General features: G+C 37.1%; 2 protein-coding genes across 4 annotated transcripts; both read right to left on the reverse strand.

Annotated features, from left to right (window-relative positions):
* Positions 1-10,114: 10,114 nt before the first annotated feature.
* On the reverse strand, positions 10,115-88,076 carry COBLL1 (cordon-bleu WH2 repeat protein like 1). Of its 3 annotated transcripts, none has more exons than XM_041473278.1 (14): positions 87,779-88,076; positions 45,139-45,312; positions 40,216-40,417; positions 38,717-38,945; positions 37,036-37,074; positions 36,081-36,175; positions 35,717-35,956; positions 27,142-27,286; positions 26,110-26,178; positions 20,613-20,871; positions 18,059-18,144; positions 15,114-16,726; positions 14,326-14,508; positions 10,115-11,648 (listed from the first exon to the last, which is right to left on the reverse strand). In XM_041473278.1, exons 1-14 carry the CDS (start codon positions 87,820-87,822, stop codon positions 11,562-11,564), a joined length of 3,465 nt encoding a protein of 1,154 aa, XP_041329212.1. In that variant the 5' UTR covers positions 87,823-88,076; the 3' UTR covers positions 10,115-11,561. The 3 variants fall into 3 exon arrangements, with proteins under 3 accessions (XP_041329212.1, XP_041329211.1, XP_041329213.1); XM_041473277.1 differs by having other exon boundaries at positions 45,139-45,315; XM_041473279.1 differs by lacking the exon at positions 87,779-88,076 and adding an exon at positions 73,980-74,039 and having other exon boundaries at positions 45,139-45,315.
* Positions 88,077-110,991: 22,915 nt separating this feature from the next.
* On the reverse strand, positions 110,992-129,568 carry SLC38A11 (solute carrier family 38 member 11). The gene is made up of 11 exons (XM_041473338.1): positions 129,418-129,568; positions 128,927-129,001; positions 128,190-128,324; positions 126,417-126,482; positions 124,701-124,807; positions 124,460-124,539; positions 116,737-116,807; positions 115,760-115,921; positions 113,930-114,042; positions 113,152-113,283; positions 110,992-111,237 (listed from the first exon to the last, which is right to left on the reverse strand). Exons 2-11 carry the CDS (start codon positions 128,985-128,987, stop codon positions 110,992-110,994), a joined length of 1,173 nt encoding a protein of 390 aa, XP_041329272.1. The 5' UTR covers positions 128,988-129,001; positions 129,418-129,568.
* Between the last annotated feature and the right edge of the window lie 2,334 nt (positions 129,569-131,902).

A 131,902-nucleotide genomic window follows, 5' to 3' on the forward strand; every position in this document is an offset into this window, starting at 1 on the left:
GAACTGACAAAGTGAGTTTGAGGATTCTTCTTCCTCTGGTAGCTCTTCAAGGCCTCAAGCCCATTTTAGTATTTTGTCAAGCCCTGGCCACAGAGCAAACACCACCTATGAATCATATTAAAGCCAAGAGGTATCACTGAGGGTAATACATGAAACTTACTGACTGATATAGTGGACTTTGTGCAAGTCTCTTAACCAAATTCCAGTTAACATTCCCAGCCTGCATGGTTTTATTTGGAGAAGGTACTTTGCAGGAATTTTGCCTAATTGCAACTTGGATTCAGGCAAAAGCTGTCTGAATTTCCATGGGGAGTAAGAAAGGTATATTTTAATATCTTTTATTATCACAGTCCCTTCAGAACATTCCTCCTTTTGTTTATTTGGAGAGAAAAATCTACCATTAAGTGATTTGTTAAAATATTAAAACCCCAGTTTGGCTGGCTCTCAAGCAAGAACGTAGGCTTCTATTATAACATATTGGGAGCTTTTAAACCAAAGCAATTCATAATAAATTTATTCAAATTGACACATTTCTGGTTATAATGTCTTCATTATTTCTTCAGAGTTATGAAACATGAATTATATCACTGTAACCACAACACTAGTCAAGGAAATCTAATTTTCTGTGAAGTCTGTTTGAACAGTCATCATGTAGCTCAAGGCATACATTCAATTGGGTTTTTTTACTGTTCCTTATATTGGTGTTATTCCAAAGGCTACAGTAATATTATAACCTCATTGCATCTAATTCTAAAAAATATTCTTACTTGGCAGGTTTTAAAAATATACAGCAATATAAAAAATTAAAAATAATTACATAATTAAAATCTATTAGGCATACATTGAAGAGGAGTGCATTTCAGATTATTTGGTATATTTCAAACATTTTCTATTTAAGCAGTACATGCATTTTATCATCATAGCCAGCAAGCTAGCATATATTTTATTCAATTCAGATTAAAACTGAATTAAATTAGCATGGCATAGAATTCCTGAATCATGAGATCAACATAAATCAAAAAAGAACTTTTTAAAGCAAAATAAAAAGGCTCTCCAAGAATCTTTTCTGTCTTATACTTCATTTATTAAATTACTTTAACAATAATGGAGTGAATTATAATTTAAAAAAAAAACACAACAACAAATAACCCCACCTCTGATAGCTTCTTTTACAGTTTCTTAGGATGGAATTTTTTTTTCTCTCACTTTGCTGTCAGAAAGCAAGCCCCGAGCTGCAATCATTAAAGGTCTGAATTTGCATTTTTCAGCAATCCAGAGAAATGAGAGCAGGTATTGTTATCATCATTATCATTATAAAGTTCTTTGTCTATGGATATTCTAACAAAGTTGCTGGTCAGCTGTTTGTCAGATGCCTTGCCAGTGATCAGATAATCTTATAGTAGATTAAAAAGAACAGCAAATTAAAATTATAGCTTTGTGAACTCATAGCTGTTAAATCCTCTATAAACTCAAGTAACTGGATATGGTGCCTAGTGCTAGAAGCCAACACAGAAAAAACTGCCGAAGCTAAAAATAAATTAATGGATTTGTTTGCAAATAGCTGACAGGATCTTGTCTCCTAACACAGTCCTCTTTCCCTCTAGTCCTCTTTGTTAAGACAGCTGTGGGACAACCTCACAGAACTAAAACTCCCCTAAGCCAAGACCCGTCCAGCTTACTGTATTTGGAGCAGGGATTGGAGGATGAATATTAAAGTCAAAATGACCCTTGAAAAGACCTTGCTGGCCTGAACTGCCAGTGAGAAGGATTGAGAACAGTGTGCAACTACTCCCTTCTGGAGCAGTGGAAGACAGTGTCTTCTCTGCCACAAGTCAGACCAATTCAGATGGCTCTTTGAGTAACTGAGCTGACTGAGTAAAAGAGGCAAACTCAAAAACTTTATTCTGTGAATGAATCTTTACAGACCTGCTATGGAACCTGTCCAAAATCAGCTCAAGCAGACACCCTCAGAAACAGTGTGTCAGTGTGTTATTTGCTAAAAAGTACCAGGAAAAGTGGAAGCCAAGAAGCTGACTGATCCTAGGGAGGTTTGAAGTATGCATATTTTAAGTTTTCTCTTACAAAGCACTTTATTTGTATTACTTTTTGCTATGATCAGATATATGTGTATCTCTAGTTTCCATGAAGAGTCAGTCTGGAAAAGCAGAGTCCAGCACAGCATCCTTTGGTAAGTCTGGACCCTGTTTAAATACTGTTGCTGTAGTGATTACTGTGGAAGACTTCAGTGGAGGGCTGCCACTGGCAGCTTTTTCCAGCCTTCACCCCAGGGCCAACCAACAGCCCATGTTCAGTGTGCTACCATGTGGAACAGCAGTGAGGCAGCAGTTCCTCAGACCTGTGTGATGCTTTGGAGGTGAGGCAAAGCTATATTCCTCTGCACAGGCAATCAACTCCACGTCTGCTTCCTGGTCCTGCACAAGGTGGGAGAACAGCTGAAAGACAGTGTCTGGTGGAGGCTCCCTCACCACCTCTTTGTCTGCCTCTGGCAGATGATGCCATGGTCAAATTCTCCTGGTACACCTTGCTGCAAGGGAGTCATGGATGTGCCAGAAGGGCCTCCCAAACATGAGAGGTGGTGTGGTGTTAGGCATTGTGGAGAACTCTTCTGAGTCTGCTGCATAGATGTGGGCAAGATACCTGAAAAGTCTTCTGAACTGCTTGGCAACACTTAAATAGGGCAGAAGAAGTATTGCCATTGTTTCCAGAGTTCAGGGAATTAATGCACTTCCAGCGTCCGGTGGCTGCATAAGGGAACAGAAACAATTTAACAGCTACTGCAATTTGTTTTCATACTAGGATTCCACTTTTCAGGAAGTAATAGTGAGAATATATCAAATTGTTGACCCTTTGCAAGTGGGCTTCAACATAAATTAATTGTTGTGTTAAAAAAAATGAATTTTATGTTTACACTGCAATTTGGCCCTGAAATGGAAGCTCAATTAGAGTTTCAATGATTTACTAAAGACGTTTTAAACATAATGTCCAAACAATGCTACATAAATTAAACATGATGTAATTGAGTGTAACACTAAGTGGCTCATCACTGTTGATTCATGTGGAAATCACTGAAATTCTACCGATCATTATGCATTCATTCAGTATTAATGTAGATACCATATGTGCTTCCATGGGGATTCTAGTGTTACTCAGCATTCATTAAGTTTTAATGTACCATTAAAAAGGCATCAAAAGACCCATCTAAAAACACTGCCACAAAGGTAGTTCATTTAAAGACAGTTAAAGCAGCATGTTTCACTTAAACATTGCAATTCAAAGTGAGGTAACAATGAATCAGCAGAAACGGTTCAGGAAAAAATAGCGTTTGATTGCAATCCAGGCTAGAGTGTTTGAACTAAAGGCAATACATTCACCCTGTTCCAGATTTCTGGACAGCTGCTTGTATTTGTAGACAAAAGTACTTAACATGCTAGTACATTGTCTTTGAGTTTAAATTAATGACTAAGTATATATCATATCCTTAAGGTTTTTTGTTCTTTTGTTCACTGGCCAGAGAACTGAGAAATCACCTGTGAATCAGGTGATCACATCTATGAATAAATAGGATTCACAAGATTCTATTCAGCTCAGTGTTTAGTGCTTTAGAAGCATGACACACAAACTTTTCTCAAACTTTGATCTTGTACAGAATAGGGGTATCCTGTAGGTGACTTGCTATAGCAAAAGGAGACAGATTAAAAAAATAAATCTGTCTAAGAAAAAAAATCCTCTTCCCAAGATATTGAGAGAAATAAAGCATAGGCATGCTCAGACCTACATATTTGTTTTGGCAAACCTTGCTGATATATAATTAATAAAATGGCAAAAGCATACAAGCCTCAAATGCCTATGGCACAACTCCTGATGTTGTGTAGGGATATGAGTGGCACAGAGACCATGAATGGGGATTGATAAATTAGATATCTCTTTCAGGAAAAGCATTGGAGAGGATTCAGTTAGGCGAGCAAGTAGAAGTTCACAACAAACAAAAAATTGTTTTTCAGACAGCGTATCATTAAGCTGAAGAGCTCCATATTACACAGGAATGTGTCACTGTTCAAAATTTATGGGAGTTGAAAAAATAATTTGCCAAGCTCTTGAACAAGACTATTTAAGACTATTAAATACATAGAAATCATCTTCACTTTGGCATGCTCAGAGCTAAAAATTGTTGAAGGCTTAGCATACTTGGGGGTAAGTATTACTTTGTATATTTTATAATCTTATGTTTTTCCCTAAGAATATACTTTTGATCATTGTCAAAAGCCAGATAGCCAGCTAAATAAACCTTCAGTTTGACCCAGCATAACTATTCTTTCTTTATGCTCTGAAGCTAGAGCAGCCTATAGCTTGAAGGTACAATGAATAGTCACTTGCATTCATGTAGCAACTTTTGTGTTGAAACATGGTTATGTCATCCTAATCAGTTTCCCTTTTTTTTTTTTTTTTTAACTAAAGCAACCCATTCCTTTAATCTCTCTTCACATGGCTTCCAAAGGTCTTGTTTTGTACCCTCACCCAAATTGCCTTCCACTGTTAGATAAGCAATTTAATGAGTCAGAATTATATCTGAAATTCTGCTGCTTTTAGCATCTTTATTTTTCAATTGGAGATTTATTTGATTCCTGCTTATGATGTTTGTCCCACTGATGATCAGGCAACTCACGTTTCACATCACCTCCAAATTATGTTTTTAAAGTAATGTAATAGTTACACAAGACACACCTATTTCCTTTTCCTGACAACATGGTCTTGCAGACTCTTCCTTACACCTTTTCAGCCTTTTATCTTGAGCTGGCAGGAAAGGCTATGTCTTTTATGTCTATTGAACTTCCAAGCACACCTGACACTCTAAATTTTTTTTTTTTTTTTACTTCAGAAATTTTCTTTTAAAGAACACAACAGCAGACAGAGTTTGAATAAAGTAAGACCAAAAAAAAATTCACTATTTACAGGTAGAGCCTTGCAGCCCATGTCCCCCAGACCTCCCTCTCTCATAGTTCCTTTTCCTGAGGAGCCAAGCCCTAGGTGAACTTGATACATAGAGCTTGTGCCTGTGTCTCATGGTAGCTTCTGTTAAAGTTCTTAGCACAACTCACAGTAGAGCTCAGGTAGAGGTCACACAGATGTGTAAGAGATGTAAGAAAACATGCTTAAAGAGCTGGGGCCACCAGCAGCTCAGCTGCCTTCTGACCATTCAAGAACCACCCTGGCACTACTGCTGCTCTTGAGAAGGGTTAACAGCATGCCAATCCTTGACCATGAGGCACCCACCTGTGCAACTGCCTGGGTGCCCAGCTTGCTCCCAGTCCTCTGCAATTTAAAAAGGAAGTTTTCTGCAATCCACTTCTTCAACCTTTACTTCATCTCCTTGTTTCACTTAGGTGCTGAAGTTTAGAATTGCAGCAGCTTGGCATTCATAGTGTAGGGATTTCCTTTTTGGTACATGCACTTTGAAACTGCAGGTGGTCAAATACACTTCAGTTAGCAGAATGCAAGTGTTTAATTAGCTTTTAGCAATTGAAGCAATGGAATAGTGTCTGCTGATCACACCGATCCTGCTGTTTAACCAAAGGTGACCAATTTCAGCTCCTGCATTCCATCTCCCCATTTAGTTCAAGTATTTAATTTAGAAAACTGCAATCAGCTTAACTACTTAAAATATTCTTTTTATTGTATTATTGATAAATCAGAGCTATAAAGCCTTAAACAAATGTGAAGTAAATTCATTTCTTCTTGCTTTTCCACTTCAGATTAAGTGTGACTATAGCCTGTTAGATTGCAGTCTTTCTTGCTCAGGATCACATAGGGGGAAAAAAGGAAAAAGACATTAAACAGGCAGACAGACACATATAGCTGAGGGAAAATTATGAAATTCTGGGTCCAGCTATAGTTTATTAAATATTTTTTAGTGAGAAATATTTTAACCATTAGTAAGTACTGTAGTGGTTAATGTACACCAGCACTAGCACACTGAGTACACTAGTACTTGCAAACAGACACTGTTGGCCAGATTTTTTTAACAGCTGTTAAAGATTCTGTGGACTTAACTCTCCCTTTGCCCTGGGCTGATTGTATGCTTCAATTCCTTTACTCCCTTTGGATGTTCACCACCACATACACAAACCTCATCTTTAATATTTGCATTCTTTAAACTATTCTGTCACTTGTGAAGATTTCCTTGGATGTCCAGTATTTTAGCGTGTTCTTGTTGCTCTGGCTGGGATGACATCAAACATAACAGGCAAAGCAAAATCTGCCCTGCTTACTACTGAGAACAACTGGTAAAATAGATGAAGAGGCCAAAGAAAATTTATTCCATCAGTCTGGTAGACTAGGAATTTCTAAATTTTGCATTCTAGTATTGTCTTAACAAGGACAGCTTACATATCATGCTTGTTATTTGTATTAACAGTGACCCAATTCTCAGTAAAAAGTGTACCAGTTGTTCTGAGAGTACTGAAATGACTAAGAGTAAACTTCAGAATAAGCTTTCCACCCTACCCCTCAAACTCCTGTTATAAGCATTCTTTGGGAATGCCCAGACACTTATGGAAACTAATGCTTTAGAAATCACCAAGCAGATTTGTTGAAACAGAAGACAGTTGTTCTTCACCCAGAACAGCTGCTACCAACAAAACAGCCACTAAAAATACACTCATTGTACAATCCCAAACTGCTAACAAGCAAACATCACTGGAGTTTGTTTATAATGACACTGCTATGTTATGGGCACAAGACTGTTCTCAAAGTTTGGGAAGTTCACAGAGGAATTAGCAACTTACATTCCAGTTAAACTCTTTGGGATTCTTTTTGGCACTAGAGTTCTCTTTCAGCTGGGAATGATACAGCCCTAATTATTTCCAGGTCAATACATGCACAATCACGCTGAAATGATACTAATACTACTACTACTACTAAGTTGGAATTTCCTAAAATTATTCATTTTCTTTTTGGATACATTTAATTTTCCTTTTCCAATGCTAAGAGATTTTCTTCCATCACTATATTAGCAAATGTGGAACATGCTGTTCAAGAAAAGCACGCAGATGAAAAAAAGCAAAATTCCTTTTATCTCTACCTCATCCCTTCTCCTTCCCCCTCCCATTATTTTTTTCTCTTAACTGTCTTGAATAATTTAGGAATAATTTAGTCCATTAACATTTTTGGCGATCTTTTCATGGTGATGGAGGGATGTGAAAAGAGAAGTGTTCATCTCCTCTTTCACTTAAACACTAGCTGTTGTACTGTTAGTGAATGTGAGGCTTAATACAGCTAAAAATGAGAAAACTATACATCTCTTCCAAATATGCTGCTTGAAGACATAAACCCACCAAAAAAGTAAATTGCTTATGTTAATAAGTAGGAACAGATGACAAAAAGTAATGCAACTTTATGTATAATATATTGCAATAGACTCTTGCTGAAGAGTTTTTGTGCTAGTTGCCATACCAAATAGCTCTTTCAAGGAAGACAAAACAGAATTAAATATTTAAGTTTTTAACAAGCATAGTTTTCCATACTTGGAAATTTCATGTCATTTTAACAAGGACATCTTCCCTCTCACAAAGCTACCTAACCAGAAATTTCAAAGCAAAAACATCCATCCTAGCTGTGATTTTTCAATTGGTTTGTACAAAATAATCCCCCATACAAGGCAAGCTTTTCAATTAGAAGCTGTGAAACATTTCCATTGATATTGCTACACCTTTGCTTTATCACCAAAATAGACTTCATAAGCAATACAAGTGATATTTCAGCTATGCTATCAGCAGCCAAGCAGTAACAGAACACCACAGCTCCAGAACCTCAGACCATTCACAGCATCCACAAACAGTTTTGGGCCCATGATTGTGGCAGTTCCAGTCCAAATACACCGTTTTGACTTCAGCCTCACAGTCAGTTAACCCAGACAGAAAAATTAAGCTTCTTCTGCAAGAAACTCTATTTGTTTGGCTCCCAACCCACCTGCTTAGCCACTTACATTTAGTCTTTTATCTTGCCGTAGTTGTCCAACACCTCATAGGATGCACTCTGGCCAAGCATTCAAGGATGTACACCCTACTGCTCAACACCACTTTTTCCTTGTTTCTATTTAAGAGAAGTATTGCAAACCTTTTGGCAACTTAAAATAGGCTTCTAGGTAGCTCCAACTGAAAGTGTTTGTTTTGGCTGGTAACAGCTATCTGAAATAAACAAAGTTAAAAGTATTATGTCATGTGATTCCATGCTTCTTGTCCATATCCACATAATTTTCATGTCTTCCTTGGAGATCGTCATATTGTATGTTACAATTACAAGTAGCTGGAAAAACTCAGGCACTGATTACTTAATGTACATCCCAAAATGGAGACACTGAGAGGTCTAATATCTTGCAGCTGCAAAGCATGATGCTCTTACCTTGGCCTTAGAACCTTTAGTCACAAGATTATTTCCAAAAGTTTTCTGGTGATGCTGTCCCAGCAAAACTGCTCCCTTCTCCAGGTACATCTTTTTTACAGGTACATCTTAATTTTATTCTTCTGTAGAATAAATTTAAAAATCTATCTTCTATAATAGGTAAGAAGATAATTTTTACTACCTAACTCTTTGCTTTGCTAGCCCTCCTTAACTTGAAAGCCCTGGAGTCTGAACTGTGCACTGTGCTATGTGAATACCTGCTGTTTCTTCCAAGAACTGGTACCAGTAGGTTATAATGCACCTTCTCTGGGACCTGCTGTTCTGTCTGGACAATTACACTGACATTTCATTTACTTCAGTATCCTGGACTTTCATTCCCGAACATTTTGACTGCCATGCAAAAGCAAGGGGATTATAAGAGGTATGGTGTAACTAGTTGCCTCCTGTTGGAAAATATCTGTGATACATGTTGTCAAAACTGTAAATATTCTTACTTAAAAAAAGTAAAAAATATTAAGTAAAAAAAAAAAAAATAGGGCTCAAAAAATAGTCTGTTTACCCTGCATGTAAGGTATCTAAAACAAAAATTAAATGCTGCCTAGCTTGGGCTTGCACTTACTTGAAACACTTACTTGTTACTTGAGCAGAAATGTTTTTATGGTTGAATAATGAATAAATACATCAAGTTCATCAACAAGAGTTTATCTAGTAGACTTTAATAAAAGAGTGTAAGAAAAAGAAGCATCTGTAGAAATACAATAGCAAGATTTAAAAATGTCTTATGTATACATGTTGGAAGAAGAAGGAAAGAGAAAGTTTAGTTAAATGAAATTCCAGCTAGTAACAAGTCTCATTGAAGAGTTTCACAGTACTATAGCACGTGTAGACATTTCAGTTAGTTATCAAGCAAGTTCAGTTACACAAAGAAAAAACCCTAAAATTCAAGCAAGGTGGTTTTAATCTCTGTTACATAAGATGATATTTGCCTTTAGGAGTTCGCATGAAAAGGCAGTTTATTTTTACTATATGGGACTAAGAAACATACAGTAGTACAATTTTGTTGTCAAAACTGAAGAAAAGAACAAAGTATGCTTATTTGAACTTTCCCCAAAACAAGAAATTGGACTATGTTGATTTGTTTGAAAAAGTGAAACATCATATATGTTTGTATTAGCACAGATGGAGATTAAAATTATTTTATTAAATAACTTTGGTCACCTTGGCAGAGAACACCAACATTTGAAAAAAAACCCATAACTCCCACACACCCAAAGTACAAGGAAAAGACTCTTCACAATGCAGCCCCTCCTCTGGCAGTTTCAGATCAGCATTGTGTATAGGAATGCCTAAAACACAGACTTCAAATATCACAATGAACACAGACTAGAATCCAAAGAGCAAGTTACAATTTTCAAGTCTGTCCCTGAAGACACAGTGAAATCTAGAATGTAAGCCCCAGCCAGAAACTAGAAAAGCCCCTATGTCTTTTATCTCACTATTTTCAAGTGAAGGTTGAAACTTTGTTTTGTAGTCAGACTCTGAAATAGATCTTTTGAACTACCACGTGAGCTTCCACCACCCTTGGAATGAACTCTTGATTGGAGGCAAGAACAAATAGGACATGGAAGTGGTGACACACATTGACAAGGGACCAAGATACAGAAAAGAAAACAGGAGAGAAAAGCAATGAAAAAAATGTTCTTCAGATGTCTTTATGAATTTCTTTTTACTAAAATATTCCTTAAAGGGTTTCAGCATTAAGTTAACACCATAACTTGTAATTGGTAATTGACTCTGTACTAGGAAAGTAATTAGACCTCTTTGAGATTATTGCACAAAAACCTGGCAGCAAACAATTTGAAAATGCACATATAGATCAGTTTCTGAAACTGAGTTACATAATGTTTCTAAAGTACAATATATATATATAGTTAGAGAATAGAAACTAAATACAATTGCTTAATTTTCAATCAAGTCCAGCACAAAAATATTTTAATATGGCAAATACCCCAGGATTTGCTGCATGCATCCATAATGTTGCTATTTCATCATGAGTGTGATCATATTTCCACCCCTCCCCCAAAATGTATAATCTTGACAAGAAACTCAAAACAGATGAAATATAACGCCGAACATTTTCTTTTAATAGAGATTCCTGGTTTTGTATTTAATGCTGAATCCATAAATATGATATCTGACATAAGCATGATTTATGTGTTTTTGTGCTGTTTTAAAATTGAAATATCTTATGTTAATAAGTCCAAAGCAAATAATTTTTAGTTATACCTCTAGTAAAAAAAATATTCTATTTCATTAAGTGTCAAAACTGAAATTTGTTTTTATTAGTAAGTGACTATATGTTGATGGTTACTTAAAGATATAATTAGTTCACGAAAATTATTGCTTATCTGAGTGCTAGGTAAATACTATATACAGATATTTAAAGAGTAGTTGAGAAACATCATGTCATGCTACTGTTAAGAAAAGGTTTTGAGTAGCACAAATGTGTCCAATGATTTATGTCCTGATTTTTTTCTGTGTGTGTGCTACCAGGAAATACAATTACAGGAAAGTAAAAAAATAATTCAAATACAAATCCCAATTACTGTCTGCTAAAGGAACAAAAACATCTATTTTTTTTAGACAAAAACAAAGTATTGCATTGAATTAAGATTTCTACTAATTACAATTTTAATTTAATAAAGTAATATGGAGGCAGCATGTGGTATATTTAAGTTCATACAATCTGTTAAAGTAATACAGTTGAAAATTAATTATTTATCTAAACCTTTTAGGTCTCTTCCAATCTGTAATTTCAACACAGTGCTACATATTGTTTAGTCTTGAAGGCTAAAATCAAGAATCTTCAATTCTTGTTCTATCATAAGCAAAGCTCACCTACACCTTGTCTTAAAACTTTTTAGCAGCACAGTCAGCTTTATAAAGATAAAAAGGCAAAATATTACTATAATTTACATATTCTAATAATCTTTTCAAGGCATCAAATGACCCAGCTTGAAACTGTTATTACTGTTGACAAAAATATATTAACATATACTTGCATTTACATTTTCAAAAATTTGTAGTTAGTATTAAGTTGGCCTATGAAGCAGTAGTAAAGTGCAAAATATTTGGTATAATATTTAGGGATTAGCCTTAGCTTCTGTGGAATACAAAGGATTAAGCCTGGCTCTTCCATTGACAGCTATGGTGTTTGATGGAGGACCAACCTGGAGGCATGGTGGGGGAAAAAAAAAAAAGAAAGGAAAAAAAAATTAGAGAAATGTTAACCTAAATTTCCAGATTTTTATCTCTCTAATATGTTACACAATGTTACTTCATTTAGTGTTTTTCTCATTGCAATGGAAGACCTCTAAATTGATTTCTTAACTAAGCATATATTTCACAGAAGAGGAACCAGAAGACATTTCTTAGAAACTTATTTTATCCTGACTAAAAATTTCATGTATAATTATTCAAAAGACACATAATTTTTAGTCCTTCTCCACACCTGGTTGCAAAGAAGTACCTGAAGAACATCACTAAACCAAACATTTTTTTAAATATTGAACAGACCTGATTTCTTACTATATCTTCCAACACTTTATACTATGGTAATGTTTCTTTTATCAGAAGCAAACCGTAACTTTTAGCAGAGATAGCCAAAGCCTGATTTTCAGTGGAACTGCATAACCCACAGCTCCAATTGGAGTTAGTGAGAGCTGTAGATGCTCCACAGCCAAGAGAACCACATACCACAGCACACAGTTTACTAAACACAATGAAAACATTTGCAAGACAAAAATCATTAAAAACAAACCTCACTTGACCCATTTTAGGTTAGTAATTACTGAGGGCCCTATTGAACAGGAAAGGCCAGCAACACAAAAGGCCACAGGCCACAGAGCACTGCATACTCGCTACTTATTAAGTAAAACAGAGGGTGAAAAAAATTAAAGAACTTAATTATTTTCAGAGCTGCAAGAAGAAAGATTATGGTAAGAGGTAAAAAGAGAAGCAAGTACCTGACAGACATTTCTCATTGTTGAAATGGATCAGATTATCACTCCTTTTCCTGACTGCAGCACGATACTTGAAGCTATGAGGTGTATGCATTCTAGAAATCCTCCCAATTCTCAAAAGCACTTTTGGGTGCAAATAACTTATTGATACAAAATGCTTCATTTCTCTGTCCCACTACTGCCAGTTCTCCATGTTAAACATAAAATGAGACCATGTTTTTATTAAATTTGCTGTAGGCCAAAAAAATCTCTTTCTGCTGTCAGACATACCTGTACCACAGCATATGCACTCTGAGAGTGAAAAGAACAGCATGTACAATTTTATGCTTGGCAAAATTTCAGTGAGTTCTTCACTGCATTTTGTTTGTGTTCCAGGGGTTTTTTTAAGCCTGGTTCAGATTTCTGTGCTGCAAACTGCTCTTCTTTATGGTTACAGCTTCTTCATTATTATAATTTCTTCTTAAAAAGTACAGTCCTTTCTTCACCCCAGTCTCAACATGTAGTTTACTGACAAAGCACATCTCCCACCCACAGAGGAGAAAGGGAGGGGAAAACCAATTTCAGTCATTATCTCTCACCCCTTTTCCATGCCATTCTGGTACCTAGACTGATAAAGACTATATGGGTCAATTCTACACTAAGAACATATCTATTAAAACAAATGAATAAATAAATGAAGTGTCATATTATTCAGAATGTAATTATGCACTAGAAGAAAAAAAAATCCTAAAAATATATGCAAATAAAACCCAAACAGTATTTCTGGTAGAACAGATTTTACCTCTAACAGATTTTGAACAATACAGCGTTTTCTTCATCTTATCCTGTTTTTAATATGATTACTGACATGTAGTTAGCAGCAATTCTACAGTGTATTATATACCATTTTTACTGACTAGAGATCAAACTCTACTTGAGCATGCTTGCAACTTTCCCAGGAAACTCAGTCTTCCTATTCACTGGAGGAAGGAGATTTACAAGCCTCAGAGAGGATGTTGCACTCCTACACGGAAACGAAAACCTATTAAATGGAACATTCCACTATCTGACCACTCACTGCAAGATTTTGACCCAAGGGAATCAAAGACTTCCATAAAGCAAACAAACAAAAATGTCCCATGTATCCACTTGCCACACATGATTAGGTTCTTTCAAGTGGAAAAGGGAAGAAAAAAAACTACTGAATTTCTTTGACCTTCTGCAATGAAAAATTATTCTTCAAAACAGAATGCAAAATACTAATGTGAGGTCAAGAAAACTTTGTGAGACAATGATTTTCTGGTTGCAAACTTAAAACAGTACACATTTTAGAAATGTAGACTGTTTTACCCAATGAGAGATATGTACATTAATTTTAGGAGAAAGTTTTTAACCAGAGCAGGTAGGGGAAGATGGTCCTTCCAGGACTGTTTGACAAAAGACTGAGAAATATCTTAGTTATGATGCCTAACAGACTAAAGACCTGATAAATTGTAATAAATAGGAAAATAGTCTTCAGAACTGTGTGTTATCTGCCTGCAAAAGGTTGTAGCCACTTCAGGTCTAGAACAAAGCTGCTCAGCACGTTTCTAAAGCCATACCATTTCAAACCATGTAAACACAAACAAGTCAGATTTTATGGACAAGATACTTCATGATAACCTAGAGATTTCTATTTCACTATGTTTGTACTGTATGAAAATACAGACATTTGAAGCTCTGTGGGTGCATTCACCAGTTTACTATGCAAAACTGACCCTCTTCCCCACCTCCCTTCCCATTGTTAAGAGACCTCCTGGCAGCAGTTTGTGCCAAAACTAACTGCTTTTAGAATCAGGCATCAGTATGGTAATTTTGAAGGAAGTACCATGAGTTCTTTGTTTTGGATGCAATGATGAAAACTCACCCTTTTCAATTTGGCAGCAGCTTCTCCAGAGCGGATTGCAGCCAGCAGGCTCTGGTGGATCTGTTCGGGGTCAGCACGCGGGAGCGTCATCACGGTTTGTCTCTTCGTGACAGGGCGTGGGTGGTCAGGGGAAGCACCTGACTGCGCCTGACTCTTCTGCTCACTATGCACATGGTTGCCTTTCTATAAAGGGAGGAAGTGGAAGGAAAGGAAGCCAAAAAGTTTTCATCTGAATTAGTTATAAATGGAAATCTGAAACAACCTGGCACAAGGTTGCATAGCAAACTGCTGCCATTCTAGTGTTTGCTTGGTTCAAGATTTCTGACATCAGCCACATTTCCAGCATAGCACATAGTTTCTCTCTGAAGTAATTATGCTAGCAAAATTTTATAGCTCCATTCAAGTGTGCTTGTGGCATGAGCACTTGAAGCCAAATGGATAATACCACTCAGAATTAAATTTAAGAAACCAACACACTAAATTATAAAGAACAAATTGAAAACACTCCAAACATAAAAATAAGTATTACACAGGATATATGACTATTTAATTTACAGTTCTTTAAAGTAGGGGATGCTAATTATGGCAGGAAATAATTATTTCAAATCATCTGAATGATGTTGCTTTTTAACATTCCCTGTATTCCTGCACTTCATTATAAAGCTGTGCTGCTGGTGGACACCAGGTGGACAGGGTGTTTTCCCTGCACAAATACAGCACTGCCTTTACATCAGGTGTGCTTGATGGCACTGGATCCACAGTCAATTAGTATTAGAAGTAAAGTTTACCTTATCCATTAGACTGTTTTGTGATCCTGCTGTTATGGTCTGTAAGGAAGGACTTTTCACTTCAGGCATGGAGGTAGCTGAGGAGAATCCAGCTGCCAAAGGGACAGAGGAGAGTTCCACTGGAAATTCCTCTCTCGGTGCCTGGCTAGCGATTGTACGTGTCTTATTGAATGATTGTGACCTTTTGACGGCAGATGAGACAGCAAGAGCAAAAGGAGATGGTCTTGAACTGGAATATGGCTTTGGAACTGCAAAAGTTCTGAGAGTTTTTAGATTCAGTGGTGCTGGAGGACAGGAGGGAACATTTAAAGGCTTATTGCTTTTAACAGGAGAAGTGGAAGATTCAATGATTTTTCCACCATCAACTTTTTCTTGATCTGCAGGAGGAGAGGGAATACTTGTTTTTTGTAAAGCCAAAGAAGTCAAATCAGGTGATGAGATTTTTTTACCCATCTCTGTATTCTTAACTTCATTTTGAATTGAATTAGGAGCACAAGCCGTGCTTCTGGCAGCTGCAGATGTCACATAGTGACCTGACGCTCTTCGTTGCATCTGCAGATAAAAAGAACTAGGCTTCATTGTAGGACTTAATGGACTTAATGCATTTGACTTGTCCTGAGTCTCAGAAGAAGCATTTGTATTATCCAAGTTTAGCATCAGTGGGACAGGCTGCCTGAAAGACTCTCTTTCCATCTGGTTGCTCTCAGTAGTAATCTCAGCTCCAGAGGTCATGGTATGTTCAGAAAGGCTGTTCACTCTCTGCAGCAGACCATTTGCTGCCGCAGGTTCATTCTGTGACCCAACCTGTAAAGGACCCACAGTTTTTGACAGATGAGGCATTTCAGTTTTCACTATGAATTCTTTGGGGTCTTCCAAAGCAGATAATACTTGATCCTTATGATCTGATAGAACTTCTGATTCCCAGCTCTTCATCATTTCTAAGAATTTTGGAGGCACTATCTTATAAGTAGTCATCCCAATTTTTGGTATGTAATCCCTTGTAATTTCATTAGCAGGTTTGGGTTTAGGTTTGGTGTCCTGTCTATAAAAAAGCTGACCTTTTACAGGAGAGTCATCTGGAGTTTCAGCAGTTGTTTCTGGTGAAGCAAAATCACTGCCATTTATACAGATGTGACTCTGGTCTTTTACTGGAATTACTTTTTTATGAGTTACTTCTTGTGTCTCAAGATTTTGTTCTATTGAAGTATCTTGACTCTTTTGATGCGTTCCATGCATCACTTGAGCAAGGGAGTTGTTCTTATCTCTGTCGTGTTGAGGAACCTGTTCTCTAAATGTGGATGACTGAACACCCTGAGGAACAGTAATTTCCTTCTGTGCAGTCCTTCCCAAATTGCTATCCAAAGTCTGGATTCCAACATCCTGAGTTTTTACTGTGTCCAAGCCAGTTGCATTTGTTTTGCCACCCTGCTTTTCTGAAATCAGTTGAGGATAATTCCTATGACTTAGAGAGATGTCATTTTTACATGCCTGGCAGTTTGATAGTCTGTCAACTTCAAGCTTGTTATTCTCTTGAAAATCTACTGTTTTAATTTCAGCTGTCTGAAGTTCTTTCCCTTCTTCTGCTGCTGGAAGGAGTTTTGTATCACTGTGATCTTTAAGTTAAAGAACGATTCCAAAATTAATACAAATGCCAAAAAGATTCAAGCTTCCTTTTTACATGATGAAGCTCTGCATCCAGTGTATTTAGTAACAATTACTAGCTTCTCACTGATGCTAATATTTTCCATAACCCTTTTAAAGATATATATATATATATATATATATATATATTTGACTAATATTGTCAAATAATTGTATTCTAACTCAAGTATTCTTCCTTAATAAACAGGTTACAGATGCCATGCATCGATTTAATAGAAAAAACTATTCCACAACAATTTTAAAAGTGCTAATGAAGTCAGTTCATTTTATAGGCATCAAGGACTACTCAATATCAAGTTAGATGCAGTTTTAATTTAGTTCTACACATTTGTGGCTTCTGTTCTTAAATTTTAATGTTACAGATCTTGTCAACTACACCTTATGTATTTATACAAGGAAACAGTTGAAAAACATATGGACAAGAGCAATTTGCCAAACCTGTTTTTCCTATGCTTTAGTTGGTCTGATAATTCAATTTTCTACCCCTGGACTAAACATGTGATCATCTGCCAAACACATGAATATTTTAGTCAATTGTTTTAAACACAATATTGGTAAAAATTAAATTTTTCAGGAATAGTCATATGGAGTGGTATTTTATGGGGGGGGAAAAACCTCATTTCATGTATGCTATAAAATGGTAGTTCAAATTTATATCACATATAAACAGGACTTGTGTTGTTATGATTTATTAACAGAGGTGTACTGAGTATAAAAGACAATAGAAGGCCTAATATATAAATCTGAAAATCAGTGTCACAAAAGAGCAAAATAAATCAGTCAGGCCACTAAATCCACAGAGAAATTTATGACTCATTAGATGCACAGGATGTCGTCATTTTGTTTCAGATCAGTGTGTCACTTTATTTTATTTGTGCTTAAAAATATTTGCATTTTCATGCAGAAAACGCACCCTAATTTCCTAAGCAAAGAACAACTGATGGCTACTTCTTCCCCAGTGGGATGTGGCAGCCATGTCACCCCACTGGCAGGATTGCCTGTGTGTCCAGCCTTCCCCCTCTTCATTACTGTCCCACCCACACCATCCTATAACAGCATGATGCAGCTTTTACTACTGCTGAAACCAAAATATATTAAAAACAAAACCCAAAACCTGCAGCCAATACTTGCCACCTCATCTCAAAGAAAATACAACAGAGCTAGAGCAAGTGTAAAGAAAATAATCTGATTATAACAGTCCAAAAGTTGACTATATAGCCATTTCTTCAAAGGAATAGGAAAGTTCAAGCTTCAAGTATTAACAACAAGCAGGAACTACTCACCATCAGTTTTATTTTGATCTAAAATTTTAAGCTTCCTGTCTGTTTGAAATCCAGCATCCTCGCTGCTTATCTTAGTCTGTAATCCTCTGCAAAGCACAACAGTACATTAAATATGCTGGTATCATTCATTTCAGTAAACACAAGAAATGATGCAAGAGAACTGGCAATATTCTCCAAACACAGATGGACAAAACAGAACTGCTCTGCCAAACACTGGAATACTCAACAGAATTGACTTAAAAAAAAAAAAAAGGCTGCCATGATATTTTACCAAAATGACATGCAGATCCACTTGCTTCTGTGTAAGCAGATGATCAGTCTTCCCTTCTCTTCTCCCCCTCCTTTTGTTTACATGCGCAGCTTGAAGAACCCACTTTCCAACAGCCACTCCATTCCAGTGAAGCCACAATGGTTCTTCACTCATATAAAGTGTTCTGACACCCCCCAATCTGAAATGTGTCCCTGACTTTGTCCCCACCACACTGCATGAGACATTGACTGTGTATGAACACATGAACTGAGCAGTAGACTTCTCAAAGTAGTCCCTTTCAAGAAAAACCTTGAGAACAGCAAAGAAACACACACACAACACGTTACTTGCATTCTAAATATCTTAGAAACATATACAATATCTATTTCCCTCATTTCATGGGGGACAAGAGAACTGCAAAAGTGCTGAATAAAAACCTTATGTTTTGGGCTGGCAGGGACATATTAAGTCCTTGACTTCAAAAGGTAAATTAAAAAGGCAAAAATACTTAAAAATTTCTTAATAAAAAGTTATTAAACCCTCAAACTTTATTTAAGGTATTTTTACAATATGTCATTAGAAATACTGGCATTATTAAGATTCCAAATTATTTGCCACATCAAATGCATTAGTTGTCAGAACCAGTGCTTTGAGCTGACACATCTGCTTTGAATGATTTAAAATTATACATTTCTCAATAACCATCCATGCTCGTGTTGTCTGCATAGTTCCAAACACACTGTAAGTGTCCCATAAACTGCTGAACAGGAGCATATGCTCTCAAAATTATTGCTGGAAGAAAGTTACAGCTTAGTCCTGCACCCTTGCTTAGCTCCATTCCTTTCAACAGAGCTGAGTGACTGAGCTAAAACTATTAACAACAGGCTGTACTAGATTTTTAATAGGAAGTTTTAAAAAAATCAAATCAAAACCCACCAAACCCAAAAGCCACAAAACACCACGGAGTATCAATACAGAAATTAGTGGTTTCGACTGGAATAGTTTGCATGTATCCCAGGCTGGATTAAAAAGAAACACTTCTCAAAGTAACTAGATCTTATACATAAGATCAAAATTATGCAAAGTTTTCCAGAAATATAATGTCAGAGAAACCCCACTCCTCGTTTTGAAATCCCCAAGATATTTCAGGAAGCAGCTGCCAAACTCTAAAGCCAGAGTGCAGTACCTTCTACCTGATCATCACCAGGATTATAAGACATGAATTGGTAGTAACCTTTCATAGGGAGGAAGGGAAAGAAAAATCCCCTGGACAATTAGGCAAACTGGCCCAATAACACAGGCCTGACAAATTGCAAATTCAAGACAATTTATTAGCTCCATAAAGAGGAGAAACACCCAAGCAACTGGGACAATATTCACCAGGACAGAGTATCAAAGATTTTTGCAAAGCCACATGTGGCCTTGGACGGACAAAAACGTCCCTTCAAATACAAGCTAAACCTCTCTTTACTACCTTGAAAGTTCTTGGCTACTAGGGCAGTCACACGTTTTGGCTTCAGTACTATAATCGAAATAGTTCTTTCAATTTAATTTGGGAACAGTAGCCAGCTTAGTTGCCCCAGGGAACAGAGAAATAGTGAATTACATTAACACAATGGGACTTCTCTGGACAATCAACATTTATTTCAAGCAGGCACTAACTCATGTTGGAAACCTGCTGAGTCAGGTAGTTTAACAAACATGCTGAAGGGCAAAGGTACAGCATCACCAGAAGGGAAAAAGAGTAGTTAAGGAAACTAATGTGTTTATTCTTTAAAAAAGCTGAATTAACTTGTTTTCCTGAGAGCAAATGGATTGAGACAGGTCAAGACCACATATAAGGAAAAGAAAAAATAAAAATTAAAGCCAAAACAAATATGCAAGCAATAAGAATCATGCCCAAAAGAACAGAAATGGCTGATGTATCCATTTTACCCCATCTGCAAGAATGAATTTGTACATTTTTATTTAACTAATCAATCCAAATTTTTTGCAGCATTCTGCTCTAGTAAATACACTGGGCATTTTAGATCTGGGTTCAGCTTTTCTGGGCTCCAGCTGTTTGAGTAGTAAGGAAAGGGAAGATTAAACAGAACTGCAGAACACTTCATTGTCATTTTTGTTGAAAAGCTGCATGAATTACTGTGCACAGAAGAGTGCCACAATGAGAGCTAAGCACATTACAGCTCATTCCTCTCTCACAATTCTCTATTCTGTGCTTCACAATGAAACAGGACTCTGCATTTTATTTGCCTCCCCCATTGTCCCCCCAATGCTCCTTTCTTTGTCACAAAACGTACTTACTTGCCATCTGTGCTCATATTTTCTTGTTTTTCTTCCTCGAAGCTTTGCAAGTTGTCTGTGGGAACACTGCCAGGAGCAGGAGCTGATGAAGCAGGATCGTTTTTGTCATTTCCCAGGGATACCTCAGCAGAGCTGAAGGCTGCAGTAACCTCTCCTATCCCAGGAGAGGTATTGGTACTTCCACTGTCCTCTCCCTGTTGCACACCTATTTCCTCCCTTTCATCAATTTCTTCCAGGTTGTATTCTGAGCTCTTTACATCTACAATAACAAAAGAAAGGAAAAGAAAGTAAAAATATCTCCAAACCAGCAAAACCCAAACCAACCCACAGCTCTCGATGCAGGTTGTAGATTAAAAGGGACTGTTCAAGACAGCCTAAGAGTAGTTTAAAGAAGGAAAACAGATTTTTTTTTTTTTTCATAACTCAGGTAAATTTCAAAAATAATTTAAAATTTAAGAGATCCATTCAGACTTCACAAAATTCTCTGATTCTTTTCAATTCTCTCTCTTGACACAAGAATATGCTGACCACCATGCTACTGTCCATCTGGTTCTATATCTGTACCTACTGTAAAACATTTTCCATATTTAACCCAAGTATTGAATTAAGACTGTTACATATATTTTTATTTATCTCATAACCCCAAAATTCATGGAGGTGGACAGTTGCTTTTACCCAGACTTCTTGTACTTCCATTAGCTCTCCAGTGAGTTTTAAAATACACAGATATCAGAGTAGGAATGTTCAAGAACTAAAGAGTAACTGAAATACCAATTTTGCCCAGGAGTTGAACAAGTTTCACCAGCACTATGAAAAATTTCCCATAACCACCCTAACCATATTAAAAGTGTCTGTTGCAGTACTTCATGTTACAGTACAAAAATAAAGCTCATTAAAAAGTGCTAATCCATAAAAATACTGATATTTGCAGCCAGAGAATAGTTAAACTAAAAGGCTGAGTTGCTGGATTAGGACACAAATAAATCAGTGTATTTGAATAAATACACCTGACCAGGGTACTCCCATCAAATACACCTGACCAGGGTACTCCCATCAGCTTTGGGTGTACTGACACCTGTTAGGGACAAGCCTTGCACTTCGACAATTGGGTTTCAGTCTAAGCAGTATCAGTAAATTTGCAAGTGTAAACCAAAGGCAACAAAGAACAAAAAGCAATACTGGAAAGTCACAGATCCCAGAGCACAAAAAAAGAAAAAAGTTAAGATTGACAAAAATGTTAGACTGACTTTTTTTAGCAGCTGGTATCCTACAATGCTTCTAGTACCTCTAGAGAAGTACAATGTTATAGAAAAGTATTAAGAGAATGTATGTATTGGAGAAAGGCTCAGTGCAGAACAGAAACTTTGGTGTTTACAATGGCGTCATTATTAAGAGTTCAGCAATACCAAAGATACTCATTCAGAGTTACAGAGAAACTACAAAAGCCAAATATCTTACAGTTTAATTCTTAGTTTTATATCGCAATCTTGTAAGAGTGTTTCGTAGTTACACATTAAGCAATATGATCAACACATGCCATAGTGCTGAATGCAGAGGCAATTTAGATCCCCAAGGAAAGAAAGGCAAGACTGCAAAGTGCTGCAGGTGAGCTCCTTCCACATGGTTTCAGCACAGGTACATACAAATACGTCACATTGGTATTACAGGGACTCCTACAGGTTTACTAGTCATAAGGGCCTTCTCTTCCTGTCATCATCCAACAACCCCTTTTCCACCTAGGGAACACTCATACCCAGCAGCCTCATACTTTGGGGGAACATTTTAGTGATGGCAGTATCATTTCATGTGTGACAAGTTAAACATACATCTGTCAAAATGAAAAAACAAAGCGTAACAAATGTGAGCAAACATTGAACTGGCTAAGATTATCCCACAGCCCGTAACTGGCTCTCTAGAACACTGCCTCCTTTACTGGTGAGACCTATTATACCATGGGCCTGAGCCATCACCAACAACAGGAACAAAGACTGAGATTTTCAGTCTAAATACTCTATGGAAACCTGAATTAGACAACAAAGAATAGCCAGGACTTCTGACAAGAGAAATTGAAGCATTCTGGAGCTGCTATGGCTTTATGCCCAGGCACTGCTGGCATTTCTCTGCTGCTTTTCCTCTGGAGAGGAGTGTAACAAAGGCTGAGTTGTATCTATACTCCTGGGATGGAAACTTAGCTTGGGTTGGTAGGAGACATTCCTGACATTCCTGCTATGTGAAAGTCTGTTCTTTGCTGTGCTTCAAACACTTCCAAGCGTTGGGGTCGACTAACCTGACCTACAAATGGATAATACCAAACAAAAACAGTCCTCACACTTCTTAAAAAATGCTCTACCTCATCTGTCAGCATAAGACCAGCCCTGCTTGCTAGTGGATTTTATCTGTTACTGGGTCTCATTCCAGACCTGGGCCGTCACTGCTGCAGCAGAATAAAACATGAATACATTTGACACAAACAACATTTAACAACCATCCTTCACTTACGTCATGCAGGTAACTCCCTAGGGGACCACTTCAGATTCTGATTTGTTTCCAAACCCTCAGTCTATAGCTTTTACATGCAACATAGAAGAACTTACAGCAATACTGGCTACATACTGTTGCCCTACTGCTTATACACCTTATTCGTAGACCCACATGTAATATAAATTGCATATAGTTTATTCTCTTAGAACATTAATCACTGGGTTTTAAGTAGCCCTAAACCAATATAGCTACAGTGCATCACTGTGAAGGTAGATGTATAGATAAGTACACACATATATACATATATATACACACACATGCCCCTGATGACTGACATACCAACTGCAAGTCTCCTTTGAGCAGTAAGAATACCCCATGCCCAGCAGAGAATAGGCTGGTGCTGTTCTGTGAGCTCTGCTGCTCATAAGCACCAGAGCTGGAAAGCCTGACTGCATCACACAAATCTGCTCTTGACTCTACAGCCCCTAACAAGGTGCTTAAGAAATACTGTAACCAATAGGATTATATCAAGGGATTTGTCTGATGGAAAGTTTTCTAAAAATCTCTGATTTCAAAATTCATTTTGAATACTGTTTTACTGTCTTCCCTAGAAGAAGACTAAGCATTGATTAAACTTTGGGAAGGTGAATAAAAATTGTAATTGATAAAGAGAATTGTTGTTTATAATCCCAAATGTTCACATTACTTCTCTGTCAATGCTTATTCTAGTAGGCGTGTGTCTTCAAATGACTTTTGTCAAGGTACACACTGTTTTTACACCATGGGAAAACTGTCATTTCACAAGAGAAATGTTGCCTATTCCATACTATATAGCGCCGCATAACATGTATGTGTTTAAGTAGTGCGTAGCTAAGAGACACCAAGTCGAACATTTGCAGTGGTTCATTTTAGGCAAAAGGTAACACTGTATTTGCAGCTTAGTTTTTTTGCTTATTTGCTGAAGTAACACCGCCTAACAGAACCACTCTGGAATGCCAGTCACAGCCGAACAAAAACTCCCAATGCTTCCCAGATGCCTGACAATCAAAGCAGTATTAATGCAAATGGAAGGAACTCCTGGGTTTTGGTAAAGTTAAAATTATGTCCAGTTTTGCAATTTAAGTGATACTGAACTATTTTATCAATTTAAAACAATACCCAAACATGAATAATTTTCAGATTAGGAACAGGACAGGTGTACTGCATCTGATTTTGCTGCCTGTTAATATTGGTTCTCACAGCATGAGGGGCTTTCCTAAAAGGACCCTTTATACACAGGCCTCATGACAGTTTCAGAGATGCCACCAGAGAGCAGCAGTATCCCATGAGAAACCTGCACTGCATTAAGTCTTCAGCAAAGGACACGGCACGAAGAGATGAGGAAAACTAGAGACTGAAGATTGTCACCAACTGCAAAGGTAAATCCAGGAGTTCAACATAGACTGCCCTAAAGCCCAGTAAAGATGATTACCTTTTTCTATTTTTTTCATTACAGTTTAAATTAAAATATTTAATTACAGACCTCAAATGCCTCAAGCAGAAGTTTCTAAATCTATGGAAAAATAAACAAGTAATTTCTTTGAAGTTCAGGGTTGTTTATCTACACAGCACTTGGACATTAAAGTGATGGGAAAGGTAAAAATTCTAGCACAGATGAACAATCTTAAGATAGAAACAAGTATAAGAGAACAAAAAAAACTTGATTTAAAATCACAGTATGATAAACCTGCTCATCTTACACCCATTGCATGTAGTAGATGGACAGTTTTCAAAACACAAAATTCAGTACTAACAAACAAACCACTCACTCAGAATTAATTATTCTCTTTCATCTGCTGCAGCAGCTAAAACAAGGAAAGGTTACAACTTTGTGAGATCTTCAACCCCAGACTCCACAGCATAGGTTCATACTCCCATTTAGTACATTACATATTGTTTCTACTTCATGTCTTTTCCAATAATTTACATAAATTGCCCTAAACGCAAACCAAGCCCAAGTTTACTGATTACTTATTTTTTGTTTTTCCCTCTTTGCCAGGGGAAAAATATTTGCCTAGCAGATGACTTGCAGCTCTTGTGGTACATTTTTGTTTTACCACTCCAAACAATTTGACTGGCATCCAGAATAAAACAGCTGGAAAGCTACTTAAAAATTCCTGTCAACTAGCACAGTAACTGAGCGCTTAGCCTCATATAATGACAGTGGCACTCCACAGGCTTAGCATTTATATACTTCATTCTTATTAAATGCATTGAAGAGTTATTTTTTCAGACTGCACTGGCACTGATTATTCTAAAGGCTTTTGCAAATTTTAGAAGACTTCTAGTTACTGTATAGTGTAACTGAACCCCACAGTCTGGTGCTTACAAACAACAGTATTTCACAGTACAAACTGCATAAATTTAAAAAAGTATTATTTTCAGCAGCTAAATAATGGTATTTTAAACAGCTATACTTTCATAAATCACATTTTTCCCATAACACCTAACAAATAATTTAACATATAAACAACTATTTATGCATTCAGTTTAGATTTACAACTTATGTTTTCAAAGGCTGTTCAGATGCCAACCAAAAGCCAGGCACAGATTTGCTCCTGCCCCTATGTTATGCAGGTCAAGGGCAGCACAAGGCAGGGTTCTAAAAACAACCCTGGGCTTTGGCTTTTGAAAAGCTTGTTATGAGGTACAAAAAAAAAAAATCACAGAAATTCTGGATAGTTCTTCTCTGTAACTTATAAGGAAGGAGAGAAATCAGGGATAATGTTTAGTTTATTAAATGTAAAGCACAGATAGCAATACAAAATATATTGTATTTGTTTCTGTAGACAGCAAAGGTAATATATTTTTATTTCAGAAAGCCGCATTTTTACTTCAAAGGAAAACTTAATTGATCTGAAGCACTAAAATTAGTTCTATATTTATGACACATCTATAGTATAGTAATTTATTGCTATGAATTATCATAACTTGCTATGAAGTCAATTTTATCAGTACTTTTGGAGAAAAAACCAACCTGTTTCAGGCTGCATTTCAGTGGCTCTTCTTTCCACTTTAGTGGAGGCTGCTTCTGTTGACTCTGTTACTGCAAAAAGTGAAGCAACAACCTTTACCACCTCTCGCTTTCAGCACCAACAAAAGTTCTAGATAAAATGTTAGATTATGGTCATACAGACTAGTGATTTCTTCAAGAAATTCCCCTGAAACTGCCAGTGCTCATTGTCACATTTTCCAGATATTTTAATCTCAACTCTCAGGTATTTTTGAACCACAAAACCAAATTTCTGATCAAACAGAAGAATTATAAAAAAACAAGTGGACTTTCTCTAAGATTCTTCTAGTCAGCCCATTTGCTATTATACTCTCTCTGATCCAGAGAAGCTAATCTTTTCTCCCCATCTGAAGCAGTCCACCTGAGTAACATAAACACAATTCTATACTTAACCTAACTATAATTAATTTGGTATTGTCTGGGGTTTTTTCCTGATCTGCAGGCTCTAAATATCTCTCTTTCTCACACTTGTGGGAAAAGAGCAAAGATTGATGAGGATGATTGTAAACACACTCAAGTGACTTGCAGTAGGGGCGCAAAACCCCACATATATGATACTAATTGCTTTTTAATCTTGTGTGTTTGACAAGTGGAACACCTGTGTTCAGATAACATAGGCCTGTGATTAGATTTACAAGGCATCATGTGAGACATGCTGGAGATTCCTGCCCCGCTGTGGGCGAGATCAAAGCCCTGTGGTTAACACACCCATGTGAATCCCTGACACAGAGGAAGGGAGCAGGTTTGGCAGTGGTCTGGCACGGACCGAGCTCTGCGGTGCCGGTGCTCCCACTTGGGTTCCCACCTGGGCACCTCTGCCTGGGCGCTGCTTCGAGGCTTCCCCGCTTGGTGAGGTAACATAAATAAATGCATTCGCTGCATCTGCAGTTTTGTGGTTGCTCTCTTGAGGTTCTGATCTCATAAGGTGGCGTTACCTTCATGTTTAGCCAGCTATACTTTCTGTTGCCTTCCAATTAAACAGCATAAAAAGATTACCAGGCTCATTACTGCTTTCACTTTGATCTTCTGGTGCTCTGGAGGGTGGTGAGGGCGCCTTGCGCTTCATCCTGCGTAGCGAGGAGTTCATGGAAGCAGTGTCGCTGAGCGGCAGGGAACCTTTCCGCACTAATCCCACAGGGGCCTGCCAAGGGAGACAGGGCAGGAAGATTATTAGCAATCAGTGAAAAACAGTGAAATAGCTCCAGTAATTATTCTCCAAAAGTATTTATAATGTTCATTTGGGAAAGAGAGAACATATTACCAAATGTATTGTGTTTTTCATCTTAATTCCTCCAAGGAGTTGTTTCTTAAAAAAAAGATTTTCTCGAGTAATTGAATATATTCACAGATGTGCAACATAGAGCAATAAAAGAAAATCAGTCATTACACAGAGTCTAAAAGAGAATTTGAATTTTTTTATGCCCAAAGGCTATTCTACAAACCCAAAATAAATCTTTTCTAAAAGCAGCTAAAATCATTGTGGAAAGAAGTTTCAACTACATCCTACCACAACAGCATAACACAGTGTTTCCTTCTCCATTCTTTCAACAGCAGTCCTAATTGGCCTGTGTACATAATTAGTATGAACTTCTTTCCTCCTTGAAATACCTGAACTTGCATAAAAATTTTTAGAATGCCTGATTTCAAAACTTGTCAAGTACAACTATCTTAAAATATTTAACAAAGTTAAATTTAGTAAGTTGTGAAAAAAGTTACAGTATCTAGTATTGTTACAGCGTAGTAATGTCCTCATTATTGTAGCAAAAGTAAAAAAAAAACTTAATTCACAAATAATCAAAGTAATTTTAAAAAGGACAAAGAATACCTGCTGAAGACCTCATATTTTTATGATATAGCAGTCCAATTGCATTTTAAGCTGTTTTTAGAAACACATTCTCTGTCTCAGAAAGACAGTGGTTGTAAATTTGCCTGCCATTCTTAACTACAGTTTGCCTTATGCTGAAGAAAATTACATCCACATCCATCAGACAGTGTTCAGGATCCCAGCAATAAAGGAATGCATTTTGGAACTGGACACAGCTGCCTGTTTCCGTAGTAATTCTGATTCCTATCACTTGTCTACTCAACAGTATATTAAAATCCTGCAATGACATTCATTTCTGTCTAGAAGGATCCACACAGCAGTTGTGTGTGGAGTCATCTCCAGAGAACTTCTCTGTGCTTCAATTAACCAGCCCGCTCCACAAAGCACAATATCAAGGAACAGAGAAGGCATAAAGACACCCACATATTCTTGTTTCACTGACAATCTTTTCAAAAACATCAGACAATAGAATTGTTGACCATGTCAATTTCCATGGAAAAAGATGCTTATCATTTAGAAAGCTAACACTGAACAAATATCTAAAGATTCCACAGTAAGTGGGATGTTAAAGACCAAAAGCTACAGCATTTCATTGTATACAATCAAATCTATAAAGAAAATGACAACAGAAAAGATAATGTCACAAGGTGCCGCCTGTCAGGCAGTGTTTGTTGGCTCCTGTGAGATTGCAGGGTATGATACCTGAACTGATGAACAGGGCTTTGAATGAAAAGCTATGCTCTGAGCCACCCTGGGCACCCTCAGTCATCTGCTTTGTCCCACCCTGGTATCAGGTACAACAGAGCCACAGATAATGCACTATAAGGAGGACCACTCCCCAAAAATGTACATTCAAGTCTACCCACCACTCTAATGTCAAAGCAAGCAACTCAAACCATTTACAGCAGAGCAGGAGTCAGGGTTTAGGGGAGAAAACACAAAGCACAAGGTGAAATGGTCTTTTAAGAACACCAGAGGATAGGAACACAGCACTCCTAATTAAAAATACTTGCATGCTTGAGTGGTTTTTAACAAGTCAGTTTCTAGATTAAAATGCCACACAACAAAAAACATTTTACACTTTTATAATTTCTTATTCACAGTTCCAAAATAGTTCTTCAAAAGTAAAAATAATTAATAGTATTCAGCCTTTGAATTTATTCAGGAGGGGATATCAAATACAATATTATTTCCCCAAATGAGGGGTTTTTTGTGGCTGAAGTATTTCCTCCTCAGAGTTGGGCAGTTGTGTTTGTCTGCTCTCTGGCAGCTGTGCTGAGGCTGCAGCCCCTCTGCTCTGCACAAAGCCACATTTCCCTGTTCCAAGGTCTGCACCTCTTGTGCTCCACACGGGCTCCCTCTGGCACTGAGCTCTGCGCACGCTCGCTCGGCTGAGCAGATGTCACCAGAGTTCCCTTCTGCACACAGCAAGTGTGTGTGTGTGGGGGGGGAATGTTCTCAGCATAAGAGCACAAATGCTACTAGAAGATTTTTATAAGCCTTTCTACTGCCCTTTGCATCCAAAGAAACAAAGAATTTGCAAAGAGAGATTTCAAGAAAGTACTAAATGTTCCAGTTAAGGTTCAAGTGTTGAACAGATTTTCTCAGGAATTATTCAACATATGAATATTAAGAGCTTTCAAATCCTAACAAAGGCTGTAATGTGAAAATAGTACTTTAAACAGATGGAAAAAAATTAAAATTATGTTATTAAGACATATCTGACAAAGCTTTGGAATATACATCTGGGTGTTCATGTGTCATACCAACTGCCTATCATAACCAATGCTTTATCAGTTACATTTAAATTAAAATTCTTGTTAGGAACACTAAAGTAATTAACTGTGTTTATGCAGAAACACCAGTGAACTCTGTCATAACTTCTATAACATATGCAGGAGTTCTACTTTTAAGACCATACACCCTCTTCATCCTGCAACAAGCAAGGGTGGATATGAAAACTTTTTCATTTCAAACTTGGCACCAAATCCCACCCAAAGCAAACACTAGTGGATGCCAGTGCTTCCCAAGGTCCAGCCTCTGTAAGCAGTGGCAGACATAGTGCCTTGCCCTTCTTTTCATTTCAAAAAAAGCAAATAAAGGTAATCAAGGCACAGCAATTGTGAAGCTGCAATGGAAGCAAAAAACCAAAAAGCATTTGGGAATGAATACAGTGGTAGTGGGTATTTCAGAGATTTTCGTATCACCACATCCTACCTCTTTTGCTTTATACACATGTTTAACAGAGAAATATAGGTGACTGTATCATACAGGGATAGCAAAGCACATTGCTACTCATATTTCTAATATTTCGTTCTTCCCTTTGTATATGCAGCATATGTCCAAGGAGTAACATCAAGAAATACGTATTTGCTCATGCACTCGATTTCTATTACATGGCTTAAGCTTCCCAAAATACTTAAACTTGTCCTAAGTACTACAAAGGAAGTAATATACCTCTGATCCATTGGAAAGAAAAGACATACAGAATATATTTGAAGAAACTCAGCTGGTGATATTCTGTCCAAACAACCAATATGACTATTTTCTCCTAGGATTTATCTTGCTGGTAGAGAAGCAAATACAGCGAAGGAGTAAAGTTATGTATTTGGTATACTGAAGAGTGGATGCATGCAACATTCATCACCAATTCTGAAACATTTCAGATTAATATCAGATCATCTTAATGCAAACTTCAGGTAGTCCTGAGCACTCTCTACCCTGACTCTACCCAAAACTTCCCTGCTGTCCATAGTGCTCAACACATCACTGCCCAACTTCTCCTTTAAAGAGCTGACCATCAAGTTGCAGGCAAGCAAGCCTCTGGTGTAATTTCTTCAGCATGGAACTCACCCCTCACAGAAATCCTAACTAAACTGTCCTGTGACAATGGTTAAAAATATCTTTTCAGAAGTACTTTATGGTTTTAGTTGCTTCTCACCCTTCTCCCATTCTCCCATCTTCTTCTTCCCTTTCTTTTTCAAGAGGTAGCCTGGAGATTTAGATTTCTTTGGGAGCCTAGGGTTGTGTAAGTAACAGCAATTTGTACTTCTAGAGTTGAGAAGTTCTATGCATTATTTTAAACTAAAGTTTTAACTAAAAGTCTTCACTTGTTCCTACCCAAGCACAGTTTACACAAGCTCCTAACAATAACTGTAAACAGGGTAAGGAAGAAACATTAATGGGATAAAATGCAGATGTATCAGTCTAGCTTTTATAAATAAAGCAGTAGGAAGAAAATCAGCCACATCATTTTGGGAAAAATCAAACACTTTTCTTTTAAAGAAGTGTTATTACTAGAAAATTGCAACCACTTTTATGAAAACTGTGAAGATACACACACTAAATTATACAACACTTTGCAAAAACCCTTGAGAGTCCTCTCTACTTGCAAGTGTATTTAAACTTGCTAGTTCTAAACATACTTCTGACAAAAGTCATCTTACCCAGAACTAGAACCGACAAATAAGTGAGAGATTTCAATATTAGAGACTAACATGCTTACTTCCCACTTGATTGAAATAAAAATTTCCTGGACAAACATGAACCATTTAAGCTTACTAGGCATCTTCCAAATCTCATGTAGAAAAATAAGCAAATCATGCTATGTAATAACTTGTAAAAGGTATCCTGTCATCCACTGTAATATTTACTCCTCTAAAAACAGGACCATGTCCCTACAAACTAATTCTAATCACCTTGAAATGCAGGCAGAAAAAATTCCAAACATCATATCAGAATATTAACAACTCACACAAAGAGAAAGCAGTTTCTTTAATGTAAATTACTGGAGAAGCTGTAGGAGGTAAATATTAAAACCCTTTTTCATACTGTGAGAAACTGGACTGCAATATGTTGAGAATTTGAAGAAAGACAACAGTGATAACTCTGTTCCCTTAAAGTTGGCTCATTTCACTGTTGTCTGATGTTACTACTTAATTTCTCTCAAACCTAGGCATACTTCTCATCCAGGCAAAACTGACATTTCACTGTGTCTTCCTTGTGGATGTTACAAAAGAGATTTGTAACATGGGTTCTAATGAGACCCATGCAGATGGACATCCTGGTCAATAGAAGAAATAAAGTATGTATCCAGTCTGCCAAGTAAACTGAAGGGCAGGCTACGGAACTTAGGCATTGTTAAAAGCAGTATGATTTGCAACTAAATGCTTCCTGTAAGGCAAAAAGAGATAAAAAGTAACCCTTAAAGAAAAAAAAAAAGTGTACCTTCACTTTTGTAAATTAACTTCATTGGACACTGATGTTGTAGTGAAATTCCCAAACACGCTAAATATCCCAACTAAACACACAAATCATTCTGGTGAGCAACCTGAGAGAGACTAAGTCCTACCAGCAGGACACACATTTTCAACAGCAGAAAATATGACAGACCAAATTCTTGTATTGTTTACTTTGAAATACTTGTGATCTAGTGTGACCATTGTACTGACCTCATTTACTGAGAGCTGACCTGGATTAAGTGAGACCTTTTGAGATAATTTGGTCCAACCTTCTGTTGAAAACAAGTTCTTACACTTTTTACAATTGGTTATTGCTACAGCCTGTCAAGGAATCTCTTAAACATTTCCAGCAAAGAAGCTTCTGCCATTTCTTATGAGTGACCTATTCCAACAGTCAGTTCTCACAGTGGTGAGTTTTGCTCTTTAGTCTGAATGGAATTTCCTCTGGAGAAGCTAATGCCCATTGGTTCTCATCCTGCCACGTGCACCCTTGTGAAGAATATACTACAGATTTCCCTGTAGCACCACCCATGTGATTAAATACTATCTGAGCCTTCTTTCCACTAAAATTTATCTTCTCCAAATCTTTAAACATCATAGTGGCCTGTTTTCAGTCTCTGTCTTGAACTGCAGGAAACAAATCAGGACACAAAGTGCAGCTGTAGCATAAAATTACCGAGTACACTGGATTCAAGGTGGATGACATGATCAGACCCCAACCTCTACTGGTGCCTGTACTGGTGCTTACCGGTGCTACTGAAGCCATACTTCACTTCAGATAGAGAATTTCATATGCATCTTTTTAAAATCTCATTCAGCCTGTCACTGCCTCCCTGAGTGGTGGCTGGAGTACCTGCCTCTCTGCCCATTTCGGTGCCAACTTCAATCAAGTTTGTTGAAGGTGGATCCAGTTCCATGATGTAGATTGTTTATAAAGATATTTAACAGCATTGGCCATACTACCAACTTCTTGGGAACTCCACGTTACAACCAGTTTGACTTGGAGCCATTACACCCACTGTTTGAACTGCAGCCACTTTTTGTCCTATGTTGTGTTTCATCTGTCCAGTTTGTCTGTCTCACTTCTTCAACAAAAAATTTGAGGTAGACTGTGGTGAACACCTTGCTAAAATAAAAGGTGGATGACCTCATCCTTTATCCTTGGATTTCTGCTTGCCACTAATTTACAAATTTCTTGCTCATGACATCTTCTGCCACTTGTAGCACCAGGCTTGCTTTTGCATTCCTAAGAGAACCTCTGCATGTCAAAGAAGTACCTATGTATTTCTTTCTGGGAATTGTTCTGCCCCCTTTCATTTTTGAACTTGAGTTCTTTCAGTAGCACATTTAAGTAAGACTGTTTAAAAACACTTAAGTGTTGTTTTTATGTCTATTCCTAATCCCACCTAGGAGAATGGACTACTCTTGTACTGCAGGAAGGCGGTCTCTGAAAATGTCTCAGTACCCTTCCAAGCAGCAACTTTACTCTCCAAGAAGTCTCCTACGGGATCCTTATCAGGAGTTCCCTGATCAAGTGGAGCAATATGTACTATGCCAAATTCATTCATTAGATGATAGGAAGGTAGATAGCATAAGATAAAATATTTTACTTGATTTAGTAAAATTCAAAGGAAAGAGTAAATATTTGTCCACATTTAAGTCCCATCACTACATTTTCTGATAAATCACCGTGCAATCAAATCCTTGATTTGAATGAGAGAGAAGTCACCTTAAAAAAAGCAGGCCAAAGGCCTCTAAGTGTCAAGTGAGTTGCAGAAAGTAGAACAAAATAGAAAATATACACAAAAATATAACTTGATCTGGATGTCCTCTCTTTGTAAGCTATTCAACTTCAGTCAGATCACTTTAGATCACTACGAAATGTCAGTACAAAATAATAAATCTAAGCAATTGTTTGAGTGACAGCCAAGCAGTCATACATTACTTTTAGACATAATAGGATATTAATCATTTAAAGCAGGTTAACATTGATAAACTGTTTTTTAAGAAATTGAACTCAATTAAAAGAGAAACATGGTGAAGTAAAAAAAAAAAAAAAACATGATTTTCTTACTCTTTACTAAAATTCAGAAAGAAACCTTTCTCTTCTTCAAATGATAAAGCTTTTCAGCAGGACACAATACACAAAAGCAGAACTTCTGTTAAACAGTGCTCTCTTGTGGTTCTGTGCATCAGTGAAAGACTAAATCATTGTATAAAGGTAGTCACAGTCTGAATTTCTTGTCACCAAGTCTAACCCAAAATTAATCCCTCAGACCTGGATTTCATTTAGTTCTGCATTTAATTTTTCTAGCATGTCAATAACCTCATATCCAAAGACCACCTTTAGATACTGTATTCAAATCAAAGTAGGAAAAAAATTTAAAAATATAGATAACAAAAATCTTAACCTTTATCTTTTATTGGAATTCATAAATTACAATATGTACAATACCAGGATAGCAGTTAATGCATCAATTCTCCCAATTTCCACAAGTAGGCAGAATTCTCTCTCACAAATAGGCAGAATTTCTGCATGTCATGGGATATATATAGGTTACTCAAATATGTAGCCCAGGTCTCACTGCTTAAATAAAATACAGCCAATTTTTAAAATAAAAATCTTTAACTTGCTGGGAACAATGTTTAGACTGCTCTCCATGTCCACTTTTTTTCTACAATATATAGTGAAGAACAAACTATTCATTATCTCAAGTAACTAAAACATGCAAATTTAACATGAATAATTAACCCAAATTACTAATTATAATAAAGTGAGACCACCTTCTCATATTTAAATATACAAGGTATTCATCTAAAAAGAACAAAAAGGTGGTTACAAGACCAATTTATATAAGAATTTGTTTTTACCTTTTCAAAATACAGCAGCTACTTTTGGTTATAAAGTTTTAAAAGAATGCATCATTCAATTTCTATAGTTATTTTCTAGCTAAAATTTTTTAAAAGCAATTACTTAATTCTTATTTTCCATTTATTTCAAGCCTCATTCTTGTATTTGCAGGGTTCCCAGACAAAGAAAGGAATGATGACTCTGACTCCATGTTCTTAGAAGGCTAATTTATTATTTTATGATCTATAATATATTAAAGAATATAATCTATACTAAAGAATAAGAATACAGAAAGGATACAGACAGAAGGCTAAAAGATACTAAAGAAAAACTCCTAACTCTCTCCAGAGCCTCAACACGGCTGGCCATAATGGGCCAATAAGTCAAAAACAATTCATGTGAAACCAATGAAACAATCACCTGTTGGTAAACAATGTCCAAACCACATTCCAAAGCAGCAAAACACAGGAGAAGCAAATGAAATAATATTGTTTTCCTTTTTCTCTGAGGCTTCTCAGCTTGCCAGGAGAGAAACCCTGGCAAAGGGATTTTTCCAGAAAATATGACGGTGACACCTCATCATATATTAACAACAGGGTTATCAGGGTTATTATGTCTGTACTTTTTAAGAGAAGTGAAGCAAATGTAACTGACCTGTTCATTCCTATTAAAGCTGTTGGATTTCACAATATTAGATGCAGGTCTGCCTTGGGCTCGTGCAAGTTCCTGGGGAGCACTCTGGGAGTTGGGCATGGGTGGCAGAGGAGCTCTCCGTTTCTTCGGCATTTCCACTGGCAGGGTGCTTGAGTCGTACTGCTTGCTGACAGTGTTAGACCTCGTGATGAATGTTGGCCTTGGCTTGCTCATCAATGGAGTTGCTGGGGCACTGGCAGCCTTGAGGTGTGTGAAATAAAAAGAAACCCAAATTGCATATATTTTCTGGAAAGCAATCAACAGTATTGATTGCTCAATCTACATATGTTTCTAGAAGTTTTCTTTATGCAAAGTTACACCTTACTTGTTCTCTTTTCTTCTTGTTTCGTTGAAAAAAGCTGAAAAATCCTTTGTTTTCTTTCTCTTTCAGAACATCTATGTTTTCAGATTGGTAGGAGCCTAAAATAGAAAACAATAGTTCTAGACATTATTTCATGCAAAGATTATTTCTCCTGCATTCTTACTATTTCACCGTGTCATAAACCTGCTGCAATGATACACAAAACACATCATAAATCACCTATATTAATAATTTTTCTAGGTGTGGCAAAATAAACAGTTTGCCTAGCATCCATGTTCTTCCTCTCCTTCTCAGAACAGAGGAGTTTCAGCTGCTCTTAATAGCAGCACTTAATCCAGCCCACCCCACTTGTCATATGCTATGGTTCATATCACAAAGGTAGTAAAAGGGAAAAAGAGAATCAGACTTTTCAGCTCTCCATTCCAACTGGCTTAAATTTATGGCAACGTGTGAAGTGGGACAAGCCAGGCCCCAGCCTGCACATGGTGTAACTACGGAGAAAGATCACCCAAACACTCAATCTGTGCACACATAACTGCATGGCAGTCATAGTAACAACAGTCAAATCTATTCTCGTTATCTTGCAGAATTTATCCTCCTTAAATTGCTTTATTCATGCAGAGGATTTGTAAATCTCATGACTGACTTTAAAAATTTTACTAGAATGAACTTTCTTAAATAAATCCTATTGAATGCACGTGTAATGAGCAACAGAAATCAGCAAGTCTGGTAAAAGTATCAATATAAACATGACCCTAAATTGAATAAATAGGGTAAAACTAGACAAAAATACTTTCTATATAGCTGTGTATATCCAATTCTGCACTACCATTTGTAATATGCATTTAAGATAGGAAAGAGATATTACTCATGTCACAGTTAAGCAGATGTTGTAATAGGAGCGGGTGCTAATGTCCCATAAGTGCTAAGTTTCACTGCCTATTTCAATAAATCATACCTTGAAAAGATGGTAAATTTAAATCAACTGGTGACGTGGCTACAGAGAGACAAAAAGAAAGACAATGTGAATCTGAATCAAGGCTGTAGTAACAACATACAAACACAGAAGGCCAAGCTGGATCTTCAACATTAGTGAAAAATTAACTGGGTACTTTGCAGAAGTAAAAGGATGCACATCTTTACCACCTAATATTTAAATCATTCCAGAGCTTGAGCCTGAAGACATGCAACACAGACTGCAACTGTGTACATAAGCAGGGAGGCTTCACTTATACTTCTGAAGCAAAGAGAAAAATCAGTATGTAGAGTAGTTTGCTCCTGTTTGGATGGTTAGGCAGTCCAAACTTGGAAAACAAAGAGGAATGTAAAATTAAAATATTAATAAAACTTGAACTTAAATTATATTAAGTAAAAGATACACTCCACCATTTACTTTTATAAAGATAATGGAAAATTCAGAGCTTTGAACCTTCCTGCAAAATTGAAATGCTGAACTACTTCATATTAAGAGAACTGAACCAGCAGGGATATTTCCCAGCAGGCGCTGCTGTGTGGAAAGCATATATGCCCTGGTATGCCCACCTAAGGATTTTTGCCTCCTGCTAAAACACACATCATATCATGCAAAAAGCAGCTTTTCCAGTCTGTACATGAAAGCAGTAAATAATCAGACAAAACACAAATCATGCACTTGGGAGCACATGTAGTCAAAGTAACACGTTTAGGCAACTTAAAATATGTTGGTTTCCAGTGTGGAAAAGAAAGATTTTTAATTTTTGTTTTCTCTACAGAAAAATGAAATACTGTCCAAATTTGTTATTCTGACCTTTAGCAAGTAAATTGAGAAAACTCTTGAAACTGTAACCAGCAAACAGTAAGGTTACCATATTTAGGTAGAAAGAGGGGCAAAGACAAACAAAACCCCAACAAGCCCCACAAGTTTTAAGCAGAAATAAAATCAAGCAAATAAAACAGTGGTCAATATCAGGAGTGAGTCAATTAATATTATTGCTTTCCACACTGAGGTAAAATTTCCTGTGAGAAATGTCTGAAATGGAACAAACCACACTGTACAAAATTTTTAATTACAGTATAGTAAACCTGTCACCTGTTCAGATGAAGTTAAAATCTGGCCTAGGAATAGCTGTACAAAATATTAGAAAGTTAGTACATTGTGCCCCTGGTGGATCAGAATTAAAAAAACAATTATTATTCCTTCACAATCTATAAAAATTAGCAAGCAGCACTCAAAAATAGACATAAAGACCATCCAAATACTCTAATGCTTTTAAGATTTTTAATTATTTTAAAGAAAACTAATTTTCTCTAACATTTGTTCTTTTCAGGTCATCATGATGTTGTGTAGGTGCTAAGAGAAGTAGGGTGTTGGAGTTTTTGGGGAAAGTGTGAGGGAAGGAAAAGAAGGCTTTATGTTTAAGTCAGGATTTGTACTCAACTCTGCTGGTAGTGAACACTTGGTTAGAAAATAAAACTTTTATACAGTACTTCTGAAAACAAAAGTCCAGGTACACAGGAGTCAGTTTCAATTTTGTGGAAGACCAATGAAATATATATTAAGTTTCTAGAAAATATTTTCATAAGTAAACAACCCAACAACTTGTATACAATTATTAAGTAATTATCTTTCATATAACAGCAATTTACAAAAGTTATCTTACCTTGACTGACATCCATGGCATATAGTTCTCTTAGTCCAAGGTCATTAAGAGATTTTGTCATATCAAGGGGTTCTTGAGACTGGTAACTCTTCAGTAGTAGAGTATGTGAAGGATCAAACTCACATTTGCTGCAGATAACTGATATGAGCTCTTGAAGGGGTGAATGTGGACTAACTCTTACTACTGTTTTCTGTGTCTTCTTGTAGTTTATCACTACCCTTACTGTTTGCTAAAGAGAAGAAAATTCCAAATAAGTACAGGCACAAATTCTGAATGAAATGGCATTTTTACAACAATCTCACAATAATCACCAGAATTCCACTTACGGCCACCTTGACCAGTGCTGCGGGTTCAGAAGCATTACGTAAGAAACTAAGAACTATTTTTCTCTTCCCTTCCATGCAAGAAAAGGACACGTGAAGCAGACAGCTTTCTCCCCCAGCAGCGCCATTTGCCTGTGCAGCAGGGTATGTGCCTGGAGGGTTACGCTGGGCAGCTGCAGACTCAGGTGATGCGCCACAAGCAAGTGCTCGTGAACACGGGTGTAGGAGGAAAGCAGAAGGGCAGCAGAAGAGCTCTCCTGGCCCTCTAAGTGCTTTAGATAAACTAAAAGTCAATATTCTTCTACTAGCACAACAATAAGGTGGAAGGAAAAGATTTAGGCAACACCCAGAAATTAGTTCAGTACTTCTTAAAGCTCCTGCACTCTTTAGGGTATATAAAAAAAGCCAAGAGAGAACAGTATGTATCGAAGGAAAATGAACATAAAATCAGAAGGGCACATATATCACAGCATGACATATGGTACAAGATGTTGATTTTCAGTTTGTTCAAGGCTGTCCTCAGCCACACTTCATCTGCAGAATTTTTCAAAAGGTCGATGAAGCATGGGACTTCAAATAATATTGTAAGATTTCCTTCTTTCAGCAGCAAATGTAGCTATGATATTATGAAAAATCCTTTGCTGGGATTTTTCCTCTCCTGAGAAGCTGAGGAGCCTCAGGAGAGAAATGTAAACAATTACTATCTGCTGCTGTGGAATGCAACAGGTGCATCTGGGATTGGTCCATGTGGATTGTTTTTTATTGATGACCAATCACAGCCACCTGTGCTAAGGCTGTGAGCAGTCACAGGATTTTGTTATTTTATTTTGTTTTATTCTTGTTCTAGTTTTCTGATCTTTTTGTTTTTTTAGTATAGTTTTAATGTAGTATTTTAATATAATATTTAACATAATAAATCAGCCTTCTGAAATGGAGTCAAGCCTCGTGTCTCCACACATGGAGAGTCCTCAACAAGCAAAGATGTTTGCTGTAACAAATTGAGATGTATTTTACCTAAGAGAAGCATATCAAAAACAGAATAAAGCATTTCACAGAGCTTCAAGGTGAGGATGAAAGAAAACAGGAAACACTGAAACAAGAGGATGAGCTACCAGCTCAATTTGTTGAATACAGCAGTAATTCTAATTCCTCAATATACTTAATTTTAATTCTCACCTCTGGTATAACTGGAGCAGGTTTCTTCTTATCCATTTGTTTCGCCTTTACAATCACTTTTTCTACTTCAAGCATTCCCACTGGTGTGTTGGGTTTGAATTTAATCTGGCTATTTTCTGCTGAAACCAACTCTATGGTATAACTTGATGGATTTAAATGATACTGTGCACAGAGAAAGATCAGCAAGTCCATCATGGGCTTCCTGTAAAAGACAAATGGAACTGTCACAACAGATGACAATTAAGCAGGCTATAACAAGATGTGCTGCTTAAACAAACATTTAATTCAAGTAGTCCTTTCCCTTCCAAGACTAAATAATTAGTGCTAGACACCAACTCTAAATATCTTTGAGGTTTAAAAAACACAATTTAAAAAAAAGCCAACCCCCAGCAGAAAAGCCACTAAAAAGAAAATGAAAACCAGTTTGCACAAAAGTATGCCAAGTACTTGAACAGAGTGGGAACTTCTTGTTGTGTGAAGCTTTTTCTGAGGTCAACAGGGACATGTGGATTCGTTACCTCATTTGACATTTAGTGGGAACTTCTAACAGTGGAGATAAATACTCTGTTACTCATTAAGAACAGTTATTTTGCAAAGCTTGGCATTTTTATATCCATGTTGAGTTACAGGGGACTTTATTTTCAGAAACTGTGCATTAGCCACTTGGAAGGTGCAGGAGAAATGAAGTTTGAGGAAGTCACATTTTAAGCAGTTTTTGCATTAGGGATTCCAGAATTATCTAGGTGCTTAATACCAACAGTGAGAAATAAGCCAAATGACAATATAGTAGATAAATGCCATTTCTTGAGAAGCTCTGTGTGATGTAAGATGTCCTTCCCACAATGAAGAATGGCCAACAGAATTTGTCAGATGCAGTCAGTACCTGTATGTCCTTGTTCCCCCAGTGCTTAATGAAGAACATGCGGAACAGAGTATTAAGATAGGCTGAGTATTTTCAGCTGCTACTGAAATACATTTAATAAAGTTGTACTATAAACAGAATATATGACAGATGTTTAATTAGACCAAAAATAATGTCCTAACTTTGCATGTTATGGAACTGAATTAAGTTATAGCACTATCAGATCATTTCTCAATAATTTTTCTTGAGTTGGGTAAGGACAAATTCATTGTGACACCCTCTGCATCTTTCAGTTACAACTATGAACAAGGAAATCCATCACCTGCTCTGTCTCACAAGGATATTATGAAAATAAAAGTCTGAAGCAATCAAATGGTATGTTGAAAAAATGCTGAAGTGTCTCTGAGAAAATTAATACAGGGTTAGGCTGGTATGGCTTTATCAGAAATCTTAAATTCCAGATGTAATCTCATAACAGAGGCAAGTAATCTGGTAGCACAGCCAAATGTGGAAATAGCTTCTACAAAGAACCATCAGATGAAGCAGAATTCTAGATAACAAAGATCACGAATATATTTATTAAGCAGTAAGTTAAAGCAGAATTTTCATATGATACAGTTCTGTAAAAATAATTAAGAATGACTCAGTGTTAGAAGTTATTGTGAACACTGAGTATTTCCCCTTTGATTTACCCTAGAATATCATTCCTATTTCCCTTCATCTTAAAGGACAAATGTCCCATAAGCAAACTGTCTTCTGATTTCTAGCAGCAGGGCTGGACTCTCTGGTGCATATGCTGCACTTCCAGAAGATGACAACTGAAAGCTAAGAGATATTTCCTTTCTAGAGGAAAGCTTCTGCCTTCTTAAGTGGCAGGAGAACACTTGCCTCAGGAGACAAAAGCAGGAGGAACAATAAAACAAAGAAAACCATACAGAAATGGTACTCCAAGGTGTGAAAAAACAGTTATCAGATGGTCTGAAGAGGTATAGAAGAATGCAATATATTCCCATGCTTTAATCTAAATGATATATAACAGCCTGAGGAATACCATGAGAAATGCAGAATAATAACTGCTCCTCCCTTTTCACATTACTAAACCAGAAAGTTTATTTCAATGCATGTCCTGTATATAGCACAACCTGCTTCAGTTACAAGGCAGAAATTGGGAATACTTTATTTCTTGTACTTCTAATCCCTAATAAAACAAGTACATCCATCCCACCGTAAGAAGAAAAGGGCTGGCAGAGCAGGGCAGGGCCAGGGAGGAGGGAACCAGAGGAGACACTACTTCTGTAGTGACCTTTCTGCTTACCAGTGTATCCAATAAGTTACTGGTTACCTTTTTTCTCGTGAATTTTTATACACTGACTGGCTTTAAAAGCTGAACTTCGGTTATTAGAAAGGAGTAAGAATATCAAAGATGACCAGAGCAAGAACTGACAATCAAGGATCCCAGAAAACCATCCTATAGAAATGCACCACACTAGAATCAGAGTAAGTGATTGATAAGTGAGAATGATAAGTGAGAAACAGCTGCTAACAAACAAGAGATACATGCAAATGAGTACAGGAGAACAGTGATTCAGTGCATATTTGCTTTCCAATGGTACTTTCAGAAACAACCTGCTGGACTGGAGAATGACAGACTTTTAAGTCCTCCCCACTCCACTGGAAGCAAGGTATCTTCAAAATTACTTTATAAAGATATTCCTTCAGCAATTTAAAAAAAACCACAACAAAAAAACCCAAAAAACCAAACAAAAAAAAAAAAAACCAACCAAAAAACCCCACAAAAAACAAAATCAAACAAAAAAAAAACAAATACCCAACGAACTTTTCTTGTAACCATGTCCTCCAAAACCTATAAAACTCTTTTTCCCTAAAGCCTTCAAGGATTATAGGTGGAAGAATACATGTATCACAGTACATTTAACAGCAAAAAACAGCATAGTTTAGCAAAGTACCAAGATGAGGCCATCAGCTACCTCAGAGTACATTGTCTGCTTGTCTTCCTTTATCTAACTTCAGTAAAATATTTATTTGCAACTTAACTTCATCAAATTACTCTAGGTTTTCTGGAAATCTCAGAGCATAAATGTATTTGCATATTCCACCTTCTACATAATAAGATTTTTGTTTCATTAACACCTTGCTTTGTGCTACATAGCTCTTGCTACCCACTATGCCAAAGCAGGGAGCAAACCAACCCAACCTAATTTGATAAAGAAAAGTTTCTTCCAGTAGACTATGGAATTTGAGCACACAGCTGTTAAAACTCATAATTTTGCTTTTTCCACTATGAGATTAAAAAGGTGTTCTCTCCTCAGGACCTTCAGAGCTGCTCACCTCCAATTATGAATGATGAAAGAAGCAAAGTAACAATTTTTCTGTTTATGTAATTTCTAGAGGGATCATGCCTATTTGATCATGGTAAATGACTATAAAGACAGAGCAAAGCTAGAACCAGAGATAGTTTGACATATACTTCCCAGTGGACTGCAGGTCCTGCACATCTCCCCTCATTCATAGATGAGCCTAGCAGTGCTAATACTGGTTCTTATTTGCAAGACAGTCACTTATGAAATCAATCACATACAGTATCTTGATTGAAAAATCCTGTAACTGTGGGATAATAAAACTGATTGGGAAACGAGTGCAATTCCTGATAAGCCTGTAAGGCCTGTCTTGAACACTGAGCAATTATACACAATGTAATCTGACCAAGTGAAAATAGATGCAACATTCCTTTCTGGCAGTTTGTTCTGAGCAAAGCATGAGAGAACGCCCATGGTACTCATCAGTGTGGACAAAGGAAGCAAAAAGAACAAGAAGCTCCTGACAGTGTACACATGGAGCCTCATCTCTAAGAATAAGTCAGCCTGCTTGGTTTCAGCAGGAGAGACATGGGCTACACACTAACACAAGACAATATTATTGTCTTATTTCAGCTTAGGATAGCAACAAACTGGCATCAAATTGCTGTGATCCACACACAGCCTTGCACAGGACTCTTTCTTAGTAGACCAACATTTTAGGTCCCAGGATTTATGATTTCAGCTCACCAGTAAATGTGCAGGTCCTTCTGAACAAAAGATGACTTGAGAGTTACATGCACAATCTATCCCACCAATTAACAGTCTGAAATACACATTTCAAACTAAAATCAGCCAAAGGAAAACATAATTGATAAAAGAAATCCAAAGCTGTAGACAGATTTTGTCTGAAGTGATTACACGTTTTTTGGGGACTGCTAGTAGTCTACAGGTAGCAGTGCTGAGAAAGGGCTGAATACATAACTTCGAACTCAACTAGGAGGAAGAAACTCATTTTTAAAAAGCAAAACTTATATGGAAAAATTCATTGAATCATACAAACTTATATGTTTTAGAGATTTTTAGTGACTAGAAAAAACAACAGGTTTACTGACAGGTACCATACAGAATTTCTGAATCTTAAAAAGCAGTCTTGTGAAATGGTAGGTAAATGTACAAAGATGATGTTTCCATATATACCCAAAAAATCATACTAGAATCAGAGAATCATTTAGGTTGAAAAAGGCCTTCAGGATCATCAAGTTATTAACCCAGCACTGCCAAGTCCACCACTAAACCATGTCCTTAAGTACCACATCTATGCATCTTTTTACACTTCCCTAGCCTAGGCTGCCTGTTCCTATGCTTCCTCTTTCCACAAAGAAATTTTTCCTAATATCCAAACTTAAGCTCCCCTTAGGCCATTTCCTCTTATCCTATCCCTTGTTACTTAGGAGAAGAGACAAACCCTACCTGGCTACAAGCTCCTTTCAGGCAGCTGCAGAGAGCAACAAAGTCCGTCCTGAGCCGTTTCTCCAGGCTACACAGCCCAGCTCCCTCGGGAACCCCAACCCTCCTAAGACTTGTGATCTTGACACTGCACTTGGCTGCTCTTCTTTGGACACACTTTATGTTCAGGCTTACACAAGTCATGCATTTTACTAAGTGATTATAACCTGGATGAAGGTTGGAGTAAACTTGAGCAAAAAATAGTATTGAACAAAAATATCATTCTGTGTAACGTACCTCCCATTCACTGTAGTGTACTTGATCACATCTCCTGGCAGGACCACTGATAATTCAATATCTTTATCGATTACATTCTCTTTCTGTTCCATGATGAGGTTGGTTGGCTCTGTGTTATCAAATGGAGAAACAATGGATTTTGTTTCAGATGGAGGAGGTGGTGCCTTAGATTTTCTTCTGAAAAACAGATAAATGTTAAAAATCAAGTATGCATTTATACATATGATTCCAAACTGACAAGCTAACAAGCCTCAAAACAGAAACAAACAACACTTTATTATTTTCGAAGTACAAAGGGATAAGAGAATATCTTAAATATACTATCAGTGGTGACAGAAGACAAAACAGCCTAAGGTATCCATCACAAAAAGAAAGAAAGCACCCAATAAACATCAAGCCAAAAAGAATTCTTTAATGCACCATGAAAGAATAAATTAGTTGGTTGTTTTCTCCTCCCTTGGTTTATGCAAAGACTCTATTTGCACATTCTCCAAAGAGATTTACTGGATTAGTATAAACAGAAATATTGTACTATGCAGTATGAAGCCAATTGTACTACCAGTGTGCTTAATACAGGATACTGGAGCAAACAATGACATTTTTCCTCCCCAAATTTTTCTTTTGGTTATTAAAATTAATCAAAGAAATCCTACCAGTTCTACAATATTTAACTTCTACACAGTAATAAAATAAAAGTATAATCAATTCAACAGTGTTGTAATATTTCCTGACATTTCACTCACAATATGCTTTCACATATTCACCTCACCTATGCTGATCTATTTTAATTTTCTCTATACCCTTTGTCATGTCAGTGACCAGACAGTTTACTTTTGAATACAAGGACTGATCACTAAATAAGCTGCACTTATTTCAATAAAAAAAGTTCTAAAACAGCATAAAGTCCTCCCTATTTCTTAATATATGTATGTTACAGCAAATTCTGAATGCAGGACTCTCATGTCCTAAAACATCTAGTCCAGTATCTCCCTTTATTTAAATAACTCTCCACAATTAACCAATATATTCAGAAGGAAAATATACTATTAAGAATTTTACCATTAGAAACAAAACCAAGACACAGTCAAGACTCAATACCTCATGACAGATTTTGAATTTCTTATAAATATTCTTGAATGGAGACATATTACCAGGAAATTAAAATATATTTCAACATATTACACAAAGGTTCCAAAAATTTGCTTGTCATTTAGATGGAGCTGTACCAAAGTTTGTTTACTTTAAACCTAAGGAAATAAATTAACCCCTACCATTGTCCTTCAGAATTAAAACAAAAAGATCTGGCATACAACTAGAAACACACACCTTTCTTGAGAAAACAAAGTTTAAAGTCACTCACAATGAAAAGCAAACAAGGTCCAGAGCAGCATTGCAAAAAACAACTGTAACAAGGCTTCACATGACTGATCTGTTGCTGAAAGTGCTTAGAGTTTTGAACTTCAGAACTCTGTGCTGAATAATTAACTATTCACAGCCCCTCGAAGCTAATCGGGAGTACTCACAGGCTTTCAAAAACATTGAATGAGGATCCACATTCACAATTTATACCTCCTCTCTCAATGATTTAAATTTGTTTGGTGGGCTCTCTATGCAATTCATGACGTGCAACATGAGCTAAAAATTTGATTTTGGTCTCTACAGCAGCTTGTCTGGGTTGTTTCAGGGTTACATGAACCCTGAACATTGCAAAATGTATAAATCAAACTTCTTTGTATTCCTCCCCAGCTTCTTTGGGGGTTTTCTTGCAAGATTTGTAGCTTTCACGTAACTGCCAAATATAAATTATTAGCAAGTACGGAGCATCAGTACAACTATTAGAAATAAATAAAATCCCAAAAACATAAAAACTTACACCATGACATTAATACCAAAAGGCCCAATGTGAACTAGTACTGCTTGTCCTCCCTTCTTTACTCTTTCATACATCTTTGACTTCAAATGACTGTTAAAAGCGATTTATCACAGAATCTATTCTTTGAAGAAGCGTCACAGAAAGACTTGTTTTCAAATGCTAGAGACTCTATTTTCCATTAAGTAGAAAAATGCAATTTTATCACTGGAACTCTATTATCACCAGAGTACTTAAAGACACACAGCAATAAATGTGGCTTATTCATACGGTGTCTAACTAAAACTGACCAAAATACTCTCATCAAAGCCCGTGTGCAACAGCTGAAGTTCCACATATTTACAAAGAACACGCATGCACAGTGTCAGGCGGTTTAACAACGTCGCTGAAGCCTCGCATCCCCCACTGCAGAGCCACATACCCCACCCATTTCTAGGAAATCTGAATCCGCTTTATGGTTAGTTATGCTTACCTGTCCCCACACAAAGGAGGAAAAATCCCAAGTGTACTTTCTCAGAAGTCATGCCAAGTTTTTGGCAACTTCTTATTAAACAACAGGGATCCCAATGCTTTCATTTTCTGTTCCCAGATGCCATGGTTTTGTTTCTTCAGTTCTCACTAATTCTCTCATCTATCCTTCTCACCCCAAAGTATTTGCAATGGGGTCCCATTGCTTTTTCATTATTTCATCTTGTGTTTCTACCTTATCAGGGGAGCAGCTGCTTAATAGTCAGGCTGGGCTGCATTCCCAGCCCCAGAACTGGTGCTGGACAGCAAGAACAATTCAGGTGACCATGATTAAATAAGCATGTGATGGTGGAAATACACGTGTATAGGTAGATTTTACATACAAACCCTCCTCTCCCTACTCTGCAATTCAAGAAGCCAATGATTTTCTCACCAAGGCATCCTCCAGATGTTATTTTATCCCAACACCAAAACTAACTCCAAGTCTATACCACCAATTCAAATACTTCTCCATCATAAAGAACCAACAAAAGCCTGGTTCTCTCTTGCTGCTTAACCTATACCAAGTACTCAGCAAACTAGGAGAGCTGTTGATTTGTAATGATTTTGCTGAAAAGACAGAGAAAGATGTCAATCTATCTTGTTCTCCTGAAAACAAAACCTGTTATTTTTACTAAGACAAAATACAATCGTAACAAAGACAGTAATTCCCCATCATACACAAACAACATTTCAGAGGCCAGGAAAAAAGGTGCTCAGTAAGTGGTCTTACAGCACTTTTCATGTTCAGACAGATTCCAGCCAAGCTGTTCTAATTTTCAAAATAAACATTAGAAGGAACCAAAAACATGCTTTTCATTTTCATGGCTACTGTAGAATTACAGGAAAGCTGCAGGATGAATCAAACTGCAGCTTACTTAGCTATGAATTAGTTAATACAGAGGGAATTAAAAGAGGAATTTTAACCAAATGAGTTCACAACTCAATAACAATAAGAACTGCTCTGGAAATTGTGTTGCAGTATCCTACACGATGTGGGTCCTCACTCATTCCTTGTCCCCATGGTCTCAGTCCCATTAACTGGCTAACCTTCCCTACACACCAGATACTGAAACTGCCCAAGCCCAACTCTCTGGAAGAGATGTGCTCCCCACTGTTTATCACCAGATAAACAATTACACCAACATATTAGCTTCTACATAAATTTTCTGTTTAAACTGCTGCTTGAGCCAAAGCAAAAAAAAATAAATACATGTTTCTTCTTTGATTCTTCCTGGCCCTGGACAAGGCTGTCAGAGGGACACCTGCAATGCTCTCACAGGGACCCACAAACACAAGATGGTGCAGTCTAGGCAGAGTTTCTATCCCCCTTATTACCAGAGCACCTGGAGCCCACTGCTTATGCCAGGGCATTCACCTTTTTCTTATCATTCACCTTTTTCTTATCTTGTAGAGATTATATTGTTTCCCAGAGAACTGATTCATATATCTTAGAAATTTAAGTTTCTGAAGTCCCACCTGCAATTCCTGCCAGTCTGTGTGACAATTCCTGTGTTAAAGAATTCGTTCAGCTAAATGCAACTAGAAGACTATAATTTTTAAGAAAAACAGTGCATCTTTAAATCAAGTCCAAGACCATAAGGTCAACATCGTATGTGCTTCAGATCCCCCTTCAACAGAAGAAAATGTCATTGCTGTATCTCAACAACTTTCATGCTTGCGAAGTTAAAAAAACTGTCAGTGATCTGGATGCATAGAAGACCTTTTAAAATAAAGGTCTGACACAGTAAATAAATAACACATCTATTTATTTGATTTGCAAAAAAATCCTGTTAGGAAGTTACAAGCAGTGTATTTTCAACTATCAGTAACTAGAAAAAGGCACATAAAATAATGAGAAATACTAGAACTTACAGTGACCTGGGTATTCCAGTTTTCACCAGCATTTCCTTTCAATAAGAACCTCTTTCCCAAAAAAAGGAGAAAAAAAAAAAAGAGAGGAAATCTATCTGCTAAATTAGTGTGCAATCAAAGGCTACAGCATCAATATTACTGTTTACAGCACTTAACTTCCTATTTGGAACACAGTTACATGACAGTATACAAAGAGAGCTCGATAGCACTCTCACTGAAATTATTTTGAATCTAACCTCCAATATCAGAACCTTTTCTCAAATTTTCTATAGCATTCACCTAGAACAGGAATGGTGATAATGATCTCACCTGCAATTCAGTTATCTCTGAGGTACTGAAACAGTTCATTGAACATAGTGCATTAAAAACCTTCTAAGCACAACAGATCCACTTCAGTTGGTTAATTTGACTTAGGGCACTATGAAGAACATTGGTTTATTAAAAAAAAAAAAAAAAAAAAAAAAAAAAAAAAACAACTAGTTGGGGGTTTTTTAATCAAACTTCACAAAATTAGATTTGCCAAAATTACAAGCAGCGCTTTGTTTTATTTTCACTCAGAGTCAGAAAAGGATTTAACTCCACTAAGATCCTATCATGAGAGGAAAAAGTCCACTGTAACAAAGCTTCTTCTAGAACTTTTCTTGTCTTCAACCTCTCATCCCAAGCAATTATCATAATTCTCTCCTGACTATTGCAACAATGCTGTTTCAGTGCTGTGTCGTAGAAGCAGACAGCCAAAACCTCACACATAATCTTCCCAAACAAGGAACAGTCGAACAAGACTTCAGGCCTATATTAAAAACATTGATTTGGGGTTTTTTTTAACAATGATACATCAATTTTGGCCAACAGGTATACAAAATATTTAGGCTCCTAGTTTGACCTATAAGGATCCCCAGCCAAATACTTATCTTTAACAGTTACAGAACAGATTTGTCTTCTAGACTGAGTTTATTCTGTTCCCTCTTTGTGGATAATGGTTTCACGGCACCACCACTGCAGGTCTTCAAGATCAAACACTACCTGCTAGGAAAAAGCTTGGAGACAACTGCAGCATTACTATCTGATCTGCTCCTCATAGTCCAGCACATGACTGAAGTTGTCAAGACAGGTCACTCAAAAAATCACTCCTAGATATATCAGGCATAAATATAGATGAAAAAGACTTTAAAAATAAATTATACTCATCCTCACTAAATTATTAGCAGGCACACAGGTTTCTATACAAAATTTGGGGTGCCACTAAGTGCAAAAAAGGTTACCTTTAAGTTGGACGTATGGTAGTATTCTAATATTTTTCCTTGACTTTAAGCAGCCCAAATATTTGCTGTGCCAGCCCCAGAGCATCTATATAACATGACTATCAGCCTTGATACTGGGCTTTCATCTCAACATCAATATCACTGTTTGAGATACAATCTCTCTCTTCATTTCTACTATAAAAGCACCAGTTAGATGTTAAGATCAAGGTATGGATCAATGAGAGTCAAACAATGTCCATTCTTAGGTCATCCCTTCAAGCCAGGCTTATGATACATGTAGGATGATATAAAGGAAAAATATTTGCTGTATCTGCTCCAGAGAGAAATATGATCTTTCAGATTCTCAACTCATCTGTTTAGCTATTTGGGGAAGAACATGAGGTCATATTGTACAAATACTGAGTCTAGCAAGTTGCTCAATAGGTACCAAAAAAAACCCCAAGTTCAGAAACACACTTTAATTTCAATTTCCAAGCAGATGAACTAACATTAACAGTTTGTAAATCTTTTGTGATACCTGGTTATTTACAGAGCACTTCCCTATACTAATTCCCAAGACTGAAAGGATACCAGTATAGTAAATAATAGTGGTATTTTAAAATAATGAAGAAAAACAATATGGCATAAAACAAGGCACTGAGTATGTAGCTCTGCCAACACAATAATTCATAGTACAACTGATATATCAACTGACATGACAGTAGTAATGCTATGGGTGATAATATTATTAATTAAGTGATATTTGAAGATTATCTCTATGGATTTACTCAGTGAGGTTCCAGCAAACAACAAATCATCTGAAGATGTTCTCTTACTCATGCCTTTATTCTGATATAAAGAAAGCAAAAAATAAAGTAAAATGTATTTCCACTCTCAATAAATAAAGTGGCTCAAGAAAAGGAGTATCCCTGGAATCACGACATGTTTTCAAAGATCTTGCAAAATAAAAAGTTTCCCTAGTCAGTGGGATGTGTGGATTTACCCCCTAGCTAGCCTCATTGCTCTGAAGATTTTTTAAGTCTTATCCTAGAGAGAAATAAATCACAGGACTGGGACAGTAACCATGACAGTAAGGTGAAAGCTTAATGGAATCTCTGGATGTCTGTTCACACTAAAAGGAAGAAAGCAGCAAATGAATCCTTCAGTTCCCTCCAGACCATTTGGAACAGACACTTGCCCCCTCTGATTATCCGTCCCCATGGCAGTGACAGTCTTGAAAACAGAAGCGACTGTATTTGAGCCATAATTCATTAAATGTTTCCTATTATTACAAGGAAAAAGAGGCAATTCTGAGACAACATAAACACAAATCTGTATTATGAGCATGTTTTTAATTCTGCCTCTCTTAGCATTAAAGGGGCACTAGCTGTGGTATAAACATATAATTTAAAGTAAAAATTTTAAACTTTTCTAGGAAAAAATATTAATTCATTGCCCTTCAAAGCAAAATCACAATTAATACTACAATGATCTATTCAAGCTCACTTAAAACTTATGAAAGACCCAGCTCCTGAGAACAGAAAGCTGCTGACAGTGTTGTCTTGTACCATCCAACAAAACACAGTTAGCTCCCCTCTAGGCATAAGAATCACTTTGCTCTTCGGAAGAGAGCCAAAAGCTCAGAATCCTTGCAGGCAGGAGAGGATAAAAGAAAAAGAAAAAATACCTTCTCCTCTAAATTAGCACAAAGTTTATTATTATTATTGAGGGATTACAGAAATGTGTTCTGATACAAAAGTTTTTTTACAACACATTCTGTTAAGAGCAGTACTTACTTTACTCCTGAGGAAAAAAATTGAAACCAAAACCAACAAATAAAATGAACTGGAAAATTAGTTCCAATGACATTACTTCTAAAGAGGCTGAAAACTTGGACTTCTGAAGTAAATAGGGCTAACACAAAATACAACTACAAACCTGGCAGGTGTATGTGTGATACACCTCTGCAGAAAGCAGACACTTATATCTATTTTTACAACCTTTTCTCAAAGTAAAAAATGCAAAGAAAGTAACCTAGATTTGCTACCAAAAGAAAGAACAAAAAATCTGAATGGCATTCAAAATGATAAAAACCTTGTATGGCTCAGTTAGCCTTTATTATATTTACAGTTATGAAAACAGCCTGACAGAAAGAAGGAGAGCAGAGAAGAAAAAGCAGTAAATCTGTAACAGTAATTGAGTAATATATAACTGGCTGAATAAACAGGAAAAGAAAACAAAGAGCAGCTTGATCTGAAAGGGAGAGCTTAACCTTTGATACACTAATAAATCTAACAAATACTTAAAACTCAAGCAAACGTAAGCTACCTCCACTAAAAATAAACCCTCAAATCTTTATCAAGAACTGCTAAAAAGGTTGCTCATACAGCTGTTTTTCTTCCATGACTAGTAAGAAAGCTCAGTTGAGGGCTTTCAAATAAAACAAAACCTGAATCTGTCCTTCTGGTCATTACTCCCAGTCATGAAAGCAGGTAAAATGCCACTGTATTTTCAAAGCCTGCAGATGAAGCACCTAGCTCTGCTTGTGGCTTTTCCAGCTGCTAGTCTGAACATCAATAGAAGTAAGAATTGTCAATTATCTGAGCTTTGCTGCTGTTGTTTTTTCTCCTGTTCAAAATAATGTTTTTGAAGTAACACTGGAGGCAGGGGCTGGATAGATTTAGAGGTTGGGAAAGGTAAGGAAGAGAAAAGCAGAGCTGCTCAGTTTCACAGCAGCCAGGACAGAGGCTAATACAGGCCATTCCCTTTTCCCTCACAGACATACATGCCTCAAATACAGCTATGGAGGGGCAGATGTAGGTGGGTAACAGATGAAGTGCTGCAGGACAGCAGCTAAGAAGCTCCACACTAACAGGGAAGACAAAATCCAACCCCTCTCCTTTCACCTGCTGTAGAAGGCTGTGTTCAACAACAGTAGCACTTCCCAGCCGAAAACTCAGATAGAGGAAGAATAATTGAGAAAGCATAGCAATGCAACTTCAGAAAACACTGCAATTTATTTTCATTTTTTCAGCAAGTGTTTTGAATAGAACAAGCTTTCTCCCTTTTTTCACCAGAAACTTTCTCTTAGCAGTTATATCCCTTATGCACCTAGATTAAGTGTTACTAAACTTAAAATATTTTGTACATTCACATAACCCAAAAATAGGAGAATTTATTAAAATGACGAACAGAGATTATGTTAAGTATTGGAAGGGAATGGGATGAAGGAAGTGTTTCCTATCCTGAGCAAGATTAAATAGAAATACCTCTGTGTGTATATGTATATGCATTTATACACAGATGCTATGAGACACATGGTGAATATATAGAGAGTTCCTACACAGACAACCAGGTCAGCAAATAAGGCACCCTTGATCATTACAGGAAAGAAAGAGAAAAAAAAAGAGTTAAGTTTAGACTGAGAAATTGTACTAAACCAAGCATTTTCTTCACTAGATTTCAAGAGAAGCATCTTGTCAGTTAGTATCCAGAAAAGTTTGATGTAAAGAAGAGGTTTCTCCCAATATATGAGGCTGTAGCTACAGTTCCCCAAACAGAAACACTGAGCATCTTGGGCTAACACTGCTTGCAAAACTAAGAAATGCTTTGAGTATCCACCTGCCACCAGATTCTCCTGCTCATCCTTTACAGCTGCCTCCTCAACATTCACTCTCTTGCCTGCATCTTCCTCAGACAGCAAAGAGGAAAAACCTTTTACCTTCAGTAACAGGGTCACATACACTATCTCCTCAAATGCCAGTCCTGCTGCTGGAGCCCCAGCCTCATCTCAGGCACTCTGTGAGGGGCAATGGGCGGTACAAAGCAGAGCCACAAGTCCCATCCCAGCTCTCTGCACAGCATAAACCCGACCAGCAGCATTCACAGCCACCTTTGCAGCCACTGACAGCAGGAGCTCCCTCCCCTTTGTCCTACTTTAACTTTACCTCCCTCATTGGCTGGCAGCTCAGGGCCCCAGATGAATGCCCCTATTTTGTCTCCAAACTCATCCCCATCTACACACAAGAGCTGCCATTATCCTCTTTCTCTGCTTATATCTGCATTCTCAAAATCCCCTGCATCCACTTCTCACTAGATTCTTGCACAGGCAAGAGGAAAGGAAAAAAGAAGCTATTTCTTTGAAGAAAGAACATATTTCTTTGAAGAAAGCTGGCTCCCTGCATGATGGCAACACCAAAGCTATTTTGGATAACCACTTCCATTAGAAAGCCTCTGCACTTTCTGTAAAAATGTACAGGCCTTCAGCATTAAATATAAAGTAGGGAAAAATTCTTATTTATATAATAATTATTATAATCATCATCAGTGTGCTCTGAGGAATGTAAAGAAACTTTCCTAATGAATGCTTTGCTCTAACTACTATAATTCACTTCTATATTCACCCCTGCATCCTTTCCAACTTTCTCTGCCACAGCCAGTTTACAGCCAATATACTTCACCGCTGAGTTTTTAACATGCTAACAGACGACACAGTGCCAGCAGAATACTGACTCCTACAAGAAGTTCAGCTGAACACTGTTTCTTAAATTCTGTCTTTGTTGCTGTAAGCAAAGTCCATCTTGGCATTATGCAGTTATTTAGGAATTTAGTCTGTTTAAGTACTAGAAAATATTTTAATGCTTTCCATGAAAAATGATCAGTATACAACATACAAGGAACATACAGAATACACAGCAAGGACTCTACCATATTAAACACTCAAAGAATCAACTTTTACAAAGTATTACAAGCAACTAGTGAGGCTTTTTTCCCCAGCAAAATTTTAGATCAAAATCTGATGCAAATCAAAGAAATCAGAAAAGCCTTACAGTCTGCATGAAATAACAGCATTCCTCACTTAAAATAATCTCAAAAACCTCATCTGAGTTTCTAAGCACCAAATATCAATTTAAAATAAAATAGGCAACAGCTTCTATATCTAGAAATGTACCACTGAAATTTCAGCAGTCTGTCCACATGGATAAACATCTTTACACACCCTCATCTTTTAGCCAGAGATGTAATTTAAAAAACCTTCTGTAGAATTATTACATACTTTGTCTGAAAAATGACAACAGACATTAATTCTTCTTCCTCTGTACAGGCCCATATTTAAGTTCTGGCAATATATGTACTGCCCTACACCTGATTTCTGTGTTCCCTCCAAGAGCAAGGACTTACATGCTACTGAGGATATATAATTATTGGTAAATATTTTTTCCTCACAGCAGGTGTTAGGACAACACAACACAAATATTACTTTTAAGCCATTCTGCTCAGCGTCTAAACAAGGAGAAGGAAAAAATAAAAGCTAAAATTGATTACATTACTTTTCTGCTTACCTCCAAGATAGTACAGGTGCTTCTTCTCCATTAATATCAGGTGAGTTTCCTTCAATAGCATATGGAGGTAGAAGGGAGGGTGTGTGTGTGTGCATGGCAAGCTCACTGTTGCTCCCTTCCGCTACTGCTGACATCAGTAAGCCTACCTATTTATAATCCCACCACCTGACCAAACAGCCTACCGAGTACATCTAGAGATTTGTACAGCTGTAATCCCAACATATCTACTTCAGCCAATTCAAAAGAGAGTATTAAGTAGCTTTGTTATGCCTTCTGTGGCTTTATACCATAAAAAGAATCCAATCCTGTTTTCCACACCCTTTTATTCACACAAAACAAGTTTAATGGGAATTTTTAGAATTGGGACTAGTCCCTCCATCCATGCTATTTAGCCTTACCCATTTCTCTGCCTGTGAGATATCCAACTAAACACCTCAGGTGAGCATATACTAGGGATTAATGGAATATTTAGACAACAGAGGCAAATACCCATTTACATCCAGTTAATTTCATTATCAGTACTACATACAAAATTATTGAAATTTAAGATTTTCACAAATCAATTTTACAAGCCAAGTACAATATTTATGCTGTCACAAAACCAAAAACAACTCAGAAGTGTTTAAAGTAGTACAGAAGCTTGACCTCATTGTCAATTAAAACCAGAAGCTGCTTAAAAGCAGCTTAAAAGCAATTCTTGATTCAGTTACCTCTTCCCAAAGTCAGCCCTAATGCATTCAGCCATGGGAGGGCTGCTTGCAGCTGAGTCTGCCCAGGGACTGGGAAGGAATGCAGTCAACAAACTCTTAGGGCAAGTGCTGTCATCACTGGCAACATCCTGCAGGTTTCTACCATTGGTAAACGTCGCTTCCAAGATCTGTATCATGCCGCAGTGTGTTTCGAAGTGGCTTGAGTAGTGCTTCAGTGAGAGGAAAACATCTGTGTGAGTGCCTGTGTGCTGAGTAAACAACATTACTGACAGTTCCTTACCTAACCTTTCCTACCTGAGAAGTCCTACCACCAGCATCTGTCACACATTAATGCCAGACAAAACAGAAATGTACGTCAGCTTTGCCTAAATGTGTGTAAGGCTGAATGAAACAATTAAATGAATCAGTTGTGTTCCAAGTCAAATGCACTCTGCAACCAAACTTCAATAGTTAACAATAAAAGAATAAGAATCCTTTCACTCGATTTATAAGCTGGAGGGGGCAATAATGCAGATGCAGCCAGGCCTGCAGGACAAGATTGCCTGTAGGAAAGGTTTGGTGCATACAGGGTTATCAGTGTTGGCTAAAACACCAACATATTTCCTGTGGCTGCTATATCCCACACAGGACACAGTATTTGAGATACTCAACTGGAAGCTTTAATTGTTATCTGGGTCTAAAGACTACAGCTAGAAATATACAATTAATACTCACAGTAATAAATCCTCTGGGGTTTTTTTAGTCCCTCTGTTATCTTGTGGTTACTTTACATGCAGTTTATCTAGTTAGCAACAGCCTCCTTATAGCTTTCTTAGATTAGGCAGTAAATTTATCACTGCTAAAAAATCATAGGGCTTTCATTCAGGGAGTGACCAACAGAATTTAATACCACTGACCACAAGTAAGTGCCCAACATCTCAGATAACCTGAAAGGACAGAAAGGTTTCCCATTTCTACAAGTACATACCTGGCCATTTTCCCTTCATCTGACAGAGGTTACTTTTACTGTTTCCCCAGTATCACCCAGCATAATTACTTGCTTTTTGGGGTTTCATTTTTGTCTTTTAAGTTGCCAGAATACTTGTAGAAGGTAAATTGCAAGAATATTAAAAGATGAGGAAGGAGGAGAACTTACACAGGGTATTAGGAAAAAAAGAAAACCACCATATAAAGGAATGGAATTTAAAAGTTTTGTTAGAATTCGGTTTAGAATTTTAAAGTGCTTCTCATGTTTCCATAAAGCATCTTCTTAAATTACAAATCCTGACATTGCTGTGTAAAAATAGTTCCTAAACAAACATCAACTGAATAGTATCAGCAATGAATGTATGCACCATAACTGCAATTTATTTTATAATTTCTCATGTGTACATTTAAAAGAAGCAAAAGAATTCTATTTTGCTAAATAGAATGACAGTGTAGGGCTAAATACAAAACACTTTCCAGAGAGGTCCCTGTACCGGTCACATTTAAATACAGATCTTTCATGCTTTTTAATCCATAGAATTGTTTCCAAGACCAAAATGTTAAGACTTGTATGTACTAGTGAGGAAAATAAACCAAAACCTTCCCAGTATTCATTCTTAGATCTTTAATGCTTTCAGATTCATCTGTCTGTGATTACCCAGAGCATTTAGTACCTTTGCAATGGGGACAAAAAAAAACCAACCAAACCACAACTCCAGAAGTCCAATGCACTGTTACAACTCAATGGATGTGTACCAATAATCTGTTTATGCAAAAGCTTCCCAGAATCATCTGGTTTTAAAAATCCCTAATAGGGACATATCTGTGAAGCTGGGAACTCTTTGACCCTATTGTCTCTATTGTTATAAACAAAAGACCGTTTTTTAAAACTATCTGATATTTCATCTAACCCTGAAATGATAATGATTATTTTTTTAAAATAATATCCATGAGAAACTGAAGTCTGAAAGCAGCAGGAATAGCAGGAAACACAGATTACCAGGGTAAAAATGGCATTCTTCCAGATTAAATTCTTGCTTTATTAAATACTCTGTTTCTTCAGTTGCGTTGTACCTACTGAGCTGACATCTCATCTGTGATGGACCAACACAGTAAAGTCTCCAGGGAAAGGCAAATAGTTTTGTTAAATCAAAAAGAATTGGAAAAGAGAGCATAGACAAGAGGCTTCCAAATGGCTTGGAAACCGACCAAGAACTTCTTTTTCTTATGCAAGTCATACATCAGCGAGGAAAGTTGATTTTAGATTGTATCATCACTCAACAATAAGTGGGACTTAATTATTTTACCATTAGTTAACATTTGGTTTAAGGATTTCATGCATCACCATTAGACAGTTCTGCTGCATGTTCTCCTTTCACTTACTTGGAACAGTTAGAACATGACAAACTGGCACAAGGACAAAAAGTAAATGTAAGAACACAATGACATGGTCTCAGCACTCATGTCCCTTAAGCCACATCTCACCTTTGACCATCTCTCTTGATTCTCTCTGAACCTTCTGTTTACTACATCCCTGTGGATATGGCAGAGACCAGAACCATGCACTGTATTGTCACCAGAGATTTATACACTGGCGAAATCCTGGTTTCCCTTTTGTTCTCTGTTTCTTTGCTAATGTGCATGGCAAACTGATTTGTAGTAATCTATCTAAAGTGAATTTAATCTCATTTTATTATCCATTTAGTTTTGAAATCTTTTCTTCAAGTCCTCACTCATATCTCCTCTTATCACAAAGAATAATAACCTTTTACTGTCATCAAAATGTCACCTTGCTATTCAGCTGCTTTCTTACACTATTAATATATTGAACTAGGAGTTCCAGCACAAATTCCTATGGAACTCCAAGGTGGCATGGCCTCACCTTCACAACAGAACATTTCCCATCTCACTGTTCTTATTGGGGCAAATTATATAGCCACGCAAGGTTTACTGTCTTATGCCATGTTTGTTTAGTTTCCTAAAAAGCTTTGGGGTATAGACCAGGAGAAGCTTTTTAAATGACAAGCACGACTGTGCCAGTGGGCTTTTCCTCATATATTTGGTCAACACAGCCCTTAGATTGTTTTCTCTTTACACAGCCTTAAGACATTTACATTGTATATACACTGCTACATCAAAGAGTTCCTCATTTCATTCTAACTGTGCTTGTTGCATGAGTCCGCAGAGAAACAGATTTTTATTGTTAAATTCAGCCACTAAATTTAGTTTGCCCCAAATAAAGTAAGAGGCCTCAACAAAGCTGTCCTAGATGCTGTGCAAATCCAGAACAAAAAAGACAGTACCTACTCAGAAAACACCTGTGGATCAAAGGACAAGCCTGTATTTTGGGCTGCCTGTTGACAGCAAGACTGATAAATTGGTGCCTGACCTCTTCACTTCCCTACCTCTATTACAACCTTTTATCCTCATTTTAACATTGTAGATCCAACTAACACAAAAGGCAATATGCAAACACTAGCACATTTTTTGACCTTACTGAGTCATTATTTCATCACAGCTGCAAAGGATCTGCCTCATTATTCCAAAATTGTTTCAGTATTCTCTTCTGTGCCAACTGTCTGTCCCACCCCTCCAAGAGCAAGTTCTGTAACTTTTTCCATGGAACCACCACCTTCATCTCACCTACGGCTCCACTTGCATTACACCTACAAACTTCTGACAATCAAGAATCCATAATATTTCTTGGTAAGTGCAGGGTAATACATGACAACTTCCCTCACTGTTAAGGTCAAGGAGAATCAGAAATCAAGAGACTTGATGACAATTGTGACAATTAAGCTGTACAGAGGAACACAAGGTAAAAGTTGCAAACTCCCCAGCCTCTAATAAGCAAAATGCCTCAATTCATGCTCACTAGGTCAGAGAATAAGAGCGTACTAAGAGATGTTATCCAGAAGTTTTGTTCACTTAAAACCAAAAACAACTGCAAATTGCAAGACAATCCTCAACTTCTGAGTTTTGGTGATTCAGACATACTTGAGAGAACATGACATTAAAATTAAGAGGTCATTAATCACCCAGAAATTATCATTTTGGGAAGTCAGCATCTCCTCCCCCCAGGTACACACGTTACAGAAATGTCTCAGTGAATCAAATACATCATTTAAGGAGTAAATGACACGTTACTACATGTTGCTAGGTAGTACTGACATGGGATTAATGGTGGAATAAAAGATAAGAAATAAGAGACAACCAGGGTTGTAAACTGGGGGATTTTTTTTCCAACATTTTTCATGTCAATTTGATATAGCTAGGTAACAGATGGTATATTATGTTTTTCCTGCCTTAATACAATTTAAAAACAAGTTACAGATGGCTATAATGAAATCCTCATTAACACACTTATATTTTCACAGTTCAGTATAGCAATAATGAAACTTTCAGGTCTGGAATTTCCTGTTGCTTAATTAGTGGTTAGGTTAATAGCCTGAGGAAGTGCACAACCCAAAAAGTTTCCTTATTTTTTAATCATATAATTACTATATTCATATTTCTGGGAAAGCTCTCAAGATAGATTTAATATCACAGTAAAGCCACCTTTATAGCTCTCCCTCGTTTCGTGAAAAAACTGTATTATTTTATTTAGCAGAGCACGTGGGCAGGAAAGCCATGAACAGGGTTAATTCAGCTGCCTCTGGGAAGTTTCAACTTGTTTTTATTTTGAAGATACCAACATAAGAATTCTGTCAATACATATTACACCAAACATCCTCTACAGAAAAGCTAGGATCGACAACTATGGATCTATTGCTACAATGTTATCACAAGATCATTGATTAATGCTTTAATAATTTTTTTTTTAATCCCAGTTTATAATCATCTAGCAAAGCTTGAAATATGACATACGGTTAACAGCATACTGCGATATCCCTACATCTCTGATCTAGAAAGAGGAAAAATAAAACAGAACAACCACAAATCTTGCACTCGCGTTACTTCCACAAGTTAAGCTACTGCCAGCTGTCAGTTGTGTTATTCAGCAGTATGGTTAAAATAGCAGTGAAAGATGTGGAATTCAGCAGTGAAGTCCCTCTGGATGTCAGTAACCCATACTGGTTACTAACTGGTACCTCTGTGCCCTCACTGCTGTGCTCTGTACTGTACAACGCAAGGCAAAGGCTGCAGCCAAAGCCATGCCCTGGCCCAGCCGTGCCTTGGCCGGGCGGTGCAGCCACACCTCCCAGTAACCCACACCCACACACAGAACAAGGAACACGGTGCCTTGGCACAACTAAGTCCCAAAATATTATTGAGTGCTGTTGCTGATTTTGTTTCCTTTTTAACTGCCATCACCAAAAAACTAAATTAAGACATTGTCACACTCTTGTTACCAAGCACAAATGGAAACAACCATGCAGCTCTTTGAAGTGCTAGAGCTTCAAAAGAGGATAGCCACTGCCAAACCATCATGAAAGCAACATAATGTGGAAAACCTGACTTGTAAGTGAAGTTACATAGTTAAAAAGAGACAGTATCCAAATATTTAAAAGTTGTAATGCTAAAAATATATTTTAAGCTCAGCAAACTCATTTATGACAAAGAATAGCAGGGCAAGAGAATTTGGATTCTCTAAGAAACACATCATCATCATGATCATCATTATTATCATTATCATTATTACTAGTCTGTAAGATTTTGCAGCCCTCCAATTTCTTCAAAACCTATTTTGATATTAAGGAGAATTGAAGCACTATTATCTTCCTTAATGAGGAGAAGTAGGAGCCATGTACTGCAAAGACTTTCTGGAAAACTAAATGTCACTACTGGCTTCAACAGTCAAGTACACCCAGAAACCAAGTGAAAAAACCCACAGTGTTTTAGAGATCTGAGAACTACAGCTTCAGAGTTACAGTGCTTACTTAAACCACTACCAGAGGCCTAGAAAGCCAATAAAATATATAACAGATAAAATAAAGCTCCAGCAATTATTTTCTTCTGGAAAAATACCATGTTTTAATTCAGAAACTTTCAGATCCAGTTTCACATAGAAGTTTCTATAATCATATCCATTCCTTGACAGAACAGTCTGTACTGTGACAGATCTTTCTATGGTAGTGAGAAAATTAGACGTAGCTTTATTAAGAAGTTAAACAAGTTTCTTGTTCTGAATATTTACACACAGTATAACATGGTTTTTATAAACCTGTAACTCTGGTCAAGTTCAGTAACACTCGCTCACCTCCTTCCAAAAGAAAATGTTAAAAATAATTGCAATGTTTCAATCCTAAACAGCAGTTTGTGAAGCAAGGACACCTTGTGTTTCCTTCACCCAGCATTCTCTCACTTCATTCTTCAGAAGAGTGCATCTGGTGCAACAGTTCTCTTAATATTTTGAGTTTCTGTACTTATCAGATGGCAAAAAGAAAAAAATTTAAAAATTGATTATTATATTACAGTTACAAACTTTGCCATGCAAGTTTCAGGTACTTCTTCAAAGTTAAACACAAGACAATGGGAAAACTATACAGTAAATTGTACTACAACGATAAATACTAAAATCTGTATAGAAAGTCCTCCCCTTTTTAATAGATATCAAACAACTCATATAAGAGTTTTGTTTTACAGAAACTGAAACTCACTTAAAAGAGGGTCTTCATTTCAGAGGGGTAAGATGTTGTCTGGGGAGCAAAAGTCCATGGCTATAAAGATGGCACGTGGGAAGGAACACACCTCGGGTTCCCTGCTACCCACAAAACAGGAATGAGGAAGAACAACAGAGTGTTCTTTCTTACTTAACACACACACACACATAACCTTCTTAATTCAGATAAGCATCTATGTTTGGAATCAGTATCACAGACTGGGAGTGTATCACACCAGCTTCTGGAAGGGGCAGCTAATCATGGTTGGGGATTCTCTCTATCATTCTGCAGAAGAAAGCTCAAATCAACAAAGCCAAAAAAATAAAAGATAAGGAACTATGCCTTCCAAAATACAGACTTTATTCTAGATAAAGCAGAGATTATATGGCACCATTACAAAACAGTTTAAAATAACTCAAAAGAAGGTCAAATGTAACAGGTCAGTATGATTAAAATGTTGTTTGTAACAAAAAAAAAAAAAAAAAAAAAAATGAAAAGGCATCAGAAGCTTTACTAAGGCCCAGGCAAGCAACATCCACTAGACCTTGTCATAGCAGTACAATAAGTTGGTCAAGCAGAACCCACCTTTACCAAAACCATGCTGACTGGGACAGGTCCCCTGGTTGTCCTGCACATGCCACATGATATCACTCCAGATAATCTGCTCCATAACCTTCCCTCATTGCATGGGGCATTCAGTCCATCACACAGGGCTATACTGCCTGTGCAGTATGCTCTGTGTAATGGCACAGAGATGCTCAACAAAATTTTGTATACTAGTAAATTCCAAGTTCTTAATCTCTTTGCATAACTGGACCATGCCCTTGATTTTCTACTTACCCAGAAAAGACTAAAAGAGGAGATGATACAAATATTCAAACACTTCTATTTGTTTGGACTACAAACACTGAAATTCTACCAAATATTTAAAAAAAAAAAAAAAAGAGAGAGAGAGAGAGAAAGGAATCCTATTTACTCAGTAGCAGTAATAGGCCTTTTATACCATAGTAAATTCACCAGTGTTTCTAGGAGTCTTGTCTTAATGTGCTGCTAGAAAAGCATTACATTATTATGGTTACAGTCACAGAACATTCGGTCTGCTTTATCTGCATTATCTAGTTTTAAACTTAGGAATACAATATACCAAGTTTTTATGACTCAGTGTTTTACTGTATCCCTGTAAACATTGCAAGCCTCCAACAGAAAGGCAAACAGCTACAGTGAGTGACTATTTCTGGCAGTATTTTTTCTCCTATAAAACATCAAACAGTCCAAGTTAGAGAGAGCATATCCCAGAACTCAAGGAACAGAATGTATCAAACTTTTTTCCTTCGGTTTTTTGCTGTTTTCCTTCCCCCTTGTTGGCTGTGTGTACAATCCAAAACTTATCTTTTCAGAAAGGTTCCTAGAGACAGAAAGTTTCAGAGGTGAGCTCTTGTGACTGTTTTCTCAATTTTATTTTAAAGAAAGACATAAACAAAAGTACCTATCAAAAGGATATGGCAGGGCTTACAGCCCAGTCATCAATTTCACTTTCTCAACAGCAAGCAGCAATTTTCTTTCCTAGTGAAAAGCCACTAGAAACACTAACAGGCTTTTATTTAAAATGCTGAAGACTAATGAGATTTTGATAGAAGTATACAAGTTTTGAAATACATTTTGTTAAGATATAGTTACAGTTCTTTTGTGATCTATGGTATTGAAGGAAACATTGTGCCAGGCAAAATTCTAATACAGGAAGGACTCAAGTCAGGACCTGTGATACAAAAGAACATACATTTATGTGCACATTTCCATAGTCTGTCTTCTGTTTTAAGGAGTAATCAGAATTTTCCATGACTTATACCTGAGTCATTTTAAAAACAAAACCCAAAATCTAAAGTACAATTAACTTGTTCCTTCTATTACAATTTAGAGCAGCCTAAAGGATTTCTGCAATAACTAACTTAAATCACAGACACTAAAGTTTACACACTACCACTACCTCAGAAGCCTGATGTGCAGTAGAAAGACCAAACAAGCTTCCTAAATAAAGACAAGTAATCAGAAACTTCTCTGTCCCTGTTACTCACACCCACTTCTACCTTAGGTTGTTCCTATGTGGGAATCTAGACTTACCAAAATTTGCATTTAACTGCAAGTATTATAGCACTCAAAACTGTTTGACAAAAATTAAGTAGAGTTTTTAACTGTTTCTTTGTAAACTTCTTGTTTGTCATTTTGCTTAGATACACACTGCATTTATAATAAAAATAATAAATAAAAAAAGCACACGCCTGCTTGACAAAGAACGGAATCATCCTGACAACACTGGAAGAATGGAACTGCATTTTTATCCCTCACTATTTAAGATTTTCCAACAAAGCTTTCCAACAAACAGTACAACTGCAAGTAAGGACTGTAGCATCACATACTTCCAGTGCTGGTTTTGAGATTCTGCAAAAACTCAGATACCATGTACATACAGCTCTACTTACAATTTACACACAAAATATGTTAATTTGGAAAAAAAAGAATCCACTTCCCAAAAAAGACCAAGTATAACCCTTGTAATTAGGAGACAAATGTAAATGTAACACCTGCTTATCAGAAAAGCCTAGACACATTAAGTATATTGCTTGATACTTACCACGCTGTCACATTTTTCATTTCTATTACTGGAAAATACAAAGTGAGGACGACGCTGAAGCCCAGAGGTGTCTCAGTAATGCCTGCTGAGGCTTTGCTAGCCCAGACTTGATTTGTCCCTTAGTCACTCGCCCTGCCTCCGCACGGCGTGAGCGGCTCTGGGGCAGGCAGCGAAACCCAGGCAGCGCCATGGGCCCAACCGCAGAGCACACGTGGGATGTGTCTTTCTTTAAAATAAACACTTCTGCAGCAAGAAAATACTGAAAGTGTGGTCAAAGTACTACAATAAAACCTCTCATAACACTGAGAGCACTGACCCAAATACATATCCAAGCGCTAGGGAGCGGCAGGACAGCCTTTGGGGTGTGGGGGAGAGGCGGTGGGCAGTGGCCATAAGCCCAGGGAATGCTGCTGAGGCCCCACTGAGCAGGGATGTACAGTTCCCACCTGGGCAGAAGGGCTGTTCTGCTGTCCCCTGCCAGAGTAATAGTAAGAAAATACAGACGGGTAAAACCCTGCCTTTCATTCAGAGATGTTACTAAAACTAAGCTGGCTGTGAAGAAGAAAAGCTTTCCCTCGCCAAGATATGCCAAGCAGGTGCACTGCTGAAAAGTTACTTTCTATGTGCTTGCTTGTGAAATGTCTTCCACATTATATTACTTCCTATATATATATAAAACCAGTCTTAAACATTCAAGTACTTATCCCACCAAGATCTGAGCAACTCTGTAAAATGGTGCGAGGCAAAGCACTACTACTTCAAAGCATAACGCTGCTTTAAAAAACAAAGTCTCTCTGACATCCTTCAATTTGAGTCAACAAAAATGTAGACGTCTTGAATACAAAATAAAATCAGCTACTGCCATAAGCAGTGTTGTGTCTACCTAGACAATCTAATTTTAAAGTTAAACCATCTGCCTAGAAAACTGACTACCTGGAAATAAAATATTTGCATAAGTAACATTGCTGGAACTGAATGAGACCAGTTATCATAGTCCTTCAAGTTACTGCTGTGAAATGACACATTTGCTTTCCAGCTCCTGTGTGATCTTTTCTTTTCAATGACCAAACCAGGCATTGCTTAGTGATTTGATCCAGGAGGTGAATGAACTGGTATTGCTCAGAAATTCTCTTTCTGGTTCTTAATCTAAGCAGGTTTCAGCAAGGACAAATAATGTTAAAGGTAGGCAAAAAAAAAAAAAAAAAGTGCTGAACTATCCTGGTTAGACTAGGTCTGCAGCTAGGAGCACAGACATTTTAGAAGTTCATAAGTAACTTTCCCGCTGGGGATGAGGCAACAGAAACTGGTTGCTTTAACAGAAGCCATAAGAAAGAAAGCCACAGGGTGGCACTGCAAGTAGACTGTATTTTTAAATTCCTTGGCTGTTTATTCTTTTCCAGACAAATCAGAGCATATCTAATCCCATCTGTATAAAACAGGAGTGGTTCTGTAGTTGTTCTCCAAACATATTTTACAGCAACAAATATCCCTAGAATATAAATCACATCATAAAAAAGCACCTACTTCAGAAATGTCAGGGTATTTTATAAATTAATAAAATGGTATTTAAGAGTATTAACACAAGAATGCTATTGAAAAGACAGGCTAGGAATTTATACCTATTTTGGGTTTGTCAAGTCATTCTGAAACAATTCAAGAAAAAAATCTTTCCAAAGCATGTGCATTTTCATACAAAAGCTAAAGAATTTTTTTCATACCATGACTTTTTATGAAGGTTGAGATGGCAAAATCTTAAACAGATCTCTCTCTGAAAGGAAGGACAGTATTAACTTTAAAAAAAGTATATGAAAACGTCTTAACACAGCAATCAGTATTATCATATGCTTTTAAAACACTTTCCTTCTCATGCGTAAAAGAATCATACTTCATCCAAACTAGATGACTTAGTACAGTACTATTTCAAAGCTAAACTTAGAAGTCTATTTAATCTGCTTTGTTGGCTTCTTCTCTCCCAAATTTCAAATCCCTGTTATTTGAGTTAAAGCAGAAACATTTGTAATAAGTGCTATTCCTGTTCATTTAGCAAACTAACCAATTTTCAAAGGAGAGTTGGAGGTCATCCAGGATCACAAGTTACTTTCTACTTTCTAAAACAAAAAGTCCCTTCAAGGTATAAATTTGATATTTCAGTATATTCTGAACTAACAGACACTATATGACTATGCACAACCATTTTAGTTGCTGAAGTCCTAGATCAATTTAAGTTTTCAGTTGGAAAGTACAATCAGTAACAAATGAAAATAAACAAAGCTGTATTTTTGTTCAGTTGCACCATAATATAAATCAGAACACCAATTCATCTGCTATGAATTTTCTTATTCCAAAGGACAAGAATTCTCAAAAAATAGAAAGTTTTAATTTTTTCTCCTTAGAGAGAGAAGTTCAAGAGTGGACTGGCAATTATTCCAACTGCCAAGACATTCTTTCTGCTAGGAGATTGCTCCCTGTATTTTTAAAGTTATTTGTATATGGAGATTATTTTGCTATTAGACAGCATAACATAAATATATGGGCAAAGAAATATGCCAACATAGCTGTGACTTTAACATTAGATAAGGCAGATCATTATGTAATAGTACTGATTGCCAAAGCTATATAAATTTTATTTGAGCACATATTTGCCTACTTTGTAGACTCATACTAAAGCACCCTGCATGCTAATAAAGGGTTTCTGCCTGACGAAGACTAAAATAAAAAGTTAGTGACCTGGAAAAAAGAAATTTATTTTGGTATCAAAATATCAGTGCCTGGTGTCAATATTGCTTAAACATCATGTATTTAATACAAAAGTAATTAAGACACCTCCCTCTCCAAAAAAAAAAAAAAAAAAAACCAAAACCCAAAACAAATTAAAAAAACACCAAAAAACCAAACCAAAACAAAACAAACCACCAGCCAACCCCAACACTCAAAGCATAATTCTTACTACTATCAAGATTTGTCTGTTATTATTTCCTCTGCTTGGAATGGGAGAGCAAGAGCTTCTACTGAATTGTGGGTGTGTAGACACTGAGTAAATGTACTTCCAACACTTCATACAATAACTTCCCAGTTCATCAGCTCAATATCAACTATGATACTGTCTACAAATAACACTGCAAGGTTGTGTGCTGAATGCAACCAATGGAAGAGAACTTCATCAATTCGAAATAAAGTAACTGTTTAAGCAAAAAATAGACAGACTGGATGAAATCTAATATGCTTCCAATAAACTACTCTGTGCCCCTCTATTGACACATATGCCATTATTAACAGACAGCTAAATGAAAGTGGACAAATTTGGGAAGTAGGTACATTGTTCATCAAGGCCATATCCTTAAAAGTATGAACTTGGAGGAAGCTCTGTCTTAGAAGACACATGGAAGTAACCAGCGTGTCTTTGTTTTGAATCATGTTTTCTTCTGCTTTTTAATTTCCTTATTTAAGGCATATTAGTGCTCATAGTTAATTTGTACATATTTTTCACAGCTTTGGAATAATGTTTCTGGACAGCAGAAACTAGCCAATGCACTAAGATTTCCTATTTGGACATTAGCAACTGGAACAGCACTGTGATATGCCATTATAGAATTTTCAGATCTAGATAAGACACAGGCCCACCAAGGGAAAAAAACCCAACAAACAAAGAGCCAAATTTTGACTCATAAAATCAAATACCAAAGAAAGGATTCTACCAATCCTAGTCCTGTCTCACCCAATGTGGAACAAAAAAACCTAAACAAATATAATCCATCTTGATCTTTTCACATCTTGAGTACCTCAGAACTTCAAAGTTATTTATTTATGCAGATGACTAAATACTTCCCTTCATTTTTCAACTATCCTTGAACAGAAGTATTTGTTCAAGAACATAAATGACAGAAAATAAATTGGTTTATAGCTCTTGTCACTGCAATGCAAAACATTTATTTCCAGTTCTTAAAAACTGCAGTACCACACAATTTAATACTCTTCCTAAATCAATATTTAGTCCAAATTTCTGCACAACCCACAAGAATTTAGATAGAAGAAATTTTAAAAAGTCAAAGAAAACCCTACACACAACTATTCCTAGCCAACATTGCAAGGCACATTCTTACATTCCCATGGAAAGTTAACAGGATGAGGAGCATGGCTTCATGCTCCCTTGAGGCCAAGCACAACTGAACTACTGGACAAAGAACAAGTTCTGGTCCCCATCACTTGCACATTCACATAGATCATGGGAACTCATTTTCTCTGGGTCACTTGGCTACACAGCTGTGTGCGGGTCATTTGTTTTTAGAACACAAATATTTTCTTTTAAATGAACAACCAAGTACTACATGATTTAAAAAAAAATCCAGAAGACACAAAAATATCTGTCTGTATGGCATGCTTTACAGCATAAGCTAACCACACATGCAGAGCCCGTTTTGTAATGTTCAGTGAAACCATCTTATGATTCTGCCAAATTAAAAACTTAAAGACAGCTGACCCTTATCATGATAATCCTCCTAGGAGGAGTCCAAAACCTATGATGCAGAAGCCCCATCACACTTTGACAATCCTGTCCCTGTCCCAGTTTCTACCCCAGAGTCATGACCACTTCTTTAACAATTTCAGTAGAACATGAGGAGTGATGGTGGATGGAAAATTGATGCAATCATGTTACTGCCCCTACCATAATACATAAGTGGCTCTGTGTTCAAAGTTCTGGGACAGCCACAAATGACATTTTTTGGACAAAGCTGGTCTAGTATTGAATCAGACACATTGACAGGGAGCAGAAAAATAGGATAAAACTTTGTCACTTAATTTATGTAAAGAGCCTCAAACATGGCACGGCGTGTTGCTAAGAGATAGCAGAATTCACCTGTCAGATTAGGAGTGACAGTAGGTAAAGACAGAGGAAACAGAGTGATTCTCAGGCTGGTCCACCCACCTCTCACCATGTTCTCGATCTAAGGACCAGCCATTGGCTACACAACCTCACTGGGTCCCACTGCTAATCATGATGCAAATCACCACACCACACCTTCTAAATACTCACCAGCAGCCTGGCTGAATCTCTTTGCTAAACAAAAAAAACCCCTAACCTGGCTAAAAAATGGATGTTCTTCAAACACTTCAAACTGGTGCACTATTTCTGTGCCTAAGGTTGCATGGTTTCCCAAGCTCACCACCATTTATATTCTCAACATTCCATTTTCTGCATATTTGCCGATGTGAAACAGGGTTGAATGGGGGATACCTTTGCCATGGTAACATTGCAGGCTGTGTGAAACATTTTTTCAGACTGCAAATATGACCCAACAGCCTTTAAAAATATTCTATGCCATTAGCTTTCTGGTGTCAAAGATGGCTGTGACTGTCAAAAGCAAAGAATAGTAACAATGACAAAAACTTTGGAGAAAATTGCAAGAAAAAAATCTACAGCTAGGCCAAGTTGTCATTTCTCTCTATCCTTCTACAATTATATGACTGCATAACTTTATCACTATTGATGTTAAGTGATGAAGCCAAGTGACTGGGTGAAGGAAATTACAGAAAAATACAATAATTTAGCTTGGAAAAGACCCTTAAAATCATGAAGTCCAATCATAAACTTAAAACTGCCAGGTTCTTATCTTCTCCACTGGAGAGATGAAACTGCCTTTTCAGGTTGTCCACTCCTTTTCATATTATTTTAACCTTTTTTTAAATAATAAAAAGATGAAGTGCAATCTTCCCTTCCATTTTGGCAAAAGTATATACCAGCTTAGTTGCCAAGGCATTCAGTTGCAGGCCTTGGTACCCCACCTCTTTTTATCATTTAAAATCTCATTCTTTTACTGCTAAATTCAAATCTGAAACTCCCACTTAGGGAAGCTCAAGGGATGTAAATCATCTGCTTCCTTTCTTGGCATCCTGTGTCTCCAAACATGACACTGTTATGTTCAAATCAGACTAAATTAGGAAGCCTAGACATTTAAAGTGACATTAAGCACAAAACATTGGGGTCAAGCCTTTCAATTCTTTGATATGACAGCTTTATCTCTCATCAGTCTTGCTTATTTCCAACAGAATTATAATAACATAATACAATTTAAATAAACCAACAAAGGAGAACCCTCACTGTTATTTCACTGAATTTTCTGTATATCATTAAGCTTAAAAGCATGAATGATCTATTATACTTACTATTATTCCAGTATTGCAGTAACTGCAGCAGGAGTCCTTACATCCGCTGAACAAATTAAAAGAGAACTCAGGGTGTATCAGCTGGGACTATGAAATTTTACAGTGCAATGCAACTATTCTATTTACAATCAGTTAGTGAAAACAGCTCAGATCAGTAAGAATTGATTCAGGCCAGGTTAGAGTATCTTCCAGAAAATACTGACATTTTCTGATGACAAAGCCAATGTTTAACAATAGGAACCTGTGATATCCCTGATTCCTGTAGTTTAAAGCCTTAAGTGAAGTATCAGAGGTTCTATGAAAAACATTCTCCTTATGGTTTTTTAAATCTTTTTCTTTATTTTTACTACTATCTTAGCATGTCAAAAGAGAAGTTTGATCAGTGAAAGAACCAATCAGAATTTATCAGCTCCTTGTACTTAATTTGTTTTTGATTTAATTCCCAGGACAGCAGTTATTTTTCTGTTAATTGTAAGGTCAAAGAGGATCCCATGGAAGCAATAGGCAGCAGGAACTAAATAAACAGAAGACCGGATCTTTAATGCAAATGTGTTTCCTGGAGGAAAGGAGTAAATCAGTGCAGATAATGTAGTACAGAAGCAGGAAAAAAATTTAAAAAATTAAAATCACATGTTCTGAAACAATCTGTTCAAAAGTTTTCCCCTGGAACATAAGCAGCTCTTCAAAACCAGTGCCCTGCTGAGGAATTTACGCACTTGCCAAGGTTTAAGTTACTAATCAAAAGCAACGGCTATTTGATTTGCGGATGAAAAGTCGTAGCACTTGCTCAAAGTTAAAATAAACCAAACAAGCAAATAAATCACAATTATTTTAAGGTATAATACAAGTGCAGTGTGAGAGCTGCCTGTGTGAGTGTGTAACTGAGACAAGCAGTCCAGAATACATCCCCCTTCATTACATGTTTTAAGAAAAAGAATACTGGCAGTACAATTAAGAGGCCTTCAGACTACTGAACCAGTTCAAATAATGCTTAATGCTTTTCAAATCCATCAGTTACAAGGTCACACCAGGGTAATTCCACAGCATGTCTCCTGATAACAATGCTTCTGGCCTGTTAAAGAATCACATATTTCTATGAACAGGTAGAACTTCAAGTTTATCTTTAATGACCAGAGAGCATGACTCTTTAGATACCATGTGCATTTCCCAAAACCACTGTTCAAGCCTAAAACATTATCCTTATTTAATAAACCACTGCTACAGACACTAGCACACCTGATAACTGACAAATATGTTTTCAAAAATTAGTTTCTGGCCCCAGAAAAGGCTCCCCTTCACAGAAGTTTTTTATCTCAGCATGTAATATCGTATCCTCCCAAGTACACCCAACATAACTTGATCAGTACTACAGAAACTCCTTGTGTTTCAAAAAAAAGACTTCACATCTTATTAATTTCTACAACTGCTTAGTAAAGAAATTAGACATATTTAAGACTTTGAGACTTCTGCCTCCCCTGTGAAAAAGCAGAAAGAAGTAGATTAGAGGCCTTACTTCTTCAAAAACACATCACTACTTGTTATTAGAATACAGTCAAATTCTAGTTTTACATATAAAGTTATTTTATCAACATTATTAATTTTTTAAAAAAACCTGAAAAGTGGGTACCATAAGGAATCAGGAATTACGAAAAGGAGATACTGATAGATATCGAGAGCCTGAACACAGCTGCCTACCGAGTTCCTGCAATATCATTCCCCCACAGAACTTCAGTGAAATGTAGATAAGTGATGGTACATAATGGAATAGTCATTATGAGTATCAAATTTTATGAAAACTATGCATCTGAAAGATGAATTTATATTTCAGTACAAAGCACAATTGATATTAAAACAATATTAAGTTTCTGCTGTGTCAATATTCTTTCAGGACTGAATTATATCTACTCTCCCTTAGAGTACTGCACACGTGACTCACCATTGCTGCCTTTTCCCTTTCTTTCTGTGTTCCTCTGCTTCCATCAGCAGCATGGTTTCCCATCTGATTCATGCTCAGGATTCTCACTGCAGGGAGGCTAACTCTGCACTTGAGTACAAATGCTAAGAGGATGACAACACTCTACTAATTAGTGTAAACTGTTTATGCCTAAGAAAAACTTACTTATATTTCCTAAATAACAATCTGGGCCATTCTACAGTGCACTACAGATCTACCACAGGTTGGAATAGATGATCTTCAAAGGTTGCTTCCAAGCCAAATAATTCTATTATTTCCCTGAAGACAAAAATTAACTGGTAGAAATCAAAAGCAGAAAAGTATTTTGGCATACCTTCTTCCTGAAGGAAAGGAGGAGGGAAAGTATACGTGCATATAGTGCTTAGAAGCATAAAAACTAATAATTTTAAAAACAAAGGCAACACCATTCTAGCTGGCATTAAGAAGCAGTAGAACAGTACAAACAGAGCAAAGAAGTCCTTTAAAAGAGAGTATGAGAACAAATCAAAAATGGCTTAGGCTATCAAACAAAAATTTAAAGAGGCTACAAGTGAATGCAAAACAAAGCCCAGCAAGGACACTGGCACAGGGAAAAAGCCACCTGGCCATTTCCAGATGCCACGATTAACTGGACACAGCTTGAACCAACAGGGTTTAACAGGCACTGGGGAAATATTTCACATCCTCCTCAGTAAAATCACCTTTGACTTAAATATAGTGAAGGGGTTTTCTACTTGTTCTAAACAATCATAAAGAGGTAAAAATAACCCCATTCTGTTTGTCCTATTGAATAAGGGATTAAAATAACTGGCAAGGCTTTAAGTCATGAGCTTGAGGTGGATTCACCAGGTCACAATTGGGAAAGGAGAACTGCCAGTCCTTGATAAGCACAGCAATTACCATTCTTTTATATACAGAACCACTCAAAGGGAGTACAGCTTCCTTAAACAGCAATAACAGCATATCCTTTAATTTATACAGCAGTCCTGCAGCAATACAACCAACATCCTGTTTTCATCTTAAAGTACAGCTGGGCACTTTGTCTACAGGCTTTATTTATCAGAGTCCCCATAACTGAGTGCCTTGTCATTATAAGAAACAGCACCCTTCAACTTAGCAGCATTTTATCTTCCTGGTTCTTTCCTTATGAAAATTCTTACATGGTATGCACCTGACCTATAGAGCAAATAGAGCTTTACTGCAAACTTCAATACAATGTGACTTAAGTTTATAAATGTTAACTAAATACAGTAACACACTTCTCCCACCCAAAAAGTCATGCAAAAAATGCACCCAAGAAATTTCAGACAAAAAGGGTTTTCTTACCTCATGGATTTCAAAAGAAAGGACAAACATACCTAAGCTGCCAGATCTCCTAAAGCCTGTAAAACACACAAATTCCTGATATCTGAAACCATCTCTGCAAGTTCATCCTGGATTTAGAAGTTATTCCTGAATACAGCAGAAAATCTCTGTAAAATGCCTAAAAGAATGTATGTCTAAAACATTTGATCCAACATAGCATGGATTATTTAATAATTCTGTATCCTGTGTTATCACAACAGTCGGAATCCTGTCAGAAATGCAGTATTTTCCACATTCTTACCCATGACAGTAGCCAGCCAAATAGCATTTTGAATTATTTACATGCTCATACTCCGTAACCATGCAGTAACTGATGAACATGCCATTCACATGTTGTCACACTCTAGAAATAGAAAGACCAAGAGTGTTTAACTCTACCACTTTATTTGTTCAAAAGTTTTAGAAGAAATTGTTGGTTATTGAATACATTAAATCACTAAAAGCTTATAAAATGAGGAAACTTCTGCTAGCTATATCTATAAGACATCCACATTTTTTACCCATTTATCCTCAAGCAAGTGGCAAGCTGCGTATCAGCACAATCTCAGTGAAAACAAAGAGGCAATTACTAGTACCAATATAAGGCAATCTTCTTATTTAAAAGTTAATGGCCCTGATTCAAGAGCCATAGAGAACCTTGGATTGGTCTGGCCAGAAAACAGCCTGTGGTAGGGGCAAATGACAGGCAAAATTACTACCAACACTGTGCAGCAGAAGAAGCCAAAGTGGCAAGAATGCAGATCAGAATATCACTTTGACCAGAGTGCCTACTCCTGTCCTTAGTGGTATGAGATAGGTCAGGACAAGCTGCAGACAGTTCATTTGCTAAAATCTCCAAAATTTGTCATTATTTCCCCACAATTAACTGCAGCATATCAGTGCTTCACTTGTTGTCATAAAACTGAAATTAACATGTGGAAAACCAGAGCAGTCAATTTGAAAAAAAGTTCATGAGCAGCTATCTATGCAGATCATAGAAGCAGAACAAGACATAAATAAGGGAGACTAAAACTCAGCTGCAAATCTGTGAACTTTTCTGAAGTTCACCCTCACCCTGCTGAGTAAAACTAAGTGCCAATAACCTAAAGCCCATAGACCTCCCCCAAGTACACTTTCTCTCTCCCAGTAACTATGGGTTGAGTTTTGAATGCCTCCCAAAAGAGGAAATTCATGAAAAGAACTCTGGCTTCATATCAGAGAAGAGACTGAAATTGTGGTTAATGGCCATCCCACCGTTCTTTTGACACACATAAAATGACAATGATCAGAATTTTAGAAATGTTGATTACATGGATATAAAGTCACTAGCACAATGCTGCTAGCTTAAAGCAGAAAGGCTCTTTGGATGCAGAAATTCAAAGCTGACACTTCAAAAACATCACAAGCTACAATATCCTACAAAAAAACATCACAAGCTACAGACAAAGAAACAAAAGCCTTGTCTAACACTAAAAACAGGAGAAGGAACTACCCCAAACTTCCATGATTTGATTACCAGCAACTTATCACAGGCTTCTTCTGACTGAAGAAGAGAACATGAAGTTGCAACAAACTGAATCTACCAGCTCAACAGCAGCAGCAAACTACTCAGCTGAGAACAAGACACACGAACTTCCTTCTACCTGGAGAGTCCATAAGGGAGGGAGCGAGGTATGCAACTTCTGTCAATTATTCAAAATCCAAACAAAGAAACAAAAAAAAATGGGGGGAAGAGGAAGAAATAATTTCCACATCCAGTGTCAGATCTTTGAATGAATCAGCCTTTCTCACAGACCAAGTGACCAAGCCACTTCTTTCTTCTGTCACTTCAATAGTTAAGTGAAAATATTTCTTAATCAAAGTCACTGGTAAGCACAATGGTACACAATAGTGGTACAGCTACGTCAGTTTGAGAATGTGACTCACATTTTCTGATGGATCTCATTTCATCATCAGAAGCCAAAAGCTTTTTAAGTTGAGGTAAATGACTGTTTACAATTCCAACCAATACTATGCTGCATTTAGCCATGCCCTTTTGTCTTTGATAAAGGATCACATGGTCTTTTACAGACAGATGGGAGATCTTTCGACCATGTTGAGCATTTATTCACATGATACCACAAACTGACTCAAGAAAACAGTCAGTGTATGACAGAGATGCAAAATATGATGTGACAGGATGTGGGAAAGGCCAGTAAGTGTAGATAGAGTTTTCCAGATATCATTAAGCTATTAAAATTATTTTAAAATGAAAGTTAAAACATTATAAAGTACTTCTCAACTTGGAGCTTGTGTTTTCCAAGAGTCCAGAAGGACTCTTTGAATACTTAACCATTTTTCCCTCCTGAGGCTATGTTGTTGGCAAATTAACTGCACTCTTCTCAATGATCTAGGGTAGAATTTTGCAAGAGTGTTCCTACATTACATTGTTAAAGCTCTTCCAAGTGGCCCTGACAAACATTTCTACAAAATAAACAACTCACTGGACACGTCATTTCCTACTGTCCATGTCCACCATGAGCAGGAAGAGGCAGCATCAGCCTGTCAGAGAGTACACAGATTTCATTCAGGAAATGTGAAGCTGCTGTTCTCTGGTGGAGACAGAACGCAGGACAGCTGCCTCTTGTGCAGAGGGGCAGAGTGCTGACCAACACTGCAGCCATACTTCCACAAGAGCACTTAGTCAGGCTACCAAGTCACTTCAAATACTCCATCTATGGGAGTAGCACAGTATAGGATGAAATCTCAGCATTAATGTTATGTGTCATTACTTCCAAACAGTCTCAATTCTAACATAAAATCTTATTCTGGATTAAGTACTGGCAAGCAGTCTTTAAAAAAAAAATATTCCTGTAAACCTGTTAGCTGGCAGGCTTTACATATTATAACTACAAAATCCAGGAAACTTTTGGACAGAAAGAAAAACTAACAACAGGAGCCCATAAGCAGTGTCTTAAACCACCAGAGAGAAGGAAAAAAAAACAAAAAAAAAAAGAACAAATACTTTAAATTGAATATTTGTAAAACTATCATAATATCACATCCCTATTTTTTTTCTAAAATAAATCATTTTATACTTTTAAGGCTTCATTCAACATTTACAATTCATTGCATTTCTCTCCTTTTTTATTAACTTAAGATTTATGGATAAAGATGCATTACAGCAGTGTATTTTGGGAGAAAGACTGGAAAGTTTATAAGAATGTTTGGGCAGCAGAAATATAAGACCAGTCAAAGAAAGATGCTTAGAAATCAGACAGATTCCAACAGTTCAGACAGTGATGTCAGATCCTTATTACTTTTCCAAAATAAGCCTCTTCAGACTCTCTCTTACACCCCTCACTATCGACAACCAGCTCTGAGGAAGTGCTTATAAAATGCTTTGGTTTTCCCTGTCTTCTACATTTTCACCTTGCTTTTCTACAAAAGTGAACAAGCATTGCCAGGCGTACTGAGAATACCTCAACAATACCTAGGACAGGACAGGGCGCATTTTGTGCCCTGCACTGCAAAAGAAGATCAAAACAAATCACAAAAATTATCTAGATTCAAAAATTCTCTGATCCCTGCACATATCACTTGGCAGAAAACCGGAGCCATCTCCCTACTCCAAAAAAAAAAAAACCCAACCAACCATCAGAAAGCAAGAGAGAAGCACAAAGAAGCTGAAGGAGTAAAGACACATCTGACCCAGTTCCATCAGTTCATTTCTGCAACAAATTCCTGATAATATATCATGTAGATATCATATTATATATATATATATATATATATATATCTAATTCTGAGAAAAGACAGCAGGTAACACATGAATAAAATTACTGCTACTGGCCCAACAAAGTCATAGGTAACCTCTGACTTGCTTGAATAAAGAAAAAAAAAAAAAATTCGACTTCATGTCTGTAGCTACCACTGCCAGCCTTGAGACCTCAGCTTCAAGTCCTGCAATGTCCAGGGCATTACTCAACCATAGATAAGTGAGCAGATGAGATCAGCAACTGCAAAGACAGTCAATGACCCACTTTAAAATGCCACATAAAAGGGCCTGGGAAACCCTCCTCTCCTTCAACAATGTAGTGAAAAATATCCTCAATGCCTATATAAGTACAAGGGAATAAGATGCATGGAGCTAGGTAAAACAGAATACATAATTTTTAAACACGAAAGCATATTTCTAGAAAGAAGAATTTATAGTTTCAGAGTGAAGTTGGGGAAAAGGAATTAGACACAGGCAGAATAGGATAGAGGGGGAAAAAAACTAATCAAACAAAAAAAAACATACAGAAAGACCAAGCTGCAAGGCAAGGCTTTTTCTACAGTAGGATGTAAAAGAATGCACAAAGCCAGAATGCTAAAAAAATCCACTCAACTTGCTGGGTTCTTACCCCTTCAGGCAGAAACTAAGTACATCTTTCTCTAGTAGTAGCTGTAGACTTTAAAACTTATTTATGATTGAGCAAAAAGGAACTTCCTCCAAGCAGTGAGTACTTTTAAAGGTGAATGAGGTAAATATAGCTCAAGAAGGGTGCCAAGGATGGAATTAGTGAGGCTGATTTGTAATGTGGGTGGAAAGAGAGAATCAAAATTGCAGGCAAGGGGAAGTAAGAGACCATGAATCAGAGAACAGCAGAGGATACAGAAAAGCTTAGGTCTGGAGACTTCAGAGGGTAGATGGAAAAAGCAATAACTCCTCAGAAATGAAAGTTGGGAAAGTGGGAACGACTTTCAACATAAAATGATACCTGATTTATGAGGAATTAAATATCCCAAATTTTAATGTGTTTTTTTCTTTTAATTTAAAATTTTTAAAATCAAAGCCTGAATTGCTGGCATGGGCTGAATTTCTGATTTTACACAAATGCCTTAAAATTATCAGAAATTCCACCTACTACACTATTGTCATCAACTAACACATATCTTGTTTGTCTTACTAACTAAAGTAAAAAACCCATCCATCCATGCTAATAATTTCCATGGTCTCAAAACCAGAATGGTTACATTTTGAATTCTGCAAAACATTATTTTTTTAATGAGGACAGAATGTTGAAGTCCATAGCTACTAGGAAAGAAAGTACTTCATCTTTGCCTTAAAAAGAGTTACACCCAGCAGACAAGTTGTAAACGTTTTTTCAACTTGGTTACTAATAAATATTTTGGCTCCTCTTTTTTTTTAGATCAGAGACAAAGCATTATTCCTCCCACATAAAAAGAGCTTTCAACACTGCTGTCACAATAACAGTTAAACAATGGCCAGCTCAGTAGATTATCCTGTACCTGCAATATTGTGCCCAGTTATTTTGTCAGTCTAGTTTGACAATACAGAAGGACTGAGCTAGGTTTCGTGAAAGTCAAGAGCAATACAATGATACTTAAACAAACGGCAAAAGACAAAAAAACACAAACCAAACCTGGCACACCGTATTCTTTCCTAATACCCTTCAAATTACTCTGATACCTACATATAAAAAGATTCTGGGCAAAAGTAACACTACTCTACTGATGGTCCCATTTCCTTGAACAGTCTTATTTAACTCAATTCAGCAAAGATCCCAGCACATCAAACAATGGGGGGGGGGGGGGGGGGAGATATGGACAAAAAACCCAAACAAAACAAGCGAACAGTCAAACTGAATGAAACAAAAAAATGTAACTCGTTTTGTGGGAAAAAAATAAAAATAAATAAAAAATAGAAGAAGCAGCTCCTCCAGACAACTTTGTCAAGTGTAAGTCTGTATTATGGACAGAGCTGAAAATGCTTATGCTCTTCCCACTGCACAACATTTAAAAGTCAAACCTTGTGTACAGAAAAGCTTCAGTCTTTGGAAGAAAACCCATCTGAAGGCCTGAAATTAAAGTAAGATAAAATATCAAAAGGGAAAACTAATTATCAACAGAAAACCAAGGCCCATAAAAACAAAAAAGAACATTGTTAAATCAATGCATCAATAACTCAGGAATATTAGATTGAAAATTGATTTGATTTTAAAGAAAAATAAACATATTTCTAATGCTCTTCTTTTGAGATAGGATGGTGTTTTCCTTGTTGGAGGTCTTTTGTCTCTTTCTGTTGGAGGAAAATTCAAGCTCACAACATTTGTTTAAAACAGAGCAACAGTTTGCATTGTTTGGGAAGGAGAGGTTTGTTTGTCTATTATTAAATAATAATATAAAATCAACAATATCATAAATAACAATAATAAATAATAAATAAGATTCCAAACCAAACTCTATTTCTAGAAGACAAATGAAAATCAAATAAGCAGGCAGAAAGTATTTTTAAAACACAGCTAAGAAAGCTTCCAAACTGTACTATTTCTTCAATGAGAACCTCAGTAGAGCTAAAGCTTGCAGCAAAACCAATGCCTTCTCACAGAAGAATGCTTAAACCCAGCTAAAAATATTCACATGCTCTATTTTCTTTAACTGAAAATAGTAATCTCACAACCATACACATGCAGCAGATCTGACATTAATACAAGTTCCCAAGGGAGATATTTCATAGACAGATTAGGGACTCATCCTTTAACCACCTATGGCACTCTGATAATTTACAAAAACTAAACAAATGTACATGCCCCTTCTGAACTGGATAACCTCCTAGCAAACAAAAACAAATCCAGAAACTCTGAATTCTGCAAGAATTCCCATGGTATTCCATTTCAGCATAAAAAAAAAAATTTCTTAAGACATTAAAAAAATGCAGTTATATCAATCAGTCTATCTCATGAAGATTTTAAGTCAGAACACATCTACTGGAACTCCAGTTACTAAGTGTTTAAATTCACTTCATAAAGAGCTGCATTTTTAATTGTGGTATCTTACCTCAGGAGAGAATTCAGGTGAAGCATCAAGTTTTTAATTGGTTGCTACAGCCCAGAACAGCAGGGTGGTTTTCCCCCTTGAGCCCTCCATTGTTGCAAGCTGCACAGTCAGTTTCCTCTTCATTGTGCTAATGCTGGGCACAGCCACAGAACTCTACAGGAACCTAGGAGCCAACATCTCAACTTCTTGTCATCCTCTAATGCCCTGACGTCAGCTCTTTTAGAGCTGTACACAGTGATACTCGCAGTGAAGAGCAACCTCCTCAAACTGCAGACAGCTCTGTGAACTCAAGTTAGAGTAGCAGGGCAGCTTCTGGGCAAGGGAGAGCCAGGTGAGACGAGAAGAAAGTGCACAATCAGATCCGGTTTAACTTGCAAGCAGCTATAAAGGAGAACACCTGGCATTCCTTGTATCCACTACATTAACACAGCAACTCATTACACTGACTTGTTAATTTCTAGGAAAAAAAAGAATAAATATTTAGTTGAGCATGCTAACCTTGTTACAGCTCAAACGGCTGGCTGGATAACCTGGCATCTGCTGTTCCCCAGCACGCACAAAACTACAACAGTGGCAGCCCAGAACAGCAGTCAGGCTAGAAAATCCAGCATGCTCAGAAATTTTTTTCCAAGTTACAGCTGAGATAGTCAGAAATGGTACTACACTTTATGAAGGGAGACCTATTTATGTGTTGCCAGATTACAGGAGAAACAACTTGTTTGTGACTTTAAAATATTCCTACTCAATTATTTTGACTGTCAGATGACAGAAGTCCTGTAAAGAGGAAACTTTCAGTTTCCTCTGGAATCTAAGGTCTTGGTCCCCTACAATGGACTCTTTTCTTCTTCCATCCAACATACATGGGCTTACTCAAAACAAATAGGGATCTTCAGGTTTAGGAAAACACTGTGATCCCATTTAAAGTAGATGAAAAAAAAAAAAATCCAGTAACTACAGAAAGAAAAGAACCATAAGGTAACACCAAAACCCACCTTCCAGTCTCAAGCACTTTTTCCCCTCAAATGCTTTTGATATCTCACTATCTAGCTCTCACTTTTCTTTTTCACAGGATACCAATACACTTGGACAAAGCTTGGAAATAACTCTGCTAATCTCTATTTGTGTATTACCCTCCTACACATTTTTTCTCCCTAGTATCCGCATTCCACCCCCTAATGTTTTCTTGATCTCATTCCCACAGCAACACACTCCAACAGGGAACATTACCAGTAACTATTCCATATGCACCCAGCTATGACTTCAGACTTGACTAAGTTTGAGTAAACAGCTTTTAAATACAACATTCAGTTAATGGCATCAGTGTCATTCCACTATTTGAGGTTGCCTTGCTTAAGGCAGATACATTGAGAAGAACAACGTAAACACCTCAAGAAGTGTTATGTGTACATTTGGAACTCAGCTGGCAAACTGGGCCCTGGAATGATGAGCATTCAAGTGGCTCCTGATGGGCATCCACCTACAAAGGAGCTAACTCCCTGCTTCAAACATCCAGCAAGCTCCAGTCACAAATTCTCAAAATTCTTTCCATTTTGTTATTGCTCATTTACTTGTTCCTCATCAGGGTCATGGAGGTGAGAAAAACATGTAAGTATTATCTTGAAGTCCCAGGTGTAAGAAATGAAGCACATCTAAAATAGACCCATTAGATAGACCCACATCTAAGACAGACCCACTTAGTAGCACGAGTACAAAAGGTCTTGTACTTAATGATAAACACATGTATACAATATACAGAGCAATGGAAACAGATAATTCATTGCAAGAGAAAAATGTAGTTTCACTCTTACGTAAATTTCACCAAACTGAGCAAATTCAGACACGTACCCAAGTCCCCACACCCACTCTGGGGCTGTGGCTCGGGCATAGAATGCTTGGTTTGAAGCTATTGCTACACTTGCTGTCCTTCCCACACTCCCCAACAGGAAGGACTTTCATTTGTACTTGAACAAACCTGTGGCTATGTTGTGAGCTGACTCAAACGAGCACTTGAAAGAGAAGGAAGAGAGCTTAAATCAGTATTCCAAGCTTGACACCAGACATTTGCCAAAACTGTGCCACAGCTGACATCTCCATAATGTGATTGAAATGATTTGATGAAAACTCAGTTACATGCAAGAGAAAAGGTACATTTCTTGGGTTTTCTGAAAACACCCCTTACTACCCGAGATAGCCCTGGAAATCATGTGAAAAAGACATTTCTCCTGTTCTCCTTAAATTTTTTAACTACATTCACTACACCAAGCAACAGTGAATGGGAACCTGAAGACGCAGAGGAAAAGTGGTTTGGGACTAAGCAAATCAAAGCTGTTCAGCCCCGCCCCTTTCCCCACACAGCCCGCTCTATCTTCAGGCCCTGGAGAGCAGCTCCATCTCCTAAGCCTGTTTTTGTTTGACACACAATGAGAACGATAAAAACAAAGGGGGTTTGTTGGATAAAGCAGGTCAGAAGCTGCAATTTTGTATGCAAGCATATAGCTTTTAATACGACTTACAGGAACAAATGAAATAACATAAAATTCTTAGAAGCAATACAATTGAATTAAAGGTGGATCTCAACATGAAGGCTAGTATTTCAAAGGATATGAATACTACATTTACTAAAATTCACATTTGCTCCAATATTCTAATGACTTATTAAGCCATAATACAGTTCCTCATGGAAAAATTCTGTGTCAACTACTGACATCTACTTGTAATGTAAAAAAAAGTATTTACGCCAGGTTACAGGATTGCTGTCCAGCAACAGTAGGAAAATTGTGTTCAGAAGGTAGGATACCAACTACAGCCACTCCTTTTTTTATTTATAAGTATTAAATCACACATTTTCCTATAATTTCATAAAGCACATTCAGCTCTGTGATGAACAGGAGCAGACTTTGTCAACTGGCCTGGCGGGAGCTCTATGCTGCGAGTGCTGCTCAGACTCAGGGTACGATAGATGAGCTATAAAACTCCCTAACTGTCCAGCCAAGTTTCCCCTGCCAGGAGAAACGATGTGTCATGGCCAGCCAGTTACTGGGCACACCTCCTATTCATCATATTCCAAAATACTCCAGCCAGTTGCTGGGCACAGTCTCTATTCACCATATTATAAACCAAGAAAAAGAAAATCCATCAGAGGCCATTTTTTAAAAAATCTTTTCTTATTTACATTGAATATACAGAGAGAATAATATGGGCATGTTTCTCATCAAATTCAGACAAATATTTTTATCCACAACCAGTTTTAATAAACATTTTTTCAATAGGAAAGCATAATCCTGCATGAAAAAAAAAAAAAAGTATGACAGGATCCTTTCCCACAGCTTGTCCCCATAGATCTGATAACAAAATTCTGTATTAAAGAGCCACCAGTGATCAAGTTATATATAGGAGTTCCAAGCTCTAACATCAGTGCTTGAAAATTTACAAAACACTACCTTCTTAGCAGTTAGCATAAACTTTCTCAGCTGTTAAGAGTTACCAACAATTACTCGACAGAACTTCAAACAGTGATTTAAGAATACATTGGCTAGTAAACAGTTTTCAGGTGTGGATTAACAACACTTTCAACCTGGCTAAACAAGTAAAGAAGAGATGCAATGCAGTATATTACATCATTTGGTAATACATTTAAAGAAAAATGCTATTTCAACTGAAATTCTTCCCAGATTGCACAAATTTTCCTATCATCACAGAGAAGGAACAGTAGCTGTGTACTATTCAAAAATGTTTCTGTGTACTATTTTCAGTAAAACTGGGAGTTGACTTCTTTTCTGGTATATCCACATTTTTTTCCTCAAATCCAGCATTTCATGAGCAAATGAGATCATCTTAGGGTAACAGTTAAGACTGTCAATAAAGAACTTTTGTAGTACGAAAGGCATGGCAATTTGATTTTCTAAGTACTAAATTATATGTGAACAGCTGATAAAAGGCCTGAAAATCTCTCTGCAGGACTAATGCAATGAGCACTACTGTTAGCTACGTTCATCTCAAAACCGAGAGGTGGATGCTGGCAGATGCGTGAAGTCACATAAAGGGAACTTAGACGTCAAGCAGCAGCCAAAATTCACTATGTCAAACAGCTTTATGGCAGGCAACAGGCCTAGAGGAACTGTCAGAAGAGCCAATTTTTAATTTGTTTTAATTGTGTCTTTTTGCTTGTTTTTAGGTTCCTGCTCACAAGTAAAACTGAAAACTTTCAAGACATACTGTTTTTGCCACTCCCTAACCTGGAAAAGAAACCTATTATCCTACACTCAGTCCTTCCAACTATGCTTAAGTACTTAGAGTCTTCAAAATGCAGTAATTATCTATATTATAATTATACCTTCTACACTGATTAACAATATAAAGTCAATTTCTCAACAGCTACATATAAATGTGCAATGGTGACAAGGCCTTAAGTGAATAAATACAGCTTATGAGTCTTCCATATTCACTACAGCCATGACTTCAAACTGATTCGATTACTGCGGCAAATACTACAGTAAATTGCAGTCTTCTGCACCTGTTTATCCTGTAGCTGCTCGGTCAGCAATCCAAGTAATCCATTTTTGCAAACAGTATGGAAGTTTCATAAAAATGGTCATGTTAAAAGATACACCCACGATGTATTTTGTCTATTCTATTGACAGATAACTTCAGCAGTCTTACCAGTGTTTTGATTCACTCCAGTTCCTAGTGAAGTCACTGAGTAAACTAATTTTCTTCAAATGTACCTGACTAGTTAAGGAAAAATCCTCCTCCTGATCTATAACTGGGGTAGTTTTACTTAGGAATTCAAAAATATTTTCTTTAACGTTAGATTTTGTAGTTCAAGCAAAATAAAAACAGAGGGGCCTAACACGTAAAAAGAAACAAGCTAGCCCTTTTACTACTCCAAACAGATGCTGCTTGTTTATTTTCTTTTCCCCAGCACCGGCAGTTCCCAGAGCACCGAGGAGGGCGCAGCCCTCCCAAACCGCCGCCACTCTCACCCAGAGAGCTGAAGCTGACTCCGCACACCTAAGGATGCTCCGACCGGCAAGTGCTGACCTGCAGTCATTTGCCAGAGGCGCCGAGCACCCGGCAGGTCCCGCGCCGGCAGCGCTGCAGTCCGGCCGAGGCACCGGGACGGCAACGCCGGCGGGCGGGTCGCGGCTCGTCCCTGCGGGAACTGCCCGCGGCGCGGGGCTGGCGCTGCAGCCGCGGCTCGGTCGGGCACGGCCAGGGAGGGCGGCGCGGCCCGACGGGCCGGTCCCGCCGCCGCTGCCGGGAGAAGCGGCCGAGGTGCCGTCGAGGCAGCCGTTTAACGGCCGCGCCGCTCCATCTGCCCGCGGTCCCGCCCGGGGCTTCCGCCTCCCCCCGCCGCAGGAGCCCCGGGAAGGGGCGCAGGGAGCACGCCCGCCCCCGGCGCTGGGGAGCCGCCTCTCGCCGCTGGCTGCGTCCCAAGCAACGCACCTCACAGCCGGACGCGCACAGCCCCGGCCTCCCCGACCCGAGCTGCCCCCTCGCTCTCACCTCACCTCACCCAGCCCCGCGCACGGCCCGGCACGGCCCCGGCTCCCGCCGGCTGTTCCTTCGGAGCCGGGGGCGGCCGCACTCCCGCCCGCGCCGTGAGCTGTGCTTACCCGGAGGGTGGCGGGGCGGCCGCCGGCCGAGCGCGGCCGTCCATACCGGCGGCCAAGGGAGCGCAGGGCGGGCGCAAGCCGGGGACCCGCCCGCACAGCCGCGGCTCCCCGCCTCACCTGCTCGGGGCGGGCTGAGGTAGGCGGCCCCGCGCCGCAGCCCCCGGCACCGCCTCGCCCCCGAGCCCGGGCATTTCCCGCTGTTTACGGCGCGGACACTCGGCGCCTGCCCGAGGCGGCGGCCGCGGTCACGGCCTGCGCCAGGCTCCTGCAGATCGTGGAACCACACCTTGGGCGTAGGAGAAAAAAAAAAAAAAAAAACACAGAGGCAAAGAAGGGAAAAAAAAAAAAAAGGCAAAAAAAAAAAAAATTTCTGTGCAGTAACTGAGCAGATCGGGCACTAACGCGCTGCGTACCTGTGTCAGCACAGAGCGCCGTTCCTGCTGTGCTGTGGGACCAGATGGCATTGGCCAGTACATGCAACTCTTTATACAGGTAATATTTTGCCCAGTGTTTAACAAAAGTTGAAAAATAGCCAGCGTCAAAGCATTTATACCTTCCTTTTTTTCTCCGTAGGAAAAAAAAAAAAAAAAAAAAAAAAAAAAAAAAAAAAAAAAAAAAAAAAGAACGTTGCATTCAAGTATTAGAGTCCTTTTTCTGACTAGTTCTAAGATTATATATCTGGAAAAATTAATATAATTGACCATTTGATGTTAATGTTCTTCATAGCTAGTATAATACCGTATATAGCATTGCAGAGATACTGTACTTTAATAACATTTTGTTTCTCCCTCATATGCCCTTCTCATCTGCTGTGTGCCTCTTCAATAATTTTTTTTTTTCTGCTTTTCTGCTTTTTCACTGAAGACTAACCCTGAAGCCACCTGTTTTGACAGACCCTAGAGGTTATTCACACCCTGAATAACCACATGCTATTATCAGGCACACCCCATTAATCCGTGTATGTTTCTTAAACCAAAAAATTAATCACTGGTGAGTCAGATGCATTTTCCATGGTCCAGTTTTCAGAGAGGCAGTGTTCAATGAATTGATCCGTTAAGACTCTCAAGAACAATTTCTTGTCTTTTGACAGTCCACTTTCTGTTCTCACACTCCTCAAATTGTTTGGCTACTTCCTAGGTTAGGATGAAGGTTGATACATTTTTTTATAAGTAGACTGTTCCTGCCTTCAGGGCATGGTAACTTTCTGCATTCACTTTGTAGCATTAGTTTAAATACAAAAGAATTCCTTGCTTCCAACCAGCTACTTCTTGGGCAAAACCATTATGTGACAGCACCTTCTAAACTAATGAAACTCTCATGCTGCAAAGGTGTGAGATGATTTAACAGTATAAGGATGTTTCAGCTGAAGACCCTGTAGCTGATTGTGTATTACTCAGAATAATTACACGTGTTGGTGTCATGTTGCCATCTCTTCTAACAAACTTTGCATCACCACCAATAAATAAGGAGGTGTTGTACCACTCCCTTTATAATCTCATTTGAAAAACAATATATGCTATAGTCTAATTGTTTTGGCAAGTATTAATGCTACAAAGATTGTAATCTATTGAATAGCTCATATGTGCTCATAATAGAAACTCAGCAATGCCAGGCAGAAAAGTGACATTAGGGAAATAACATTAAAAAAAAATTATTAGTGGTGCAATTTCCAATAGAGCCTAGGGGATTATCTAAAAAAGCAGTTCACTGAATAATGCCAATCTCACTTTTAAGAGGGGAGAGGTTATGCATATTGCCTTACACTACCACATGTCTTACTCTTATCTCAGTTGTTAACTAAACACATCTGAAATTCTGATCACTAGAAACATTGTAGGCTCTAAACTTGAATGCCTGCAGGCTGTGTTCTGCAGTGGCAGTTTTACAACAACTAGACTTAAAATAGTTGGGTTTTGAGATAGTAGAGATACCATTTCTCTTCGGGATCTCAGTTTTTTAAAGAGAGTCTGTCCTATGGCACTTTATTTCTTTACCAACAGAAAATCAGTTCTGTGTTCAAGTTTCAAAAGATGTTGACAGAATCAAATGCTCTTTTAAATTTTTTTCTATTTTTATAAAGTTTCCAACTTTGTCCTGATCTCAAGACATTGTTCATACAAATCAATCATAACTCTCATACACAATAAACAGAAGGCTTCATCAGAGAATACCAAGTTAACACACTATTCATTGTCTCTTCTACTGAATAGCCAAAGGAAAAAAAAAAACCCACAACAAAACCTTTAAAGTTGCCTAGATTTTTCAAGCTGATCCATGAAGATATCATTGTAACAATTAATGAAGTGGTAGATTATTAATTACACCATTGCAATAATGTTATCTTCTGTCCATGGTTTGAGGTAAAACAATAATTTATCTGGAGGCATTAATCCATGTGGCAAGCTGCCACCCACCGCACTTGGTGAATGTACTCGGAGCTATTGTATATTTAGTATAAATGTTTGCAGATTAATACCCAGTTCTGATTACTGTTAGCATAACCTTCAAATTTTGCAGGTAGTGAGAACTGCTAATTGCAACTGATATTTGAAGGAGAACTTCTGTCTTAGGTAGAGACATGAAGTTCCAGGTATATTACTAACTATGGGATTTTTTTATACAAGTTAAATTACTAAAAACAAAGCCTTGCCTGTTCTAAAAAACCAGCAATATCCCATGGCATTTTTCATAACAGTCAGAAGTTGTCCTAGATGGCTTCAGTACTTCTGGTCTCTCTCCTCTGCTCAAGAGGTTGCCAGAAATGTGAATACAAATATTTTTGAATGAAAGATGCTGTAGAAATGTAGTAGACAGTATGATTTTCAAAGAGGTATACCCATTATTGCATAAGGTGAAAGCTTTTTGAAGTGTTAAATAGACCACAGGGCCTTACAATATTTTTTGCTATTGTAAAGGTCTGCTTCCAAAGTCTTTTAAAATTTCTTAATACATAACAGGTTATAGTGACATTTTGTGATTTAAGGACATAACCTGAATGCACTCCTAATGTGGTTTTGTACATTGAAAACCATACTGTGTCACACTATAGTTGTTTTGAATATTATTGTGCAAAGTAGGTGACAAATAGATTATGGAATGGAAAGGTGTTTTCCTTGTTAAATTACTTGTCTGATGCATAATTAAATGCATTAAAAAGCTGAGCTGTTTGTTGTATACGTTTTAGCATGTACAGGAGACATTATAAAAATCAGGATTTTACTCTTATGCTATAAAAATAAAGCAAGGAAATATTCTATAATTCTTCATTTTGTTTAAATGAAAGCTAAACCCATATGTAATTATTTTTCCATGAAGTAGTCAATCAGCCTGTGTTGCATCCTGCTGAACAGCAGCTGTTTCTGTGTTTGCATTCCAGAATGCAGGATAGGTTTTGGGAACGTGCACGCACATGTACATAGCTACTGAAAGCGTTCCTCAGGCACAGGGACAGGGCTGGGAGCCCTTAACTGAGGAGCACTGTGCCCCATACACAGCACTGCTGAGGACACACCTCAAGTCCTGTGTTCTGCTCTGAACTCCAAGAAACACACTGAGGTGCTGGGGCGTATCCAGCTTTGGCCTGATAGACAAAGTAGAAATAAGGCTACAAAAAACTACCCCATAAACTTTCAGATATAGAACTAAGTAATTTCTTTTGTATAAGGTTTTCCCAATAGTCAATGCTATTGACATAATACTGCCCCAAATAGTTTTTGCTCCTAATATGTGTATTACAGGCATTTACATAGAGATACATTGTCCTTTTAGGTCACATTTAAGACCTGCATAATGATACTATGATGTATTCTCATTACTATCACTGCATTTTCACTCTGATAGTATTTCTTTTTTGCCTTTGGATCATGAAAGCAGATGTTTTGCTGCTTACAAGTCATGATTTCTAATTTATTTTGTTGCTGAGCAGTATTTTTGGGGATGCATGAAGTAAAAATTAGCAAGGTATTCATGTGGATTAACATTGGAATTGAGTAATATTAGAAAGCTTCAGACGATGGTGAGTAATGAGTGACATAACATGTAGAATCACATATGCTGTGAAGTATCCTTGCAAAGTTAATTATCTTTTAAAACAGTTTTGTCTAATTCTTTCAAATCATGTTAGCCACAGTAGTTGCAATGAAAGATAGATGAGAATTAATTTAAATGTTAATCTTAGCTGGGGTTTAGAAGAAACTACAATTTCATCAAATTACTCTCATGCACTAAATTTCCACATTTTGAATGCACATAGTGTGCAAAATCCTCAACAGTGAAGTCTGCAAAGCCTAAACAGTAAAAATATTTCTGAAGAAAATCACCTCTGGAAAGAAATATCTGTTCAATTGATTAGTAATTCATTAGCTTATGGCTTATTGCATCATATATCATAACTCTAAAAGAAACATAATCTCCTTTTTGTATTAGAAAAATACACTCAGATACAAAGGGAACTGGGGATTTCTTCTACAGAGATAGAGAAAATGTAGCAATAGCTAAACTATAAGCAGATGAGTTATCTTAGGTTCCAAAATCTATATTGCTATGGTTGTACTGTGTCATGAAAACAAGATTTATTAGCCAATGAGAAGCCTTATTCTGCACAAATTTGTATCTCTTGGTACTTAGCCAGCTTGTTCAGAACTACCCTGGGTAACTTGCAAGCTCTCATGCTTTCTGGACAGGCCCAGAGGTGCTACATATATGGAGTGGAATTGAATGCCATATGTTAAGATGCTTTGGAAGCACGGAGAGGGAGTTAAATGCTTCACTTGGATGATATGAACTGTATACTTTGATTAGACAAGTGAATATATGGGGAGGAGAGAGGGAAGAGACACTCCTCCTCTGGAATGCTAACAAGAAAGTGAAGTTTCTCTGTGTGCAGTGTGCTTATTCAGGTGTGCTTTAGGGACCTACAGCTGGAACAGGCCCCACAGCGAGCTCCAAAGGGACACATCACGTCTGTTTTAAACACATTATAGTACTGACATGTTCAGCACAGACAAATCAAAGATCATTTTCATCACATATGTGCACACAGGGAATTCTAAGGACCTGGAGGAATGTATTTTTGGGAACAAGCTCATCCCACCTTCATGTGCTGGCAGTTTCAAGAATACAACACTGCACTAGGTTATATTTAAGTCACATTGTAGGCACATATTCTGCTTCACAGATCCACAAATTATTAGTGCTCTAAGCTTTTAGAAAGTTGGATTTTTTTTTTCCCCAATAAACATTTGAATAGAAGTAATGAATATATACTTACACAAAGGTTTCAGAGTACCTGATAGAGTTCATCAACCTTTTCAAACACACTGGACAGGAGCCCAAGGCTGTGTATTACAACTGAATGTGGCTTTAAGTCTAGTATAAGATTCATCACAGGGAGATGAAACATTAGTTACAGAAATTCTTTGAGGTTTTAATCTGAAAATTATTACTGCTCTGAGTTTGAGAGTTTGCATAAATAATTTCAACTCATTTCAAAGCCTAGCTTTGACTGCTTTTCTGCAGTTTGCCATTGTCTCCTTGTAGAATTACCTCTTTACTGAGCATCTATGCATAGTCAACACAGCTTGTGCAGGCATGTCAAAGACAATTTTAAATTAGCATATGTGTGAAGCTCAGCTCAAGCTAACAGCTCAGTTTCAGAGCCAGGTTTCTGGAGAATGTAGAAGTGAAATTATTTCTCTCCTTGGCTATGCTTAACAGCAGTACACAGGATAGAACAGCTCAAGGTATATTCTCTGGTAAGAATCCACCAGTACATTTATCACTGTATCTGCCCCGTAAACAAAAAATGGCAATTAAGCAGCAAAGCAGTCTCACATATAGCAATATGCCCCTAGCAACACAGACTGAGAAAGCTGTCTTGCCTTTGTGAGATGTTGTATAAAAACATAACTTATATCCATACCTATTTGCTATTCATGTACCAAACTGCAGTGTATATAATCAGCATCATTAAATGCTTCTAATTTAAGCAGTAAAGTTCTAGCTAAGTTTAATTTTATTTAAAAAATTTTTGCAGCATTCTCTAGCACTAGTTTTCCCATTTGTTTATAATGGAGGGATTGTGTCTATACACCATAGGGTGCACTCTTCCTAGCACCAGAGATGCTGTTCTTTCAACTTTCCTTCTTTCCAAATTGCTGTGCTAAAATCACTGCTTACTATCCACTAAGTAAGGCATGGTTTGGAAAGTTCCATTTGTATCTTGCCACAATCAGGATGGAAAAAAAGGCTTAACAATCTAGTTTGGATTTGTTCTGTTTACTATGGCACAAAAACGAATATAATGATGCTTAGAATTCTCATGTGCTAACTACTATGTATACAGGCAGCAATTTACATTGCTTTTTACTGTACATTAACATCTGTCATTTCACTCTATTTAAGTACTGTCTACTAACCAGAAACGAAAGTTGCACAAAACTGTCCAAATATTTTCATTAAAAATAAAGTAAAATGATATAAATATATTATGTAAATATAATATATAATATATATAAAAATAAAGCTAGGAGAGGCCTTTACATGCTCCATATGGAACTTGCAAAAGAAATGCCCTTAGCTCACCCAATCTGACTTGGGCATTAGGCCAGATCCAGGAGACTGTGTAATGCTCTATTCTGAGCAGTATGACTGCACAATTAAAACATCTGAAGATTAAGCTTTTAAGTAGGTTATTAAAGGTATCTTTAAGCGTTTCCTTTGAAAGAAAAACCAAACTAAATACAGCAAAAAGATTTTGAATGCATCAGTCAGTCCCACTCCATGACCAATGTGTCACTCCAGTGTCATGCATTTGTGCCAGGAGATATGAAATTGCCCTTATCATTCTAACCTGAGCTACAGGCCACTGAGCTGCTATAACAGCACTATAGCTATTTCTGACTTTGTGGAATGGGGCCAATGTTTTTCTCAGAAATAAATGTTAGAAAATGAAAAGAGCACTCATTTTATCTCCTCTGTCTCTTCCTGGAGAAGATTGGGAAAGTTACCAGTAAAGAAATTCATCAAGAGTTTTTAAATACAAAGCACCATCTCTGGCTCAGGAAGTTCCTGAACTACAGAGTGCTTGATGACAGGAATATTTGTGGGAGTATATATGTTTTACCTTCCTTTTCTAGTGTTCCCTCAACATCCATTTTTGTACATTGCGTGAGAAAGGATACCAGGTTAGATAAGACATTCAGTCTGACACTGAGAGGCTATGCTCACATTTTGTGGCTCTTTAGATACATTTGGAAATCTGACTTTAAAACAGCAGGACCTCATTTTTTAATAAAGTTAAAGGATTGCTACAGATGTATGCTGTTTCTTTGAACCTACTGTAATTATTATTTCAAGATTTTGCCTTCGGTCTTATTTTTTAAATTGTAATGCACCACACCTTTCAAGCACTTAAGCATTCAAAGAGCTGGTGAAGGCAGTTCGGGCTGTGTTAGAAGGTAAATTGCAGCTCTGCTGAATGACTTACTTGGGTATTGACTTTAGATGCTGTGTAAAGGAGCGATGCTGAATGGCCTCATTAACAACTCTGAGGCCCGTGTGCCTGAGAGATGGCACCAGGACAAGGAGACGTTTTATATCTCTCTAGCAGTGTATGAAATGCTTATTGACTGGGCTGAACCTTAAAAGTCAGGCCATTATAGGCAAATACAAGTTCATGGGCTTCATTACAGATTAATATTCACAAAGATAAACATGTATATGCTAATTAACGCATCAGAGTGTATTTAGGCCAAACAGTTAAAGAGAAAAGACTGAAGCAGAATTGAGCTGCCCAGATGTAGAATCAGGAGAAGGGGAAAGGAAGGGTAAATAAAGAGTCACCCTAAATAGTTTGTATTTTTTTATTTATTTTACCACTTACGAAACTGCATTTGAGAAAAAAGCAATCGTACTCTGATCAAAATTATATCAATTTGAGCTGAGTCACACAACCACATTTTAATTGAACTCTTGTCTCCTGGTTTTACAGACAGAACCCTGCTGCATAACCCGTTTTAAGTAATTCAAGATGCACCTTAGAAAATCCTTGGCCCAAGGGCAGAAAATTTTGGAAACATTTAAAGTGAATGAAAAAGAACGGGAAGATAAAGCTGCACAGTGGTTCAGATAGAACATTTCTGTGAGGGTAGAAGGAAATTGTTTTAAAACATAGACTGTGCCTATCAAAGTTACAAGGAAACATGACAATTTTCAGCATAAAATATGATGACTGAGATGAGAGAGAGAATCAGCAGGTTAAAATGTCAGGCAAGGACAGATTACACGGTTAAGGAACACAAAGGTATAGGAACAAATGCATGGCACAGGTGAGAGCTGGACACATGGTGAGGCTTTAATCCCCAAGTCACTCTGCCCCCTTTAGATCAGAGTGACTCTTAGGATAGATTGTATAATTATCATAATATTTATATAAGAAACAACAACAGCAGCAATAACAACAACCACAATGATAATAATAACTTGATCCTTTTCTAAACTTTTCCAAATCACCTTTTTTCCTACTTCATGTGCCACTGATGAAAAAAAGTGTGTGCTGAGTGCACAAAGAAAATTGATATTGAATTTTGCCACAACTTCATCCTTCTTCAAGACAGAAAGATCTTAGTGCTAGTAGTTGTCAATGACTTTGATCAACAGTCTTCAGCAAATCAGATTTGTTGCTCTCTCAATGTATGAAAAAAACAGATGCAAGGCGATGCAGCTAGATCAAGTAGCTATCATTCCTATGAAAGGTATGTAAACTTGAAACTTACTGAATATGAATCTGAATTATGTATTTCAAACTGAAACAGCAGAAACTAATAAATTTATAATATCTAGACAACTGTAGTTTCTGGATGGAATTATTGAATATAATTTTCTTTGCCCATATCTTTCAATAAAATAACATATTTTTACTCCTCCTTATGATAAAAATTGTATGTTACAAAAAAGTAAGACAAAAAGTACACTCTAGTTAATGAAGACTTAAACCAGTGATAGTTAACCTGGATACAATTTATGCAGTCATTATGATGCTTCTGAATTGCAAATCAAATTAAATATGTGTTCTGTTGAAAGCAAAACAAACAAAAGTGAATCTGTTCTAAGTCACGTCACAGAAAATGTAATGCTTCTCCAGTTAAACATAACAGAAATTACTCTTGAAAAAAACCAGAACCTCTTCTGCACTATTCTACCAACTCACCAATTCAGAACACACAGCATGGTGAACTTCAGCCTACTGGCTTCAAGGGCAAGATCAAGATCCTCTGTGATTCCTAAGGGTGCAAATTTACCTGATGTTTCAAGGTGCATGCAGAAGTGTTTTCAAGGTTGCTGAAAGTCTGATTTTTCAAAGGTCACAGATATTGAAATCTCCTATTCCCTTTAAATTACACAAAAGCAGGTAAAAGACTGGACTTAAGGATCACCTGGGGAATAATGAGGAAGGGAAAAATATATTCAAATTATTTTATATTGATAAGGAAGCTTTTAATTTTTTCTTTCTTCTTCCTAATAGGTTTTATTATTGTGGACAACATGTACCTTGCTTTATATATGACATAATATTATCTTTCATACTTTTTATTTTATTAAGAATTTACATCCTAATGCTATATACAGCAAGTTTTTTCATGCATAGTTTGTGACTGGGACTACAACCAGAAAATTGTGCTTGTTCACCTGCACAAGGCAGACAGCTGGAAACTGCTGTCCTATCTTCTGAGTGAATTTGCACCAGGATGTCCATATGTGCAATGTATCTCTGCCTGGAAGGCCACTGATAAAAATTACTGATCATTGCAAAGATCCCTCCTTACTGATGGCTTTTTCAATGTAATTTTTGAACACATGCTACAGTTTACTCTAAGTTCAGAGAAAGACTTGAATCACAACGCCGAAGCAGAAAGAAGCCAGGAGGTAAACTTCAGAGCAACAGTTTTGTAATGTATTGAACTTGTACTGTTACAGATGTTCATTTTTCCAGTTTTAACTGTGTCTCTATTAACTCTGAATTAAATAATGAGATATATACTAAAAGTTACTTCTGTTTAAAAGCCCTGGAAATCTGGGGTTTGTGATAAGAAAGAAAAGCCCTTTACAATCTTCAGCAAAATAGAATATGGGGGGGAGTGCGAGGGCAGCATTCAGTATTCATTATCACAGTCACTGTGAAGAGAATCCTCTCAAGAGCTGTGCCAATTATGTGTAGCTAAAGGATTAAAACCTGGAAGCTCACCCTGATGATTGATGACTGTGAAATCAAATATGATCCAAGTAAAAACCAAGAGTACAGCACAGAAAAGGTATCCAAGTTGACTATTATATGACAGAGAATACTAGGAATCTGTAATGTGATAAGCCATAAGAACTTTACCCTGATATTGGAAAGAAGAAAGTGAAATAATATTTCTTAAATCCTTCTATGCAACACAGCTTACCTGTTGTGTTTATCCAGCTTACTATCTTGTGTTTATCTGGCCTTTCCAGGGATCTCTCCAGGTTGCACCGGATAGCAGTGAGTATCACACATAGCAAAATGCCATAGCAGACTTCCATCTGATTAGAACTGTACCATTTCATTTGCAAAGTCTACTTCAGTTACAGATTAACAGAAAGGATTTAAATTATTGAAGGAGAAAATTAGTAGCTGGTAAAAGAAAGGTAAGAAAAAAGCATGCTGGAAATTATAGGGGAACCACAGGACTTGATTATACTATATGTTTTAGTTTTTGCAAAGTTGATAATTTTTTATATGAGAAGTCTCATCAGGACCAAATATACTTTCCAGAGATTACTAACTTGTTCAGTGAAAAAACATAGATATTTAACTGAATTGTAAGTCAGCTCAAAGCCTCTGAAGTCAAGTCTCAAATTTACATAGTAGCTATGATGAAAAAGATGACCTATTTGGAACAGTGGAATTATAATCTACTCTATTTAACTTTTATGGTTGCCACCATGGAACTGGTAGTAAAGGCATGGGAACTGATAGTAAAGACATGGGGTGGTAATGCCTTTCCTCTTTTTTGCTAGAAATCTCACTCCTCATCTGCTTCCAGATATCCTTTACCAGCAGATCCTTCCTGAATGGTACCTGTGTTTAATCTGAATACATAAAGCAGAAAAGACGGGTAAAATCCTTTGCCAAACTTAGAACAAACAGCAAGTTCTAACAGCTCCTCCAGTCCTCCCTTTCACTACCCAAAGGCGTACAAAAGTCAGGTAACTGTTGCAATTTAATCTCTTTAGCAACATTTGATCCAGCAGTCCTAAGAGTATTTTTTGTATTCCCATACCTAAATACATGCATTAGGCACCATAATCCCAATATTATAGAGCCCATTATAAGAATGGGTAGGTTCTACAGAAAATTATCTGTGTCAGTCAGCAATAAAAGCTTTCCTGAATTTCTTCCACCTGGCATTCACTGTAACCTTAGTCACTTCTCAAATAAGGCTCATAAAACCTTTTCCTGGAAGTGTGAATAAGCAGAAAGGTTTCAGTATTAAAATTACAATTAAGAGCAGCAAGTCTTAGTACACCATCTGCAGTGATCACATTCAAATATTTATTATGTAAGTTCCACTAAGGAATAGTCAATGAGGTTTGTCAGAGAGCTGAGGAGAGTTCAGAGGAGAAAGCTGTGTCAAGCAGCTTGTGACAGCATAAAGAGACTACAGAAATGTATGCTTGGTCCAAGGGGAGAGCTTTCAGCCAGTGGAAGCTGAAATATAGCATTCAGTCACTCAGTTTCTTGCATACACACTAGCTTATTACATGAAAGGAAACTGCAGTTCTAGCAATTCTGTGTACTGCAATCCAGGTGCATTTTCTACCAAGGATGGCCTCCTGACAAGCACCTTATTTTCATCTCAGTGCCCTGGATTCTCAATTATATACTTCATAATCACTTTAACATAATGAAAACAGACTTCCTAGAATATTGTCTGATAGTTTGTCCTAAGAGCAAATCCCCAAAAATAGAATGCCTAGTCTCAAGAAGGGGCAGAGACCGCTCTTGTTCCTTTCTCTCTGTTTTTTGAAAGTCTATTCTCAACTGTTAGACTGCTAACTTTCTAAAAGTCATCTTCACTTCCAGAGGCATCCAAGGATCAACAGCTATATTATGAATAGGTTCTCAAGTGTTCTGTGCTTCAGCTTGTCTCTTGTGCAGACTAATACTGCTCTGCCAGTGTTTATTCAGCAGTTGCCATTGTCTGATACAATGGGCCTGGGTTACCATTTATCAGACTTGTTCTTCCAGCTAGTCTACATTCCTTGTCCTTGCCACTTCCAGGATTGGGAGATACTTTATGAAGATACTTCCCGAGCCTGCCAAAAGGGCATGCTCCCCTCTTCAAAAACAAGAATCACTTTCATACTAAATTTAAAACTATAAAAAAAATGCTTTGAAAAATATTTGATTAATAGCCTTGATATAATCATCCTTTTCATCTTACACTTCTTGGTTCCAAGAAAATAAAATATCACCTTTCTCCATTCTAGCTTGATTTCCTTATGTCTTTTCCAAAATTTTCGTATTTGTAACTTTTGCCACTCTCTGCAAGTTCAGTACAAGCTTTGTGGAGTAGCTTTATTGAAAAGGAGTTTAAGCATTTTGCACTGTGCACAAACTATGTCTAAAAATTATTAAAATGCAAAGGGCTAGAAATTAACAACAATAATTTAAAAAACTTTATAACTAAAATGAAAAAGTAGTTCAGCTAACAAAATGTATTTTTGCTTAGGAAAATATCTGACCAGCTTTTACCACTCTTCTCACAACCACAGTTTTCATCTGTTTCATGTGTACTCATCCAGACGTTCTCAGAATCTTCACAGAAGACAGGTATGCTCAATAAAGCAATTATCATAAAGCTCCTGATTCATGCACCCATAACTGAGATAACCATAAACAATCCTTTCACTATCAATTGGAGAGTAATGATGTACTGAAAAGTATGAATGCCCTCTGCAGGCAGAACACAAAACCACTGTAATTCTGGACTTCATTTGAGTCTGCCTATTTAAGTAGGAACTACATAAACAGGCCTATACTAAGTCCTTGTCAGCCTGCTCTGACATTGTCTGACAATTTTAAAAGGTACAGTAGCATCTCCAGGTACTGTTGACAGGCAGTTTTTAATCTATCACACACTTTTCACCAGTCACCAAGGCAACCTGTGTCTATACTGCGGAATAGACAGGAACACAGAGCCAGATCAAGCCCTGGTATGGTTTGACTGTACCAGCTACTATTCTTTCCCATACCTTCTGTATAATGCTACCTATAAGCCTTTACCAGTTGCAGGAGGTGTTGTGCATCCTTCCCTTAATTCTAAATATTTGCATATATAAATGATGCCTGAAGTCAAAGCAGTGCTCTATTTTGTCCAGGGGACATCAAGGGCCAACTGATGCATACTGTGGATATAACCCATCCTGTGCCATTTTCCCTCTGATCTAGAGATCAGTCCCCCCTCTCTAAAGCCTCAATAACCTACTGCAAGAGCCAGGTTTTGAAATAATCAATACTGCATTTTCCTGAAAGGCCAATTTAGTGTGGGGGACAGCGTATGTTAGGTAGCACAAAGCAACAGGTGAAAAGAGCTTCCTGTTGTAGCTGTTATCAAAACAGATGCTAAATCACCAGGCTTGTATAGGCCTGCTCTGAGCCTACTGCTGTCTTTGTCCACTACATGTTGCCAGAGGTTTCAGAGCCTGTGTCACAGCAATCTCCTATTCTTTACAGGAAAACAGCAGTCAGCAACAATTGCATGCCTGAACTCCGTGGCCCTCAGCCCCATGATCTCCATCTCAGCATATTCATGCTGGTTTTCTGACTGGCCAAGTCTACTGTGGATGAGATCAACAGAAATGTAAATATATGCACCCAGTTTAAGAGATGGATGATATCATCCCTTCGCCAAAGATGGATGTGAATAAAACTGTCTGAAGACAATTATAAAATCAGAGCAGGAAACAAGGTTTTAAACACAGTCTTTACTGGAACAAGATGACTGATGAACATTGTGTGGAGCACAGTAAATGTCAAATGCAACAAGAGTAACAAAGTGAAAAAAGCACTAACAATCAAAACCAGAAAAAGATGACAGTGTGACAGAGAAGGATCTATGGCTATGCTTAACTCAGTCAGTCACCATCATTTTGGTTATTTTCACAGGAGCTTCTGACCTCTTTCATAAGAACATGCCCAAAACAGCTTGCCTGGGTGTAGATTGACTCTAATGGATTTGACTTCTAATTGACTTCCAGCTGCACATGAGCTGCAGCTCTAACTTCATGTGCGGTACAGAGTATTAGGTGTATTCAGAGACTCCAGATATACAAATTACTTGCTTGTACTTGTCCCTAACTCTGCCACGGAATTTCAGGTAATTCATACAGTCCACAAAATCAGTACACACAACTACAATTCCTGTTTGTTTACTAAAAACAAGAATAAATTACTTAATTCCTACATTTGAGAAAGCAGAGTGGTAGTCTACATACAGGAGTCTCAGCTGCCAGTAGAATAAGGACTAAGGAAGAGAAAACCATTTGATCAGCTTTGAATTCAAAGGCGTGGCACAGCCTATGTAACTTCCAAACTGGATTATTGTGACATGGCAGTTATAAAAATACTTTTATTTTTCTGTCTATACCTACAGCTTACCAGTCAGGTCCATTAACATTGCTTTGGACTTTCTGGGTAGTCTGATTAATTCTCAGTTTATCAAAGGTCTTGAGTCACACATTTAAGTTCCATGAAAATCACATTGTAGGTATGTGTACACAGTTCTGAACTGAATCCTGATGTACATTTCAGCCTTTTTTTTTTTTTTTTTTTTCTGCTGGAAATACAGCAGTCTCCATAGCTGACATCAGAAAACCTAACAGAGACACGCTTCTCATGGATGCTGCAGGCATGCCAAGAACTAACCAAGGTGAGTGCAGATCAACTATGAGAGCTGTGATTACTTGAAAATGCTTTTCTGAAGATCCTGTATTGTTTCATTAGCATTAGGGTACCCTTAATGTAATACTGTATTAAGGTCCCTCCTCTTAGGTGCAACCTAACAGAGAACAGAGAAATCCTTACTTTTTCTCCCCTGACACATTTGTTGAAACACTAATGGAAAGATTATTTTTAAGATTAAGTGTATGACAATAGGCTTAGCAGCAAGAGACAAGACCAGTACCTTGTTTTATTTGCATGTTGTTTTGCAAGTTTTTCTTGTTTCTGAGCTGCATGTTCTGCTTTCCAACGAATGCGCAGGTGGTTTTGATTTTGTGTGTATGCCCACATAAAATTTCTACTCCCCAAATCCAGTGTAGTGCATACTACTTGCATTTTCCTGGAAATTATGAAGCCCAAACTTTGTTACTTGTCATAGACTTCTCACATTATTTGTGAATTCTGTAGCTGTCTCCACTGATATGCAAGTTAGCACTGTACACAACATGCCTGTCCTGCCAGAGACCAATCTAATTCATCCCTCTTGCACAAATTGCCACTGCCACTACACCACTTGTCGCTTTTTTTATTTTTCACCAAATTTCTCTCTCCACTTCACTTTAGCTACCTCAAGGCAGTTACTGCCAATGTTAAGCTTTAAATATTCAAGGAAAACATCTTCATTAACTTGCCAATATATAAAATAAATTATATGCTTGGGTGGGGCTTACACAGCTCCCAAGTTAGGCTCATCTTCACACTCTGTAAAATAAACTGAACTGGGCATTTATCAAGGTGTCTGCACATGAAATATCCAAGAAAGCAGCTGCCAAGTTTCAAAGCACCTGGGCATACCATCCACAGAATCTGCAGTACAGCATGTCAACAGGTTGTCACAGCCACAGACTGAGAGTTAGCAGGATGGCAGAGTATGTTGAATTTACTGCATTTTAACACAGGCCAACGCTTTACAACATTAACACTGGATTCTCTCATTTGCAGAAAGTTTTATGTTTAATGGACTGTGTGTGAAATTCCCAAGGCTCTTAAGATTACTGTGTATCATTGCACCTAAACTTTAGTTCAAACAGAGAATTTTTCTATTTTTTAAAAGAAATTAATAACCATCATCTGCATCTACCATCACCCCTCCAAATATTATTACATTTATTCTTAAATCTACAGTACAAAGCATCTCAGTCTGATTATGAGAAAAACCAGAGTTTACAGATAAAGCTGTCAACATTTGAACTGAAATGAAGAAATACAAAAAGATAAAAAATAAACCCAAAAAATATTGCTAGAAAAAAAAAACAGTAAGAATTCAGAGACAGAATTTCACAAATTGCTGGGTATTTTGTTCTTCCATCCTTATTTATAGTTTCATTTAATGAAGAAATGTGTGTAGTAGCCATTTTCTAAATACCAAAGAAAACCCAAACAAATAAAAACAAACAAACAAAAAAGAACTGAAAATGCACAACTTTGTTCTGATACAACTAATTTTCGAGCACCATCTGCTGGTCTGCTTCTAAAACAACAACCAAATTTCCCAATAGCTGGTAACACCTGGATAATCATCAGGTCTGTATTGAGTTCTCTGTTACATATTTATTAAAAGCTCCCACGAGTCATGCATTGACATCATACCAGAGGAAACAGCAGAATTCATGTAATAATGGAGAGAGGATGTGTTGAGAAGTTTAAAATGCCTGAAGTTACATTCTGAATTCTGAAAATACATTCTGAATTCCCAGTTTACATCTAACTAAAGAACAACAGGAACAATGTTGGGGTTTATTTTTTGCTCTAGTTTTGAAAGCCTGAACCATCAGTTGAGAGCACTTGCAAGTTTTCAACAAAGTAGCTTACTCAGTTTCAGGAGTCTCCTCTTTTGATGTCCCACTAAAATTTCAGGATGTTTTTCTTGTTGCATCCTGCTTTAGTTCCAAGATATAAGCCCTTTTGGAAGCCCCCTACAAGTTTCACAGTCTTCCAGGGGAAAAACATTACAATGGAATATCCATCTAAAGAAGAACTGCACTTCAATAAAAGAACATGGGAACAAACTACCAGTAATTAATAATACAAAGTAGCATGCAACAGAACCCAGAAAAATCTGACAGAATAAATGCTGCTCCAAGAAGTCCAGACTTTTTTACTTTTACAGACTGAGTTATGTGTGTATTAGAGGAAATAGTATCCCTATCTATTATTCCTGTCCATTTTCTATTGCATTTTGAATGCTTATATTGATATCCTGGTTCAGCTGGTGTTTAATCACAGCAGAAACTGCCAAAGTGAAAGATTTGTTTCAAGTTTCCTTGCATCTTTCTGCATTTCCCTGCAGTGGTTGCAGTGGACTTCAGAGTAGACAGAGATGACTAAATCAATCCCAGATGCTTGAATTTGTTTACAGCAAGCAGAATTATTATTATATTTCTGTTGTTATTCTTAGGCAATACAAGACTGGATATTCACAGAAAGTAGATAAAAATATTCATCCTTTATTTAAAATAACAAGCTTTCTTTGCCATGCTATCTGTATTTTTCATGTGCATGAAATTAAATGTGTTCCCTTGTTCAGTTTCACAATGAGTTAACTTCTCCAAAGTAAAATGGCATGGCCTTCAGAGCACCTGCAGATCCACAGGATCCACAGCTGCACCATTCCCTCTGGTCAAGCTTCTCACACTCTCGTCTCTACCTACAAAGTCACAATACTGATCCAGCTTACTCACTCTCATAGTCTTTTCCTGTTGCAGTGCCCTGTAAACCCCTTCATGCAATAGATTGGAAGCACAGGGCTGAAGGGAGAGACTGTGAGGAAGAAATGTACATTTTGCCAGGGATTTCCACTGGTTTTATAGCTGAAGCTAAGAAAATTGATAGTGCTACATAGCTCTGTGGTCTAGATTCCCCTTCCTTTCTCCACATGGGCTGGCTTAAGACTGCCGCATCCACGTGCTTTTCCCACAGCTGGAGCAAGAACCAAAGAACCCACCAGCAACAATTTGATAGGCCATCAATTCTGTATTTGCATTTCACCACTGAGGCCTATTCTTTTTTTATAAAATCCGGATTAAATTACATCTGATTTCTAAAAGACTGAAAATGTCAATTATCCTGTAATAACTTGGTAACTGTACACTTGCCCCACCTTTCCAGGAAGGCTTCATGGTGGCTATGAAGTCCCTGGGAGGACCAGCACACTACAGATTGTTTTTGGATAATAAGATTTCTGCACAAAACATGCTATATAATTATATTTTTGCATAGTTTAAGAATTACTGTCCTCTGAGACAGGGTAATACTCCATTCCATTGCCCAATCAGTAAATGGGAAGAGATTTAATACATACTGTTAAATAAATGGAGTCTAAGAACACCATTTGTCTCACACTGCAGGCTGACTAGCACTGTTACAAAAGTTTGGTGCCAACACACGGCACTCCACTAATTTAAAATGCTGCAAAACACTGTGTTATGGTATTGTCTTATATGCTACCTCCTTCTGAATTTAATTTTAGGGATCTATCTCTTTAGGGATTTCTCTCTCCTCTGGAAGACAGCTAACTATATAGTTCAGGAAAGATAATACCCCTTTTGTGAAAACTCCTGTTATTTTAAGATGTCTATTATTCTACAGTAGGCTGATAAATATTTATGTAAAAAAATAGAAAATACTTTGCACTTCCCACATCAGAATACTGAACTGTGATATAAAAGGACTGATTCAAAAGACAGACAATCTTTTCTGGGAAAAAATAAACCACAGAAAAACTAGAAAGAAAAGGAGCAAATAGTCACTCAGTAACGTATCTCTTGCAATATGACAAAAAAGAGCCTGAAACTTAGTGCTGTAGTTCATTAGAAATATTCCTTTGTGACAGAAAAAGGCATGGTGAAAGGAAAAAGTTATTGGTCAGTATAAGGGAGTTTTAAATAGATGTCCCTCTAATCATGTGATTTTGTTGCTCTGTAGGGCATGTTCATTTTTTTTCCAAGTAGTCAGTTCAAGCTTTAAAATATTTGTCCTTCGACCTCAAAGTTATCTTTCCTAATGGGTTGGTATGAAAGATGGCCAAAATTACGCAGCTTTCACTCCAGCAAACGTCACACAACCCCAGCTATGCCTCCTTTGATGAGTTAATTGTTTCACAAAGGCCAGAACTGCCCTGTGTTTGAACATATTCTGTATAATAGACAAGGTACTGCTTTTTCACAAGAGTTTTCACGCAGCACTGCAAAAACCAGAATAACTACTAACTACTTTGACTACTAATAAGCATGTGACACCCATGTCCTTGTCTGAAAAGCCACAAAATGCAATGAACAAAACAGCGAGAAGGCATCTTCTAAACCTTTTTTACCCCAAACATGGAAGCAAAAATAGAAGCAAAGGGACCACCTGTCATCCAGTAACATATTTATGTTATCCACTGAGACTGCAACAGGATATAATGATAGAGAAACAGCAAAATATGGCCATAGTATAATAACTACTGCTTGTGTTACTGGCACCTAGGAGGCCCTGTCATCAATCAGGAGCCACTGTGCTAAGCAGTGTATGAACACTAAGAAAAATATGAGCCAGCCCCTGCCTCTAGAAACAGAAGTCCCAGGAGGTGGTTACAACATCCCACCATACAATCTCAGGCAGGCACTCTTGGTGAGACAGCAAAGCACCACTGTCAGCTGTCCTGCCTCCATCAAGACAAAGGACACTGCTGAAGAGTCTGCCAAGTGTGTTGCTTGTGGCAGACATAAGCTGCTCTGAAAGCTAATTTACATGACCCCATCTCAATGCAGGTTTTACAGAATGACATCTATGACATTTATTCCTACAGTGTCTTATAGTAATTTTCACTTGTTTCTAACTTTGTCTTTGGTTCATTACTTCTGTATTTGCATTAATACAGTAAGTCCATGAATCTTGCTGGGAATTTCCAGTGTTCAGTGGATACTGCCTCTTTTAGGAGATTACATGTGAAAATTCAGACCTGCCTGAACTTTTCTTGAATGCCATTTTGGAATTCCATATGTCAACTATAGCTCTTCTATATGGTATTGCCTTATGAAGCACCTAGAATCAACATTTAGTTAGGAGAGAACAGAAAGATAAGCATAAAGAGGAATAAGGATATAGTTTACTTTCTCTCCATGAAGAGTTTTGAGTCATGTATTAAGCATGTACCTGAATTTCAACTTCTCCAACAGCAGTGAATGACAGAAACTGGAAAGCAGGTACTTATTTCCTTCACTGGCCTGAATTCAAATCTTGAATGTTTTAGAATTTACATCAATTCTTAAAAATTTTTTTAAATATTCCAAAACTCAAAAATTGCTTTTAAAATTAGATCTTCATGTAACAGAATTATTAAAAGTAGAACTCTTCTGTGAATTATGTTTGAATTGTTGAATCTCATATTTTTCACTCCCAATACATTTGTTTACTCTGCAGCTTTTATTACTTTCTCCCTTTTACCCCAAGTTCCCACCAGACTCCAAATAAATTCTCACACTACTTTTTAAGTTTTGTTCTCCAGTGAGTCACAAATACTAAACAGTGTATATAGTAAATAAATATCCTTCCCCTATTGGATGCAGAAAATATATGTAATGTATGTATGTTATATGAGATATAAAGATTTTGTGTGTGAAAAATATACAGAAATATGTCCATTCAGCAAACCTGAGCCATTTTGCTTCCCTCTCCAGAGAGAAACTTGAGGAGGAAGGAAAATTCTCTAGGAAGTCTCAGGTAGTACATCGGGTTTGGTCATCTGACCAACTTTTAGGAGGAAGTATTTTGTGAATGCTCAGAATTCTGTGATTGGTAAGAAGCACTTTACTCTAGAAAGTCAAAAACTGTCTGCTTAGCTCCTGTGAGAATGGTAATTGTACATCTGGTGTCCTGAAATGCCTTCTCAGCTGGAGAGAGGAACTTGGAGACACAGTAAGTCATGCTACCAGCTTTTGATGTGAAAATCCTGCCAGCAAATGCCTGGGGAACATTCTTCTCCCTCCAGGCACTCCATGAAGTTCTGTCACCACGGAGCATTTGGAGTTGGGGATATTGCTACTCCCAGCAAACCACTGCTTGAAGTACTAAGATTGTGGTGAGATCCTGCACATGCTGAGGCCAGTGAGAGGTTCCCAATAGATTTTACAATTTTATTTTGGAGAGTCTTAAGTGTTTGCAAAAAACAATGGTTATCACAATTTTTGTTATGATGTATTATCTTTCTGTATTTGGACCTCCTAGGTTCTAAGACAGGATTTACCAGATTGCTACTATTTTTCATTTCAATAAAGGTAAGTTTCACTACGTAATATTGGAAGGAAGGGATCATGGGTTTTATAAAGCCTTTAGGAAAATAGCAGTTAACTTTAAGTTCTGGCATCTGTGACACCCAATCTCCCACTTTCAATATACTTACGGCTGGGAGAACCCCATCATCACCTGGGAAATTCACAAATGAAACTAGCAAAGATAGTTTATAATTAATACCTGAAACAAAGTAATCTACTTTAAAAGTAAAAAAAAAAAATCAGAAAAACAAAAAGAACAATAAAGCTTATGAAAGAATTATGATTGATCAAAAAGATCTCCTTAGCTGTCACAAGGAAATATTATTTGGGTTTGACTCCATTTGGCATAGAAGAAAGTGATTTATTCAGTAACAATTCACCCACAGCTAAGACAAAATCAGCTATTACTGAATCTAAACTGGTGAGAAATATTCTTTGTGAACAGTATCAGGTGCCTGGAGAACAAATAAATTATCACCCTCAAAGCTGGCACTTTGTAGAGAAATGAAAGCAGAGTAATACTCAAGCTTCTCTCTAATTGCTTTGCAACTTAAAAAAAATCCTACCAAAGAAACAACAAAAATTCCCAGTATATTTAAAGCATTTATTTTGGAAGCACTACTTTTAAAAAGTGTTATTCTTACAAGTATTATCATCATTTAGCTACCACCCTTGCTTACACATTTGTTTAGTGGGAAGTCTTGAATGGCATAGCTTTGTCATGCAAGATGAAGACAAAACCCCTCCCCATTAAGCAGCATAAAAATTAAGTAGCATTACACATCTAGCTGGCATGAGGAACCACAAGGATCACAATAATGCAGAAATTAACTCAAATACACATTTTGATTTGGTAACAAAACATTTTCAAAATGACAGCATCGATATGACTGAGGATACTCACATTACTCAGCCTCAAATTAGTCCTATTCCATAGGCATGTGAGTCAATTTTTATATACTTATGTATATATGTATATTTATACACATACATATATATATATGTGAATCCTTGATGTTAGATAAATTTTGGAAAGCATAACAAATCACCAAAATTTGACAAACCATGACAAAATCATTAGTCATATACTGAAAAGAAACAGAGGACTCGAATGATAATCAGGTTTAGAACGTTAATTTAAATTCAGTTTCAGAAATAATGAATAATATTATAAATGTAAGAATTGAGCTGCAATGTAATTTCCTTCTTCGTCAATCTTGAAATTTTTACAAAGATTGCCTAGTTCAATCTTTTTAAATTCCACTCTTGTGGATTTTTTCTTGTGCAACAACTTTCAATTACAAGACCACATATTGTAACAGTTACAATTAAATTGTATCAGTTACAGTTCAGTCAGAATACAAAATTTCCTTTGACTCAAGACCCAGTAAAAGGGAAGCTTTCAGCTCTAAAGGACAGTTACTGCAAAATCAAAGACAGAATTAATAAGGGTCTTTTGATTTAATAGCAGAGTTGTAGTACACAGAGATCCAGAAATACACTTTTACAGGACTTCAAAAAGCCCCCATACTATAGTGTGCTAATAAATACACATGAAAGATTATAAAATTAATAAAAACTAAGTTAAATCAATGAAACATGGAAAGGTTTATATTCCAAAACATTTAATTTATCACTTTTAAACAGTATTGCAGACTAAGGTTAAAAAATGCAACCTTTTTGGTAGGCTTGCAAGTTATTCAAGTAATGTCTACTGAAAGGCACCTCTGAGATTTTGTGTTTCAACAGTTAAAACTGAAGTCTTACCTGAAAAAGGATGACAGCATAAAATCAAGTATGTAAATACAGTGATACAGTTTTAAATTCTTAATGCATCTCAAAACATGAAAAAACTTTGTTCCACTCTCCTTTAAACTGGCATGTATGGCTCACAGTGAGATGTGCCCAGTCTAGTCTGGAGGTTGGTGTGCTACCTATGGTGGAAGTGTGCTGTTGTGTAAAGAAACATTACTAGGGGAGCAGTAGAACATTTCTTTTCCATGGCTACATTCCTGGGGATGCAAGACAGTCATGACAAACCCAACTGCCATCACTAGCACACCAAGAACAAGAATCAGGCAGGATATGAGGTTATCTGAATGGTTCCACCGCTCCTTGGACAGCCTTAGATAACACGCTGATGGGATGATAAAAACAAGTGGGGTAGCACTCAAAACTCCCTGTGTGTGGGAAAGAGCAATAGAAAAAACCTCATCAGCATGTTTATTTAGATGTGAAGAAAAAAAACCTAATTTTTTTAACAGTTGTGATTAGATTGATACAACAGTAAAAACAGAGGATAAAGGCATTTTCCTGTGTTGCTATATGGAAAACCTTTTTTTTCCAAACAAAAGGCCCCAAAATATGCAAAAATATCTGTTAAACTATTTCCAATAATTAAGATTTATTTAAATGCTTTTGCTTTGCTGATACAGAATAATATTTTAATATTTCAAGAAGCATTTAATCTTATTACCCAAAGTTTCTCAGCTTAAGAGATAGAGTAGAAGTCCAAACATAGTTCTTCAATACTTGAGCTGAATTAAAATATTTAAGATAATTCCATGGAGGAGTTTAGATATAACACTGCCTTTAAAAGGAATAAATTTTTTTGAAAAAAAATTCATGTAGCATCCTGTAGCAGTTCAAAGAATTTTCATCAGTTTTGACATTTATAACCTGATTTAGGTTGACTTCCTTATGAAAGCAAAGCTCCTTTTCACAGAGTAGAACCTTTCACTAAAAATTCAGCTCCTCTTTGAATGCTCTCTTAGAAAGGGACAAACAAAAAGCACTTTCAAAAATTCTTTTTATAGTAAAGCCACTGCAGATTAGCATATGAGTTACATGCCAAAAGGAAGCAATTTTATGTAGAAATTTTGAATGTTTATTTAGTTACATAGTTAACAAACTCTGTGTTTCAATTTAATTATGGCCAGATAGTAATCCAGCCTAAGTAATAACTTTACATCATTAATTGTACAAAACTTCCAGTATTGGTATGGTAGAACCTGTTAACAGTGATCAGTATAGACATCAGAAATACGTACAAGCACAAAGTGTCTCCTCCACGAAAATTAAGCTTTAGGTCTGTGAAGTAACACAAACCAGCATCCCAGTAAAAGAATAACAAAGCAAACTCTGTGACCCTTTGACTCCCATATGACTCAATGGTTTCCCTGGGGAATTACCACCCGGCAAACACAATGGCTTGTGTTTTGTTCTAAAGCAGGAGAGTAAGCAGGCTCAGAGAAATAGTATCAAATGCCATCCGTGATGAAGAGCCAAAAGACAGCTCTTCTGCTGGACAGAAAGCCAGCTCAAAGACAGATCACCTTTCTTTCACATGTAAATACTCTGTCTATTCATTTTTCCCTACTGCTAGATATCAGGACCGAACAATCTTTCTGAGAACAATTATTACATCCAATAAATACCTACAGCTGTATCATCAAATTCTCTCTTAAAAAGGAAAAGCAAAAAAACCCTACAAGATAGGAGCTACCCACGCAAATGCCTGGCTATCAACTTCTATTTGTAACTGAATAAAGCTATCAGTTTGACTACTGACTAACTGCTTAGGAAATAGACCACTGCACTGGTGGAATGCTTGCTTTTTTTGCTTGCTTTTGATTGTATATTTCCAGTGACCATCTCTGTGGTCTAGCTACTACTGGCTCTTTCTTTCTACCTCCCTCTGTTTTTTGCCCCTGTGGCACAAGGCAGTCACTAGAATCTGCCCCAGTGTTAAGTAATTTGCCAACTTAATCAGAAAGAAATGCTAAATGCAATACCACTACACAGTCTGGATGAGTATTTCAGTGATTTCTGCTGTGGCTTAACACATTTGGTAGGTCATAGCCACTTGCCTTATCTACAAAACTGTTCTAAAACCCTCCCCAACCATATGAATTTTACTTCCTGAACTTCCTTTCACCTTTAGTTATCTGGTTTTGAAGCAGTAATTCCTTCTTCTAACACTACTACTGACTATGTCAAATTTCCTAAGATTTTCAGTAGAGATGTGGATTTTAAAATTTTCTTATTTATTAATAAGTGATTTATTAAATAAAAGAGTAAACAGGTTCACTTACATTCAGCTCTAAAACTATTCCAAGGCAATCATACACTAATGATACACCAGTCGCCACAGCAATGATAACTACTGTCACAACAACATGGAAAACTGTTGAGAGGTTCCCATGGAAAAACACATTGGCAATCACCTGAAACAGAATCACAATTTTAAACCTTGATTTTTCTCCTTATGTTATCAAACAACTTACTCCAAACCTTCTAACCTTAGGAAACTAAAGGAATGAGTGAGAATACACTGGCTGAATTTTACTTACCTTGCTTCAAGAAAACATCTTCATCTGCTTCCAAAAATTACCCATAACAATCATTACTAAAATTGCAGAACACTTGCCAAATTGACTTAGCTATACCTGTAGGATTTCAGAACTTACTCTTTTCCCATTTGCCCATCACAGAATAAATCCACTTACAATTATTCATTGAATTGATGAATTTCCTAGATGGAGATACTTCTAAAAACTATTAAGATTGAAAAGTATGTATTTTTTGCTATTCTCAACACAGTAACAACAGTGTCATTTATGCCAAACTTGAAATTTCAAGCAGTCCTGATTTATTCAGTAATTATTAATATATTAATAAATGTGAAACCAGTGTCTAAATGTGTATGGCCAGTGTCTAAACAGTACAACTAGTCCCCCCTACTCATTGCATGCAGCAGGATAAAATATGCTGCTATTTATCACAGATCAACCATAGACTTCAGCTACAATATATGACAATACTATTAATATATAACAACAGCGTTAAAGGGAAAATGTAATAAATTCTTACCTCTCTGGTCACAAAACATTCAAGGGGGAAGGTTAGAATTACAGTAACTCCATAACAAAACCTTCCAAATGTAGCAAGGTTGTCATCTCTACAGTAGTTTTCAAATATATCTCCTGAGGCATAGCAAAACACCAATTAGCTTGAACTTCACATCATTTGCCTATATTTGCAACTTGAAGTGCAGATTACTGGAGTAATTGAGGTTTTCTGATCCCCTCTTCTGACATGTAACTAGGAACTAGTTACAGTCACAAGTTATGTCCGGGAATAACTTTCAGCTTATCCTGCTGGTTAAGCTGCGTATTTTACTTCAAGTGACAATTATCTTCAAAAAATATTTTAAAATATACATATCAGAGTTTGTCATCTGTTATCTTCTCCATAACATAGATTTTGTATGAGATGCCGGTGTTTGATTAAATAAATATGTGACAGATTCAGAAAGAAAGCTTATGTGTAGAAGATAAATTTTCCCTAAAAACTCCTGGAACAACAATTACTTAAAAAAAGAGGTGAGAGTTACCTGTGGAGAACCGCATTTCCCTGACAGTATCTACTCACAGCTAATAAGCTGTAGAAGATAATTTCAAGTATTCTGACCTCAAAAGCCTATTACAAACATATGGATTATCACCTAGCAAATCATCTTATATCTAAAACCAAAAGCATCACTATAGAATTCAAATCATCTCGTGTGTACCACAAAGAATCTGTAGTAATCATCTCTGAAGCACAAGAGACAGTGCAAGACAGTGACCAGATGATCTATCAGTTCTCTTTTATGTGGTTACCATACTGTCTCATGATTTACTACTTTAGGAAACACAATGGCACTGAAGAAGCAATAAAGCATACTTTAAACAGCCAAAAGATTTTGGCAGGGGAGACAGAAAGTGAGATGGAACCTGCTAACACAAGAGTCATAAGCTGAGGAGGAGCTGCAGGCAGAGCTTTCTGTACCTGAAAGTTCTCAGCTAGCCTGCATTCGGTCTAGCTACAGTACATCTAGGACAGTGACTTACTCTGCAGGAGTAAGCAATGGAGGCAGGAAAAAAAAGGACGGATAAAGCAGGAGTCCCCATCCTACAATTTCTCTGTTCTCAACTAAATGCTGCTGCTCATCAGAAAAGGAAAAATCTTGGAAGCCTCCTCCTACAATCTGGAATGTCGCTACTAAGTAACAGAAAATATGCTTGCTTATGAAATGTGTATTTTCCCTGAAGAAAGTAATGCACTGAAACTAATTTATACCTTGTTCTTATGAACATACCTTTTTCACTTCAACAAAATGATGTTAAACAGTATGATGCAACATTGGTTATATATATTTATGTGTATTCATATACCCACAGAGGGGACAGTAGGATTATTAACACCAGAACAGCTGTTGCAAAGATAGGAAACATCTCTAACTCTAGGATGCTGTATTAGTACAGACAAGAAAAAATGTAAGAAAATATACACAGATATATACCAGATACTCTGTAGGAAATTTTTGCTCTTAACTGCTCTCTACTGCTGGACCATGTGGATAAATCATAGCTGTGTAGTGTAGTCCTCAAAGTGTTTTAATGATGGAAGTATTCAAATGGGACTTCCACTGATGAGGCTTATACTTAGGAATCTGACAGCTATTAGCATGTAGCTGACATTTTTGGATCATGTTTTGGTTGTTGGGTAACTATGACAAATGTCCTATTTCTGCCCACATATACTATGATATTTGCATTTTTACAGTCACCAAGATGTTTACAGAAAAAAAAATCAGACAGGAAGGCAGAAACGTAAGGATTATAGCAAGCACCAAAATTGAGGGATCAAGCAGTTTACCTTCTGTGTATCCTGTAAAAGTCATATATCCACTGGCAGCAAACACTACACTGATGATAAGAGCAAGGGCCACAGACATATGTGTGACTTGAGACCAATTCTTTAATGTGGGTTCTTCCAGAGACCCATATATTAAAAAGCTGTTATGATGGCAGATGAATGCTGAAACACACATGACAGTTAAAGCAAATGTATGAATTCATGCATAAATGCATAGAGACACAGCACACTTTGAATCCACTCATTATTAAATACAAACATTAATCTTGCAATGAGTGGCAAAGATAAATGGCTTGAACCTTTGCTTGCTTAGTTGATTTGATGAAGGTTTATATTCATCCTGAGATGATTCTGATTACATTATCCTTAAATGCTATGCAATTTCCCACCCTCCACATCTCCATTCCACAGCTATTTCCTCCTCCTGCTCTTTTACTTAAGAACCCAGCAGCAGATTTGAGAAGTTGTTTTTTTTTTTTTTAAATCTACAGAGCCATTTGCTACTTTCAGACTTCATATGGCATCCATTTTAGGCAGCAGCAATCATTGGGAGGCCTCAGATTATCACAATGCTAACAAGAAATAATATACCAGATCCTGCAGGCAGGAACAGATTTCAGAATGAGGACTTTTCTGTTAGAGGTTACCCAAGGGAATGCAGAATGATCCCAGCCCCCTCAGTTTATCACTTAGACAAACCCACTGATGCAGGGGCTTTAGGATGACCTGCACAGGTGAGCTGCACTCATGTGCACACTGTCTCTGCTACAGTGGCAAACCTCCAGGGCCAAATGGACAATGGATGAGGTTAATGCTTTACACAATAACAATTACATTGATATGGAACATTCAACAGTTTTTTTTCAGTATCAGTTTAACATGAATATTAAAAAAAAATTATAGTTTCAAAATATTAAATAGTTTCTTACAATTGACCTTAATTTTGAAAATAAACCCAAACAGCAAAAAACACTTACCAAATGACATCACCCCAATGGCTTGTACTGCATTTGGTTTTGCAAATATCCATGCATTTTCTGATTTGGGTCTAAAACAGACATTTAAATAGGTTACCCTCTTTTCAAATATCAGTTATTACTCTCTGACATAGCCCCAGTGTTTATTAACAAGCTGAAACCAGGGAGATACCTTTCTTATCACCCTTGTTTTGATTCAAGTATTTCTGTAACCTGTGTTTACAGTAAAAAATGTCAGCCTGTTTCAGTTCTGTAAGTAAACTCTTCATGTCAGCATATACCACAAAACAGCAAGATGGAAGGTAAAAGCTGTTACTGATTCTGACTAAGGTTATCTCAACTGAAAATGTCCTCTGACTATTTAGAGGCAATTTCTACCTTTGAATTTAAACATGTAATCCATGCAGTCTAGAGATACCATTTTACTAGGCTACAAATCAAGTGAGGGAGTTTGCCTTTCTTTACACCCCTTGCAACTGCTCCTCACTGTAAAGAGATTCCACTACTTCCCAAAACATACAAGAAATTGTAAGAGAGTATGTGGAGACTTTTATAGTCAGGCAAGGATGTAATACTCCTCACACCTCCTCCTCTAAGATATGCTCACAGATTTGGACCTGTAGTAATTGCAATGCTTAGAGGAGGACCATCAGCAAACTTTGCTAAAAACCATTTACTGCATGAAATTCATCATGGAATAAAGGGCCAAAATGAAAAAACAGGGAAGGATGCATTTTCTTTTCCAGAAATATAATTTGCTAAAAACATCAAATGAAATTCACAACCCAGTTAAATATTGAATTTGTAATATTAAAGCACAGACAATGAAAAACAATCCAGAGAAGCTTGCTCTTAAAAAGTTGGCTACTGCTAACCTTGATTGCTCTGTTTTTATTTAGAGGGAAAGCTGCTGCCACCTGAGACCTTAAGATGTTCTTTTCCTACTGCCCTAGGAAGCAGTATGGCACTCAGGCCAGTTCTGTGAAGGTAACAATGGCAGCTTTATCCCTCCCTCTCTTTGGTGATCTCTCCCTCTTGCTGGTTTTGACAGCTGCAGTGGCATATGCTATGCCAGGTTTCATTGTTTCCAAATGTTTAAATTACACCTCCAGCCCCTAAAAATAAACAGATTAAAATAAAAGTAATAATAAAAAAAAGTAAAAAAAAAAGTTTCCTCTTTCAGAACTCATATCTTACTATTTCTTGAGTTCAAATAGTCAATCCTTTTTCACATTAAAAAAAAATCCAGATTTAAAGTACCTAATGCACATTCAGTTCAAACTTAGAGCAGCTTTTCAGCTCTTAAGCTGTGGTTATGAAACTTAACTTTGAAGTTAACAGAACCTGAACATAAAATCAAGTTCCCTTTTTTTTGTCCTCGCGTACAGTATATTGTCTTGACCTGCTGTAACATACTGCTTCGAGCCTCTGGCAGCTGAATATGGCCCTCCTAAAACATTCTCAAACTCAGCAAGTAGATGTGAAGTACTATGGATGAAACAGAGCTATCTGGTATTTGTCTTGAGAAATAGGAGTTCTGACCCTCTATAGCTGCTGTTGTTCCTTATATAAGCTCCCTTAATATTATAGCACCACTGATTTCAAATCACTACACCTAGAGATGTGTCTGGAAAATTAATATTAATAATTTTGAATGTAGTATTTTTAAGGAAAACATTCACATCTGATTGGAAACATTGCAATAATACTTCAAAATAAAAAGAGTGTAATGGAAGCTAACACTCCATTTGTTCCATTCTGTAACCACTAGAGGTCAGATTTGATAATTAACATACAAAATGAAAATTTGTTTTATATTTTCCTTTGACAGCAGTTTTCTTTGACTCTCTCCTAGTAATAATAAAGTTAGATTATCTAATACCTTATAAACCAAATATTTTAAATGCAAAAAAAAAAAAAAAAAGAATGCTTTTGCCTGAAACATATTAATTTCTGTGAAAACAGTACATCCTGTGCAATGTTACAGCTATATTATGAGCTCCTACAAATACAGATTTAAAAAGGGAATTCAGAAAGCATATGAATCTCACTTGAAACATTTTTAATAAAGTGGCCAATTAATTAAAAAAAAAAATCACAGGAGCTGGTTTTCCCCTTGCACAGTGTTAGCTTATGCACTAGCAATATGCAAAAGACCAAGATATTGCCCTGCTTTACCAATAAATGACAAATCAGATTAGAAGTATTACTGGGGGGGGGAAAACCCAAAAGAACAAAATCCTGCTTATTTAACAGCCTAAGAAGATAAATTCCTTCCATTCTAATCACAGAATAGAGGAAGAATTTCAGATCCCTGATTTGAACACTACCAGAAGCTTGTAATGTCCGACAATGTGTGCTGGTACAGATGTGCTATTTTCTTCAGTAACTCATGTACTGCTGCATGTGCTTTGAAAAGCATTTTCATATTGTGGGAATAGAGGAACTTCATGCAGTGAAAGCACACAGTCAGAAATTTCATTTCTGAGTGTTTGGAACTGAGAGTCAACAGTTCTAGAGCTGTGATCACATCAATAAGAAATTACTCCCAAGTTCAGTCTGCAGAACAAACAGATGTATGAAAAGCTCCTGGGAAAGGGTGCAGGTGACATCAAAGTGTCTATATAAAATAAGACTTCATAGAAAGACTTCTCAGAAAGAGAAAACTGTGTCAGAAAGCAGTAGGTGTTAGTTATAGAAGAACCATATAAAGAACAGTCACATAAAATCACTCACAAGCCAAAGGGCACCTAATGGAAACATCATCTGTCAAAGTAAACATACACAAATTGATTTAATATATGCATGTCTATAGGCAGATGCGTGCACACACTCAAAGAATATCACAAGAATACAGGATAACTTGTTGTGGTTTTTCAATCCTGCTGATAGCAATGTTTTTTGGGGTTTTTTTTTTTGTTTTTTTTTTTTGAGGGGACCTTTGGTCTGACCTACATTCTTGTTAGGAGTTATTAGGGGAAGATTTTAACTGCTGCTTATACGAGAATAGCATTAGCTGTGAAAATCTGCAAATGACAAAATCGGCCAGCTCTCTGCTTCTCACTCAGTGTATAAAAACAAAGGCTATGCCTGCATGAACAGGAAGCTTTTTTCACACTGAAGAAGTATTAGTGAAACAATGAAAGGTAAGAGAAGAAATACATTTTTGAACTAAATGCACTTGCTGACAGCTGTACTGTCTATCATATATAGTAGAAGCTGAAACACAAAGTAAAACCTGGGATGTAATTTACATGTAGTTCTTGGAAGAAAAATAGTAAAAGACTGAGTAAAAATACAGTCTAAGGGAGTTGCCATACAGGGAAAAAGTCTCAGCTGAAACTAAGACAAAAGCAAGACAGACTGAAGGTGGTGAGGCCTAGCAATGAAGAAGACCTAGAAGGAAAGAAAATAAGACTACTGAGTCTTCAATGTATGTAAGTGAAAATGCACCATAATAAACATATTCATTCTAAAAAAAAATTTGAAAATATTCATGTTTATCTACATAAGAACGGGGAAATTGAGAACAAATGAACCAGGCAAAGGATAAGATATCCTGACAGGGTAAGTATCCGGACCCTGAGCAAGAGCTGGGCAAATTTGTTTGGCAGTCTAATATGGCCTCTCTTTTACTTCTTGCAAAACATTTGCAGCATAATAAACCCCATTTTAAGATCAGTGCTACACAAAAATCTTTTCTGTCATTTATATAGAAATGTTGCAGTAGAAGAGTGCATGAGAAGCAAAACATCTTTAATGAAGGCAAGAGAAAGAAATATCCCTGATCTCAACCAGCTTGTGGCTATGGAACACTGACTTGAAAAAAGAAAGGTGATTTCTAGATAGGAACAGTCATATTTTTGACAAGGGAGCTACATATTGGAATGAGCAAAAGACTTCCATTGTTTTGGATTGAAGATCAGTGTCAAACTGCCAAGTTTAGGTGCAAACCAGCAGTTAACAATATAATCCAGAATCATCTCAGAAATTCATTCAGGTTTAATTCAATGATTTAAACATTAAGGAAATTAATTGTAGCATTTCAATTTAATTCTATTCTAAGGTAAAATAGCTTTCTAGGTATTTTTGAACTTTAAAAGTTTAAAGACACTGAAAAGTTCAGAGATGCTGAATATAACTTTAATCAATAGAATGGAAAGAAAATGAGTACAGCTCAGATTAGCCTTGGACTTCATATTAATCAATGTCATCTTGTGAAAGAACACAGACAAGACAAAGCTATTATGTCAGCCCAACTTAGATACAGCTACGTCTACTCTTCTTTCTTCCTTAATGAATTACTTAACAGTTCTGTAAATATAAAGTAGCTTGGTTGGCGTTTTTTAATTTCATCACACATTAAAGTTTACCTTTGCTTACTACTGGATTTTTTTATATGAAGGAAAGAATCAGCTTTTTACTTTCAAGTTTTTTTTCCTGAGCCCTTGGTGTTTTATCCCTGGAATCAGCTGCCAGTTGAGTAATTCTCACATCCTCTTTATGTGTAGCAGCTGCTCTTGAAGTTTTTCATAGACATTTATGTATTACGGAGACACTGACATCATAACATTCTTGCTAAAGAACACCAAATAAAATTAAAATGATCCCTCTTTATAAGCTACATAAAATATTTCCTTTTACAGCAAGGAATGTTAGTTTCAGGCTAGAAGCATGAAGTTATTTCATGCAGTATTAACATGCTGCACTTTACAGTTCAAGTTAACTCTTACCTATTTTTTCTGATCACAGTACATAAATACCCAGCCATAAGCAGATGGCCATAGAGATCAGGTCAAAATGTATTTTTATCTGGCATCTTAAAATACTGAGAATGAACTCTTAATAGTCCAGAACACTGTACTCTATCTGCAGGTTTATTATGTAATTCAGTTAACAATAATCATATGGATGGTAGTTATCAAAACCAAAACTCAAAAAAAGAAGTACCTCAGTTTTATATTTGTCATAAGAGGAAATAAATTAAACCAAGTAATCCTGCATCTTAAATACATTTTGTTTTTCTCATCAGAATGTGACAATAACATTCCTAAAGTGTCCTTGGACAACCAGCCCCACACTCACAGCTAATAAAGAGAAAAACAAAAAAAAGAAGCAACATTCAAAACTTTGTAATTCATGTTTAAAATAGTAATAATCTTGTTGTTTCTCTGATGGTCTAACACATTGCAGGAAGTTTCAGATTATTGCAGAAAATATCCTTTATCACTTTGTTGCCCAAATAAGATTAAATTTTCAACTAGAGCATGGATTGCAGTTAAGCAAAAAATGTTTTATCATTTCCACATAATGATCTTGTACCCCTCAAAGGGAAGAAATATTCACCTTGAAAAATCTAAAGGTAAATGAAAACTCATTACTACTCAGAAAGTAATTATCAAAGCAGGAAGATATCCAAATGGGATTCTAGTGGAACCTGACCTGAGTCCAGAACTTTTGAATGTATTCAGCAATGACTTGAATGATGGAACAAAAAGCAAAAAGTGTCCTTAATGGAAAACATGAAATGTGCAATTAACACAACCATACTAGAGAAAGGGATGAAAAAAAATCATAAATATGTTGGTAAATGGAAAAAATCATCTGATAAAGCAGCATTCAATTCTATAATGACAAATTCTAGTTACGCAGAGGATAAAAAGGCTTCAAAAGAACAAGGCAGAGAGAACAAACAAGCAAACAAAAAAATCCCCAACTTCACGAGAAGAGTATCAAAGGAAAAATCACCAGCAAACAGTTCTGCAGACTATCTTGTGCTTGGTAGTTCCATTAGACTGCAGACTCAAGGCACATTCATGATATCATGCTATTTTCCAAAAAGGCAAACATCAAACTAGGTTACATAAACAGAGGCATGGCAATCCCCAAGGGACACAGCTGAAAGGGACCTTACAACACTGCATTCAAGATACATCATCTTCTCTGCTCCTCAGAGGGAATATCCCAGCAAAGTGGTGCACCACGATTCCACTTTAATCTGCAGAAGACTTAAGGCAGCCACTGAGCATGATTAGAAGCACAGGAAATGACAAAAAGATAAATCCTAAAGGAACTGTGCTTATTTGGTCTATAGAAAGGATCCCCAAAAGGGGTCAAATTACGGCTTTTTTAGAGGTGTTTTCCAAGCACTTGAAAAAGTATAGTTTGCTGTCCATATCTACTGTGGTTAGGCCAAGAAGCAACCAATATGAAATGGAGTCACACACATTCAGGAACAATTCATAAGAAAAGGCCAGTTAAGGATTGGAATGGGAAACCATGGAATTGTCTAGTTTATTCTTGGCAATCACCTGTCATCAATGGCCAGCACATAATCAGTTCTACCATATAACAACTGTAGGGATTGAATATTTTTGCACCCATTGAGCCTTTATCCAGGACTATACAAATACTTTCCCTATATGACAGATACAAGGACTGTGCTTTCGTAATAATGATTTTTTTAAAAACTCTTTTGGAACTCTTACTTCTAGAATTAAGAAGTAAAACTTCAAGAATCACTCAAGACCAAACAGCAGGTACTGTAAGAAAAAATAAAATCATGCATTCCATATTTTTCAGTGCATCACAACTGTGGAGAAGAAATGTTACCATAGTAACAAGGTTATCAGTAACTATTATATATAGCTTCTTCCTTTTTTAACAGGGAGTTTTGAGATTAACCTTTTAAATACCCCTTTGACACACAGTGTGAAAAACATGCTGCTCCAGAAATATGGTGGGGAGGGAAGTTCCACACTGTTCTGAGAGAGATTTTGTGGATGATAGACAACATCATCTGGTACAACTTACGAAACTGCTATTCCAGGCATCTTCCTACCATTAAACCTGAATACCCTGCAACTAACCCGTGTATCACAGCAGTCATACAACTGAACAATTGTGCCTAACACTGATGAAACAATCCTGGTGGAAGAATCTGAGGGAAACATAAGAGTAGCATATAAATCTTTTCCAATAAATAAAAAAGCATGTTCAGATGTAGTATTTTTCATCTTTATTAATATACCTATACATTTAAAGGATGAGAAAAAAGGCAGCCCTTCTAAGCCTTTAAGGAAAAATAATAATTTGTAGCACTTTCTTGCAATATAATCATAAAAATATTGTCACAACACATACTTATGTGAACTAAATTGTCTAGAACACTCCAATGTCCAATGTTAAATACTACTTTCAGAGTATGCATGAGTAGGAGTTTTTCGTATCATATAGTTTTCTTAAATGACAAAATAAAGATGTTATTATTGTGTTGTTTTTTAAAAATTCACAGTATTTGTATTTTATTTTTATTATGAAATTATTATATTTATCTTATCAGAAAAATAAACATTCCTAAGATAGTAGTTATTTTAATGATTGTAAATATAGAAATAACAGAAAAAAAATTTAAAAAATCTCAAATGACCGACAATCTCACATGCCAATCCAGGACCCACTTGCTATCAGTCATCCATAATTCCCCATTTATCTCTAGGGGTTTAGAGACTTTCTTTAAATTTGCTTATACCCAACAGAAAAAAAATATTTAAAAGGATGAAGTATATTTAGCTGTTTATTTTGTATTGTTGACAGAGATTTTTTGATTATCTGTCTGTTCCAAAGCAGGCATGTTCCACAACTATGCAAGTAAATGCAACAGTGAAATAACAGATTATATATGAACAGAAGTTCACTTTGTGGCAAGTGTAAGAATACTCACACTTGTGGACTGAAGGTTACTGTTCTCACCATCACAACCACCAGGATGACAATGGTTAGAATCAGAGAAAGAAGAGACACCTGCAAAGGTAAAAACATGACTCCAGTCAGTAAGCTGCTGAAAGGTGGTCCTGTGGGCAGCATAATGCATTTGTTAATTATTTACACGAAGTTATGACTGGCACTTATTTTCAATGGCATACAGAACAATAAACCAAAAATCAACTGCTGTTATGATTTACCTTTCCCAATTTTGCTATGTCTCGATATAAAGATATAGGTAAGGTAAAGATGATGGTGGTAAGAAGAATTATGAAGTGACGGTCGGTAAGCACGTTATCCACCCCAACTAAAGCAAAAAAGAAAATAATTTATTTCTTTGAGAGACTAACTTGAGGAAAAGATTAGCTACATTTGAAAGGTTAGAAGTAACAAACTGTTGGTGATCAAGCTTTTATTCCTTTTACTCAGACTAAGTAATACTGAAAACTAGGCGTTAACTAACACTGAGAAAGCCATGCACAGCATGGGCATAAACACAAGAATTCAGCAAATTCAAACCAAATGCATAACATATGGGATATATTAAATCAAAATTGCAAAGTCCGGATTCCTACATATAGATTGGTATTAACGTCTTTCATTGTGTCTGGGTCAATGCTGGGAGAGGGCAAATAAAAAATTCTACTACTTCTTTCTGCCATTTAGTCTTGAGAATTTTTGATACTCTGGGTTGACATCAATTACTGTGCTGTTTAGGATAGCATTGTTCTCGAAGAAATGGCCTAAAAGAAGTTAATTTTGAGGTTTCTTTTGGGCACCTCCTTTCCTGCCATCAGTCAGCTTCCACTTGCAAAGTAGATTACCATGTGAAGGCAACAATGCTGTTATAATATTCCATGCAATCAGTGGGACTTGTTTGCATAACTGGTGGGTTTTTTCAAGCCAATGACAACTTAAAATAAAACATCTCCAAGTTTCAGTGAGGCCACCATAAATCACTGGCTTGAATGAATACTTGATGAAAAATTATGGCTGGAAAGTGACTGGCAATTGCCATGGAAAACTCAGAGTTCTGTTCCCTCTTTTCTTTGGGAGATTATAAAGCTTTCCCACCTCTTTCAAGGCAGGTATTCTACTGGATAGGTAATAAGATTTGCCATGCCGGGGATTCCCCTTAATACAGAAGTCATATTACATATAAAGTATTAGATATTCACTGTCACTATCAATTTGATCAGGTATTCACAGAACAACACAGTGTGATAATTAAAACTACATCCACACCTTTCAGGTTTCACATGCTGAAAATTATAGTTCTCCTGTGGAAATGAAACAGTTCATACAAATTCACATTTCCACTTCATTACAAATATGTTTTCTCTCAGTTTAATTTCCCAGTGGACAATGTTTTAGCTTAGCTGCTTTTGTGCTAAAGTATATATCAAACACGTACATAAATTGCTCCACTGATGCTGCTGTGAAAACTTAAGAGCACAGGAAACAAGTGGGCATGAGTTAAAAGGCATTACATTCATTATATTATTTGCAACTTATCCAGAATTATTCACTAGATTAAATACAGTTTCACTATTTAAATCATTATTATTATAGAAAGTATCTAAAAAAAGATTACAAACCCCAAATATCTTGTAAATACACAACTGTGGAAGACTCACTTCTATTTGCTTAGTATTTCACTGAAGCATCTGGTCTCTTCACTGACACTGAGTCCACTGATAGCCAAGGACTAGGATTCATAGTTTTTATTTGGGAAAGGCTTATTAAAGAAAAAAAAACAAACTCAAAAAACCCCACTCATAGACATATGCTTCACGTTCTTAATTTGAACTAAACTTAAGAGTAATTTAGAAGCTATATTACAGGTAATTCCAAAATACTTATGCTACACTTCAATCTATGATCCCCCACTTTTAAAATTTTTAAATGCATCTTACCTCCAGGAATTCTCTGAAAAACTTTAGTTAAAGTGTCTCCTGTTATTATGTTGTAACTGATCATAGCTTAAAGAAAATAAGTTTTTTATTAGTACAAGTCATATCCAAAATATTTGATTAACACTGAATACACACATTTTGTAGACTTCAGGATTACATGCCACTATCCCTCTAACAGAAATTCTGGCTAGCAGCAACAACTTGAAAGTTTCAGGTTTAAAAAAAAATCATTATTTAACACTTCCTTTTTTGGTTTGTTTTTGTTTTTGTTTTTTTTTTTTTTTTTTTTTAACAGGTACAACCTAAGTATTAATGCAGCCTGATAAGCAAGACCATTGTGCTGAGTGGCCATATAACCTTACTTCAGAAGAGGATAAAAATGGCTTCCTAAAACTATTTGTTTCAAATAGCAATTCTTTGTCAGTTTACTTTCAAATGCTTGTTTCTATTTAGTTTGAAAATTCTGAATTTTAGTTTGAAAATTTCCTGTGTTCGTCTAATAATCAGTTCTGCAATTAAATGCAACGGACTTTCTAGCTCATGCAAAAAGCTAGCAAACTCTTTAAACCAGAAAAAAGAAGAAGAAAATAGATTAAGAGATGAGATATGGACTTTGATTCCTCCCTCTCATTAATAAGTGCTGTGGCCTTAACACTCCTATTTCATTCTTATCTAACTCTACACTATGAGTGTGTAAATTTGTGCACGTGTGTATACACACACAAAATATATTTATACACTCTCATGGTCTTTAGCATTTAGACACCATATATTTAGGTATTGACCTTAACTATATATATAAATATTCTGTGATGTGAAATTGTAAGTCATCAACTCTACTTATATAAATTAATTCAAACACATACAAGAGCATAGCCATAGCTCTGTGGTAAGGACTGAGACCTTTACAATTATTTTTCTGTATTATCAGTGGAGTTCTTGGTTTACCAAGGAGTATAATTTAAATCTGTAACACTGCTGCCAGCAGTAACAGCAACTTGCCAACCTTAAAAATCTCAGGTATCTGTAGCCAGACCCAAAATAGGAATTTTCATCTGTGATTCTGTGATCACCAAGTCCAGACTCTTGATATCTCAGGTCATCACATCCTGCAGCTTGACGTGTGAAAATAACAGGACTATTTAAGATTTGATTTAATTATGCTGCTACAGCAGGGGACAAATTCAGAACAGAACTTTATTTCAAACTTCTGGTCTAATAAATTCCTGCCCAGATTATACCTTTTTGTTAATTTACTATTTTGTCTTCCAAGGGGTCTTGACTGCCCAATTTCCTAGTACTTTGTTGGGTATGAGGCTGAACTAATGCTTTTGAACAGCAATGACAGCACATAATATTCTAGCAAGACCTAAACAGTAAAACTGCATCTCTGAAAATATACTAATTCAGTATACTCCTAAATTCATATTTTCTTTTTCTTCCAAACACATCAACTTTGTTCTCTGCTACACAATCTAGAACAGCATCTCCTTTGCTATTTTTCTAGCTACTTTGGTCATTAATTTTCATATGTCTGATCATGAATTTCTCTGCTATTACATTTCAGTTCAATTCTATTATTCTGATCCTTCAATTCATTGAAGTCATTCTTCAGAACTCATAAAATAAATTTAATTTTTCTTAAAAAAGCAAAGAAGCATATACTCTACATTCTTTATATAGTTCTTAATATTCAATCAGTGAAATAATGAAGTAATGTGAAAAAGCTTGTTATTTATAAAACTTAAACATTTATATTTTATGTGATCTTACCAATAAATGGATATAAAAACTGGAGAATTGAAAGGATTAGATAACCTACAAGACCATACGTTTTTTTGACCAGCTCTTGATAGGTTTTGGTACTGGACAGATTTCCTCCTTTGATCAGTAATATAATGGAATAATCTGTTAAAACATAAAATTACTGTTAAAGACTATATGAGCCAACCTCTGGTTGATTACTTTTCACCTTCCTTCACTCCTCTAACCAAAAATAAAAGGTTGTAAGAAGAAAAGCAATGGTACTAGGAAGAGCAGGGATGAGAAATCTCACAAAATCTCTCAATCCACTAAACCCAGGAGCTATAGGCTCATATCGGAAGAAAAATACTTAAAATCATAGTACAATCAAAGGTTTTCATTCTGTGGTCTATTTTTAAAAGTCATATACAACCCTCTCAGGATTCAGTCTCTTAATTAGTCCAGTCTTAACAGTGGACTCAAACAGGTGATTATGAGGTCACAAATAAGAACATTCTTTCAAATGTAAACTTGACTAGGAAACTAAGGCTTCATGAAAACAAATGCAGTCAAAAAGCAGCTTCATATGTTGTACAGTGTAATTCTCTACTTTTACCAATCTACTGAAGAGATTAGTGAGGTAAGGAAAATATTAGTCATTTTTATTGTCATAGATATACTTGTTTAAGGTATCATTAAGCTTAAGATAAGCTAAGAATATTGCATGACTAATTCTATCTTTACAACAGAAACTGCCTTTAGAGTACCTGTAATTAAGGCAACCACAAACAAAAGCAGTATTCCGAGAGGAAAACCAGCTTCCTTCATTGAATATGGCAATCCTGCAAAGCAGAAAGGGAGAGATTCTAGCAAATTCTTTCCAAACATTTATTTGTGAGAATCAAAATAAAGAAAAACTCAGATTTTAAAAAATGCTAGTAATCTCCCAAATGGGACCAGCATGCTCAATAACCTCAAAAATGTAATTTTCACTGGACAAAGTGTTGTTAAGTATGAAGTTCAGTCAGCATCTGCCCAGCCTCTCTGGTCATTATAGCCAAGAGACTCTGGGGTATTTATCATTAAGGTGGGGTCTCAACTGAGACCTCTGCATTTTTGCAAAGTAAGCAAATAAATACAGAGAAAAATCTTTAAAAACAGCAGCAGAAAGTAAGGAGTCAGTGTTATTGTCCAAGCTAGATAGTCATGCATGAATAAACAAGGCTGAATACAGGATAGTGAAGAAAAGCAGATTTACCTATAATGCCTGATCCTATGATTGAATTAATAATGTTAAATCCAGCTGATGCCAGATCACTGTTTCCTCCTTTATTCCTGGGCTTACTAAGGAGGGCTATTTGGTCATCTGTTTCTACCTATTTCAGGAAGACAAGGAAAACATTATACATGAGAAAAATAGGTGAGAACAAGTATTTTTCACACAGCCTATTAAAGATTTTTTTTTTAAATTGTCATAGACTCAGCTTTGTAGAGGTATTTTGATATGTAAATCCCATTTTTTTCAGTGAGAAATCAAAGGGGTATTAAGCAGCTAATTCCTGTATAAGTCTGACCCATAATCTTCTGTAATTCTCTGAAAAATATTAAGTGGAAGGAGAGAAATATATATAAACTCAGAGGTAGGCTGCTAAACAAAGACATTCTTAGTCATATTTCAAAGACAGAAATGTGAATCAACTATTTTTGAAAATATTTCGGCTAATACAATTGGTCAGTAAAAAAAGTTCCTGAATCAGGGAAATTAAATTAATTCAAGACTTACTAGTAAAGCATGCCAACATCTTAACATACTCTAATCCAAGGTTTTATCCAGTATTTTAAATATTTTTGTGCCATTCAATGGTTTAGTTAATTACGAATAGTTAATGACACTATAAAATCAGCTGGTCCCAGAAAGTCTCTGTGGGAAAGAACCAAAGTTCAGAGCACAATATGTAGCTAGTAGCTTCAAAAATTAAATCTTGTATCTTCATAAAAGAGCTTTTTACATGCAGTAATCCTCTCCTTAAATCACCACTGTGCTGCCAGAGAACATTTTAGAATTATTCATCAGAAAGACCATATTTTTGTGTTCTGTGTACTAAGTATGAATGTAACACCACTATTTCACGGATGCAGAAGCCTATTTAACATACACAGCAGGTAGTACCAACTCAAATGCTTGCCTCTAATATTCCTGGAAAAAAAATTAAATGACTGAAAAATCTAAGTCATCTGTATATAGACAGATAAACTGACAAGCATAAGATTGCCTGCCTCTAGTAGGACTACACATTTAAGTGGAACCTTTAATCCTTAAGCAGCACTAACATAATACTGTCTCAGATCAAAGCCCAGTATAGCATGGTATCCCATTTCTGAGTGATGACCATGAAAGGTGCTAGGGAGAGCATAAGACCATAGAAGACAGCCAGTTAGCAAATAACTTTCCTCTCCCAGCTTTCCTCAGTTCGTGTATTTTGGACTTCCCAAAGTGGTTGTGTTCTTGGTGCACCACACTTCTAAATGGACAGCTGCTTGATTTTTCCCTTTTTAGAACCTGTCTGTAAGTGTGCATACAATGTCATGTGTCAGTGAATGCCACGTTTTAATTATGCATCCTAGAAAGAGACAGGTAATTTAATTTGTTCTGAATCTACCATTCAGTATTTTCACTTGGGTGTCCCCAAGTCTTTTGTGTCATCACAAGAGAAACTAATTTCCTATCTTCTATTCCTATTTCCTATCTTCTTCATATCACGTAGTTTCATAAGTAACATTCTCCCTCAGCTGTTTCTTATCTAGACCTGTGCTACATTTTTATTTCGCTACTGATTTTAGCAACAGAAGCATCACTGTCATTCTCCCCTGAAATTCTAATGCTCTCTGCTAACAGCACAGTACAGGTGAAATTGCACTGAATTGAACAGTCCAGTTCCCTCTCTTCAATTTCTTTTTACAAGAAATTAACACAATGTGCGTTGCTAAGAGCTGGTCCCTTTCCCCAGCTGGCAGGGACATATTTCAATAGGCAAAAAGAAAGGGCAACAAAAAGCTGTGACACAGGTGAAACGGCTCCTGTGTGAAGAGCATCGCTCCCGAGAATGTCCCTGGCCCGCAGACAAAGAGGGATGCCAGCTGGGAGCTCGGCCAGAGAGCTCCACAACGCGGGACACATGAACGCCAGGCGTCTGCCTCTCGCAGGGTCCTCTCCTGGGGCCCCTGCGAGCCGTGGGCCAGCCAAGCCACCCGCTATGGCAGCGACAGCAGCGGGCAGGGCAGGAGATGAGATGATGGGGCACGGCGGGAGATGATGGGGCGCTCACGCGACACCGAATTTTAGCCGTGCCGAGCAGCCGCCCTTCCCCTGCCTCACAAGGTGAGGCCCCCGGGAACGCATTTCTCCCCCTGCGTGGTACTCAGGACTCTTTCTTCCTCCTACGAATTCGGGGGCAACTGAACAGAGATGAAAATGCCATCGCTGCCGCCCGCTCGACCGCGGAGCGGGGACGTTCCAGCGGCCGGTCGTCCTGAGCCGCCGCAACCGGCCGCGGTACCCCTCACACCCATCCCCGCCCCACGAGCCGCACAGCGCCGAGAGAAGTCCGGCGGGTGCCGGTAGGCTCGCTGAACCGCGCACAGTCCCACACCTCGCCTGCCCCCAGTGTCCGCCCGGTACCTGGCGAGCGGCGGCCGGCGGCGGCTCGGCGGCCGGCGGCGGCTCCATGGCCGGCGGGCCCGGG

Source organism: Pyrgilauda ruficollis, unplaced genomic scaffold (genome assembly GCF_017590135.1).
Source record: "Pyrgilauda ruficollis isolate IOZ18807 unplaced genomic scaffold, ASM1759013v1 scaffold3, whole genome shotgun sequence".
NCBI lineage: Eukaryota > Metazoa > Chordata > Aves > Passeriformes > Passeridae > Pyrgilauda > Pyrgilauda ruficollis.

Bases quoted from the DNA above. Each gene is read 5' to 3' on its own strand.
- COBLL1 (XM_041473277.1), bottom strand. From the start codon at position 87,822: ATGGACGGCCGCGCTCGGCCGGCGGCCGCCCCGCCACCCTCCGG. The intron at 18,145-20,612 runs GTAAGTACGTTT...TGTGCTTTGCAG, and splicing joins AATATGAGCACAGATGGCAA to AGGATTACAGACTAAGATAA. The intron at 11,649-14,325 runs GTGAGTTTTCAT...CCATGCCTCCAG, and splicing joins CTGCTGCCAAATTGAAAAGG to GTTGGTCCTCCATCAAACAC.
- SLC38A11 (XM_041473338.1), bottom strand. From the start codon at position 128,987: ATGAAGGAAGCTGGTTTTCCTCTCGGAATACTGCTTTTGTTTGTGGTT. The intron at 116,808-124,459 runs GTGAGTATTCTT...TGTCTGTTTTAG, and splicing joins GTAACCTTCAGTCCACAAGT to ACCCAAATCAGAAAATGCAT. The intron at 114,043-115,759 runs GTAAACTGCTTG...GCTATGCCTCAG, and splicing joins TTTTACAGGATACACAGAAG to GAGATATATTTGAAAACTAC.